Below are 122493 nucleotides of genomic sequence, written 5' to 3'. Positions count from 1 at the left end.
TAAATGATATATTCATTCAACAAGGAAGTGATCTTAGTCAAGATCCATCTCATCAAGCTCTCCTCCATCTCTGCCATCCTCTGTAGAATATCAAGTATGAATTTCATATTATTATGAATTCAATCGGTTGAGAATATTCTACCAAGATGTCTAGTTCTACTAAAAGAACTTAACATCATATCATCAGGCAAAGAAGAACATATATTAATGTCATAAAGCATCGCAATATTATGTTCATAAGCATCAAGCAAGTTTCATAAATTATGAACAAGGCCTAAACAATTTGTTTTGCAAAGAGCCATCAACTTAAGTTTATTTGTAAGAGAATAACTATTGTTTAGTTTCAATGAACAAAACCAATAGTCAAGTTACTTACAATAACCTAGTCATGTGATGTCAAGTTCCAATTAAGAACATGACCCATAGGCTTCTTATGCAAACAACTATTTCAATGTTTCAATTTGGAATGTCACAATTACTGATTCCTCAAAGTCAAATAATCTAGCATCAAGTTTGGAATGAGATCATTTAACCAAAAGGGTGGTCCAACCAGGTTGAATTGTATCATCAAGTTTGGAATGACACCTTTGAAGGTTTCTTCATCAAGTTTGGAATTTCCCCCACTGTTTTGAATAATCGATCTTTAGGCATATCTTTTGTGAGAGAATTAGCCAAGTTATCCTTCGATCTCACATTGATCAAGGTGATTACTTCTTATTTTCTCAGATAATTCAACAACGCATGTCTCAATCTTATATGTCTTCTCTTTGAATTAAAGAGAGCAATTTTTAACAACTTGGACAGCTGCTTGATTATCACAAAACAGGCTTAAAGAATTAATCTTTAGCCGAGTCAAAGGAATATCCATAATCAGATTCTTCATCCACTTTGCCTCTTCTCTGGCTAAGGCTAAAGCAAAAAGTTCTGATTCCATAGACGACAATGTAATAAAAGTCTATCTTTTGGATTTCCAAGCAATAGTAGCTCCACCAAAAGTGAATATATATCCACTGGTGAACTTACTATTTCTGATTTCTGAACACCATGACGTATCAGAATATCTATCTACAATTGAAGGATAACCAAAGTAGTGTAGAGCATAATCTTTAGTACCTTTAAGATATTACATCAGCCTATCGAGGGCATCCCAATGCTCTTTACTAGGATTACTAGTGAAATGACTTAGCATGCCAATTGTAAAGGCTATGTCAGGTCTAGTGCAACTTGCAGCATATATGAGACTACCAATCAGTCTTAAATACTTTAACTGATCTACACTGGTCCCTTCATGAGGACTCAATCTTTTATTATAATCACATTGTGTCTCACTCAGTTTGCACTCACTGTATCCCCAGGTAGAAAGTAGCTGCTCAATATAATGAGTCTGGCTAAGGGAGATAACTTGCTTATCAAAGCTTACTTTCATACCAAGAATGGTATTAGCAATACCAAGATCTTTCACATTAAATTCTTTATCTAAATTAGCTTTCATGTCATTCACTACAGAATGATCAAAACCAAGAATTAACATGTCATTCACTAGTTGTCTTTACATCTATTTGATGCACTACATAGTGTTCAATAAATGTCAAAGCAAGAATAATTCTTATAGTCGATAGATGGTACACAGGTGAGTCGACATCAAAATAGTCTACTTCACTTTATTGTCTATAGCATTTAGCTACTAAATGTGCTTTATATCTAGCTATCGATCCATCACTATTCAGTTTTTTTTTCAGTACCAACTTACAACCTATAGCCTTAGCCTTTTTGGCAAATTGACTAGCTGTCAAGTAAAATTCTGCAAACAGAGAGCTCATTTCATCATCTATGGCTTCTGCCCACAGTAGAGATTCCCTAGATCTCATCGCTTCTTGATAGGAGAATGGATCATCCTCTAGATGGTAAGTGACAAAGTCCTCGCCAAAGTCTTTGGGAACTCTCTCTCTTGTAGATACTCTAACTGAAATTGATTCAACAACCAGTTGTGTGGGGTAAGTGTCAGAAGGGCTTGCTTCAGATTCTATAGGAGATTCTAAAATCATATCTGTAGATCCAGAAACACTCAAGCCATGATCTTTGATAAACTTATTCTCAAATAATTCTGCATCTCTGGATTCTATCACCATAGTTGTAGATAGATCCAAAAATCTATTTGCAGCACTATCTTCTGCACTTCCTAGTTATACGCAAGTAATGGTTCTAGGTCCCACCTTAGGTCTGTTAGGATCTTGTATTCTTACATAAGCAATACATCCCTAAGTCTTAAGAGTATCATATCTACAAGAGCGCTTATGCCATATCTCATAAGGAGTCATAGACAACTTAGAGTGCGACAACCTGTTCAGGATGTGATTGGCAGTTAGAACTGCTTCTCCCCAATAGGAGGAAGGCATGCCAGCTGTAAGTAACATAGAGTTTAACATTTCAGTTAATGTTCTATTCTTACGCTCAGCAACACCATTTGATTGGGGTGAGTAAGGAGCAGTGGTTTCAAGTATTATGCCCTCCGAAGTGAAAAATTCCTTGAACCTATCATTGTGTACTCTCCTCCTCTATCACTCCTAAACCTCTTAATTTTCAAGTTGAGCTGATTTTCTCCTCTTGACTTAAAAATCTAGAACCTTTCAAAAACTTCATCATTCGATTTCAACAAATAGACATGACAATATCTAGAAAAATCGTCTATGAATGTTATTAAGTACTTTTGACCACCTCTAGTAATATAATTTCTAAGGTCACAAAGGTCAGAATGTATCAGATCAAAAAAAAAAAGTTATGTGCTTTTAGAAACTGACTTAAAAGGTTTTCTAGTGATCTTAGTTTATGCACATACTTCACATTTGTCAAATCGAATAGAAGCATTTAATGGAGTATCAAGAGTTTTAGCTAGATATTACATTTTCCTGTAGTTCACATGTCCAAGTCTATTATGTAACAACTTTGGATCAATCAAAGTTGAACTCACATGGTTTATGCTCACAGTTTTTAAACTCAATCTATACATACCATTAATCATGAATGCACAACCAAAATATCAAGAGTTAACAACTAAAATTACTCTATCATTCATAATTAAGAAAGGCATACAAGCTTTATCAAGAAAAGATACCAATTTCCTTTTAAGTAAAAGTACTACTCTAACTTGTTTTAGAGTTAGTAATTTACTTGAAGAAAGCACCAAATTTGCAATTCCAACATGAGTCACATCTGTCTCATTACCACTGCAATTTTCACTGTGTCTTTCACTTCTACGACCTTAGTGAGTAAATTTCTATCACTTGTAGTATGACAGGTAGCACCGTTCTCCAACCACCACTCAAAAGAGACACTGGCCTTTCCATTCTTCATCATTCCAATGAGAGCTTGAGGCTCAGGTTCATTAGTTAACATATTAGCCTCATTTTGTGGTGTGTTGTTTTTTTTTTTTAACTTATTTGGTAGCTTACACTCTACTGCCCAGTGATATCACTTTCCACAGTTATGGCTCTTGTCCTTCTTCTTCTTTTGAAGATAGTCTTTTTGGCCTCTAACTATGAAGAAGATTCACCTTTTGGTGACTTGGACTTCTTCTGAGGTTTATTGGAATGTGAAACTAAGTAGGCAATTAACTTTATTTGTCTTATTTGTTCCAAACTCTTCCTAGAATAGTTTTGATCCTAAATATAAATAAACCCCTTTAATTTATCCAGTTCACTTTGTTCTTTCAGTCTTGAAAGAACTCTATTCAGCAGATAGTTTACTCAATGCAAGATCGACAAAAAAATTATCAGACATATCAGATTTATCATCTTTTAACTTGTTCCTTATGTTCTCAAGTTTAATTAACTGAATTCGTATTAAATTTGAATTCAAAGAACTTCTCTGCTATGAGAGCTTTGGAGAGCCCATCTTGTTTTGGAACTAAGCATTCAAGTGATTTCATATCTTTTTTCATCATCTTATATTCACTACAAGTCATAGCGAGATGAATATTTAGAGAATTTAGCAAGCAATCCCTACAAAATTATTCATCTTTGTTCCATTGATATTAATCCATAATTTTCAATGGTAAATGCAAGATCATTTAATATATTATGAAATATTTCATGTTCTTCCATGCCAAATTGAACATGTAATTTTCAACCATAAAATTCAATAACATCAAATGATTTCATTTCATAATATCATAGGAATAATTTTTAGGCATTTTAATCAGAGCTAAGAGTTAGAAAGAGTGCACCTTGTAGCTCTCTCAGACTTCGCAAATTAAAGCAAAAGCTCCAACTTTCATCAACTGCTCTATAGACTTGGAATTTGCCAAAACAGACCCCAAAAACAGATCCGAGCGCCCAAAAACCTTGAGATGGACTACCCCTATGGCCAGAAACTCACCGAAACATTTTCTGATTTTTAAAATGTCTCATACAGAATATTCTTCAACAAACAGAATATTCCCTCGGAATATTCCTTTTCGCAGGAATATTCTTTTTAGCATAAAAGTGTACCTATAACTTCAAACAGTCATATCTCCTTCGTCCGATCTCCGTTTGAGGCGAATGACCACTCAAAACGATCGTCTCGACGAGTAGAACAAAGCCCAATAGGTTTCACTTTCTGAAATTGGCTAAAATTTCCGGGATCTGGACCGAAAGGTTGCGGCTGCAGTATCTTCAAACTCAGATCCTGGAAAATCCTTCCGTCGAATCACGAAAGTGATTTAAAATATGAGTTCTTCTCGTTGAGATATTCGAGTAGACACCTTACTCGCTCAAATTCGACACCCGAAGCTAATACTTTAAGATTGTTGGAGGTTAAGAGTTTGAGAGAGAAGGGTTCAGAGGTGCTTAAAGTATTACACCTTGAGACATCAAAGTTTGGAATGCTCAACAGTGTTACCTCCAGCTTAGGAAACCCTAGATATAATGCAAGCTATTGGGCTCCAGCCCATATGGACCCAAATAACCATGCTTTCACTTATTAGGCTTATATGTGAACATACTACTAGATTATATTTTTTTTTTTTTTTTTTGTAAATCTAGATTATATTATTAATATACCCAACATATTATATCTATCTTTTTTTTATGTTTACTCCACTTATTTATATTTAACATTGTTAAATTAAAATTTCAACTAACTTTTAATTTTTCTTTCTTCTCTTGAGATTTTGATTTAATAATATTAAAGATGAGTAGGTAGAATAAACATAAAAAGTATACATAATTAATATCATTTCCCAAGAAAGAAATGAGAAGAGATAAATAAAAGTTTCTTTTATCATATTAAAAACCCTCACACAAAAAATTATTGATTTTAAAGAGTGAATAGCTAAGAAATTTCATAATATTTTATCGTTTTTTAATAGAATTTGAGTGATAGAAATTGAATTCATGATCACTTCTAATATCATACAAAAAATCATTAACTCAAACACTTAAATGGTTAGATAATTAAAAACCATAATAATAATTTTATATTTATTTATCAAGTATGACTAAGCGCGCTCTTTCCCTATTTATTTTAATCAATATCCCACGTGATCGTTACTTGTGGAAGTTGAATTTTAGTGCCTTAAATATGTGGTCATTGGATTTGGCGCCCTTCACCTCAAAGTTACTTTATGTTTTTGTTTTTAAATAAAAAGTATTCATATATTTTCATTTAATTATTTATAATTTTGAAATATGTAATTTATAGTATAATATTAAAATCTTTATGATTGTATAATTAAAATTGAGTTCTCGTTCGTTCCTATCTTCCATCTAGGTCAGAATGCTTCTACATAAACAGACGTGTTTAATATAAAGTTATTCGTCTACTTTTATCTAATAATATATTTAACAATTTAATCTTGTAAGGTAATTCATTGAAGACAAATATCATACCAACTCACTGGGACGTTTAGATAACTGTCAAGAAAATGGAGTGAGTGGGAATGACAATTTTGTCTTGAGATTTTATTCTTATCCAGTTGAGTTGCGTACTTTTGCTTAGTCAGGGAAAGTATGACACAAGAATAAACTAAGCAAGATGAATATGCGCGTGGCCATGAACAAAGATTTCCCAATACCTCTTACGTCACTAAATCTCAAAGCATACACCATGCAGTCACTTTCTTTCATTGTAGGAATTCGGAAATCACATTACAGCAACAGTACCAGTGTAGCACGTGGTTTTTTTGAACAAAGTCGGAAAGTTAGGACTTTGTATTGGATGAAGTCACGTAATCATTCACCAGTTATATATGATTTGATTAAACATGATTTAACATTAATTAATTCGTTGAATTTATTGAATTATTTCTCAATAATTCCATTCCCCGTCGCTAATCTGCTATTAATCGGTCCACTACGTTCTATGCAGTTCACGTTTGCCAACATTTATTAAACAATATATGAGTCCTTTTTTTAACTCAATCCGATCATCCATTCGATTTTTTTATTTTTATTTTTAGTAATATTACCCATTCGATTTAGGTATTAGATACATATATAGAGAGAGAAGGAGGGGGGCGGGGTGGAGGATACTGAAAGTATAAATATCATTACATAAAAAATAAAAATTATATAGTTTATGAAAAAAAGTGTGTATCATTTTGAAGGATGTAAAGTTATGTTATTTTAGGTGAGAGAAAGAGATAGATAAAGGAGGAGAGAGTGGACAGAAAAATATAAATTTGTGGGTCTCACATCTTTGTAAAAGTGAAATGACGTAAGTTGTGTCATTTAAAAGTCCAAACATTTTTTCTATAGTTTATATATGGGTCGATTATTCTTATTTCGGAAATCTTACACTCAAGTGATCATTGATAGCTTCTATTTAATTATATATAAATAAAAACAACGATCAAAATTGAGAGTGTAACATACAATGATGTAAAATGATCGGACTTATATATATATAGGAAAAATATTTCTCCGATAACTTGAGATAAGTTTATCTTCGGTCACCCCAAAACTACGTCGTTTTGTTTATTTATTTCCTTATATTAATTGATTCACCTTTGAATAGTTATGATTCTATTTTTCTCTCTCTTCCTTTATCACCATTGATCCATCTTTGTACGATTATGATTTAGTAGCCAGAGATAAAATTATCGCAAGCAGTTTGAGAAACGATAAGCTCATATATATATATATATATATATATGAGTTTACATTTCTGCAGCTGCTATACGTGCAGCAATCAAATACTTGCCATATATATACTTGAAAGCATTAAATGTAATGTCTCACATCGGTTGGAGAGGGGAACGAAGCATGCCTTAAATAAGGGTATGGATACCTTTCCTTGTAGGAGGCCTTTTGGGGTAACCCGAAACGTAAAACCGTGAGCTCGACGGTGCTTGTGCCTTGTGCGCGGGGCAAAGCGGACAATATCCTGCAACAGGGTTTGGGGCTGTTACATTTGGTATCAGAGTCTGGCCCTGGACCGGTGTGTACAGCGAGGACGTTGAATTCCCAGTGGGGGAGGATGAAATGTCCCACATCGGTTGGAGAGGGGAACGAAGCATGCCTTAAATAAGGGTGTGGATACCTTTCCTTGTAGGAGGCCTTTTGGGGGTAACCCGAAACGTAAAACCGTGAGCTCGATGGTGCTTGTGCGCGGGGCAAAGCGGACAATATCCTGCTACAAGGTTTGGGGCTGTTACATTAAATGTGAGGAATAATAACCATACAAAGGCTGAAAGCATTAAATGTGAAAAATCATAACCATACACCTGTCGTTGGTGTACGTAAAGCGGCTATATATATATATATATATATATATATATATATATATATATATATATATGAACTTATCATTTCTCAAGCTGCTTGAGATAATTTTATCTCCAGCTACTAAATCATAACCATACAAAGATGGATCAATGGTGATAAAGGAAGAGAGAGAAAAAAAGAATCATAATCATTCAAAGGTGAATCAATTAATATAATATATATATATATGAACTTATCATTTCTCAAGCTGCTTGAGATAATTTTATCTCCAGCTACTAAATCATAACCATACAAAGATGGATCAATGGTGATAAAGGAAGAGAGAGAAAAAAAGAATCATAATCATTCAAAGGTGAATCAATTAATATAATATATATATATATATGAACTTATCATTTCTCAAGCTGCTTGAGATAATTTTATCTCCAGCTACTAAATCATAACCATACAAAGATGGATCAATGGTGATAAAGGAAGAGAGAGAAAAAAAGAATCATAATCATTCAAAGGTGAATCAATTAATATAAGAAAATAAATAAATAAAACGACATAATTTTGGGTGGCCGGAGATAAACTTATCTCAAGCTGCTTGAGAAATGTTTTTTCCTATATATATATATATATATATATATATATATATATATATATATATATAAGGTAGAATCCTTTTGACACCTCATCTAATAGCCGTTAGATTTAAAAAGATCAATAGTGTCACATGTTAGCAAATCAAAATCGTTGATCTTTTTTGATCTAATGGCACTCAGATAAGGTGTCAAATTTAAAATTTGAAACTGGTGTCAAAATATCCTACCTCATATATATATATATATATATATATATATATATATATATATATATATATATATATATAGGGGAAGGATCTTTTGACTCTAGAGTAAGACTTACAACTCTTACTCCTCATCTTAACCGTTGATTTTCTTCCATCTAACGGTTATTTATAACAATTATTTATTTATTTATTTCAAATAAATAATAACCGTTAGATGGACGGAAATCAACGGTTGAGATGAGGAGTAAGAGTTGTAAGTCTTACTCTAGAGTCAAAAGATCCATCCCCATATATATATATATATATATATATATATATATATATATATATATATATATATTAGGATCATTTTACACTAGTGTAAGTTACACTCTTAATCTTGTCCACTGATCCCATTTATATCTAAGGGCTCAAATTTTTTAGTAATGTGAGCCATTGGATACAAGTGGATCAATGGTCAAGATTGAGTATAAGACTTCTAACTCTTACACCAGTGTAAGAATATCTTGCCCCATATATATATATATATATATATATATATATATATATATAGGAAAACATGTCTGCAGACACTTTAGATAAGGTTGTCTACAGCTACCCTTTTTTCACTAAGTACGACCGGTCGTACATTAAAATTGCACTTTCTCTCTCCGCCACGTCAGCCGACAATGTCTGAGGAAAGAGAAAAAAAAACAGTTTTATTGTTATAACTAAGTACGATCGGTCGTACTTAGTGAAAAAGGTATAGTTGTAGACAACCTTATCTAAAGTAGCTGTAGAAATACTTTTCCCATATATAGGGGTAAACATTCCCACAGCCGCTTTATATAAAGTTATCTAAAGCTATCCCAAAAATTACGTCTTTTTGATTAATGAAGGGTGTTTCTGTAATTTTAGGTGAATTAATTAAAGGTGTTTCCATAATTTTGTTTATCTTTTTATCATATTCATTTTACTGAAACACCCTTCACTAATTCACCTAAAATTACAAAAACACCCTTCATTAATCAAAACAACATCTTTTATATATATATATATATATATATATAAACACTCCCTAGTCCCTACCTTAGCAAAAATATAATATAAAAATTAATTAATAAAAAACACATTTCCCTTAAATATAAATAAATATACATATTATTACAATTGGGATACTCCAGTCTGAAAAAGGGAAATGATACTTCGTGCCCAACAGATGAATAAAAATTCCAAAAACCATTGGTACTAATCAAATATAGGACACAAGTCAGGCTGGTTCCCAGCTCAACAAAGAATCGAGTTTCATCTCAAGATCCTACCGGACATTAGTAACTTACTTCTCTATATTCTGAGACTGCTCTTCCCCAAAAGCCAAATTAAAGATCTGTATGTAGTCATCAACAAAATGAACATCAAGACCTTCTCTCACATTAGGCGCTAGCTCATCAAAATCTCTCCTGTTAGCCGAAGGGAATACAATAGTCTTAACTTCACTCCTCCTCGCGGCTATGGTTTTCTCCTTAACCTGCAATTTTTACAGCATTGCATGACTAACAGCTTCAGACACAATGTGCAAAAAAGAGTTCATAGCACATAATATTAAATGGTGGCTTCTGATACTGAAAGCAGGATGTTACTAGGGAAGACGTGAAAACAGCGGAAGACCAAGCAACAAGAAAGAGAAGGGAAAGAGATTAAGCCAAATCATGAAAAATAACCTTTCCTTGTGTAAAATAAATATAATAACCTTTACAAAAAAAAGTTATGTAATTCGAAAACCAGTAACAGCTAAAAATACCCAGAAGTTTCTGCATCTAAAGATAATGAACAATAATATTGCAATAGATAAAAACTTCTCAACATACCCCGCCAATGGGAAGAATCTTCCCAGTAAGTGTCACTTCTCCAGTCATTGCTAGATCCTTCTTCACAGGCTTCTTCAAGGCAAGGGACAACAGTGAAGTGGTCATCGTGCAACCAGCACTAGGTCCGTCCTTAGGTGTAGCCCCTGCAGGAACATGAAGGTGTAACTTTGAATTTGCAAAAAAAGGATTCCCTGGTTCTTTTTCCAGTAGTATTCCTCTGGCCACTGTGTGAGCTATCTGGGCACTTTCTTTCATCACATCTCCTAATTGACCAGTGACATGCAGCGCTCCTTTTCCCTCCCCTTCCTCAACAATGGTGGTCTCTATATAAAGAGTGGAACCACCCATTGCAGTCCAGGCAAGACCCATAACAACCCCAGTAGGTGTCTGATCATAGATGCGCTCAGCATGGAAGACAGGCTTGCCAACAAAGTCAGTTAAATTTGATTTATCAATCACGACTTTCTCAATCATCTTTGTTTCAATTTCCTTACCTTCATCCCTTTCTTTTGCAACCTGTCACAGTTAAGATCCATATGTATCAAATGATGAATAGGTGGCTGTTGGACCACAAAAAATTCTCAGGAAAAAAAATCATATCAAACTACAAAAATTTTGTACTGGTTGTTGGACCACAGAAAAGATTTCAGGTTCCAGATCAAAGTTTTATATAGAAAACCATCATAATTTTTAGCCGGTTCAAAAATTTGTACCAAACCATAAAGTTGTGCACTGGTGAAACACAAAAATGCATGTGCATGGCACTACCATATTGTAAATATTGAAAAAAGGACTTCATATGTTCTCAACTTCTCATTAACCAACCCTTGTAATGAGTAGGTCTCGGTTTTCTTGCTCATTGAACCAACATCAGAAAAGATCTTTTTTATAAAAGGGAGAATTAAAATAGTGCTTCCAGACCTCCATATCAGTAGATTGATCAGCTAGTAGATCGGTTTGGACCTTGTCAACTTCTGTAGAGGTTTCAACCATTCGTTCAGGATTACTACTCTCCACGGAGTTCTCTTTTTGAATTATATTTTGAACTGATTCATCAAAATCTACTTCGGCTTTTTTGGGTTCAATAGACTGAGCACTAGCAACAGGAGCATCAATTGTTTCCCCTTGCCTCACAAGTTGTAGTGCTATCTGCCATGCCACAAACAAAACATTTTAGTTCAGATATAGTCATGAACAAATGCAGTTAATTTTTTTTTTTTTTTTTTTTAAAAGAGCAGATCAACAGTGGCTGTCTTTCCAACCATACACACCATAGCCCCTTGACCTAAAAAATACTTAAACAAACCTTTCTGTAAATTTTTTCTATGTGCTTTTGGAGGTTCCTGACCCCTGCTTCTCGGCAGTAATTTTCTATTAGGGCAAGAAGAGCAGCATCAGTGACTTCCACCTGAAGCAAGTCAGTTTTCGTGGTCAATATTTTCAGTCAATTAAAAAGAAAAGGGCAATAAAAGCTGGCATCATTATGCCTCGCAATAACTCAACGTTAAGATTTTGAAATTCCCATTCTTTGCAGGATAAGGGACCACAAAATGGGTGGAAAAGATAAATACTTGTTCAGGCTTTATTCCACATGCTTCACGTGTACTCTTCTCCAGATAATCTCTTGCAATGTGCATCTTCTCATCGGTAATATACCCAGCAATGGCAACAACCTCCATCCTATCCAACAGGGGATTGGGTATCATTTCCACTACATTTGCAGTGCACACAAAAAGAACCTGCAGTGGACTTCCAATGCATGAGTCATCATGGTAAAACATTTACAACATGCCTACTTTGCCTTCAAGGTACTAAATAAAAACTATGTTTTAACATGGCAATGGACATTTAACAAATAAAGCATGCACAAATTCTGACTCTACCATAACCTCACCATTAAGGCTCCCGATTATCAAATAAGTACCTTTGATAGATCAATGGGAACATCAAGATAGTGGTCCAGGAAATTAGCATTCTGCTCTGGATCCAGAAGCTCTAACAAAGCACTTGCAGGATCACCAGCATGTCCTCTTCCTAACTGCCAAATGAATAAAAAAAAAAATTAACACTAAAATCATCCTTTTTATAAAAGATTTACAAGATTAAAAACCATAATAAATTTAATAAAAAATGAAATCCACGCATTATATGTTTATTAGGGCCAAGGCAACCCATACTAACGAAGAATACAACAGGAAATCAGGAGGAAAAAAAATTACTCAGCATCAAATAAATTGAACTGTCTAGCAATGTATTACTTTGTCAATCTCATCAATCAAAACAAGAGGATTGGCTGTTCCAACATTCTTAAGGCATTGTACCATCTTCCCTGGCATAGCACCAATATATGTTCGACGATGACCCTGTCAGAAAAAATATTAATGATACAAAAAAAACTAACATGTTGCTGTGAAACTGGTATATAATTCAACCATGGCAAGGAAACAAAGAGACTTTAGCTACCTTGATTTCAGCCACATCAGCTAATCCTCCTACAGAGAATCGGAAGAACTTACGGTTCAAGGCACGTGCAATCGAACGGCCAATACTTGTTTTGCCCACCCCTGGTGGACCAGAAAGACAGATAATCTTCCCTGCATATATGAGAAAGATCAGGAACCTCACACTTTGTGACCATGCAAAAAGCCAATACGTAAGCACCAAAGGCTTCACTTTAAATGAATGGATTTGCATACTACGGCCAACATCTTAAAACCTTGTTAACTAAAATCAGCACAAAATGCATAAAATTAAGTTTTCCTCCATTAAATAAAAAAAAAAAAAAATGGGCAATCATATTTCAAAGCCTGACCCAGTCAATCAAGTCTGAAATCTTGTAAATTAAAATTAAAACTTCAAGCATCAAGATATATGATGATTTAAGATGACTTAATGAAAGCATCTCACTTGTTTGAGAACTGATAGCAATATAGTATTTGGTAGACACTAAACACCAAGATCAACATTTAGCAATGTATTTCGCAGACACTAAAACTAAAACCCAAATAAATCTTCGGGATACATTATATTGATGAACGATGATTACCTTGTGAAGTCCCTCTTAATTTCCCAACAGCTATGAATTCCAATATCCTTTCCTTCACATCAGTTAATCCATAATGGTCTTCATCAAGAATGTTTTGCGCCCGAGTAACATCAAAGTTCTCATCACTAGATTAGGAAATTAACAGATTGAAATTCATTACATTCACAATAGTTTAAAGTTCACATATAAAGGCCAATCAGTAGTATTCACAAAATAAAAACCCTTAGTTCATCCAAAAGCCTCTGAAAACTATCTTATGCATTTTAATTGTCTCCTCCTAAGGCCTTTCCTAAAATCCTTTTCTGCAACTGTCCTAAATTTAAACAATCAAACGTGTCCTAATGAATGGTAATTGGGTCCCCATACAAGGAATCAATAATTTTAAATAAATTTAAATTACACTAGCAGCCATAATAAGAACGAAATTTCATTAACACAAACCTGTATTCACCCCAAGGCAATGCTGTCAACCAGTCCAAGTAGTTACGGGTAACACTGAATTCGCTAGAACTAGCCTCCAACAGCTGCAGCTTTGTGAGTTCTTCATCTATGACTTGTAAAACATGAGGTGGGCACTTTTCTCTTTTTGGTTCAATCCTTTCCCTGAATTTACCTGAAATAGAAAGTAAATTAATGAAATGGTAGCAACATATTTCACTAGAAACTAGAAAGTATACCCCAGCAAACATTTTACTTCATGGACTAACAACTGAAAGCTATATAACTCAAATTTGATCAGGTGACAAACAATACTAATCAGAACACAAAGAAAAGTACAATATAAAGAACATTCCTATACTCACTATATGAAAAAAGATTTGAAGGATGCTGGTATAGAAACATTAAGAGGAGGACAAGATTAAAACACTAGTTAGGTGAACATTTTTTAAGTATTTGGCAGTCAGGAAGACTCCAATCACACGGTTGTAAGTCCTAAAATGACCTTGCCTACATGCATGCACACTAGATCAATCATTTAGGCAGGAAATGATTTATAAAAAGAAATATCCCGTCTAGTACTAAAAGCAGATATTATAGATCAGAACCAACCAGTGAGAGCTGTTTTGTCATCAGTCTCTAGGCCCAATTCCTGCAAATAGGAAAAAATTCAAATCAAAAGAAAATAAATTTTAGGATATAAGGCCAGTTCAAATAGCAGAGCATTCAGCAAATCATATCATACATATAATGGTACTCATGTTAGGATATAGGGAAATGACACCAGCAAGATCAAAGGCCTAGGTCGATACCTAAACTTTCTAGACCACATGATAAACTATAAAGCCTATGGAAAAGATACAACCATTAGTACAGTGTCCTCTGAAGGGACATCATAATTATTCTGAGATCCTAGACTTCTGAAGAATGAAGTCAAATAATGTAACAGATATGCATTTTTTCAGCATTTAGTTACATGATTCCTTGGCTTGCTAATAGAAACAAAGCGGCCACAAAAAACAGACTGCTAAATTCAGAGATTGGTGGCAACAGTCAATCATGTATTGCTTGGTTGTTTAGAATAAGTTCATGAGCTCTGGTTATACACATGGAATTAGGAGAAATCCACTGCAGAGGGATGGTGCGTAGAGCACAGCTTAGCTAACTAATTTAAGCCAAGAGCTTATCTATTGCTACAATTAAACGCAATTAGTAAGCTTCAACAACAAATGGAAAGAAAGAATTCAAACAGTATGGACAAGCAAACATAAAAGATTGTATAATAGTAGCTTGTCTAGGATATGAGGCACACTGATGTAACCAAATTATGAGGGCTTTGTACCTTCTTTATGGCCTTAAGCTGCTCATTTAACAAGTAACGGCGCTGCTCACCGCTTATCTTTTCTTCAATTGCTTTTGCAATTGATTCCTGACAAGAATCAACACAATCTCAAATATACGATGAAAAACTAAATGCAACACAAACAACAAAGCCAAAGACATAATTACCTGGATCTTGCTGATTTCCATCTCTTTCTTTACCAACTCCAGCGTAAGTTTTAATCGTTTATACACCTGTTCAACAACACAACAAATGACACCTGCAAACGTAAAAATTTGTGTTCCATATGTTCACCCCTTTATATACATCGAATTTCCTAAAAGGCCTGGCCCAAGAAATTGAAACTTATTACAACATAAAAAAATGGAAAATATCGTCTGCACCACATCGAGTCAGAATTTCTCAGTGACAGTGCCAAATGTACTCACATCTAGCTCTTCAAGAACTTGTTGGCATTGCAATTTGTTTGCCCCAGATATTGCAGCTCCAAAATCTGCAAGCCTTGGATAAGTAAAATCACCTATATGCTGCACAATTCAAAAAAAAGAAAGTCAACATAATAATATGATAAAAGTAAGCAATGAACTGTGATTCGATATTACAACATGAAACAACCATCATATAAAGTACTTCAGTACTTCCAACTGCAGCATTTTTTGTCCTATATTTTGAAGCAATAAAAAAATGCAGGAGACACACTTAATAACAATTGTTTTTTATAAACTCATTTATGCTTATGTGGGAAAAATACATGATCCATTAGTCTCTGAAAACCGACTATATTTAATTGCTTGTAGGTTTTTAAAAAGAATAATAGTTTCACTATCCTCCAATTTCGTTATACAGAAAATTGTTTCACAAACAGAAGTAAAATTACAGTATTTATCAGCAACAGGCTGACTGACCCTAATAATTGTTATATAGTAATGAAAAGACTTAGGCTTCTGGATCTTCTGAATGAACAATTAACAGAGAAATAAATAACAAAGCTAGAAAAACTAGCACTAAATTAAATAATTGGTTTTTACTCCAACTAACTAAAATGAAAACGATCTGCTCAAACTTTATATCAGACTTATATTGAAAATATTTGTCTTTCATTGAGTATACCAAATCAAAGAAAATATATTAATCAAACAACACACTTGAAGTTTCCAATGAAACAAAGCTAAGGACTCACAAGTTTAAGAAACCTCAGTCAATGCAAAGAGGACTAACAAGTCCATATCACCAATATGCTATATATTTGACTGACCTTTGTTTAAAACATGAAAATTTTGCAGAAAATATCACAGCTTTGGCTTCACAGTACTGTATAATTCTTAATGAGGGTATGAAGCTCCACTACTTCATCGAACAACAACTCGATGTGGGACACCAAAATGCAGGCATGCACAATGATTGGATTTGAATTTCAGATTAATCAACGTTCTTGCATTAACATATGTATAACAAAACAGCAGGATGAAGAGGGTTGTTATATGCTGAGAGTTGAGTAGAAGAAACCCCAATAATTCATAAATTCCCCTGGGAATTATTCTATAGGACAATTGCAAGAAACTTGTTCAAGGTACAGACTAAAACTTCATAAACATTGATTAGTTGTAATCAAGATATCTAAAGGTTCATTATCAAAATATCTAAAATGTGGATCTTGAAAGTTAGAATAGTAATGACTTGCCAACTCTTCCCCTAACATTTTCTGATCCTCAATAATTCTTTTATATTTCTTCCTTCTCTCTCTACACTCCACTGGCGGTAAAATTATCACATAGATTAACATTAACTATTTTCCATATTTCATCAGGCCATGTGACAAAAGAATGAAACAGTTTAACCTAAGGAAGAATGTTAGGGCCGTTTGCATGGTAGAAGTGATATAGAGCTAATTCATTGTTGAGTTTGTTGCAACTTGCAATTCAAAAAAGAAAGAAAAAATCCATTTAATCATGCAGTCTAATCAAAATTCACAAACTAAAAATTGAGGGAATTCCAAATCATGTAGTCTAATTAAAATTCACAAACTACAAATTAAGGGGGGAATTCCAACTTCCAAGATTTCTAGCAAACCAATGTAGACACACACAGGACAACTCCAATCCCCTCCCCCTATTTCCAAGTTCCAATAAAAACACAAAGAGAACGGTCCAAAGTCCAAACCTTAGTGTAAGTCTGAACATGATCTCTCCAAAGGGAACTTGTTTTAAGAACATCCCTCAGGGTTGATATAACCTCGAAAGATGTGGCCTTTATAATCTCATCATCTTTATTATAAGCTTGATCCTGCAGTACCATGTTGAAACCAACAAAATAAATAAAAAAATGTGGCTCGTTGAATTATGATGCAAAAGAAATCTTTCACTTTAATTGAAATCAGGAAAAAATAGATAAAGTCATACCTTGAGATGATCAACTTTTACAGTAAGTGGATCCTCACTAACCTGCAGAAAAGACAGAAGTTTTCAGTGTTAAACAATCATCAGTATACTTTAGCCACATGTACAGAAATGATTATCAGATATCAGAACCTGTGAACAAAATTCAAGCACAAATATGGAGAAATAACAAAAAAATATAATCAAACACTAATCTTTCTTAATTTCAATATGTTCAATACTAACCATCTCTATTATGCGTAAACGCCGATGACCAATCAGGAACACCTGATCCCCATGGATACTTGAAATCTAGTAATGAATAATGTATTATCAGAAAAAATGTGAGGTACTTACTAAAGCTATACAAGTGATCTGTTGAAGGCATAAAGCAACTAATAAACTGTGCATACAGAATCACATACTTGAGCAAGAGTCCCAACTTCGTGAAGACGGTTAAACAACTCTTTTCCTTTTAAATCATATACATTTTTTTCTGTGTCAGAGCTAGATACTACACTAGGATCAGTCTCTGGCTCATCCTTAAGGAGGAAAGCACCAGCATACGGGGCTTGTCGTTCTCGACTTTCCTGTAAAGCTGCCAACAATTTGGGATCCTGGATGCATAGTATAATACTCATTAGACAACCATACTTTCAAGTTTCAAGTTAAATTTAACCAATTTATTGACACATACATGCACTGGTCAGAAATTACAATTCTCATATGATTCAGCCAGAAGCATGTAAGGAGCAAAGACAGAGATTAAACTCATCATTCTTGACAACCCACCATACCTTAACATAGATTGGCATGTAAAACCCTGGGAAAAGTGGTCTATGTGGCAATGGTAATGCCAAAACCTGTTCCAAAGGAAGGAGGAAAAACAAAAATTCATAATATTTATGATATTAGCGATCAAGTAAAACTAAAAATGAAGGAATATAGAAAAGAGATACCATCCATATGCTCCGATTATTTTGTTTTACAAAACATATAAAAAATAAATAAATAACACTGGAAAAACTGTATGATATAGTCCTCACTTTATTTTCAGGGTAGGGTGTAGGAACAGCATAATGCATTCCAAAGATACCAAGAATTACTCAAATAGCCTAGACATGAAGTAGGACACCAAGGAAAGAAAAACCTCCACGCAGTCTACACACAAACATTAAATCCTTTTGAAACCTTCTCAGGTTAACCAATAAAATTTTGAAGGAAAATAACCCTCGAACTCAAGAACGACCCACATTTCCAACAAACTCATATCAAAGCAATGGGGAGCATAGAACCACAATGATATTGAGTTATTGACATCTTATCTAAAAGGGGGGGGGGGGGACAGAATTTCGCTCAGCAAATAAAATCCCCATCGTCAGTTACTGTTTCTGTTATAATTAGTTTGATCAGTTACACCTAAAGTACCTAGCAAAGTGCCTGTTATTTACTGTGACAATCAAAGCACAGTTGCCTTGGCTCACAACCCAGTTCTGCATTCAAGAACAAAGCACATGGAATTAGAACTGTTCTTTGTTCATGAGAAAGTTTTGGCCAAGTCTCTAGTTGTACTTCATATAACTGCTCCCCTCCTCATTGTTGATCCCTTCACAAAACCTCTCTCAGCCCCAAGATTTGCATAATTAAGGGACAAACTTAAGGTTTTGGATCATACACTACTGATCCAACCCCCTTAAGTTTGAGGGGGGGAGTATTATTGTATGAGTTGTATTTGTACTGAGCAGTAGCTCAATTGTAATTGCTGTTAAATACAGATAGTCGTTTACTGTTTCTGTTGTAATTAATTTGATCAGTTACACCTAATGTAACTGAATAGGTTCAATTAGAGCTGCTAGCTCAAGTGTATAAATTCCCATCATGTATTCTAAATCATGATTGAATAAAAAATTCCCAAAGTTCAGAATCTCAGTTTTCTCTCGTTTTCTTTCTCTCTTTCCCAAACTTTCTCTTCTTCGTTTACAGACAATGATGAACTAGCAGTTTTGGCTACACTTCACTGATCAAAACACCAAAAAAAGAGTAAACTACATCTCCACCCATATCCACATTTTAACTTGCATCATAAATTACAATTTAAGCGCCCTATTCTAATTTAAACCCAAAATTTCCGAAGTAAAAATGATATTAAATAAAATAGAAGAAGAAGAAAACTATCGAATCGTTTGAGACTAAATAAAACAATTCAGCAACCAAAAAACAGTAAAATCCGAAACTAACAGTGAGATAATCTTCGGGTCTGGGATACGTGGACACGATGGCAGATGCCTTTGACTGGGACTCCTCAGCCGCTTTGACTTCGGCGTCAACCACGTGATCGGAACCGTCGCCGGAATCTGAACAGAAAAACAACCTGCGTCCCAAATTACTGTTCCCCGAGCTTAACCCGCCGAGGGAACCCAGCACTCTAAGAAGCGGCGAGGTGGAATCGGCTGCGAGTCGGAGCACCGGACCCACCGTGGGGTGTCGCCGATGGATGCGCGAGGATGAAATGAGCTTCAACATTGGTTTCAGAAATGGGGTGAATGAGGGAATGGGATTTTGAAAATTGGAGATAGGTTCATGCCCTAGGCATGTTAGATTTAGATAATAGAATGGGGTTTTAAAACCGCCATTGATGTTGATGAAAATGAAGCGGAGGGGGCTGTGTTCTTGTCCCCAGATTTGTTAAAGCCCTTCATAAACCCTCGTCTAACGTGTTTCCCACACTATCCTTCTGTTGCTGCGAAAGTACGGTTTTGTCCTCGGTGTTTAAAACTTGCCTTTTCAGTGGACCTAATTAATTTATTTAAGGTTTTAACGTTTCTAAAGTGAATGTAGATAAGTTATCTACATTTGTTCTCAAAACGATGTCGTTTTGGGTTAAAAAATTAAAAAGTTATAATGAAAAAGACTATTATAACTCTGAAATAAATTATAATTACAAAAATACCTTGATTTCTGTCTCAAAATGATGTCGTTTTGGACTCACTGTAGATAAGTTATCTACATTGACGGTAGAAAAAACGAACTCTTTTATTTAAAATGATTATATAATTTTAATAAAGAGTTATGTTTATCTTATTTTACATGAGATAAACAATTTTTCTACACACAGAAAAAGAGGTTGAGTCTCACCACTCTTTTTTCTCCCTCCTCTTATCTGTGGGTTCCACTTATAATTTTATTTCTACAACATGAGGTAACTTTTTTCCTACAACATAAGAAAAGTATTTCTCTTTAATAAAACTCCGAAATATGTACTAAAAGTTTAAAATTGTGAGTTTAAATTCTACCGTACATTTTGCCTTATTTGCTATCTCTGTTTTCCTGCAAAGAATCATTCTTTAAATTAAAAAATAATGATAATTTTGTTACAAATGAGCATTACTACACTTTATGAGATTGTTACCAATGTAGTGTAACATCTAGAGTAGATGAAGAGCTTGTACCCTTCCTCCACCTTCGTATGTATAGAGATGGTAGGACTTGTATTCTTACATTGTTGAATAATAGAATTTTTAGTTTTTTTTCCCTTACTTTCTTTCTTTTATATTTTCTTCTTCTTGTACTTTATTTTCTTAAGTTGATTCCACTTATTCACTCTTCTTTTTCGCAACACGTTATCAGCACGAATTTGGTTAGAATTTTGAAAGTTGCTCAAGGTGGAAATTTTTATTTTGAAGTATTTCATTACTTTTAGTTGTTAATACCAACATACACTAAAATAAAATAGAAGCTATCATGTTGAGATCAAACAATCCGGACGTATGTGGTAAAACTGATTGAAAGATTACCTCGTGAAGCAAAGGTATCTGAACAATGAGATCTGCCCTTGTGTTCATTAAGAAATCTCTTAATGGCTTTGCGATTATATCGGTGTATGTAGATGACCTGAATATAGCCGGAACTCAAAACGAGGTTGAAGAAGTTTAAAGAGGGAATTTGAAATGAAATACTTACATCAAATCAATTATTGTCTTGGCCTACAAATCGAGCATCTCCCAAAAAAAATTTCCTACGTCGGTCTAACTATGTAAAAATAATTTTGGATAAATTTTATATGGACAAGTGTCATCCTCTAAATACCCCAATGATAGTTCGTAGGCTGTATATGTTTTCCTTTGCGGAGGTACTGCAATCTCATGGAAGTCTGTAAAACAAAGTCTAGGTGTTACTTCCTCAAATCACTCTGAGATTATTGCATTGAATGAAACTACTTGAGAATGTGTTAGGTTAAGATCTTTGAAAGAACACATTAATGTTTCATGTGGTCTACCCATAATTTGTAATTCCCCTACTATCCTTTTTTAGGATAATTCTGGTTAATGGGTCATTCCACTTAGATACATTCATATTGATATGCTCCCCCTCAACCGAATACACAGGCCCAAGTACTCAACCCGCCTTTTAGCCAAACACCTGGCTAGCCGAGCCCAACCCAACTCGGATACCACTGTCAGGCGGGTCTAGGGGAAGCTCGTGGTGGAGGATCACCACCAAGGGGCTAAGCTTATACCACCATATTAAGTGGATCCGACACTATGTCTTAACCCAAAATCTTAAGGCATTGGGTTAATGGGTCATTCGACTTATATACACTTCATTCAACCCATTATCAACCAATGTAAGATTATCACACTTGAAAACTTAAACAATAGCATTGCACAAATGAATGATGGATATATTAAAAATGTTAAGACTAAACATATTTTCCCAAAGTTCTTTTACCCACATAAACTCCGAAAGAAGGGTGAAATAAATATTCACTAAATCCCTACCTATTTCCACATTTGAGAAACTTGTATATGGAATAGGTATGTGTAAACTTAATAAGTTACTTTTATCAAGGGGAGCAAATTAATTATTATCATCCCTGAAGGATGGGACCTTGAAGGTATAAATATGTACTACTATTTTTTCCACATGATTTTTCTTAGCTAAAGGTTTTTAATAAGGTAGATTATGCAATACTTGATAGCATATGTCTTGTACTATTTTTCCTGATTTTTTCTAGCAAGGTTTAAACGAGGCATAGACTTAGTGCCATAATGTCCAAGGGGAAGTGTTATAATTGGAAATTACTACATTTTATGGGATCGTTACAAATGGGCATTATTATATTTTATGGGAGATTAAATGTATTGTAACATCTATTATAGATGAAGAGCTTGCACCCTTCCTCCACCTTCATCTATATATAGAGGTAGTAGGACTTGTATTCTTACATTACTGAATAATAGAATTTCTGGTTTATTCTCCCTTACTTTTTTTGTCTCATATTCTCTTCTTCTTGTACTTTATTTTCTTGAGTTGATTCCACTTTTCATTACTCTGTTTTGCAACAAATTTAATTTAATTTAACTATTCATGTTGAATCAAATAATTACTTTGAATTTTTATAATTTGGGGAGATCATAAATAATAAGAAAAAAACTAAGAAATGTCAAAAACTACGCGCAACATTGAAGTCTCTAAGAAAATCAACAAAAACAAATATAAGTTTAATTTTACAGAGTTATTCTGACATAAAATTATAAGTTCAAACTCTGAATATGTAATTATGTTAAAATGTAATAAAAAGAGCTTTGATCTCGATCTCAAATCAAATTAATAAAATAATAATAAATTGATGGAGAGAAAAAAACTTAATTTTATAGGATGAAAATATATTTCAAAATCGTGCACAACCTACGAATGTGAATGATACCAACCATCCATTACTTAGTTCTCCATTAATCTTTAAAATAAAATAATTACAAATGTATACGACAACAAAATAATAATTATAAATCTATAAGATATTTATTCCGTCCATTAAACAATGAATTATTGGTCAGAGACTAATTTAATTAATAATAACACGTATTTCAATAGATTATATAATAAGTTTTTCAAAAATAATATTATCAACACTATGTCTTTTATAAACTGAAAGCTATAACAATTCCTACTAAATCTATTGTGATCTAACAGAAATAGTTACTCAGTTACTTTTACATTTAGTTGTAACTATATTGTATAAATAAGGGTCGAGCCCATTTACATAGCGTAATTTAATTCATTTTTCACTTTAACAAATATACAAGTCATTCTGACTCAGTTCCTTCTCTCTCTCCTTTTCTTGTTCGTTATCTTCTTTTCATTCTTTATCTGATACCTCTCATGGTATAGAGCTGAAACTGATACATGGAGACCACCAATTGCTTGCAGCAAAACAACTATGTTCATACTTTCTCTAATCCAGTCTCTTTCAAATTGGACGAAAACAATTTCCTGCCTTGGAAACAGCAAGCATTAGCTACAATCAAAGGCTATAATTTGACAAGATTCATTGATAAAGAATTGCAAGAATCAGTACCTGTTCAACAACAAAGTGCTAATAATGAAGCAGCTGAGAATACTGCTGGTAATGAAGTTCAAAACTCAAATTCTCGAGATCTTGATACACAACAAAGATCAACTTCTTATGTCATGGTTGCCCTCTTCCATGTCAGAAACAGTGTATACTCGCATGGTAGGTTGTGCAACTTCATTCAAAGTTTGGCACAAACTTGAAGAATTCTTTTCTTCTCAAACCAGAGCAAAGATCAAGCAACTGAAAATTCAGTTGAAAAATACAAAGAAAGAATGAGATGTTTCAAAGTATTTGCTCCAGATCAAAAAGATTGTTGACTCTCTTGCTGCCATTGGTTCACCAATTGATACAGAAGATCACATTGATGCCATTTTAGATGGCTTAAATGAGGACTATGACTGCTTTATAACTTCTGTAATTTCTAAAACTGATCCTTACACTGTAGGCAAAATTGAAGCACTGCTCATGGCTCAAGAACAAAGACTGGAAAAGCATAAGAAGAATCTCACAGATACTCTACAAGCAAATGTAGCACAACTATAGTTCAGAAGGCAAAATAACTACTCAGGAAGTTTCAGAGGAGGATTCAATCAAAATAATAGAGGAGGAATTAATCAAAATAGAGGGAGAAACTTTGGAAATAGAGGAGGATTCAGATATCAAAGGGAGGAAACAAAAACAACAATGCAAACAGACCACAATGTCAGGTGTGTGGAAAGTACGATCATCTTGGATGGGAATGTCGTAACAGATTTAATCAGAATTTTCAGAGTCCTTTCAGTCAAAATAATAATGCTAGTTCCAGTCTTCAAGCCAATATAGCAGTTGCAAACAATGCTGGTGCTCATCATCAAGTAGATGATATCCCCTCTGATTACTTCTCATTTACTGATTTTGCTGGTATCTTGACTCAGGAGCAATAAATCATTTCACACCAGATGCAAATAACCTACTAAACAAAACAAAATACAATGGTCAAAATGCTGTTCAAGTAGGTAATGGCTCTAACTTGAAAATCAAGAATGTAGGACATTCAATTTTACATTCAACTATCAGTCCTTTATCTTTTACCACATCAAATTTAATGCATGTTCCTGGTCTATCCAAAAACCTATTGAGTGTATCTCAGTTTACCAAAGAGCAAAATGTCATTTTTGAATTTCATGCTAACACTTGCTATGTTAAATCTCAGGCTACCAAGGAGATACTTCTCCAAGGCAAGCTTAAAAATGGTCTATATGCATTTGATGGACTACAAAAGATCGAAAAACACACTGTCATGCCAGATTGTAATCATACATCCAGCTTCTCTACTTCAAAGTTTATTGATACCTGTAGTCCTTTCAAAAATACCTCTAATCCATATTGTAATCATACTTCTAGAATTTCTACTTTGGATCTTTGGCATGCTAGATTAGCACATGCCTCTCTTCAAATTGTAAAGTTGGTTCTTAGGCACCGTAATATAAACATTATCAATAAAAATGATCCAAAATTATGTTGTCCATGTTGTATGGCAAAAATGCATCAATTGCATTTACCAAATATCACTACCACTTATACTAAACCTCTTGAACTCATACTTACTGATATTTGGGGCCCTGCTCTAGTAGACAGTACCTCTGGTGCTAAATATTATATCATTTTTGTAGATGCATTTTCAAATTACACATGGATTTACACCATGAAAAATAGATCTCAAACATTTGATATCTTTCAACAATTCAAAGCTGTGACAGAATTACAACTAAATACAAAGTTGAAAGCCCTCCAAACAAATAATGAAAAAGAATATGTCAAACTTACATCCCTACTACAACAACAAAGAATTATTCATCGTCTTACTTATCCTTATATCCATCAACAAAATGGAAAACCAGAAAGAAAACACAGAAACATTGTACAAATTGGCCTAGCTTTATTGGCAGCTTCTAATCTACCTACCAAATTTTGGGAAGATGCATTCCTTACTGCCACCTTTGTAATTAACCAATTACCCACACCAACCCTTAAAAACAAATCACCCTTTGAAGTTTTATTTCAAAGGATTCCTGATTATAACTTTCTTAAAACTTTTGGTTGTACTTGCTATCCATATCTTAGACCCTACAATAAACACAAAATAAACTTTACATCTGCCAAATGCACCTTTATTGGTTACAGTTCAAAACACAAAGGTTACAAGTGCCTAAGTCTAACATGTCAAATTTTCATAGCTCGACATGTCATCTTTGATGAAACTTCTTTTCCATACAGAGAACCATCCACTCATATTTCCTCTTCTCAATCTGTCATTGACCCTCTCTGTCAATCTCCCTCCATTCCTATTATCACCAGCTCTACTCCTCAAATTATACCTACTACTGATTTGAATGTATCTACTTCTGCATTGAATGTACCTACTACTGATTCTCTTGTTAGTGTCACCAACTCTCCTTACATGTCCCCCATTCATACTAACACTGTTTGCAGGGTTGCTCCTACTGTACAAGCTCCTCCACTAATCAATGGTCATCCCATGGTAACTAGATCTAAAGTTGGCATCTTCAAACCCAAAGCTCTCATTACTTCTCTAGAACCAAGCATTACATCTCAAGCATTCTCTCAACCACACTGGCTCAAAGCCATGAAAGAAGAATATACAGTTCTCATTCGTAATAACACTTGGGAGCTAGTTCCTCTTCCTCCTAACAGATACCCTATTGGTTGTAAATGGGTTTTTCGTACAAAATATAACCTTGATGGCTTTATTCTAAAATACAAAGCTAGACTAGTAGCTGAAGGGTTCCATCAACAAGAGGGTTTTGATTATCAAGAGACATTTAGTCCAGTTGTCAAACCTGTCACCATCTGTATTGTCCTAACTATAGCACTCTCAAGAAGCTGGCCTATTCATCAAGTTGATGTCAATAATGTTTTCCTAAATGATGATCTTCAAGAAGAGATCTTTATGCAACAATCACCTGGCTTTGTGCATCAAAATAAGACTCTTGTTTGTCGCCTCACCAAAGCACTCTATAGACTCAAACAAGCTCCATGTGCATGGTTTGATAAGCTTAGTAACACTTTACACCAACTTGGATTCAAAACTGCCAAATGTGATCCCTCCTTATTTATTTCTATAACTCAAACAACTACTATTTTTGTGCTTGTGTACGTTGATGACATTCTCATAATAGGATCTTCCTCCTCATCCATTATGTTGTTAATTCAGTCCCTCAATCAAGCATTTCCCTTCAAAGATCTTGGACAACTTCACTATTTCTTAGGCATTGAAGCTCAAAAATTGGCCTCTGGAGGTTATCATCTAAATCTGTCCAAATATATTTTAGATCTCCTAAAGAAAGCAAATATGATGGATTGTGAGTCCATACCCTCACTTATGGTATCAAGTACCAAGCTTTCTTCTCGTGATGGCTCACCGCATCCAGATCCAGCTCAATATCGCTTCGCTGTTGGAGCCCTTCAATATGCCACCATTACCAGACCAGATATTGCTTTCTGTGTCAATAAGGTTTGTCAGTTCATGCATAATCCTCTAGACCCTCACTGGAAAGCTGTAAAAAGAATCCTTCATTACCTGAGTGGTATTGCCTCTCATGGCTTAACTATATCACTCCTTCGAAGAATTTTCATCTCACCGCGTACTGTGACTTGGGGCTCAGATCTTGATGACCGTCGTTCAACAAGTGGTTACTGCATCTTCTCTGGATCCAACTTAGTCACCTGGTCTTCTAAGAAGCAACATGTTGTCAGTCGCTCAAGCACTGAAGCGGAGTATCGTTGTCTTGCTGCTACTGTTGCAGAACTTACCTGGATCCAATCTCTACTTTCGGAACTCTGCATTCAACTTCCTCGTCCTCCAACTCTCTTTTGTGACAACATTTCAGCTGTCCTCCTCACTGCAAATCCCATTTTTCATTCTTTGACGAAGCACTTTGAGCTCGGTCTCCACTTCGTTCGTGAAAAGGTTGTCTCCAAAACAATGTCAGTTCACCATGTACCAACAGTGGACCAAATTGCAAATGGACTTACTAAAGCGGTGTCAACAGCTCAATTCCTAAACTTCAAATCCAAGCTTCGGGTCTTGGAGTCCAAGCTCACTCAGCTTGTAGGGGGTGAACGCCATAACAAGCCCAACTGAATCTGTTGTGATCTAACAGAATTAGTTACTCTTACATTCAGTTGTAACTATATTGTATAAATAAAGGTCAAGCCCATTTATATAATGTAATTGAATTAATTTTTCACTTTAACAAATATACAAGTCATTCAGACTCAGTTCCTTCTCTCTCCTTTCTTGTTCGTTATCTTCTGTTCATTCTTTATCTGACACCTTTCATAAACTAAGTTAAAAATTTCCAGGAATATAAAGAGTGACTTTCCTCTATCACGTTTCTAATATCAGATCTCAAATTTAAAATTGTGCCGATATGGTCATAATAATAAGCACATCGTGAAGTCATAGTCACTTTTAAAAATCAACTATTTATATATTTTTATATTTGAGCATCCATACTTGACGTTATGATGTTACAAGAATCATTTACTATAATTTTTTTAATTTTATTAAAAGGTAATGTTATTTAAGTTGGTTTCAAAAATATAAATATAATATAATTTGTTTTATTTTCTGATCCATCTCAAATATACTTAATATTTATCTAAATACAAATAATATATAATAATTGAATTAATATTTAAAAATTTGAGAGAAAAATTAAATACGATAAAGTTGAATTTGTTTTCTAGTCAATCAATCTCAAGTTTATTTAAATATCAATATCAATATATAATAAATATTTTTTTTAAATCAATTCAATTTATTTGTTATTTATATTATATTATATTGCAATTCATGCCGTAATTTATGTATTTTGAATATATTTATTTAATTATATTGTTTTTTATTTTAATTATAAAATTAAAATAAATAAAAATAATTTTGCCCCACAAAAAAAAAGGCTATGGGATTTCATTCATGTGCCATTATCTAATATGAAAATATCATAACACCTTGTCCCTCCTAATCTGTCTTTGAAAGCATCATTAGTGTTAAAAAAAATAGTGTTGAGCTTATCGCACAAACGTGCATAATTATGTATTATTTTGAGAAAAGTATCTATCATTTTAAAGGATATAAAGTTATGCAGACAAAGAGATAGATTATAGAAGAGAGAGTGATTAATTTTTTTTTTTAAATATGAGTCTCATATCTTTATGAGAGTAAATGAATATAAAATGTGTCATTTAAAATAACATATTTTTTCCCGTTTGTTTATTTTATAAAATACATTGTTTAAAGATTATAATTTTCTGATAAAGGAACTTGTACGGAATAATTGGGTTGTAATCATTATTATTTTGTTGAAGTCTAAATTCTTGTAAAAAAAAATTTAATGAGAAGAATAACATAAGATACCAACAATCGTAATGATATTTCGTCTCGAAAATAAGTAATTCTCAAAAAACAAACACCTAAATTAAAGCCACCGGACAGATTAGTTACTTTTCAAAATTTATTAAAAAATTTCTAAAGAAAGCCTTTTGTAATCTCAAAATCCAACTACACGCATGGACAAGAAAATTGAATAGGGCAATTTTATTTTATTTCGTAATTTTCATTAGGGCAATTTTGACATTGTGACAATGTTACAATATCAGGGCATACAAAAAGAATAAAAATAGTAGGTTCTGGATCATACTTTTTCTCTCTCGCAACACAAAGCATTGGGATGGGGAACGCTTGGAGCCAAAAAACAAAAGAAAGAAAAATATTTATAGTGCGAGCCAATATCTATGTCAATAGTTTTATCTCATGTTGCTTATAAATTAGTGGCGAGGTTCATTTTATACTCTTTATCTTTCCTTTGTTCTCCTCTAATACATGTGTGCAAGTAACATTAAAGTAATATACCCTTAATTTTATATGAATAATGAAAAATGACATTTTAAATTTATTGTGAGATTTTATATTTCTTAGAATTTTTGTTTTAAGAATAGTTTAATTTACATGATCGTTTTGTAAAAGTATTTATAAAAAAATGTACTTGTTTCTAAAGTGCATAAATAAAAATATATTATCTTAATTAAATATAAAGTATATGATCTTAAATTATTAGATAATTTAAAGAAATACAATTTTATTTTCTTTTAAGAAAATTGTTAACATTAATTAAATTTCAACAATAAATTATTATTAATTAGAGCATATTATGGTTGGTGCATAAACACGTAATTTGTGTTCGGGTCAAAGGATTATAAATTTATAATGTTGGGAAGAAATATTTAGCAAGACAGATTTCATAAATTTCACAATTTGGGCTTATAACCTGGTCGAGCCCAAAAATTTTAATGTATTGTATCTATCATAAAACTAAACCTATCTAGATATCCAAAATATTAACAATACATATGTCCCATGTGACGGACCAATTAAAATGGGATATTTTTTGTGATTTGTGTACGAAAGAGAAAAAAATATTCAATCCAAGTATTAATTTTTAATGGAAGTCATAGGTACATCGATTATGCCGAAAAGGCTCTCCTAAATATCTTGCCATGTGGCAATAGTATAGGAGTTGGACGGTAGGCCTTTTGACCTTTATGGTGCAAATTCATAAATTACATACCGATTTAAACTTCTTGGTAAATTATTTATCAAAGTAATGCAAAAAATGACATAAGTGGTATGTCAGCGCGTCTGGAACGCGCAGGGAATAGATGCGCAACTCTGTCCATTGAAAAAAAAAAGTGTGTGTCATTTTAAAGGATGTAAAGTTGTGATGTTTTAAATGAGAAAAAGAGATAGATCATGGGAGAAGTAAGAGTGGACAAAAAAATAAAGGTACAGGTCTCATCTCCTCTTTGTGAGAGAAAAATGACACAAATTGTGTCAATTAAAAGAACAAATAATTTTTCCTTGGAAAAAATAGGGTGTTAAAAAAAAAAGATTGTCACTGACACATACTAAAAGTGGTGTTACATTGTGGTCATTCTCACACAGCGAGGGTCAATGCAGGGTAGTGATTGATGTGCTCCTCCCTGCAAACGTAGGAATCCATGTAGGGCTTTTGGTGATAGTATTCTTTCATTGCGATTATGAATAATATTAGCGGTTCTTTCACTAAAATTATATGAGATTATGAGGAACATTGACCATAATGCCACTGTTTGGAAAAAAATTAGCCCAACTACCACCCGAACAGTAAAACTTTTCAAAATGCCACGCGTACAAGTTCGCTACATGAGGTAGCGAACTTTGTTTACAGACGTGACACCTAGTTCGCTACTTCCAATAGCGAACTAGGTGGTCAAAAGTCAGTCTGCTCTGAGCAAAAATAGGACACGTGTCATCTTCTCCTTAGTTCGCTATCTTACACAATGAACTAGTGCACAATCCATCTTGTTTTCTCTCTTTCTCTGTCTTACTCTTTCTCTCTGCCAAGTCGTGCTCAGTTCTATTATTTGAAAATTTTAGTTGTAAAACATCGATTCTTCCACCATTAGATCTAGGGCTCTTTCTCCTTCCCAGAAAGGTGCCACTTTTTCATTTCTTAATTCTCTTTTTACTTACTTCTTATTCTTCTATTGTTAATTTTTTATTGTTTTAATGGCTTAAACTAGTTTAAAGTTGTTGACTTTCTTCATTTTCGCGAATGCCCATTTATTGATCATCTATAATTGCAATGTAGTTTATTTATAATGTGGGGTATTGACTAATGGTTTTTAGGTTTCACCTTTCTATATTATTTTTTTGGGATTGGTTGGTTATGTATATTTATTCTGTGTTGAGAATCCTTCTTTCCTTGGCTAATAACTATTTCTCTCTTTTGGTGTCTGTGTGTTTTCTTTAAGGTTTTTCTGTTTCTTCCTTTCTTCTTCTTTTCTATTTTGTTAATTAGGTTCAATTGATTGAACTCTGTCTCTTCTTAAGATACAGGTTCAATTCGTTCCTATGATTGCATTTTTTGTTTTTGGAGTTGTTGAGCTCGTGTAATAAAGCTTAGAAAGGAAGAGAAATAGCTTTGGTGGTTAATAATTACTTTATTATTATTTGAATCTGTGTAATGTGCAATCAATGTTTCAAGCGAGAAACATATAAAATTTTCAAAGAATATAACTAAGCACAACTTGGCAGAGAGAGAGTAAGAGAGAGATAAAGATGAAAAAGTTGATTGTGCACTAGTTCGCTGTGTAAGGTAGCGCTAACTAGGGAGAGGATGGCACATGTTCTGCTTTTGCTCAGAGCAGACTGACTTTTGACCACCTAATTCGTTATTAGTAGTAGCGAACTAAGTGCCACGTCTGTAAATAAAGTTCGCTACCTGCTGTAGCGAACTTGTACGCGTGGCATTTTAGAAAATTTTATTGTTCACGTGGTAGTAAGGCAATTTTTTACCAAACAATGGCATTATGGTCACTATTCCAGATTATGAATAAGAAAAAACCCTGATTGGGAATAGAATAGGAGAAAACTACATACTGCATATTTGTGGATTGGGGAAAAGAGTTGGACATATGTTCTCTATGCATTATAGACACGCTATAGAACCATGCATGTCTTTCATTTTTGGTAACCTATGCCTCTTATGCATGTTAGGAATATGGCTTCCATACTCAAGAGTGGGTGAATTAAGTATTACAAGATTTTTGCAAAAGCCCCCTTCTAGTTTCTAAATAATCATTTCAAGCAAACTTTGATATATGGAAAGTTAATCAATACATTCAAACAATCTATAATATATAATATATCACACTTATATAACTTATACTAGCACATACAAGATTTCAAAGAAGCAATTAAAGTGCTAGAAATAAAGAGTTTAGAGAATTGCAAACATAATATATTCTGGTTCGGTCACCACCACTTGTGACCTACGTCCAGACTGAAGCCGCTCGATCAACTCTTTCACTAATGGTCAAGCTTCTCGGGTGCTTGAAAAAACCTTTACAATCTTCCAAGACTTCGAGTTCTTGGATACCTTACAATCTCCAAGTTTACGGGTACTTGACAACCTTACAATTCACTCCAAATTTACTTAGGTATTTGGCTACCTCTCAAACAACGGATCTCACAATCCTTTTAACTCAAGAATACAAGGAGAGAAATATTTTAAAATGAATATACACTCTCAAAGTATGGATACACTACTTGAAGTACTATGGGTATATGAATTTTCAAGATATGAGCTCAAATATGTTTAATCTTTGAAAGATATGAAAGAATATGCAAATGATAGTGTAAAAGCTCTCAAATCAACCTTAAGATGTGTAACAATAGTGACCAAATCATTTTAGGGTCATAAGAAATGTATTTATAGTGATTTTTCACAAAACTAGCCATTTATAGCCGTTATAGACTTTCTGTCGCAAGGGGAATCAATTCCCAACTTTTCCAGAGACTGGGAATCGATTCTTGCTCATAAGGAATCGATTCCCAACATGTTGGAAAGGTTGGAAATACGACAACAATTACATTGTTTCGTATTTTGCGCATAACTTGAGCTATTCTTGTCGGATTGATGTGATCTTGGTCTCGTTGGAAAGATAAAAGAAAAATCTACAACTTTTATAAAGAACACAATATCTAAATCCATCATCTTGGACACGAAAAATTGTATTGAAGGTAGAAACAAAATTATTCAGCAAATTCTAAGTTCAAATGTGTTATAACTTGTTTCCAACCACTTTTTATGAAAGATCTTGACTTGATAAATATGTTTTGAAGTTATAAAATATGTCAAGGATCTTTTCCGTGAATTTTTCAAATTTCTTTCAAGTATATAAAGGTTTTGATTATGCAATTCGAAAAACACGTTTACTTTGAGAAAAACTTCGAGCTCATGCAATGCAATCTACCGTATACCCTCATATATATTCTAAGTCCTAAATATATATTCTAAATATGATTTTAGACTTAGCTTCATGTCTTGTGTCTTGGATCTTTATTTGAGTTTGATGCTTTGACTTGTTGGATATGACAATGCTTGACACTTGTTGGTTTTAATCATTTTTCATCATGGTTATGATATTTAGCTTCTCTTAGATGTTGTCCATGGTTTGTTGTCTTTGATCTTGGTGTTGCTCTTCTAATTATTCCTTATTGCTCTTGGTTCAATGATCTTGTCACTTTGATATGACATTACTCTTCTTGTGTGGCTATATCATACGTCTTCAATATCCACATATGGTTGATATTTTTTGCTCTTGATCAATGCTCTTCTCTTTTTGTTGTTGTCACTTTGTTATCATCAAAAATATACCTCGTATCTACAATTCATGCGCATCTTGATGCAATATCATTACTTTGATAAATGATTTACCAAGAAGCTTAGAATGGCATGTACTTTCTAAATTTGCACCATAAAAGTGAAAAGGTCGCTATAGAAATTAAACATAATGAATTGATATACAAACGAATAATAAATGTATATAGGGTGTTGCTCTAATACTTGGATAGTATTTGTTTTAAGGGTTACTTTTCTAAGGTCTTTGGTGAATATATAAGCTGGATGCATTCCAATATGTGCCATAATAATATTGCAAGCAAGGAAGCAGATGAAATGGTAATCAAACTTAATTTGTTTAGTGTGTTAATGGAATACAAGATTGGCTGCAATGTGCATTCAGAAATTCTCAAATAAAGCATCATTGAGGCCCGTCAAAAATTGGTACACCTTGTCTCTTTCTTGCTACCCTTCCATCACGAGTTTAGTAACGGGACAATCAACACTATTTGGACACACTTGATTAGGCTTGTTAGCTTCAAGTTCATCTCGTATTGCTCGTAGTTTCATGTAATAGACAGACACCACCATCACAATAGTCTATAAAATTACAAATGTCGTCTTTCTTTTGGTGAGCTACTCGGATCACATTCTATCTTATATGGTATATAATTTAAAAATAAAATAGCAAATAAATAGAAAAATAATGACCATATACAATGAAATCAACTATATACTTAATATTAATAAATTTTTAGATCGAGATACTATTTGAGTTTCACTAAAGTCAATTATCGATAGCCCACTAAAACATATTTTTGACCTTGAACACTACATTTCATGTGAAAGCTAAAACTAATGTCTTTCTGTAGTTGTCGCTTTTAGATTTGGGTTAAATTAATATTGTTGAAGTACGTAAAAGCAAATAAAATTAGCATATGACTTACAAGAAAGATTTTAGGGCTTATTGCACTCGAAATTTGAGTTAGATAATTTAGCATATAATTCCCCCATAGCTCGTGTTTAAGAAAAACGTCTCCTTTAATTTATTATGAAGTGTTTTATTTTAGTTTGTGTTTGGGGGACCCAATTAACTGTCCCAATATTAAAGGGCTCATACTACCCCCGCTGCATCAACCCCACATCATTGGTGCTGCCATATAGTTGTACAGTTAAAAAAGGTTATACAATCTCAAAAATCCAAGCCTCTTTGGAACAAGTTAGACTGATAAAAGGTATCATTTCTTGCTTCTGCCAAGCATCTAGTCAGAAGGTGAGCAATGGGAAATCCAAAGTTTTGTTCTCTGATAACGTGAATCACACGAGGGCTGTAGAAATTGCACAAGCAATGAATTTCTCCATCACTTCTGATATAGGAAAATATTTAGGGTTCCCTTTTTCATGAGAAAGTCAGAGGAAACACCTTTAACTATATTCTTCAGAAAATGGACTCTAAATTATCTAATTGTAACGGGGTCGGTCTTTCATTGGCTTGTAAAACCACTCTGTGTCAATTTGTCCTGTCTTCGATACCTATATATACTATGCAATCATGTATGATTCCTGCCAAGTATTGCGAGGATATTGAAAAAAGATATCAGGACTTCCTTTAGGGGTCCACAAATGCTTAACATCAGTTTCATGCCCTAGGTTGGCCCAAAGTATGTCAACCGAAAGATAAAGGTGGTCTGGGGCTAAGAAGGGTGAGAGAAATGAATCAAGCTTTGTTAATAAAAGCTGGCCATGCCTTGTTAACTGATAAAAATAGCTTACATGTGCAACTGTTGAGGAATGAGTATGCTGTTGGAAATGACTTGTTGCCTTCGCTCACTCCAACGAGGCAAGCTTCTAATTTGTGGATAGGGGTTGTCAGAGTATGGCCGAAGTTCATTCTTGGGTCAATGATTCAATTGGGGAATGGTGCAAACACTAGGTTCTGGGATGATACGTGGTTGTTGAATAATGAGACTGTTGTTAAGAAAGAATCGATCATCATTCTTGAGGAAATTAGCCAGTGGACCAGTTTGATAACAGAAGTAGAGGATGGAACTGGACCTTGATTAACAGCTTTGACTCGGACCAATCTTGTGCCTTGATAGCAAATATCATGCCTCCCCCTACTCTTCATGGGGAGGTCCTGGTGACTTGGGAAAACACCAGCGATGACACTTTCTCTGTTAGATCGGCTTCACCTTGTTGAAGACTCCTTCCATATTCAAGCTAACAGAATAGCTTCCATCCCCTCGAACTGGGTAGGACCAAGATGTATCCGAATTTTCCTCTGGAAGACCTTTGGTAACATGCTCCTTACTAATGTTAATAGACTTCATAGACATATGACTTCGTGTGCCCTTTGCCCGAGATGCAACATGCAACTAGAGGTGGTAATAAAGGTTGAACCCGACAGGTCAACCTGCCAAAACGGAAAAGGTTGGGTTATACATTTCAACCCACTAACCCACCTCAACCCGCCCCGCTTAGTTGTGGGTCAAAACGAGTTGGTGGTGGATCAGAGCGGGTTGGCCCACGTGTCAGTCTTTTTTTTTACTATTAGGTTATATTTTATTTGTCACTAAGCTTTTGCGATATGATTTTTTTTTATCTTAGTATTCTCCTAGAAAAATAAAGAAGAAAAACTTTATTTATGACAAAGGTTATCCATATATGGAGGTAAAAATAAGTTTCTAAAAAATGCCCGACTGAATATTAGTATACATTTAGACTTGATATTGGAAAAAAAACTAAGAGGATTGTAAAATAAAAATAAGTAATATCATAAAATTAATAAAATATTTTTTTAATTTTTAATTATTTTTTAATTTTTTAAGCGGGTTGAACCTACCACAAAACGGAGTGGGTTGGGGTTTTCAACCTATATCAAAATGCGAGGCGGGGCAGGCCAACCTGTTTTTGGCGGGTTGACGGAGGGGCGTGGCGAGCTGACTCGTTTTGCCATCTCTACATGCAACCAGATGATATTCTTCATTGTGTTAGGGACTATGATTGGAGCAAAGGTATTTGGAGGATGTTGTTAGATGATGATATTCCCACCTCATTCTTTGTTTCCGATCTTCAGGTGTGGCTAGCATCGAATCTTCAGTCTACCGAAACTTGGGTGTACTGGGAGTGGAATCAAATTTTTGGTGTCATGTGCTGGTCTTTCAGGAAAGCTAGAAACGAGTTAGTTTTTAAGAATAAGCTGACTTCATAGGATTCCTTGATTAGAAGAGTCAAGGTTTACTTCACTAATCTAAAAAATGCTTGTTTGATGTTGGACGCTCATGATTTACAAAAGATTGGTAAGGAGGAGAGACTTGTCCGTTAGGAATTTCCTCCTGAAGGTTGGGTTAAGCTTAATGTTGATGGTTCTAGCAGTGTTAAAGGAGCTACTTCTAGTTGCAGGGGTGTGATTTATGATGCAACTGGAAGGTGGATCATTGGTTTCTTCAAGAAGCTGGGTAGCGGTTCTTCGCTAAGGGCGGAGGTTTGGGGTTTGCTAATTGGGATTCAAGTAGCCTGTGATCTTAGATTCCAACAAGTTTGGATAAAAAGAGATTTCCAGGTGGCAATTAATATGGTTATAAGCCATTGTGGTAGGCAGCACCCGCTTGCTTCTCTTGTTCACCAGATCCAAAGGTTGCTTATAGAGCCTTGGAAGACTATAATCTGCCATACCTTCCGTGAAGGCAATATGGTGGCTGATGAGTTCGCCGATCTTGGGTATGACTCAACAGATTAGGATTTGCATATCTGTAATATGCCTCCTATTGAGTGTAGGGACCTTCTAAAGAGGGATCTGATGGACACCTGTAACCCAAGGATTTGTACTCTGTCTTAGCATCTTTTGTTTCCCTTTTATTCAAAAAAAATAAATAAAAATCCAAGCCAGCAAACCAGACTTGGTTTAGTTTCTTTATTAGGTTATATGGTTATACAGTTTAAAAAAAAAGTTATGCGATCTATAGTTAAAAATTTCCAATGTAGTTTGGTTGTTGGGCCAACTGGCCCATATATATTCTTTAATACAGTCATTCCATTTTTTAAAAATTAAATAAATAAGAATCAAGAAATTTAGATAATTTAGTCCTGTATCATCAATAAATTACGGAGCTAACCATTTTACCAATTAAACTGTGATTCTTTCACTAAAAAACAATTGAGTACTAATGATAGTATATAAAAAAATAGATTAGATTTTGGGCCAACGGATCACTTTATTCTAGATTCGGCCGAATTAAGTTGAGCATAGTTAATTTAAAAAAATTAAACACATTTTATTTATAAGGTATAGCTCATTTTAATAAGTCTATTTTTTCTCCCTCGTCAACAGCTTTCTTTAAGAGGAACTAAATGATACATTTTGACCCATTTTTATACGTGCTTGCTAGAATTTGGATATCAAACAATTTGGATATCAATTTTACATCAGCTAAAGATATACACTTTTTTAAAACAATGTATATGGTTATTGATTTTTAGTCTATTCATCGAACAATATATATAATTAAACTTATACACGGTTAATTAAAGTAAAGAATATGCAACCAAAATAGCACGCAAACAATAGTTTGTATTTTGGTTCTAGCTTTAAACTGGGCTTGGATCGAATCCCAAGCTAGAGGACTGGTTCAGATCCATTTTTAAAGCATTTGCGTAACAAACTAACAATAGCATCTCAAAATACGTTTGGGCCTCTATAGTGGTTTCAGCCCACGCGTTCTTTATTATTCAGATTTGTTGGTTCATCCAAAAAACGGTTCGTTTTCTTCTCCGGGTCCATCCATTTACTGGTCAATAGTCAATGTCATCGCCGGGAAGAGGCTGTGGAGAAGGAATGTTCGTTTGAGAGTTAAGACTATTCCCTCTCTTTGAAGCATTCAAACTGGCTGCTATTGACGATAGTTTCTCTATAATTTATTATATCTAGAGGGTTAGTTAGGGTTTTAATGTTACTGCCATGGATTTCCAAAAGAGGAGGGTTCAGTTGCTCGTCTTTATCACTGTCATAATTGCTCTTAGCATCACAGGTACTTCACTCATTTCCGTCTATTCGAACTATTTTATTTTTGATTTTGAAGTATTTGGCATTCATATTGTGATTAGAAGAGGGTTCGACACTTGATCCTCTGTTTCTGTATTTTTATTCAACGTTATTATGTTTCTAATTGAGGAATTTGCGTTATCAGCTTCCTTTTATTCTAGAAATTTAATTTGTTCTTTTTTCTTTTTTGTATCTGTATGCATAAGATCTAGGGTGGATGCCGATCTTCCACAATAGATCGCGAGTCTCGGCAATTTGTGTTGGTGATTTTGACCACATGATTATCAAATGTTTCACGTCTTAAACTTATGTCACTTTTTGTAAGCGGTGCTTTTTATTTAACTTCGAGACTCACTGACCTGCCTGTGGTGAACCAGAATTATGTTTTTTTTTTTTTCTATTTAATATATGACATTTATCAATAAGCCTGGTGCTGGAAGTTTCTTTTTCCCTTTTAATCAGTATACTGTTTCAAGCCACAACTGACCCAAAATTAATGCTGCTGCTTACAAGAAAAGTCTAATTCACTCTCAATTAGTCTCTTTTTTTACCTTCCCCTCCTCCTAAGAGGATGTATCAGTGTTGAATTTGGAAATCCAATGGTATAGGTTGGAAGATCTAAGTTCAAATCCCGGTGGGGGCAATAGAGGTAGGGTTTCCCGGAGAAGAACAGCTATGCCTGATTGAGGGGAAATTCTTTCTTTTAGCATTAATTGTAAGGATTGATTTAAACCTTCTAAGGTTGATTGAGGGCAAGCCTGGAAGCGGTGGTAAAGTTGCTCTTTGTGACGAGGAGATTATGGGTGGAATTTTTGTAAAGGTAAGGCTGCGTACGATCGATTCTCACCCCTGCTCTCATAAGTCGGGGAGCCTTGTGCAGGGGGGTTTTCTTACAAAAAAATATATGCATGTTTTATTATTTCTTATCTTGCATGGTTATCTTTCACTGTTAATACCTCCAATTACGCTGTCTGGTGATACAAGTTCTGCTTATGCTCATATAAGTTGCTCCTTTCAGCTGAAAAATGCAGACAGCTTATGGGGGAGGAGGGGTCATCCCAGAGTGGAAAGTTTACATTCTTAAATTGCCTTGATATGGGCTCTGGAACTTTAGCATGTGCTGTCAAGGAAGGTGTGAAGCTCTATTTTAACAATTTTAGATCTTCTCATGTTGAAAGATCAAGGCATCTTGCAATTGAGTCTGCCCTAGTTGACGCTATTACTCAGGGGATGTCCCCAACAGATTCAGCAAAACATGCGCAGAAAGAGGGTAAAAAGGCAGCAAAATTGGCTTCCCGTCAAGCCAAGCGGATTATAGGCCCCGTTATCTCTTCTGGATGGGACTTTTTCGAAGCTATTTACTATGGTGGTACTGTCACAGAAGGATTCCTTAGGGGCACTGGTACTTTGTTTGGTACTTATGGTGGAGGATTCCTTGGAGAGCAAAGGCTTGGTAGAATTGGCTATCTTGTTGGAAGTCACATGGGCAGTTGGGTTGGTGGTAGAATAGGGTTAATGATTTATGATGTCGTTAATGGAATGCAACTTTTGTTGCAATTTGTTCAAACTGGCGAAATTGATGTTCATAAAAATTCTAAAGCACCTGAAAATTCCTTTTATGACGAAACCCCTGTTTATGACAACTCTGAAGCTTCCGGTGTTTATGAATCATCTTCAATCGAAGAATCCAATGTGTATGAATCTACTGAACGTCAGAGCTATGAAACATATGAAGATTCTGAACTGCGATGAAAATTTGAAGTTCATATATTGATATTTGCTTAAATTTTAGTTGGATGATATATGTTTTTCTTCTTCAATATAGTGTATAAATCACTCTACAAGTGTTTTTGACATATATGGACATTACATAGTAAATAATTTATCTTCCGTATGTTGCATATGCTGTGTTCTCTTCGCCATCGCGGAGAGCTGTTGTCGTGTAATGCAGTGCAGTGCTAAAATCATAAACAGACGTGGAATTCTCTGCAGCCCCAACTAGGATTGACAGATTGACGGATAAGATGAAAGGGTGGGAATATTATTGGGATTGAGGCTTTATAAATGGCACATAACAATATTAGAACTTTTTGAGTGTTCAAGATCAATTTTGCAATGTGTACAAATCAATCAATTTTTGAGAGAAGTGAAAGTTTTTGGATTTTACCTTGAATAGATTTTAAGTGTGAGGCTTATTAAACTTCAAAAACATATTTATATTTACATTTTAAAAATGACTTTATTTTATTATCTAAATAAAATTAATTTTTCTAAACTTGTTTTTAAAGTATCATTCCTAAACACAAATTAATTGTTTTAGTATTAATTCTTATAAAATTAATCTTTTTAATATCTATTCTGTCAAATTACTTTTACCAAAATTTCCACCGAAAAGAATTTATTTTTTACCAAAATCTAAAAGAAATGCACCTAAGTAGTTGCTAAATGTAGAAGGTCCAATATATTGTGCCCCATGCCTTCAACCTTCAACATAGTAAAAGAAAATTGGAGCTGCAACTACTAAATCCAAAATCGCACCTCACAATGTGTTGCCCCCAAATCGCATCCCCGAGCATGTCCCATACCATCCATCTAGTGTGATTGGCGTTAGTCATTGGTCAAATGATTGATTTAGTGGTTTTATTCTACTTTTTATGGTTTAATGGCTTTGTGACTGGGTTTAAATCCGGAAAAATAACTTTTTTTCAAATATTATATAAAAAAGTAAAGCTGCCTATAAAAATTGTACTCACCCCTGGTCGGTCATGATTCATGAAGTGTTTTAATATGGCATATTGTTGGGAAAACTCGGTTCCCTCAAGCTCGGCTCAGGGGCCTTTATGCGGAAGTTAATCAACAAGATCCTGATCTCGGATCTCGGATCTCGGATCTTGGCAATACCTCGGCCTGAACTTCACCAGGTCAGGCAGCGCAGCGGAACAATCAAAAACGAAAAAATCAAAATAGGAGAGAGAGAAGAAGAACACAACCAATTTTAACGTGGGAAAATCTTCTCCAATGAAGAAGTAAAAACCCACGGGACCTAGTCCAGATCAAAAATCCACTATGAAAATAATGGTTACAAAAAATCAAATACACCAATGTGGTGGTTAACTCAACCCCTCCAACAATGGTGATAATCAAACAACCCTAGAGATGTTTCACTCAAACTCTCTCTAGAGATCTCTCAAATGCAAAGCATAAAGCCTTGCTCAAACAATCAAATAATTTTCTCAAATTTTTTCTCTCAAATCTGACCTAGCCTCCACCCTCAACTAATGAGTATATATAGAGGAGGTGGAAATTAGGGTTAGGGTTTTTAGGAAACCCCTCAAATGGGCTTGGACTTAGCATTGAAGGAGGAAGCCCAACAAATCTCCCCTTCCGACTTCAATGCGTCGGCTTCAGCATCAACCCGGCTCCTTCACAGCAGTCTTCAATTTTTCTTGTTGGAACCGGCTTCGTCATCATGTCGGACCAATTTTGGTCAGTGTGCACCTTGACGAGTTCGAGCTCTCCACCTTCCATCACATCCCGGATCCAGTGATACCTCACATCAATATGCTTAGTGCGGGAGTGATAGGTCGAATTCTTCGCAAGATGGATTGCGCTTTGATTGTCACAACCCAGCTCGTACTTGTCTTGATCATGGCCGAGTTCCATGAGGAACTTCTTCATCCACAACATCTCTTTGCTTGCCTCAGTAGCAGCAATGTACTCAGCCTCAGTTGTCGATAGTGCAACACATTTCTGAAGTCTTGATTGCCAAGAGACAGCTCCTCCGGCAAATCTCATCATGTATCCCGTCGTCGATTTCCTCGAGTCGGAATCTCCCCCTAAATCAGAATTCGAGTAGCCTTGCAACTCGGCTTTGCCTTCTCCAAATCGGAGACATAAGTCGGTCGTACCTCGGAGGTACTTGAAGATCCACTTCACTGCTTCCCAGTGCTCTTTGCCGGGGTTTGACAAATACCGGCTTACCATTCCAACAGCATACGCCAAGTCGGGTCTAGTGCAAACCATTGCATACATCAAGGTTCCGACGACGGATTGGTACGGGACCTTCATCATCTCATCTTTGTCTTCATCAGATCTCAGACACTGCTTTTGGTTCAGCTTTATGTGTCCGGCTAGGGGGGTGCTCACTGTTTTGGCTTTGTCTATGCTGAATCTCTTCAAAATCTTCTCAATATATTTCTCTTGACTCAGCCACAATAGCTTCTTCTGTCTATCTCGGATGATCTTGATTCCGAGAATCTGCTTTGCAGGGCCGAGGTCCTTCATTGCGAAGGACGAGCTCAACGCCTTTTTCAGGGCGGCTATCCTCGATTTGTCTTTCCCTACAATAAGCATGTCGTCAACATATAACAACAAAATCAGAAAATCTCCGGCCTCATACCTCTTCACAAATACGCAGTGATCGGCTTCAGTCTTCTCAAACTTATGATCAGTCATGAATGATTCAAACTTCTTGTACCACTGCCGAGGTGCTTGCTTCAAGCCATAGAGGCTCTTCTTCAACCGACATACCAAGTCTTCTTGGTCTGGAGCTTGGAATCCTTTAGGTTGCTCCATATATATTTCTTCTTCTAAATCACCGTGAAGAAATGCCATCTTCACGTCCATTTGTTCTACCTCGAGGTCCATCGAAGCCGCCATGGCTAACACGGTTCGGACCGAGGTTATTTTCACAACAGGAGAAAAAATCTCCTCAAAATCAACTCCTTTCTTCTGATTGCAGCCTTTCACTACAATCCGAGCTTTGTATCTCGGCTTTTGCCCGTTCTCTTCATTCTTAATCTTGTAGACCCATTTGTTTTTCAAAGCTCGTCTTCCTTTAGGCAACTCGGTCAGCTCATAAGTCTGATTCTCGTGCAGAGACTTCATCTCGTCTCGCATTGCCTTTTCCCATTCTTCTTTCTCTGAGCTAGTCACAGCCTCATCATAACTCTGAGGCTCACCATCTTCAGCAACAACGGTATATTCATCAGATGGGTACCTTGTAGAGGGTCTTCTTTCTCGAGTTGGATATCTCGGTTGTTCTTCATCTTGAGAACCAGTTCATCATTTTCATCCCGGATCTCATCATCAACTCGAACCTCAATGTCTTGGTCATCTTCAGCTTGTTGCTGGTCATCAATTTCTTCATTATCTTGATTTTCTCCCCCTGCTTCAGCTCAGACAGGAGGGACGAGTTCTTCACGTCTGACAGTAACCCGGACTTTGGGCTTCGAGATGTCATGAATGTTCTCATGCTTATGAAAGATCACATCTCGGCTTCTCACGATCTTCTTATTGATTGGATCCCAAAGTCGGAACCCGAACTCGGATTTTGGTGAATCGAGATAGATGCATTCTTTTGTCTTCGCATCAAGTTTTGCCCTTTTATCTTTAGGGATATGCACGAAAGCTCGGCATCCAATCACCTTCAATTGATTATAGGCCTCTTTCCGACCTGTCCAGACTTCTTCTGGAATTTCTCCTTCAAGTGGCCGTGATGGTGAGAGGTTGATCAAGTCAACAGCAGTTTTGACGGCTTCTCCCCAGAATGATTTCAGCAATCCGGCATTGGACATCATACTTCGGACCTTCTCTTCAATAGTCCTATTCATCCTCTCAGCAAGTCCATTCAATTGTGGAGTCTTGGGGGGCGTCTTCTCAAGTCGAATCCCGGCCGCTCTGCAGTATGCATCAAAAGGGCCGCAATACTCACCACCATTGTCAGATCGGACCACTTTCAATTTCTTGCCAGTCTCCCTTTCAACCATAGCATGAAATTCTTTAAAGGATTGGAGTACCTGGTCTTTAGTCTTCAACAAATATACTCACACTTTGCGGGAATGGTCATCAATAAATGAAACAATGTACCGAGCTCCTCCAAGAGATTTCTTCGACATGGAGCAAACATCAGTATGGACGAGGTCAAGAATATTCCTTCGTCTTCTTGGTTGATCCGGTCTCACAAAAGAAACCCGGTGCTGCTTTCCAGCTAGGCAGTGCGTGCAACTCTCCAACGCTTGGTCTTTCAACCCGGTCAGTAATCCTTTCTTGTTCAGGATCTGTAGCCCTTTCTCGCTCATGTGGCCGAGGCGCTTGTGCCATAACTCCAAGCTAGGTTCATCTCGAAAAGAATTGGCTTCTCCGCCAATGATCTTTCCTTGCATCACGTACAAGGAGCCTTCTTTCTTACCTCGGGCCACGACCAAGTTTCCCTTGGCCAGCTTCCATCTGACACTACCGAAGTAGTTCACTAACCCGGCATCGTCAAGCTTGCCTACCGAGATTAGGTTCAAACGCCTGTCAGGAACATGCCTTACCTCTTTCAACACAAGTCGGCATCCGACATCTGTGGTCAGAGTTACATCACCGACACCAACAATCTTGCTGGTCACTTGATTTCCCATCTTCACGACTCCAAAATCATCACCTCGATAAGAGGAAAAAAAACCTTTGTGTGGAGTAACGCGGAAGGAGGCACCAGAGTCAACAATCCAGGTGCAGTCATCATATGCAACATTCAAATAATTATCCTCACCAAGGAGGAATATCTCGGCATCCGGGTTGGCAGCCACCGCAGTGGTGCTCTTGTCTTCCCTCTTCTTGGGAATAATCTGATCCGGCTTCACAGAGCCGTTCTTCTCGTCATTTTGCAGGGTCCAGCAGTCTGGCTTCTTATGGCCTGTCTTTCCACAGTGAAAGCACTTCAACTCATATTTCGGCTTTGACCGACCTCTGGACTTGTCTCGTCTGTCACGACCTCTACCCCGGGAGTCGGATTTCCCTTTGTTCTCAGCAACGTTGGCCTCAGACGTACTCGAAGTACCTCGTTCTCTTCTCCTGGATTCTTCGCCCAGGAGGCTGTCTGTCACGACATCCATCTTCAATTTTCCATCTGGAGTCGAGTTATTCAGGGTCACCACCAGAGTATCCCAGCTTTCTAGCAGCGAGCTCAACAGCAGCAATGCCTGCAATTCTTCATCAATTTTCATATCAGCCTTTGACAGCTGATTCACAATACATTTGTAGGTGTTTAGGTGTTCAATCATGCTTATACCGTCCTTGTATTCAAGCTTAACAAGTCGGCGAACCAGGTGTGCTTTGTTCCTGGGAGTCTTCTTCTGAATCATGGACTCTAGCTTCGTCCACAACTCATACGCGTTCGTGAATTCGGACATGTGCTCAAAGAGACTTTTATCAATATATTTTCTGATCGTGGCTACCGCCTTCCGACTCAGGATCTCCCACTCCTTATCAATCTTGTTGTCTGCCGGTCTCTCATCAAGGATAATGGGCTCATGCAAATCTTTGCAGTAGAGATGATCTTCCATCATCGGTCTCCAATATGTGAAATTATCTGCGGACAACTTGAACATATCTCCATCATGAGTTATGCCACTGGTCTCCATCTCGTCTCCCTCAGAACCCGTCGAACTCGGGCTCTGATACCACTGTTGGGAAAACTCGGTTCCCTCAAGCTCGGCTCAAGGGCCTTTGTGCGGAAGTCAATCAACAAGATCCTGATCTCGGATCTCGGCAATACCTCGGCCTGAACTTCACCAGGTCAGGCAGCGCAGCGGAACAATCAAAAACGAAAAAATCAAAAGAGGAGAGAGAGAAGAAAAACACAACCAGTTTTAACGTGGGAAAACCTTCTCCAATGAAGAAGTAAAAACCCACGGGACCTAGTCCAGATAAAAAATCCACTATGAAAATAATGGTTACAAATAATCAAATACATCAATGTGGTGGTTAACTCAACCCCCAACAATGGTGATAATCAAACAACCTTAGAGATGTTTTACTCAAACTCTCTCTCTAGAGATCTCTCAAATGCAAAGCATAAAGCCTTGCTCAAACAATCAAATAATTTTCTCAAATTTGTTCTCTCAAATCTGACCTAGCCTCCACCCTCAACTAATGAATATATATATAGATGAGGTGGAAATTAGGGTTAGGGTTTTTAGGAAACCCCTCAAATGGGCTTGGACTTAGCATTGAAGGAGGAAACCCAACACATATATGCTTTCTAACCAGCAATTGAAGTAAAGAGTCAAACTCAGAATAACTCACAAGCAATTCAATTCATTTACACTTCTACGTTAACCTACGGTGTACCGAGCCTGCTTAATGATACAAATAGTACACAGATATCAACGTTTTTTTTTTTCGTCACCTCTCCCCATTAACACGGAAGTAAATTAGTCTTTGACACAATATATTAATGTTGTTACTGGCTTACTACTAATTGTTATTTTTATGTGCTGTTTGAAGTTGTGTAGATGTTACTGAAAAGGGTCAAAATGGAGCAAGTAATCGATATAACAAAAGAAAAAAGCCTCAACTCTAATTGAGGTACTAGAGTGGATGACTGTGGTATTGCATGGACTAAATGATAGAAGAATCCACAGGCAAGGAGCGAGGTGGCTCATGGCGTCGTGTGGTTGTCACACATCCTTTTGAGCAGTGATAAAGTGGATTTGACTTCATTCATAGCCATCCAACATGCTCACCATTCAATTGTGATCATAACCCTTTTTTTAATTTAAGCAATTCTCCTTATGGTGCAACCGAAAGCTAGATGAAGCTAGGGAGCATAACTACTAGAAAAATATAGTTATTTGAAACAAGATGAGTCCATTTTGACAACATCCTATAGAAACTTTCATTTTCTATTGTCCTACTACCTCACCTCTTAAAAGAGTGTCTTTGCACTATTCCCTTTAGTTCAGCGTCGAGTAGTCGCATTTGGTGCTGTTACTCTGTAACTGATAGTGGAAGTGACGAAATTGGCCAAAAAAACAACGAAATGCGGGGCCAGCAAAGTAGCTTTTGGTTCAAATCCTTCGTTGATTCACGTTACCCTTTTTCGACCCCAAATGCCTCAACTGATATCTACATCTAGGCAACCACTGGCACTCTCATTGAGACCTTCTTTCAATAAAGTGTCACAGGAAAATTTGTATTATAAGAGCATTAATGTGGAAAAATTAGGATATATATATAAGAATGAATCCTCTCACCAAACTACTTTGGCACACGTGATAAGGAGCCTGGACCCCTTAACCAGAGGTTTCGAGTTTGAGCCTGGAAATGGAAAAAAAGGATTTGGGAGAGCCGCCCCCGAAAGGGTCCGATAGTGCTCGATAGGGATTAGTCTTCGATTGCGGCCGGAGGATATCCTTGAATTTATTCAAAAAAGAAAAGAAAAAAAGAATGAATCATCTCATGTGTTAGTTAACATGACCATGTCATCTGACAGGATCATAACTAGTAAATCAAAGATAGTGATATTGCTATTTTCTATTCTAATATTTTTCCGCTCTCATTTTTCATCACCATTGACTTGTCCGTAAATAATTAGGATCTCAGATATTAAATAACACACTAGAGAATTGATTCCTTTCATATATATAGTCACAAATAACGTTATTGTATAAACTGAGCTCATAAAGAGAAGTATACTTCTCTCGCTTAAATGAAGTAATTCCATTTACTTAAACTACGAATTTTCATCTATTTTAATAAAAAATTAAAATGCACCTTTTAGTACAAAATTAACATTTTATTACAAGAAGGTCAAGATGAGGAGAAGTTATTCCATGGTCCCATATAATTTACAAATGCTCATTGAAAACAAAAGAAAAAGTAGGGATAAAATAGTCAAAAAAAAGTTTCGATTGTGAGAGAAAAAAATAACATGAGCCGGGATCTTATAAATTTTTTTCCAAAGATGAGAAAAATGTACAACCATAGGCAACTAATGAATAGCTTGAAAGAAATAAAGGGCTGTTTCCTTATTTTTTTTGTTTTGGCATTTTTTGTTTAGGGAAAACTGCTTGTCATCTTAAATGACATAAAATTATGTCATTTTAAGAGAGAGATAGACACAAATAATATTTTTTATTTAAAATTTAAATTAAAAAAATCACCCACTTTCTCCCATATGATTTTCATTTATTATGTCTATTTCTCTCCTCTAAAATGACATAACTTATGTCATTTAAAATGACTAATAATTTTAAATATATATTTTAGATATTGAAGTTGGTTTTCTAGATTTGTTTCTTTTAACTGCAGATTTTTGTGATTTTATTATACCTTTTATGATTAATTTGATTTTTTCTTTTTCAATTTGTTTTTGTTAATTCTTTCATAGTTGTTTTCATCTTCGTGATCTTGAAGGTATAAAATAGTTTTCGAGATGAAACTTTATAAACTCTTCAAGTTACAGCACTTTTTGTGTAATTCTTTAATGTAAATGTGCTTAAACATTGATAGTCTTTAAGTAGAAGCAAAATCAAAAATCATAGTTTAATTTAAATCATGAATTATAACAGGTTGGACTGAACGAAACGGATTGACCATTGGTTTGTGTCATTGGCTCATTGACAAACTTGGATGTCACTAGTAACAGCAAATGATGAACCATCACTACTGAAAAGCTTGAATGTCATTAGTGGGACCTCGTATGTATGTTTGTCGTCTTCTTGTATCTTTTTTCATGCTTTGAATTTTTCTCCCTGACATGGCATGTCTATGTGCTGGAAACTTTGGTGTTATATGTTGCGGATACTATGGAATCTATGGAATCGAAGCCATGAAACTAGAGTTATTAATAGTCAAGAGTAACTCTTGCGTAACCTGCAGTGGAAAAATTAGATGAGTTGGATCATAGTGAATGAGAAATGAGTTGTATATCGAAAAACACAGTTTAATAATGTTAAAATGGGCGAGAAGGACTTGGGCATGAAATGGTTATGTACTAGATGTTGGAGGTAATGAGTTTGATGAGAGAGAAGAGTTTAGAGGTTCTTGAAGTATGCATCAAGTTTGGAATGTTCAATAGTGTTATTTTCAGTTTATGAAACACTATAAATAATACAAGCTATTGGGCTCTAGCTCATATGAACCCAAAATAATCATACTTTTATCTATTAGACTTATATGTGTAAAGAACTTTGGGATACACCACCCCAAAAGCTAGCTCAAGAGGTGGGAGTGCTCAAGACCTTATAAAGGCCATATTAGTTGCCCATCCAATCAATGTGGGACTATATAACTCAACACTTTACACCACCCCAAAAGCTAGCTCAAGAGGTGAGAGTGTTCAAGACCTTATAAAGGCCATATTAGTTGCCCATCGAATCAATGTGGGACTATATAACTCAACACGCCCCCTCACGCAAGACCCCTTTAGGCTAGAAGCGTGGAATTGCACAGGCCCATTTTTGGTTTACCTGTTTGTGCTTTTTTTTTTTTAATTCCACTTTTTAAAGCGGGGGACGGTGAGGCTCTGATACCATGTAAAGAACCTTGAGGTCACCACCCCAAAAGCTAGCTCAAGGGGTGGGAGTGCCCAAGGCTTTATAAAGGCCATATTAGTTGCCCATCCAATCAATGTGGGACTATATATCTCAACAATATGTGAATCTACTGTTGAATTATATTATTAATATATCCAACGCTAGAAACATGTGAATGGAATATAACTTTTTGTTTCTTTTTTGTTTATTTATAAATATTGATCCATTAACCTATTAACCCACCATAAAAAGAAATAACTTAATTTTTGTTGTCAATAATATATGTTTAGCATCTCTATAAATATTGACCCTTACCATTGTCCTATGACGTACCTGTGAGTGTGTAACGTGCCTTTTCTAATTCTTGAGCCATATTCACATAGTGTCGACATGGTTTGCGAGGAAGAGTTGTTGGTCGAAAAAGTCTGCGAGCTTTATGATAAAATCTCAAGCCTAGAGACTCTCAAACCCTGTAAAAATGTCGACAAGCTTTTCACCCAACTTGTTCTCACATGCATGCTACCTAGCCCCATTGATGTTACCAAGCTCAGCACAAGTGTGCAAGAGATTAGATCCAAGCTCATAAGGCTTTGTGGTGAAGCTGAAGGCCATTTGGAGAGCCACTACTCAACCATCCTAGGTTCATACGAGAACTCACTCAATCATCTCCACATTTTCCCCTACTATTCCAATTACCTCAAGCTTGCTCTCCTTGAATTCACTATCCTTAACCAACACTGCACCCATGTCCCTAGCAAAATTGCCTTTGTGGGCTCAGGACCCCTTCCTCTTACTTCAATTGTCTTGGCCTCTAATCACCTAACCACAACTACTTTTCACAACTATGACATTGACCCTTTAGCCAATTCCAAAGCTTTAGGCTTGGTTTCCTCTCATCCTGACTTGTCAAAGCGTATGGTTTTTCACACCAATGATATCTTGGATGTGTCCAATGCTTTGAAAGACTATGATGTTGTTTTCTTGGCTGCCCTTGTGGGCATGGACATTGATGAAAAGAATAAAATCATTGATCACTTAGCTAAGTACATGGCCCCAGGAGCACTCTTGATGCTTAGGAGTGCTCATGGTGCTCGTGCTTTTCTCTATCCAGTGGTTGATCCTAGTGATCTTCGAGGTTTTGAGGTCCTCTCTGTGTTCCACCCTAAAGATGAGGTTATAAATTCAGTTGTCATAGCACGTAAGTACCCTATGCCTATGCTACAAAACAAGTGTTCTGATGAGATGCAAGCCTTCAACCCTGTCAACCTTGGAAATGTGATTGACGAATTGGTCATTGAGGAGAAGCTATAGTGAACTTTCCCTCTCAGAGCATTGTAGCTTTTTATATCTGGTGTCTCCACACATGCTTGACTTGGGGATTGTGTCTTGCGGTAGCACTTACCAAACTATAGTTAATGTTTTCATTTATGTCTGATGCGTTTGTGTACTATCTAGCATATATATATGCTTTTCGTGATGTTGTTCTTAACTTTTTTAATAAATCAAAATAGATATCGGTTGTGTTTTAAATCAAATCTCCCTCTTGAAACGCCATAACGGAATGCATGCTAGGCTATCATAGCATGTTTTATGGTTTCCTGTACTTTTCCTCATCTTTGTTCTTCATATTAAGGTAATCTATATAAATGGTGCGAAGATATATAAAATCATTAATGTAGGATTATCCATTAGCTTAAATTTTTGAGTTGAATTGGTTGTTTACTTCAGAATCTCGGTGTCACGGGTTCGATCTTACCACCCCCACTTTCTTCTATTAAATTTCTTAGCACAAGTCATCCACATTTTAAGTCCAATGGATTTTCGTGTGAGAGATGTGTTAAAAATATATAAAATCATTAATGTAGTCTCACTCATCAGCTTAAGTTTTTGGGATGAATTGATTCTTTATAAATGTATTGGTACAATATATATATATATATATATATATATATATATATATATATATGTAGGATCTTTTGACATTAGTGTCAAATTTCAAATTTGACACCTCATCTGATAGCCGTTAGATCAAAAAAGATCAACGACTCTGATTTATAAGCATCTGACACCATTGATTTTTTTTTATCTAACGGCTATCAGATGATGTGTAGAATTTAAAATTTAACACTAATGTCAACAGTGGCAGACCTATAAAATTTAATTTATGTCTTCACATTTAATGGTGGAGTTGCACCTGAATTTTTTTTCAAAGAAAATTGTGAATGCATATAAAAAACAACCAAGAAACATGAAATTGGAGCCAATTGACTTTAGGCTAGGTAACACCCGCTACTAATAGGATAACACATTAATAGGAGAAGGCATTTCTACTCGGTGAGGGTCGTCCCATTAAACATTTTTAAGGAAAAAACGGAGAAAAGAGAGAAAAAATTGCATTTTAAAAAGGTATGTCATATCTATTTCTAAGTTTCTACATCAGTTGCGTTTAAAGAAGACCAAAAAAGAACCCATTAAACGATTGAAAGAAAATAGTGTGGGCCTGCCAAAAAAAAAATATCAAAAATTACTGTATGCACTTGCAGACAAGTGCAAAAGTGTGGGTCCGCCCCTGGGTGTCAAAGGATCCTACCTCACACACACACACATATATATAGGGAAAAATAAATCTTATGTTATAGAAAAATTCTAATCTCATGTTATAGATACATTAAGTGTGGGACCCACCTATTTAAAAAAAAAAAAAGTGGCACACTTTTTTATGGTGTGTGTAGGAAAAGTTTGTTTTCTCATGCCACATAAGAAAAACAAACCTCATTTATACATAGGGTTCGCTTTTTCTGTAGTTACTGCAGATAAGTTATCTGCAGTAAGCCCAATCCGACATCATTTTGGGGCGAAAATCATGGTGTTTTTGTAATTTTAATTTATTTCAGGGTTATTATAGTCTTTATAATTATAATTATTTATTGTTTTAATTCCAAAACGACATCGTTTTGAAAGTAAATGCAAATAACTTATCTGCAGTAACTGCATAAATATTTTTCTGATATATATATATATATATACATATATATATATATATATATATATTGTTGTAAATAATATTGATTTAGTTTTTATTTAGTTTTTATTTAGTCATTTATTGTTGTATTGGGTCAAACCCTTTGTTGTATTGGGCCAAGCCCATTAGGTTAAAAGTAGGTCAAATATTCTCTATAAATAGAGAACCCTTTGTACAGATTATTTACAATTCTATAATATATTAGAATACCCTTTTTCAAGTTGGTATCAGAGCTCTCGATCTGAGGGCTTTGCTTCCGCACATATTATCTTCTTTTTTAACAAAACCCTAATTTCTTTGCCTCTTGCCGCCATTAGCCGCCACCGGAAAATTTTTTCGGGGACCTTTTGGACCAAGGGGACCATTGTTGACCTTATTTTTCCTCCGATCTATCATTCTACGCAGTGTTCCTCCGCCACAAACGACCGAAACACCTCCGACCGCCTCCAATCAGATCTGTCTTCACCGTTTGGACCACTTTCCGGCGATTTTTCAACCGCGACCACCCACAGACAGGTGCGCGCTCACCGGACGACCACACCAGAAAAATCTCAGCCGGCGAAGCCCATCCACGCGCTCTCACGCGCCGCCCCTTTCCCGGCGAGTGAATCCCACGCGCAGCTCCTTTCTCCGGCGCGTGGAGGCGCGTGCGGCCGTGTTTTTTTGGACCGGACCACCACCATTCTTCTCGTCTTCTTGTCTTCTGTCTGGATCTGTAATTATTTTTCTGATCAGAGGTCATTTGATATTCTGTTTGGTTGATTTTATCGCTGGTTGTTAACTTTTTTTGTTAAAGAATGGCCGAGCATGATAGTTCTTCGATCTTATCTGGTAAGAGCACACGTTCTATATCTCTTCTTGCACTGATTTTAAAACCTCGTGGATTTTGGATTCTGGTGCAACTGATCATATGGCTTGTCGTACTGAGTTGTTTTGTTCTTATCATCCTACTGTTGGTAGTCATACTATATCCGTAGCTGATGGATCCCATAAATCAGTTATTGGTTCTGGTAACATTCAAATTCAACCTTCCTTGTTTCTTAAAAATGTTCTTTATGTTCCTCAGCTTTCTACTAATCTTATCTCCACTCAAAAACTTACAACTGATTTGAATTGTTCTATCACATTTTTTCCTTCTCATTGTTTTATTCAGGATCTTACCACGAAGAAGACAATTGGAGTTGCTAATGAACAGGATGGGTTGTATCATCTCCTTCCAGACCATGCTAGCAAAAATCAGTTATTAATGACACGTCATCCTTCTACTGCAGAGTCTATGATTTGGCTCCATCACAAGCGTCTCGGGCATCCACCATTTAGTCTTTTGAAGTCTATGTTCCCCTCTCTGTTTCTCAATAAGTCGGTTGAGACCTTTCATTGTGATGTTTGTGAATTTGCAAAACACCATCGAGTGTCATTTCCTTCTAGCACTATTAAAAGCAGGGAACCTTTTTCTCTTATCCATTCTGATGTTTGGGGCCCTTCTAAAGTGCACAGTGTTTCAGGTGCTAGGTGGTTTGTTTCTTTTATTGACGATTGTACTCGGATAACATGGATATACTTGATGAAAGACAAGTCTGAAGTACCAGAGATATTTATTCGGTTTCATCACATGGTTGAGACTCAGTTTGGTAAGGGTATTAAAAGACTCAGATCTGATAATGGTACTGAGTACGTCAATCAACGCCTGTCACAATTCATTTCAGACAGAGGTATGATTCATGAGCTCACATGTGTTGATACCCCTCAACAAAACGGGGTTGCTGAAAGGAAAAATCGTCACCTTCTTGAAGTTGCTAGAGCATTACTTTTTCAGACATCTGTTCCTAGTTCTTATTGGGGAGAAGCAGTATTAGCTGCAACTTTTTTGATCAACCGTTTACCTTCACGGGTCCTTAACAATATCCGTCCTATTCATTCCATGACTTCCTTCTTTTCTTCTGTTCCCATATTGCAGAGCCTTCCACCAAGAGTGTTTGGATGTGTTGCCTTTGTCCATGTTCATAAACAACATCGGAGTAAGTTGGATCCTAGGGCTCTAAAGTGTGTCTTCCTTGGTTATAACCCTTATAAAAAAGGGTACAAGTGTTATCATCCACCAAGTCGGAAATTTTTTGTTTCTATGGATGTCACCTTTCAAGAATCTGAATCTTATTTCCTGGGTCCTCATCGTCAGGGGGAGAATAGTTCTTCAGAAGACTCGTCCCCTTCCTTCTTTGAGTCTGGATCAATCTTCTCTCTTCCTAGTGTGTCTGCTCCTGGTGTGTCAGAACCTTCAAATACACCTGAGATACAACCCATACCGTCTCACCAGCAACCTCAATCGTCTGAACCACTGGTAAGTCCTGAATCTCCTATTTCTTCTGAGTCTCCTGAATCTCCTGTTTCTGATTCTAATATTATTTCCTCTCATGATTTGTCTATTTCTTCTGATATCTCTAATGACTTACCCATTGCTTCTACTTCTGATGACTTACCTATTGCTCTTAGAAAAGGAAAAAGATCTTGTCACAAGAAAACTTGTTCCTCATGTCCCTCTTGTACTCAATACCCTATCTCCCACTTTGTTTCCTCTGCTAATCTTTCTGTGCAGCACAAAAGCTTTGTTTCAGCACTAGATTCTATTGCAATCCCAAAATCAGTACATGAAGCCTTGAAAGATAGGAATTGGGCTCAAGCCATGCAAGAGGAGATGAATGCTTTGGAGAAAAATAAAACGTGGGAGGTTATTGATAGACCCAACGGAAAGAAAGCAGTAGGGTGCAGATGGGTTTATGCCCTGAAATATAATTCTGATGGCACTCTTGAGAGATATAAGGCTCGATTAGTGGCCAAAGGTTACACTCAAACCTATGGCATTGATTATGAAGAAACCTTTGCTCCAGTTGCAAAGATGAATACAGTGAGAATCTTGTTATCCCTTGCTGCCCATTACAATTGGGATATAAATCAATTTGATGTGAAAAATGCTTTCCTTAATGGTGAGTTAGAAGAAGAAGTCTACATGGAAATCCCGCCTGGTTTTGATTCTGTGAAGGGGGAAAATAAAGTTTGTAGATTAAAAAAGGCCTTGTATGGATTGAGCAGTCACCTCGTGCTTGGTTTGGAAGATTTACTAAGGTTATGATGACCTTAGGATACAGACAGAGCCAAGGAGATCACACTCTTTTCTTCAAGCACTCCCAAAATGGGAAGCTTACTGTGCTCCTTGTATGTGTTGATGATATTATTATCACAGGTGATGATTTTGTGGAGAGACAGATTCTGCAAACACGGCTTGCCTCTGAGTTTGAAATCAAAGACCTTGGGAAACTGAGATATTTCCTAGGGATAGAAGTAGTTCATTCAAGCAAAGGAATTTTTATCAGCCAGAGGAAATATGTTCTTGATCTTCTCAAAGAAGCAGGAAAGCTCGGGTGTAAACCCTCTAATACTCCTATTGAGCAGAATCACAAGATGGGCTATGAAGAAGAGAGTCCTCTAGTTGATAAAGGAAAATATCAACGGCTAGTTGGGAAATTGATATATCTGGCCCATACTAGACCAAACCTAGCTTATGCTGTTAGTGTTGTCAGTCAGCTTATGCACGATCCAAAAGAAAAACACATGCAGGCAGTAGAGAGAATTCTTCAGTATCTTAAAGGTACTCCTGGTAAAGGATTGTTATTCCGACGTGATGGCAATCTATCTTTAGAAGTCTACACAGATGCTGATTATGCTGGATCCGTGACTGACCGTCATTCTACCACTGGTTATTGCATGTTTCTTTGCGGTAACTTGGTGACATGGAGAAGTAAGAAACAAGATGTGGTTGTCAGATCAAGTGCAGAAGCTGAATTTCGAGCTATGGCTCAAGGCATTTGTGAGTTACTGTGGTTGAAAATTGTTCTTGATGATCTCAAAATAAAATGTGAGGGACCTATGAAGCTGCTATGTGATAATAAGTCCGCTATTTGTATAGCTCATAATCCAGTTCAACATGATCGGACTAAACATATTGAGGTTGACCGCCATTTCATCAAAGAGAAACTTGATAGCGGGTTGATTACCACTCCATACATTCCCACTGGGCGTCAATTGGCTGATCTATTAACAAAGGGGCTTCCTTCAGACAGATTTCAAGAACTTACTAGCAAGCTGGGAATGATAAATATCTATTCCTCAGCTTGAGGGGGAGTGTTGTAAATAATATTGATTTAGTTATTATTTAGTTTTTATTTAGTCATTTATTGTTGTATTGGGTCAAACCCTTTGTTGTATTGGGCCAAGCCCATTAGGTTAAAAGTAGGTCAAATATTCTCTATAAATAGAGAACCCTTTGTACAGATTATTTACAATTCTATAATATATTAGAATACCCTTTTTCAAGTTATGTATATATATATATATATATATATATATATGGCTTATCGTTTCTCAAGTTGTTTGAGATAATTTTATCTCCTGCTACTAAATCATAACTGTACAAAGATGGACTAATATATCTCAAGTAACTTGAGAAATATAAGGAAATAAATAGGAGAGAGAGAATGGGAACCGTAACCATTCAAAGGTGAATCAATTAATATAAGAAAATAAATAAATAAAATGACATAGTTTTGGGCTAACCAGAGATAAATATATCTCAAGTAACTTGAAAAATATTTTTCTCATATATATATATATATATATATATATATATATATATATATATAGGGGACTAATGTTTCTATGTTGTAGGAGATAATTTTATCTCCTACACATACATAATAGTGCGTGGGCCCATGAAAAAAGGAGAGAGAGAGAAATAAAACATGAGCCCATTGAGTCCAAACCAACATCATTTTGGGGTTGAAAGATAATTTTTTTTATAATTATAAAGTCTAATATAAACCTAAAATAAATTAGAATTATAAAAATATTTTTTATTTTGGGCTTATTGAAAATAATTTGTATCCGTTGACTGGAGAGACATTAAACTCTATATATATAGAAATTAGTGTTTCTCATATTGTAGGAGATAATTTTATCTCCTATGCATATATAAAAGTGTGGGGCTCATATTTTTTCTCTCTTTTATTCACATGCCCCACATGGAACCTACACACTTTTATGTGTATATAGAAAATAAAATTATCTCCTACGAATTAGCAACATTAATCCCATATAACTTTAAAACTAATTTGCCATAATTTGAATATTACATAGCTTCCCTGGCTACCCTTTGACTAATTATTCATTTATTTATTTATTTGAATAAAGTGAGAATTGAACACGTATCTTAATATAAACTATTCAAATTCTTCACGAAGAGAGCAATCCTAATGGCTTCTAATTATTCACTTTAAAACTCTATTAAATGTCAATAACTCAAGATTAGATCTTCCATTATTTTCGCCTAGATATTTGACGACACTGCCTATCTAATCAAAGAAACTCCTTACGTCCAGTAAGGAAAATTAACTCCACCACTTATTTTATGCAACCCCACCAAAAGTTAGTGGAGTGAGAAGTTTTCTTAATCCGGGAGTATGTAAGAATTTTTTTCATCAAATGATTCAAATCAATACTACTTTTGCTTGTATTGGATACCGTTTTGTCTTCTTATTTATTTTTTAACTGTGCTTAACAATTTATGTGGGTGACTTTTTGAGATATCATTTTGAAATTTGACCTGAGAAGAAAGGAAGAGGAAGCATATCTTCTTCTCACTGCATCCGATCATTATTGTCGAACATCTTCTTAAGATGCCAATGCCAATGTGAGGAAAATTGAAGTAGTAGCTGAAAAATATCTTGTGCTTTTTTATTTAATTTCACTTAAAGTTTGTGACTTTATGGTCATTGAAGCTCTGATACCAGGTAAATAATCTTGGGATATATCACTTCAAAAGCTAGCTCAAAGGGGGTGAGAGGAAGTGTCCAAGATCTTATAAATTTCACATTAGTTGCTCATATAACCAATGTAGACTATATATCTCAACAACTACCTTGTAAGTCTAGGGGTGTAAATGGGCTGGGCTGGGCTGGGCTTTGGCCATCCTGGCTCAAGCCTACGTCAAAAAAAACTCAGCCTATCTGGCCTATTAAAGGCTTTATTTGTAGGCCAAGCCTGGCCCATTATCAAAAATAAGAAAGCCTTACATGGCCTACAGGCCTTGTAGGCCTCCCACTATATATACTAAGCAAAAAAAAAAAATTGTATAGAGCAAAGAAAGTTCCATTGATGAATGCACTAGTACTTCTCATAAGAAAAAAATGACAAACAAGAAAGAGTCAACATAATACCTCAGTTCTAGAATGTATATCATAGAGGAATAGAGTCAAAGAAATGGGAAAAATAAGAAAAATACAATTACTGGATGCTGAAATAAAGTCTACAAGAGAATGTCATTCATCTAAAAATCTTTAAACCACCATCAAGACAAGGGAAAGAAGAGTATTATTGAAAGATCTTCATCAGTAACATCATAATCCAGCAAGGTACCCATTGCTCCATGGTATTAAGCTGCAACAACATGTAAAATTTGGAGACATTATACAAGTTTTCCTTTCATAAAATAAAATAGCACAAAAAGTAAGAGATATTGGTATTTGGTACTTTGTGTCTTTGTCACATAAAATATATATTTTATTATTATTTTATTTTAATAAATTAAATAGGCCAGCCTACAAGGCTGTAGGCCGGGCTTGACAAAATTGGTCTATGGCCTATTTATTAAAAAAGCTTTTTTATAAGCCTAAGCCTACTCTACTTTTCTGAAAGGCCGGACCTGAGCTGGGCTTAATGTAGGCCGGGCCGTAGGTTGGGCTGGGCCAGCCTGGCCCATTTACACCCCCTACTTGTAACTAGTCGAGGGTATTAAATTAGTAGAATCTACAATGCCCTAGTCCTATGGTTGTGTAGTTCGTTTGTGCTGTTTAAAGAGTTCTTGATGATATTATTTCCATGCTCTAAACACTTTTAATGAATCTTATTAAAACCGGACCGGTCGTTGACCCGGTCGAGGTACCGGGTCACTGGGTCAATGGTTCAACCGGTGAGTTACGGATTGAACCGCATGACCCGATGAGTATATGTAAATTTATAATTTATATTAAAAAAATTATGAATATATTTAAATACTAATAAAAAATAATACCAGTTAAAAATATTTTAACTTTATTAATAATAAATATCAATGTTTCGTATTAAAAAATATCACGCTTCAAAATTCAAATGCAATCTGACAAGTATCACTTAACAAACTATTCATCCAAGACAAGATAATAAATGCATCTCTGTGTACTTCACTTTCCAAGACAATAATAAATGCATACAAACACATTTCACATCTCACACGCTTCCTTCTTTTCACGTTATGTTTGTTTTATCTTCTCCTCTTTTTCTTCACCATAGTTAAACTCCTTCTCTTTCACCATCGTTAAACTCCTTCTTCACCATTGTTAAACTCCCTCACCTTCCTGGTCGCTGCAATGCTCGCCTTCGCATAGAGCAGGAGATCTAGCTAGACATCTGTACTGCAATGTGGCCTTTCATGGTGGACTCCATTGCCGGCCAACACCATCCTCGGTGGCCGAAGTTCCATTTTCTCTGACATTTTCCCTTCCCTTCTGTTGTCTATTTTTGACCCGGCGAGTCACCGATTTTCGTAAAACCGGCCGGTTTTCACCGGTTCATACCGGGTCACACCGGTTCGTTTACATATCCGATCCATTAGTCTACCCGGACCGGTCACGTGACCGGTTTCCGGTTCTTATAACACTGCTTTTAATACTTACTAGTACAAAGGTTTTCTTTTGCGTGCTTGAAGTTCTACTATGTTGCAAGGGTTTAAATTTAAATTCAGTTACGTTATCTCCCCTGTTTCCAGTCCCAGAGATTAAGTAATTACAAATGTCTGATAGTTTTTTACTTTTTAGGTGGAAATATACATATTTTTCAAGATTTTAGAGTATGTAAATGAATGAAGGGTGCAAAATTGGAGTTCCAATATTTTTTTAGTGAACTTGGAAGCACATCGACTCCTTAATATACCCCAAAAAAGGTATAGAACAAATGGCCTTTAAAATAGATTCCTTCCTGCCACGATTATATGTATAATTGATTGTCAATCTCGTATGAAAAAATTAAATTAATCTGAGGCGAAAAATCAATTAGTCAAATTAGTCCCTAAAACATATACTATTCGTATATTAATAACTAAATTAACTGAGGATAATACTGCCTCAGAGTCGCATATTATAATTTGAATTCGGACTTAACTAGCTAAACCTTGGCACATTCACTTGCAACATACTTATAGAAAAGTCATAGAAAAGCCAACACTTGTGCAAATTGAATGGCCAATTATTTGCCAACACAAACTGTCCAGGAGGATGATCTTCTCTCCAGATCTTAGTTTTTATTTCTTGATGATCTTACATCTATACCTAGATCTCATATAGTTTAACTTTGTTTTAAGATTTTTTTTTTGGTTCTGTATGAACTGGCTTGAAGCCAGTTATATAAAAAAAAAAATCACTCTTGGATTAAAAAAAGACTGTTTCCTGGATTCAAACTCATGACCTTTCAGTCATGAAAAAATAATTTTACCACTGTTTCGGTTCGCTCCCTTCTTGAAACCAATTATATAACCAAAAAAAAAAAACTAAATGATGAAATATATGCTCGAGGTGGTTGAATGTTTAATTTTTAGTCAAATTAATTGATGCTCCATGTCAAGGACATGAAGAATTAAATTAACTGACAACATATGCATTTAGGAAGTAATTTGACGGGCAAAAGTCACATTTAGACAACTGTGGCATAGTTTCTCTTCTGGATAGGCCCAAGAACACGTCAGCTCTACCAACCGTCAGCTCTCCAACCCCCAAAGCGACGACACTCCCTAGGGGAAACACGAAAATGTTCTATCTTGGGACTCCAACCCCAAAGATGATCGCCCCAGTTGTCACAAGAGGAAACTATCTTTTGTTACACACTGACACTGCTGGGGGGCGCCACTGCTATCATAGCAGCGCCTGCCACGCCCAGCACCGTCTATCGTCTGCCACTCCTGGCATATCCCAAGGAAAGTTGACCCTCTCCTCACCAACCCTCAGAAGGTTCATAGCACCTTCCCCTATAAATAGCCCCCTTGACACACAAAGAAAGAACATCATGTACACACACCGAATCTTCCATTGTTATTAGCTTGCTTAATACTTGGAACGATATTTTTAGCCTGGTCTTTACCTTCGCTAGAGGTATCACCTATACAGTGACTCCATCTCTAAAGAAAACATAGTGAGCTTATAGATCCCAGAGTTTCTATCATTCACGATCTAATTTGGAGAAAAGCATATCCCTATATTATATTCTGAATGAAATAAATTATGTCTAAGGTTCCTAAATGTGCATTTCGTATTTCGTCGGTCAACAGGGGAAAAACATATCTCTTGTACACCTCTCGAAAATCTCGCATGTCCCTTTTTTAACAAAAAAAAAAAAATCACATTTATTGTTTCTGCCGCGTGAGAGAACAAATCAACTGAAACTTGTCTTTCCCTCTAATATAACCAAAAATGTATCTTTCACGAACTAGTTTGACTAATTACTTTTAAAAACCAAGTACTTCTCCACCATTCAGTTTTTTAAGTCTTTCTTTCGGGCACTTTGTATTTTGTTAATGGTTTGTTTAATTTTATAAAAAAAAAAGGGATAATACAATAAAAATAATAAGGGACAATACAATGAAAAAATTGCAGTTTAGTTTATTTATAAAATAGTATAAACATTAAAAAAAACATTTAAAAAGAGAATGTAAAATTTCAAAATTTCATTACTTGTTATCTGGAACTGGAAGCACGACACATCAATTTTCCTCAAAAATACATGTCTGACACTGATAGATTTTCATGCGCGATCAATTTTTTGGGACAGTTGACCATTCTGACACAGTCAAATGACATTTTCGTAAAAAATTTAATTTAAAAGTTTAAATATATAAATAAATTATAGTTTTAAAAAATAAAAAATATTTAATAAAGCCTTTAAAAAATCCTTCACCATACCCATTGCGTTCCCGACACTGCTCTCTTTCTTCCTCCTTCGCTTTGCCTTTTCAGCCGTCTGCCATCGTTGTTGTCTACCGTTGCTCTGTTGTCGGTTCCTACTGGTAACTAGTAAGTGTTATGATCTATTTTTCTCTCTCATCTGATCTAATCTCTCTCTCTCTCTCATCCCTTTTTTACTTCTATTTGAAGTGGGTAACGAGGGCTATGTTGGGGAATTCATAAATAAGGCCTTGAACAATGTGGGGTTTTGTGAATATTATTATTTATAAGTTGAAATTTTTTCTTTTGGAATTCATATATTTGTACCTACGAAGGAATTGATATCCTTGCCTTAGGGCATGCTTGGATCAGCTAAAAATAGGTAGGTAGAAAATAGGTAGTGAAAAGTTTTGGGGAAAAATAAAGATTTTTTTTTGCTTGTATCAATTAAATTGTGGGGTGTTGAAAAATGGAGTGCAACACATTTTCACTCTAACCTCAAAATCTTAGTTTCTCATTAATATTAAAAAATGGATCTGAAAGTAAATTTTCAATTGTTCAACCATTTCCACCGCCTAACAAGCAACAACCAAGCGAAAATTAAAATCTTCCATTCCACTCAATTTTCATTTCTTATTTTCCGTCTTGCCTATTGAGCATACTATTATATTTTGTGGTCTTACTAGTTGTAGGTATTACTTTTTCCGTGAAGATTTCATTTATCTTAATTTGTGTTAGTTCGCAAATTGCCTACATATTGCTTATAATTTTGGTGTATGTGAGGTTTTATAAGGCTGCTATGATAGTTCATTGTGGTTGATAGTGTTTTTATTGTTCTGGGCTTGAGATGATCAACCTAGAGTTAATGTTGACAACTTGATGAGCCAAAGAGAGTCCACGATTCTTCACGATGGATGAGATGAAAATAATTGAACTTGTGAGTAGTCTACACTCTACACTCTATAGATATTCTATTACTTTTGCTTTATATTTTTTTTTATACATTGATGGGGATTGAACACATAACCTAATACAATCTATCCAAATCTCTCACTACTAGACCAATTCTAGTGTCTTATTTTTGCTTTATATTTATGTTATGAAATTTGAATATTTGATTGGATTATATGACTTATTATGGGCTATAATATGTATTAAATGTAAAATATATTATATATATTAAAAATATTATTTAATATCAAAACGTGTTATAATGTATTTAAATCTAATATTTTTTAGAATTAATGTGTCGGAGAATCATGTCATGTCTTGTGTCGGTGTCGATACAACATAGCCTGTTAAATCATATTACACATTTGTTTCGAAAAGAGAAAAAATAATATAGCCTTTAATTTTGTTTAAATTCTGTTTTTAAAAATAATTTTTATTTTTATTTTTTTTTTAAAAATCTATTTGATAATATATTTATTATAAAAATAATTTTAAAAATTATATCTACTTTTTAATTTTTAAAATCAAATTTAAAGAACATGTTTTAATTATTTCTGTTTTATATTTTAACTTTTTGCTTTCAAAAAAGGAAACTCTTATTTCATTAGCACTCTATAAAATAATTTCAAGAACAAAGCAGAACACAATCAGATGGCCTCTTTTTCTCGTCATTTTTTTTAATAAATCACAAGTATCCTTCACGAAAAATAATTTTTGGAGTGAGTCTAAAATTAAGACTTTAAACCACTCTCAAATATAGTTTTGAGAAAGATCGAACATATGTTCTCAATCACTCTCAAATATAATTTTGAGAAAGATCGAACATATATTCTCACCTTTCACCTGCTCAGCTCTAATCCGCTAACTGGTGTCATTTTCTTTTCTCTGTATGAATGCGATGCAACACAGAATGTATTGCAATAGATTTTTCATTTTATTAAATGACAGTTATCACAAAATTTGTAATCCTTTGCATTGATTATTAAAATTAAACACCCAAAATTTAACCACTTGTATTGCACTCTTTTATTTTATTCGTGTTCCTTTATATGCGTCAATCATGGGAATGAATTCTATATCTCTTTTTAATATGATCATATTATTTGGAAAATTTCAATAATTCATAAATAAATTGACCAGCGATTCAAATAATTATTTTTCTCTTTTCTATTCTATAAGGTTTGTTATTAAAATTGTGCAGTTAATGGTGGAGATTTTTCATATGACAATTAAGTTATCTTTCCAATATCTATTTTAAAAATTATATTTATAAATATGCATTTTATATTTAATATAATATAATTATATTTTTAATATAGATAAATTATAATCAAAATATTGTAAATATTTTATAATCTAAAAATTGTTCATAAGTAAAACAAGACATCTAAAAATACTTTTAATCTTGTAAAATATAACACAAACTTGGGCTTAATATCCAGTAACTATATAAGAATCTAGATTCACCTGAATTACGAGAATCTCAACTCCCGTACGTCAAAATCTTATATCTCCAAGTTCATGTCCCACATCTCTCTAGTAACATATTCCCACATCTTGCTATAAGATATTTCACACAATTTAAATAGAACTATCCCAAATTAACACTATACAAAGAACAGCACACATTGTCCATATACACAACTTTTACTCCAATATTTACATCTTTCTCGAATGTCAGAAAGATTTTACGAGTAAATCATTCCCCCACGTACGCCTTTAATTTGTAGCCACAGCTATCTAAAAAATAGTACCATGGGAAGGAGACCCAAATATCCAACTAAGATCTCAACTCAATTCAATTTTAAAAAAGGAAAAAGGAACCCACAGAGACAAAATTGATCAAAATTATGCAAACAACATTAGTTATGTCAAAATTACTTTTCAAATAAAGATACGAGTAAATATTTTTTTTGGTCTTCATCAAATTTTACGATACTCGCTTTAGTCCCTAACAAATAAAAAAATTATTTGTGATTCTTAAGAAATTCAAAATGGACGCATTTAGTTGAAATTGTGGTTCTCCATAAATTCAAAAAAGACCCATATTAATCCCTCAAAAAGACTAAAATAAGTCCACTTTAAATTTCTTAAAGACCACGAATAACCTTTTTATTTACTATGGACTAAAGCGGACATCGTAAAATTTACTGAAGACCGAAAAGGGTATTTACTATTCACATAAAAATAACCTTCAAGCTAAACCTATTTTTAATCAAAATCAATTTCACATATCAAAATATGCAAGATCAAATTTGCAATTCCTGACGTTAAATACATCTCTCTCTCTCTCTCTCACTCATGTTATTTGTCATAAAATAACGAGATTCAAGAACATTGATAGATGACACAGATCACTTCTGTATTAGCTATACAATTTTTACATTTAATAATATACGCTAAGTGACCTACATAGCATATAGGTGTAGGTTCCAAAAATTAACATCTCGTGAATATAACGTACTATACATCATCACTCTAGCAGAATTAATACATAGGTCCTCCTATGTCGCTGCCGCCACTTAAACCCTCCACAATGGCAAATCGTTTATCTTCAAACGGTTTCCAATGCCGTTTCCTCTGATTGATGAACCAATTATTGATCTGCTTTTGATCAAGTCCAGTCATTTCTGATAGTTTGAATTTCTCCTCTTCCTGACAATAGATTATAGTTTCAAGGCTTTTGTTGTTTAAATTTGTCATTGTTTACTCAAACTCAAAATGGAAGTGGCTCTTATATGAAAAAGTGATCATATAGTCATATTATTTGATCATAACCACTCATTTAAAGATTATACACTTTTCTCTCTCTTATCTCATCATCAATAAGTAATTGTGATCAAATAATATGACCACATGACCACTTTTTTCACATGAGAAGATCCACTCACTCAAAATAGAACCATTCTTGGTTAATAAATTGGCTTGAGCTAAACAAAACGAAATGGTTCAGATGAGCAAAGTATAAAGTACTGCACAAGCCTCTATCATATGCTTCTTTCCCCAAAACACATCATTTCATCCTCATTTTCTGCAACTATATACTCTAGTCATTGATTATCTTAAACCTAAATAATAGGAAAATCACTATCACTATGATATACAAATCTAAGGTGACCAAAATCATCAATTTTTAATTTTTCAGGACTCTAGCAGCATGGTTTTGGCATATTTAAATCAGACCACATACAAATGCTATATTAATGCAAGGGGTTTTGGTTTGTCCTGCAACAGGAAAAAGGGAAAGTTCCTTGCAGATACAACATTTTGCATGGCCTGCAATTTATGAAGCAAAAAAAAAAAAATAGACACGGAAAACGAGTCTCTATATTAACGTAATTTTTATAAAACCTTTAATGTAATCATTTACCAACAATCATTAGTTCGAGTGGTAAGGAGCTTAATCCCTTTAACCAAAGATCTCGATTTTGAGTCCATATGAATTGAGAAAATGATGTTGGGAGAATCGTCCCTATGGATCCTACAGTGCTCGAATCGGATTGATCCGGTAATCGATGAACCAATGCATATATCCAAAATAAAAAAATGCTATATTAACGTAAGTTATGATATAAATTTCAATTACCGTAGGGTAAGGCCACCTATAGTGGGTGTTCCACCAGTCCATAAGTGCCATCCTTGCATCCTTTGGGAGCTTACCCTTTTTCCTTTTCTTTAGAAACTCCTTTCTCAAGCTGCTAAGATAACCACTATACTTACGAAGGAGCATTTCTTTAAGCTCTTGATCACATGGACGCGTGCCAGAAGATTCATAACCTTCAACTGCTTCCACCTTCTCACAATTTAATTCATCCTCTGAAGTCCCAGCTGCCTCATCTGACAAGAATGCAAAACAACAAGGGAATCAAAAATGCTTCCAACAAAAAAAATACTACAAGGGCTCTCAACATTCCAAGACACAAACGATTTAAATTTTGAACAGATAATGAATGCTTGAACAAAACTGCATGTCAATTAGAATTACTTTCTCACTTTTTCTTGAATGTGAGCACAGAACAAAAGGATAAAATGAAAAAACAAGGGACTAACTCGCGATTAATTTCAGCATTTGTCAAAAGCAATATATGCGTAGATTATTTAGTTTTCTGGGGGCTAATTAATTAATTGGGTGGAAAGTTATAGTATGTTCATAATGGTAAATTTTGCATTGCCACAAATAGGAGGGGCAGTGGGAGAGGGGAAGAACATTGTTGGTGAAAAGCCAAAGCTTGCACTGTCTAAAATTTAGCTACAATCATTGAGTGGTAGTAGAGGAAATTATACACCAATTATTATAAGCCAAAGTTAGGAAGCCTTGCATTTTTATTTTATTTTTTTCATTTCTTTATGTATTAGATTAAAATGGTCCCCCACTCCAATATTTTCTACTTGGGACTGACTCTTATCATTTATAGCAAAGATCCAACATGACTCTTTTTCACTTTCACGTACGAAAAGCAAAATGCTGATTGCCTCTTTCATAAATATATACTACTTCTCCATATAGAAACAAGATGTAATAAACATCACTTTATATTTTCAAGAAGGCACAAGTATGACAAAATATTGTCACCATCAACATGAAGCATAAACTCTTCCATTTCATTACTTTAAGTCATGACTCCGGCCAGAAACCAATAAATCAACTTCTATTCTACGGAAATTCAATATTAAAATTGAAAAGATAATGCAGCTTCGACATGGAAATGAAACTATATATAGAGAACTATTATATCACCTCAATATCTGTAATTAGCATGTTATTGTACTACTACATGACTTTAACCTAGGACGTAGCTTTGACCATTAAATGGTTTATATATCAAATATGTAGCTGAGATAAATGATAATTGATAACAACTGGGAAAGGGTGTATTTAGAGCAATTAGAAATTCCTGATCTAATGTTGAAAACTACTTACTAACAAAATTTAACTCTGATTTGCAGCATATTAGCTTATCCATATAGATATCTAGTTCAAATCTATACAATTGCATCATCATTACAGTTTACAAGTAACAAAATAACAATAAATTATACAATACTTCCTGATCTAATGCTTAAATATATATATGCACTCAATACTAGGGTCACTAACATAATCACATAAAGATGGCATTTTGAAACCACTGGGACATATATATGTTTTGAGACATTGAATTATCTATATATAGTGTTTACTGAATCCAAGGTGTCAACAAAAGCTAGCTAGAGACTGAAACTCAAACAATAGACAACTGCTAAGACACGTTAGATTCTACCAAAAAATTCTAAATTTTATTAATTAAAGAATACGAATATTTCATCATTTCCTAAACAAGTACCTCACTATTTTTTTTTTTTTTTATAATGTGCAGTTGCATGTGTGTGGAGACACACCACACATAACCAATAAAAGGCAAAAAGGAAAAAAAGGAAAAAAAAGATTTACGAAACAACAATCTCATAAATTATTTATTTTTGGAACGTTCAATCAAGCACAGTCAGATGGTCGTGACGTGGGCCTCGAAGTAAAGATTTAATTAAGCAATACAAAATCGTGTCCATCTTGTACGTACAGATCGAAGAGGACCATTCATATTCAACTAAAAACAAAATATTACTCACCAAAAAAAACAAAATATCAATACAATAATAATAATAAAGAAAGAGAGGAACAGGTCCATATCCAGTTTTTTACACATTCCAAAACCATTTTTTTTACACAATGAGTCAAGCTTTGCAGTTTACATAATAGGAATAAACAAGAATGCTGAATTGTAAAATCAAGTTTTTACCCGATGACACTCTTAGTGTTCCGCTACAAAGGTTGTTGAGTTGTGTTTCGATATTGCACAAAAACAAGGTTGCTTCGTTGAAGGGCTTGGACAACTCCTCTTTGTATCTATGAAGAACTTGGCAGTATGATTCCTAATTCATGTGTTACAGCAAAAACAATTCAAATCTTCATTCACAAACTATATACACACAAGTCTATCAATTCGATTAAATTTAAGCAAAGATATGACTACATAAGAAAGAAAGAAAAAATGGGTTTGAGAAAGAAAAAAAACTTATATATACCATGAACTCGTCAAGCTCAGGATCATCTCCTAAATCACGAAGAGCATCCGTGGGGTGGGTTTCACAGCCTATTTCTTCAAGAAAAGACGCCAGTTCTGGTGGTGCTCCAACCTTCGGATATATACAATACATGGTACTTCCATTAAGTATTCATATTTAAAGAAATGATTTATTTGCTTCTTTTCTTAGTACTCTATTAGAAACACATAAACTTCATGTATATGGATAGAGTAAAAAGAGATCAACTAGCTAGGAGTATAATAAGTAATATGAATTGATGGCACTGCGTTAAGTAGGGTATAACCTTGTGGCATTCTATGTAAGCAGATAGTAGATTTGGATAAAGTGGATGAGTGGCGATCTGGGTCTTGATAAGCCGATCCGACATATCTGACCCGGTTACATTCGGTTCGGGCTCTTTCAGCTGAAGGTAGTTATTAGCCACAGGAGTAGTAGCAGAAACGTTAACAACATCATCAGGAGAAGATAGAAGAGAGTTCAACTTGTAAATATCTTCCATCACTTGCTGGACTGGTCTGAAATTTTTTCTGAGTCAATGATCTATAAGGATCTAATTAAAAAACTTGAGGAACATCAACAAAAAAAGGATCTAATATACAGTGCAACGTATGAAGGCTTCTTTTGAGACTATTGACAGCATAATTTGTTTAAAAAACTTTGAAGAATCTAAAGGCAATATAAATATAAAAAATTGTTCTTACGAGAAAGGAGTTTTTGAAGCGTGTGTTTTGATACAGTGATTGTGCGTGTGTGTTTTGTATCTTGATACTAAAAGAGAGAGTGAGGAAATGAGGGAGATGGTTTGATGAGTAAAAGGAGGAAAAGGTAGGGTTATTACGGCACCTGCAAAAAGGCCAGACCTTATTTTTCTTTTCCAAGAAAACCTGGGGAAAAGGAACAAAGCAAAAGAGTGAGATAGAGTTGTGAGTATCTGTGCGTGTATATGAGACTAGGAATTAGGACACCTGTGATGTGGAGTGAGAAGGGAGAGGACCGATACAGTGTAAAGGATTTGATAAAGTTAAGGTGAGTGTTTCTGATTGTGATAAATGGATCCTCATGTCAAAATAAATTTTACATGACTTTTTATGTAAAACAAAATTGTCTATTTCACTCTTCGCTAATAAAAATTGAAACTCATCTACTTAACGCATGTGAATATGAACAGAGACATACATATAAAAATTTTATTCATTGACTCTGTCTCGGTCATTGTAACACTTGTGTTGACCAAGGCATGATGACTTGATGTGATTCTCTTCTTCCTCCAACTTATCATTCGCAGTTTGTTTAGAATTCCAAACTAATGTTAGCAACTAAATACGAAGAAATGATATATAGATAAGGAAATCTCTTATGAATTTCAGAATATTCATTAATTCTTTGTTCCAGCCATTGTAGCACGTGAGTTGTCCAGGACATAAGGGCATGATGAGTTGACGTCATCCTCGTCTTTCTCCAACTTATCATTGGTAGTTTGTTTAGGATTCCAAACTAATGTTAGCAACTAAACACGAAGGAATGATATATAGACAAGGAAATTTCTTATGAATTCCAGGATATTCACTCATCTTCCTCTAGCTTATCATTGGTAGTTCGCTTAGGGTTCCAAACTCAATGTTAGCAACTAGGGGTGAAACTGGGCCGAGCCGGCCTATAGGGGCCTACGGCTCGACCTACGTTAGGCCATATCTTACCTAATATATTTCGTAAAATAGGCCGGGCTTGAATCTTGAAAAAACTTGTTTAATAAATAGAGCATAGGCCCACTTTCACAAGGCCTGACCTATAAGCCTACATGTCGACCTATATTATACTATTTATTTTAAATAAAATAGAATAAGTATGCCTTGAAGAAAAAATAAAAGATATAAATTTAATCAATTACAAATATTTATAACTTAATTATATTCGATTATTATTTAATATAAATCTGACTTTATTTCTTATGTAGGAGGAACCAACATCTCAACATGTTAAATTGTATATATGAATATATTAAAAGGTTTTTAAGAGAGGTTATATCTATTACAAGCATTATGATGTGTTTATTGGATTCATGTAGTTATTTTAATTTACATAGTATGGATTTGTTTGTTGGATCTCATGAAATATATGTTATTTAGTTTGAGCATTTTGCTTTTGAAAGTGACTTAAATGCATATTGTGATGAGTTTTGTTGTGATTCTTGATTCTGTTTAGGCGTTAAAATTGTGATTTTTGGTTTAGCAACAGAATTTGAGTATTTTGTGAAGTTGATTCATTGTTCTGCTTGGAAATTAAAAATTAACAGGCTAATGGGCTAGACCAGACCATTTATTTTTGTATAAACGAGTCAAGTCAGGCTAACAGTTAGACTCTACTAGGCTTGAGTTAGGCCAAATTAAAAAAAATTGGCATAGGCTTAGGCTTTTTGGGAAAAAGTTTGGCCCAGCTCAGCCCACTTTCACCCCTATTAGCATCTAAACACGAGAGAATGATATATAGATAAGGAAATCTATTATGAATTCCAGGATATTTCTTTCTTTAAAAATAATAAATAATTAATAATAAGAATTCAATTTAAGTGATTTCATACTTGAAAGGAGACAGACTACTCAAAAAATTTACATTTTTATTTTATTTCATTGTAAAATGACTGAATCATGTAAAATTTTAATATAACAAAATTTAGATGTGTTTGTAAAGAAATTTCTTAGGCATAGCAGATGTACCCACTTGGTACATTTTTTTCTAAAAGTGGAAAATTTTCTCCCCTTTAAATCCAGTTTTTAATTTATATTTTCATATACGTCCTAAATTTTTTTTTTTTAGGTAGGATATACTTACTTACATCTGCTGCACCCAAAATTCACTCATAATTGTAGATTTCAGTCACTAATTTTTCCCGAGACATTACATTTTGCCATGTGACTATATTTGATTGGTTAACGTTACCTTTTCTACGAGTGAATTTTTGGTGCATCAGATGTGCCGTACATTAGTTAAAAAAATAAAAATTTGAAATTTGATGAATTTTTCTTAAAAAAATATGAATTAAATGGGAAGAAATTTTATTTTATTTTTTGGAAAAATAATGTACATATATCTGTTATACTAAAAAAAAAATCTCCTTTTCTACACCCTCTCTATCTTGGTATGTCTGAAAATATTTTCCTCTATAACGTATTTTTAGTATGCCTAAATATAATATATATTATTAGCTTTATCATATTAACCCTAAAATTATAAAAGGATGATGAATTATTTTATTTCAACTTTGATAAATAATATATTGAGTCTTTAATATTACGGAATACAGAAAAATATTTTCCTATATCTATTTACCACATATCATGATCCAGTTATGATAATTGAGGCTAACTAGAACCGCCATAGTTTTTTTAAGATGGTTTTGCTGTGGACTTGTGGTCATATAAATTTTGAATCGGATGATAAAATTATTGCGGGCTGATAATTTTGTTGACAATGGTATTTATATATTATTTTATTCTATACTTGTATTATTTTTTAGATAATAATATGAAATAAATATATTTTAAATAGTTATTTTTTAACAAGTACATGTGTAAGTAAAATGGAACAAAAAATTCTAAATATTTATTATCCTAATTTAAGTAATATAACGAGTTTAATTAATGACTATCCTTAAGAACATTAGTTCATGATTATTTAATACATCATATGCTTCTAATTATTTTGAAAAAAATAATCAATGCATTTTAAAATTTTAATATTCATCGAATTATGTCTTTTATTTAATATATTTACTATTTTTAACTCCTTAACAAACACTTTATGGTCCGAATTAGCAAAATCCTAATATTGTTTACACACTATTTTTATTACGTTATCGATCCTTATAATATTTTTTCTTGAAATAAAAGAAAACAATATGCAATCTAACTTACTCTATTTTTTCTCAAAGTGTCAAAATGAAGCAGGTGTGCAAATAAACAAACCGATCAGTTATTTAGCCTAGTTTGCTATTACCTGATCGACAAGTTCTCCAGCTTAGTCCCTTGAACCGAATTATTATTATTTATTTGAGTTATAACATTTTAAAAAATTAATTTTAATTGTGATTCGAAAATTTCTCACTGTTCCTTTTTCTCAAGAAGGAGAAGTGCTCCTTCACAGTTTCGTTAGAAATTGTTAGAAAAATATAAAAATTATTGATTCACCTTTAATTCACGAGCTTTTTTATTATGGTATTTGAGTTTATCTTACTATGGATCACGAATTATTGATTTTCTTCATTTCTATTGGAATTAAATTATAGAAAAATATTTTTGTACTTACTGCAAATAAGGTATTTGCATTTAGTCCAAAAATGACGCCGTTTTGAAATTGAAATATTAAAAAATTATAATTATAAAGACTATAATAACCCTGAAATAAGTTAAAATTACAAAATACCATAATTTTCGCTCCAAAATGACGTCGTATTGAGCTTACTGCAGATAACTTATCTGTAGTAATTGCAAAAAAAAACAAACCCATAAAATAAAATAAAAAATAAACGAATACAATATTAACACTTCAAGCCTGAGAAGTTCTTACGTGAAAAAATATATTAGAGAAATATGATATAAATATAATATATAAAATTATTAATTGAACATTCACTTATCAACTTGATCTGTTGCATGAGTTGGGTTTTCACAGAGAAATATAAAAACTATTGATGAATCAACAAAGTCTAGTATAATTGGTAAATAGTTGGATCTCTTAAATATGCTGACAGGAGTCCGATTTTTTATCCTGAATATGAAAAAAGATTTGTTGAGTAAAATTATACCCATTTCGGTAATCTCGGGGTGTCGAAACTATTGATGAGCGTCTACTTGTCAGTTTCAGCGGTTGGCTAAGATGGTTTCTTTGTCACAAGTTAATCTGCACAACTGCTTATCAATCCTTTGAGAAATAATCCAGAATTGTGATCAACAAATAAGGTCTCTTCGCATCATTACCATACTTGATAAGCATGGAAATTATTTTTAGAGAATCCCATTCTAAAACAATTTTCATTTAACGATACAAAATCTTTGTGAAAGAATTTTTTTTATTTTTTTTTCCGCCACTTTTGCTCAATAAGGGGGGTAAAGAGGCTGGAGGTAAAACGGTAAAAGTATATTTAAAGCATGTGCATATAATTAGTGATATCTAAAAAAGAGCTAATAGGTAATCAGGGCAAATCTTTGACTGAAAAGGACACTCATCCTTTTGACAAGGTACATTTGATGTTACCATTATTAGGCATCTTGCATAAAAAACTGAAATGTATTTGAACTTAAAAACTGAACGAAATGATTCCTGTGTTAATTATATGCTTTTGAAGATATATGCTTCGACCGTAACACAACACTCATTATGTTTACGCAAAATAAAAAAGATGATGGGGTCCAAAGATTCTGAAGAGGTGCCTAATAAAATTAAAGTTAATAACAAAGGACGACAAAGAGTTCCCCACTTTTTGGGAGATAATTGTGATACAGTAATACCTCTGTTCATTTTCCACGTCAATCCCCTCCTTTCGAAAGGCACTTCGTACTGGACGGGGCCCAATGTGTTGGGAGAAATTTAGTAGTTAGCCCAACTTAACTTGATAAATTATGACAAAAAAAATTAATTTAATGCATTTTAATTAAATAATTACGTATTTATTGTAATTTCGGGAATAATTACGAATTTATTGCACACTATGACGCGCCAGTGAGACGTCTCACCCAAAGGAAAGACGCCCCAATGAGACGTCCTTCATCTGGTGTTGACACGTGTCATACTTTTTTTCAAAATAATAATAATTTAATCATAAAACTTCTGAAAGCCATAACTTTTGACTTGAGTATCTAAACCAGGTAATTCTTTTTTTGATTCCACATAACTTTTTGAGATCTACGCAATGACATCTCATTTGACATATTTTATTTATCACAAACATAATTTTATTTCTAATTTGACTAGGATCTGAATAGAATCATATCGGCATTTGAATTATAGAATGGCATTACTATTTGCATTTATGTTTAGATTTGAATCATCAGGTTATTATTTACATTTAAGTTTAGATTTGAATCATAACGTTGGTATTTGTATTTTGTAATTTTGTATAGCTGCCTTATTCATTTCTATACAACTATTCATTTGTATTCATGGTTTTTTGTATAGCTGCCTTAAATTAGAATTAAAAATACACCATGATTTCCGCCACAAGACGACGTCATTTCAGTGAACATTAGACAAAGTTGTCTAAAGTAACTTTAGAAAAAAATGAACCATTTGGTTATTTTCTTAATTTTTTTTGTCATTTATGCAATTCGAATCACAATTTGAATTATAGAATGACTAAGATCTAACTAGAATCATATCTACATTTGATTTATAGGATGACTAGAATCTGACTAGGATCATATCGGCATTTGAATTATATGATGATGTTACTAGTTGCATTTAAGTTTAGATTTGAATCATGACGTTATTATTTGTAATTTGTATATTGCGTTATTTATTTTCTTACAGCTATTCATTTTATTTATAACAAGAGTCAATCATTGACACACTAGATTAGTTCGGTAAAAATTCTATTACGAATTTACCATCCCCTATCTTTGAGTTTAAAAAAAGAACATTTTTCTCAGTCTACACTATTTTGTAGAATTGGGGTTTCGATTTTATCCCCTTTTTTCTTAAATTCCTTTTTGTCATTTATGCAATTCGAATCACAATTTTTTATTCACTAATCCTTGCAAATGAAAAGACTACCATGAAAAGGCTACAAACACTATATATGGGAGGCAATTTTAAATTATGTTTGTGAGAAATAAAATATATCAAATGAGATGGCATTGCGTAGATCTCGAAAAGTTATGGCCTTTAGAAGTTTTATGATTAAATTATTATTTTTTTGGAAAAAAGTATGACACGTGTCAACACCAGATGAAAGACGCCCCATTTAATTAAAATGTAATAATTAAATTTTTTTGCCGATAGATTCCACTGAAAGTTGAATAGGTCAATTTTAGGTTTCGAAAATTAGAATCAATATGTTTTGAATTAGATTAAAGTTATACCTCATATTAGAAGAACATACTTGTATTATTGGCCTATTGGGTGTGTACAAAATTTAGTTTCGCATTCAAAAAAAGTGAATATATATTAAATATCCTGAACAATAAAAAAATTACGTACTCTTACCTTAAGTTTTATTAAAAAGCTAAACGAATCTTATATTAAAGGAGATAATTTTTCTTGTAAGGGTCTCATCTTGATTTTTTTTATTTCTTATTTTTTAGTGGGACTCACGTCAAGTTTATCTCGCAATATAAGATATACTCTCTTATGTAACATGATATTAATTTAGCCTTTTGTTAAATTAAATGGAATGGGATTTATGAAGAAAGACCGTATTTATTTATTTATTTTTAAAATAAAATAAAACAAAACAAATTGTTTCACTTCTATTTAAAGCGTTGATGCTCACCAATGATCATTTTTATGCCCTTTGTAACACTTTCTCTTTTATTTATAGCACTTTTTTTTTTCTTTTATGTTCTTACAAAGGGTTCCTAAAGTACCAACGACTAAAAGGAAAGAAAATTATGCACCCCAAAAAAATTATAAGTTTATTATGAAATTATGCACCTAAAATTAATATGCCAACATAATAGGTTGGTTACCTTCCGACAAAATCAGATTAGAAGTTTATGAATGGAAAATATAAGAATTATGTTGTAAGAAAAAAAATCTGGTCATGTTATAGATTATAACTATGTATTATAAGTTGTACATAATATAATATTAAAGTTGTTTTTTTCTTTCCACAACGTTAGCCGACAGCCTTTTAAGAAGAGAAAAAAATAGCTTTGAATATTGTAATTACATATTACCCGTAATACATAGTTATATTTTTTTTGCAAGACCAAATTTCTTTCCTGCAACATAACGGATTGAAACCGCTTTATCAATATCAATTTAAAAAAGTATTTTTTTTAGTAGGTTAAAAAAATAATTTTCACATAAAAATGTTTAAAGTATGTTATAAAATTAATTTTAACTGTCGAAATAAATGCTTTAAAAAATAAATTGATTCTATTTATATAAATATATTAAATATTATATATAGGGATTAATGTTTGTTCTTTTAAAGGGTATATAGTTGTATCATTTTAGTAAAAACTAATGTGTTTTATAGTGAGAGAAATGTAAATCATGGTGGGAACAAGTGAGAGATTTTTTAAATATTGAATAAAAATATTAATTTTAACTAAAATATTTATCTTTTAAAAGGATAAATATTTTTTCTATATATATATATATATATATATATGAGAAACAATAATCTCCTTGCCGCTGGAGATGTTTCTCCTTTCAAAAATTACGCCAGCATTTTCTTTTTCTTTTTCTTTAAAAAATATCAGAAAAGAATTTCTGCAGTTATTGTAGATAAGTTATCTGCATTTACTTCCAAAACGATGTCGTTTTGGGATGGAAATATTAAAAAATTATAATTATAAAGACTATAATACTCCTGAAATAAATTAAAATTATAAAAATACCATGATTTCCGCCCCAAAACGACGTCGTATTGAGCTTACTGCAAATAACTTATCTACAGTAACTGCAGAAAAAACGAACCCTAAAAATATTGGGCCCCAGAAGACTGTCTCTATTGATATAGAACATTCCTGCAACATAATATTATTATTTCCTTATTTTTTCTCTTTCCACCACGTCAATTGACAACTTTTTAAGGAGAAAAAAAAAATTAATATTATAATTATGTATTACTCTTAGTACATAGTTATATTTTTTTTGTAGAACCAAATTTCTTTCCAACAATGTGACAGATTGAAATCCCTTTATCAATATCAAGTTAAAAAAGTAATTTTTCAGTAGGTTAAAAAAAATAATTTTTTGTTATCAAAAAAATAAAATAAAAAAAAATAATTTTCACATAAAAATGTTTATAGTATGTTATAAAATTATTTGTGATTGTCGAAATAAATGCTTTAAAAAATAAATTGATTCTATTTATATAAATATATTAAATATATATATATATATATAGGGATGAATGTTTATCCTTTTAAATCAAATGGTATAGAGTTGTATCATGTCAGTAAAAATCACTGTATTTTATAGTGAGAGAAACATAAATTATAGTGGAAACAAGTGAGAGATTTTTTAAATATTAAATACAAATACTAATTTTAACTAAAATATTTATTTTTTGAAATAACAAATATTTTTCCTATATATATGAAAATAAATAATCTCATGATGGAGAAGATGTTTGTCCTTTCAAAATCACACCAGCACTTTATTTTTCTTTCCTTTTTTGAAATTGTGGGTCCCAAAAGATTGTCTCTATTGATATAGAACATTTCTTGCAACATAAGATTATTATTTCTATATATATATGAAAAATATTTCTCCCGTTACAGAAAAGAAAGTTATCCCTTGCAATCTAAAACTACGTAATTTTAAGGGTTGGGGATTTAATTAAATGTGTTTTGTTAAAAAAATTATTATATGAATTTTATCTAAACTCTATTTATTAATTTCCAAACTCTCAAAACGACAAAACGACATAGTTTTGAGTTGCAGGAGAAAATTTATTTCATGTGACAAGAGAAACGATAAACCCTGTAGTCACATGACTCACATAGATAAAGTTATCTCTTGTAACCTTAAAATTATATTATTTTGAGGGTTAGGAAAATTAATGAAAGATGTTTGATCAATTTTATTTGTATCTTTATTATATAAAGGGTTCATTTTTTCTGCAATCAATGTAGATAAGTTATCTACATTGAATCCAAAATGACATCAATTTACGGTGGAAATCAAGATGTTTTTGTAATTATAATTTATTTTAGGGTTATAATAGTATTTCTCAGTATAATTTTTTAATCAAAAATGACGTCATTTCGAGAGTGGATGTAGATAACTTATCTACATTCACTGTAAAAATATTAAAATCTTATATAAATTTTATTAAAACACCCTTAATTAAGTCTTTTAACTCTCAAAACAACATATTTTTATGATTATATAAAGGGAAAAGTATTTATCTTTTTAAATAACACAACTTATATTCTTTCACTCTCACAAAGAAATGGGACCCACACCTTTATTTTTTTTGTCAACTCTCTCTTCCTTTATCTAACTCTTTCTCTCTTTTCCTTTATCTAACTCTTTCTCTCTCTTAAAATGACACAACTTAATATCCTTTAAAATGACACACACTTTACCCTTATACGAAATATTATTATCTCCCGTAAAACAATAAATCCTATATATGAAGTTGTTTTACCATGTAACCCCAATAGCGCACTTATTTGCCATTCCGAACACAGAAAGCATAGGAAGTTCGCAAGCGAAGCTTTGGAACTGAGACAGGTCATCGAGGAGGAACAGTTTTTAGAATCCCCATTTATGACATGACAACTTTTCAATCATTTGTTTTGGTTGGTACCCTTCATTAATGATGTCTACAGGGTAGGTCCCCTCCAGCATAAAATTCTTCTTTTTAATTTTTGTGTTTTTGCTTATTGGCCAGGAATATATTCTCCCATTTTTACTTGTTGCTATGCAATTTTATAACTGATTTGTTAACTCTCTCCTTACCGGAGGTTTGTTTTTTATTTTTATTATTTTAAGATTTAATATTTTTTCGATCACGGGATATATAGTTATTTTCAAAAAAATTAATTATAAAAATTAATATAACTATAAAATAAATTAAAATTTCAAAAATATCTTTTCTCCAATATCAAAACATCGTCATTTTAAAATTAGACAAGTTATATCTACTGACCTCATAATAGTAAACCTTTTTTTTAACTAAAACCTCTTTCAAGAAGTTACTTAATTTTTTTTCTTTAAAATGAGATGATTCAAACACCTACAAATTAGGTTTAGGATGTGTATTACAACCTTTTCAAAATTATTTTTTTTTCAAATTTTGTTTCCGGGAACAAAAATATATAGAAAAAGTGTTTGACAAAATCGATTTATTTTTTTGTTTTCGAGAATGAACTGGTTCAATTTATTTGTTGAGAAACATAAAAAAGAATTAGAAATTTTTTGCTTTTTTGTTTTCGGACACAAAATGAGAAATATTTATATCTTTCAATCACTATCCACCAATGTTATTAAAATTGGTCCAATTATTGACTTGGTCGAGGTATTGAGTCATTGATTTAACCAGTGGTTCACTGGTTCAACCGCATGACCCGATAAGTATACGTAAATCTGTAATTTATATTAAAAAAACTATAAATATACTTCAATACCTGTAAAAAAAAAAATACAAATTTCAAATATTTTAATATAACAAAAGATCAATTAAATATATAATATTTGTGATACTGGTGTTTCAGGTTTAGTAGAAGACATCTCTAACTATAAATCAAATTAAAATTTCCTGCGTATTGCATAACTAAGATAATATTAATGTTGTAGGTACATAATCTATATAAGTGGATAATGTACAAATCACATAAATATATATATTGAAATATCGAGGTTTGAACATATGACTATCTTAAATCCGTCGTGACTATATCAATCCTAATGACTTTTATGTGATGATATATAATTGGACAACGACACAAAACTTTTATTCATCATCAATATTAAAAGAAGAGACGAAAAACTTATTTTGGTGAAAGATTATTTTCATTGATATCTAATGAATTGAAGTATGTCCATTTCATCATCAATACGACAACAGCTGATGAAGGAATCAATTTTCTTCTAACAGAACTAGAAACTAACTTGGTAATAGTTAAAAAAAAAAAAAAACTGAACAGAGAGAAACTAGTTACAACTGTATAACTACTATACCAAGGAAAAGTTACGCTGCGTCGGAGTGCATGTATACTATCGTAAGAATTAAAATTAAACTTTTAACAAAATGCCAAATCGAGTATACTTACGTAAGTCATAATCACTCTTATATCGTAAAATAAATTTTATGGAATAATTATATTATAAAATTTATTATTAAATTAAAAATTATTAGTATATAAATCATATTTATAAAATTTTATAATATTTTCAATTTATTTAATACTTAATTGATATATATCAAAATTAATGTAATATATACTTTTAATATATAAATATAAAAATCACTTGATTATATTCATATTTTTATTAAACATAAATTTGTATTGCTATTTAATTTTTACAAGATTTAATGTATATAATTAAAATAAGAGATAATTACAACTTAATAATTCGATCGATAAAAATTAAAATTATTGACTGATGTCAGAACTCAGAACAATGTTGAATGACCAAAGTCACAGACTCAACTCAAAAAGTTAACTTATCCCAGTTCACACGCAAGTTACCACAGAACTTGTCTGAAATAGTGAAAGCATAAGGTCTAATGTGTTCATGTTGTCACTTACTACTTGCACACACCATTTGAGTCACCCCTTACATTATGCAGTGCAAACCGTTGCCCCCAAACCATGTGTTTTTATTACATCAATACCGATGCAATCTACTTTTCAATTTTCATCCGATTTTTCTGGATTTGTATTTTTATCAAGAGATTAATATTTTTCATATTTTAAAAAATAAATTTTATCTTTTACAAATATACAAAAATATATAAAACCCATTTAAACACATATAAGGAGATAAAAGAAAAATAAAATATGAAAAATCTAACACACTTTTATATATATATAAAAAATAAATTTATCCCTTACACCATAACAAACAATATACCCTTTTATCAAAGGAAAATATTTTTCTCATTTCGTTGGAGATAGCTATCTCATGCTATACACCCATCGAATTTTGTGCCAGCTTTTTCCATTTCTTTTCCTTTATTTTAAAGTGTGGACCCCACATATTTATCTCTCACACATGAGAGAACTATCTCAAGCAACATGAGATTAATAACTCCCTTTATCAAATATGAAAAGCATTCCGCCTTTACCTTGTAGTCTTGTACAATGTAATAACTTTTGGTTGTTCAATTATAATAAATTTACTTCAAAAAAAAAAAAAAAAAGTCATTCTTTTAATACATTAAGTCAGATTTTGACTTGTTCAACCAGTTATAATCTTACACGAACAGTTAGGGCAGACCACAATGTACAAGAATCATCATCATACACTAACTTTATAGAAACAGAAACAGCAAATTGCCAATCCAATGGAAATTGACTCCAAAACAGTAACAGGCGCAGTGATGGGACAGACTGTTCAGGATTCCTCCTACCATAAAGTGTGAACAGTTCGGTTAAGAAATGGTAGTTGTACATTTTAATATGCTTAGTTATGACTGAAGCCTAAGTACCTAGATGATTTACCTAAATCCTTACAAGGATTAACGTTTGAACGAATACCCTAAAATGATATTCAAGTTTGTCAAGCCAATGATATTAGAAAATCATGTTTGGAAGAATATTAAAATTAGAGCTATACAGAGATTAACTTAGCATATGTAAACATGACATGACACATGCAAATCTAACACCCAGCAGCCTTAAGGAAATTGTCAAAGGGGCTAGCAGGAGGCAGCTTCATGGCTAGCCCTGGTGGATCCCTTGGCAATGCAGCTACTTGGGCATGCCCACCACCATTTACTACCTACAAGGAAATAATAAGAATAGAATGTGAGCACTACATTTAAAAGAGTTGGATTTATTTAGAACAGACCCCAATAACGCCTAAAATAATTGGAATCATAAAAAATAAGGAGCACCATCCAGTGCTTGAGATCCTATTATGAACATATTGTGTGCTTAAAAAGAAAAGACAAACCTTTTCAAGTGCTGAGTTACTGTTATCAGCAATGGCCAGAAACGATTTATCTGCTGCTTGACTGTAAAGATTCTCAAAGGCTAGCCAATTTGAAAGCTTCTTCCTTGCACATGTCCCAAGCGATTCACACTGGCTAGCCATAGTGTTATATGGAAGGGGCGAAGTGGAGACAGCTGTTCCTGCCACTTGACCGGCTACCTCTAGTGCCTAAAATCAGTGGATTGATGGGTTGTTGAGCTTATAGGAAACAGTAATAATGAAATGTATGCATTCTGTAACCCAAGTCCATTGACAGTGCTTGGAAAAATAAGAATGAAAAGAAAAACTATTGGAATTCAACTTAAGTGTTTCAATTAAACTAGCCCCCCAGTCAACAATCATCCTCTCCTCCCCCCAAACATAATGTTGGCTGCAATATTATTTTTTGGATTTCAAAAATTTTCACAGCACTGCCCATCAAATACTCCAATTACTTTCATATTTTCATTAAACACATTGTCATCATTTTGCCAGCACAAGAGCATCAGATGCATAATACTTGATCAATATAATAGGGCCTGTATTACACAATGCCTGATAATACATACACACATGCAATGCAAGACACACACACACAGAGAGAGAGAGAGAGAGAGAGAGAGAAAGAGAGTACCGATTCCATAAGCTGTCCAATGCTGAGAACATGAGACACAGAAGGGGAAACAGGCATCTTTGGAATAAATCGAGAAATGTCAGAGACAGATGCTTCACTGGTTGTGTCATCTTCACCTACTGAATTTGAAGGAAAATCCTGCATAACCGGGGGAAAAAAGATCAATACATTTTTGTTTCAAACTTTTCTTTTATTCTACCCCTCCACAAAAAAGAATCTGCTGGCCATGGTGATAGGTAACAGGTCGTTGGTCAGATGCTTTGAACCAAAATGTCACTTTTTTTAATAGCTAGGAGGGCTTGCAGACCTATTAAGGGGGGAGGGAAGGAGGGGCGAGGGATCAAAGCCATGGTATCAAGCCATGGTGTTGAGATATATAGTCTCACATTGGTTGTATAAGCACCTAATGTGGAGTTTATAAGGTCTAGGGTACTCCCACTCTTAGAGCTAACTTTTGGGGTGGTGTATCCCAAGGTTCTTTACATGGTATCAGAGCTTGAGTGACTACAAGGTCATAAGTTCGATCCTTACCGCCCCCACTTTAAAGTGGAATTAAAATAAAAAGCACAAAAAGGTAAACCAAAAATTGGGCCTGTGCATAATCCACGCTTCAAGCCCAATTGGCTCTCGTGTGAGGGGGCGTGTTGAGATATATAGTCCCACATTGGTTGTATGGGCAACTAATGTGAAGTTTATAAGGCCTTAGGCACTCCCACCCTTTGAGCTAGCTTTTGGGGTGGTGTATCCCAAGGTTCTTTACATGGTATCAGAGTCGGGTTGGGCTCGAGCTAGCCTGGTGATTGGCTAGGAGGAGATTGTTGGTGGGTTTCACACTTGAGGGGGAGATTGTTGGGATATTCAAGTGTGATGAGTCTCACATTGGTTGGTAATGGGCTAAGTGAAGAGTATATAAGTGAAAGGGACTCATGAACCCAATGCCTTAAGGTTTTGGGTTGAGACATGGTGTCGAATCCACTTGCTACGGTTGATGTAGCCTTAGCTTATTGGTGGTGGCCCCCGCCACGGGCTTCCCCCCTAAACCCGCCTGACATTGGTATCAGACCATGTAAAGAACATTTGGGTTGAATTGGTTCTTTACATGGTATCAGAGCCTCGTGTCCCAGGTTCGATCCTCATCGCCCCCACTTTCTTTCAAGTGGAATTTCTTTGTTCGCACAGGTAGGTGGGCCTGTGCATTGTCCACTCTTCAAGCCCAGTGGGCTCTCGTGCGAGGGGGCGTGTTGAGATATATATAATGTAGTCTCACCCAACAGCTTAAGCTTTTGGTTCTTTATACATGGTCAATGATGTGTGAGCTATTCAATTATAATATTTCTAGAAACATTCTGAACTGTTTTCATATGCACACACATATACTTCAATGGGAAGGACAACATCTTCATACAGGGAACTGATCTGCTGCAACCAATTACCAGCTTAGAAATAACATAATGTTAGCATAGATAACATACCCCATCAAACGAAAGTGACTCCTGGGAATAAAAAACCATTTTATTCTGATCAAGAATTGACTGTGGACCAAACACAAATTCTTCATCAGGCTTGAATGTCTCTGAGAGTAGCATGGCTAGGTTATCTGTATCCAGCTTAAGAAACAGAAACAAGAAAATCAGGAAGTGAGAGAGTCGCAGGTTATGAACAAAATATGGTCCCTGAATAAAATGTAATACCTCAGTGATGTTAGCTAAATTATGAACCAAAACATCCTGTGCGATCTTGTGACATTTACATATATTGTTTCGTAACTCGGATAATATTGATATGGCCAACTGATTATCAGCAGCAGTACCATATTCTCTCACATCCACATGGGTCTTAGCATATACTTGATGGTCGTCACTGATACCCAAGAATGGATCAACCTGATTATATAGCAGGTCGTTGTTAAGATATGTTGTTTAGATTATGCATAAAAATCACGGCTTTAATTCTATCAAAATAAGCGAGACAATCCTCTAGCAGACATTAAAGAGTAGCAAAGCATCAGAATCAGATCAGTCACTTACTTCAGATATCGCTAATGAGGCGAACATATCATTCAGGTCATGAATCTGATATATTTTGCAGGCAGACATCAACATGCCAGTAGATAATACAAAGACAGACCTCTGACATGCTGGGGGCAACATTCCTGCCAGAACATGAGTACATCAATTATGCATTCTTTTTTATAATAAATAATTATAGTTCCTTTGAAATTAAATAGTTCACTTTAAGATACTCTATAGGTCTTACCATTACTTAAGTCCAACAACATCGTCCAGAGAGACAGAGGAAGCTGGAAGAAGCGGATCAACAGGTTATCTCTGTCTTTCAGGTTCTGCAATGTTACATTTTGAAATATTTTAACAATCAGAATAATGATTACAGAAGTATATAACACAAAGTGCAGTCCAGATTGTGATTATATTTAGTTTCCTATCAAAATGAGAATCCGATATTGGGAACTCAAGCATACAAAAGTACAAACATTCAATCAACCCTGCGTGATCTATCCAAAAGCACAGAGGCGGTACAGATGAAACTATTGGGATACAAAAAATAAAGATGTGACAAGTAATATGAATACGTACAAAATTCTACCTTTATGCGTAAAACAATTAGTGTTAATATATATGAATTAGCTACAGCTTCAATATTTGAAGGTAAATTGTCAGGAAGATTAGCTTGAATCCAAAAGGCAGAAAGCAGCTGGGCCATTTGATCTTCACTTAGCTTCATAACACATGGTTCCTGAGAGCCAATTCAATACCAGAGTTGGTAAATAACAAGTTTTTACAAAAAAATAATCACAAATAATAAAACCTATTGACAGAAATAAATTCAATTACTTACGGTGTCAGTCAAATTTGGAGATCCTGTAGCCCTATCAATGATAGAGCTGAGTTTGTATAAGATAGGGGAATTCTTTATGCCACAGCCCTGCTTCCAGTCCTCTGCCACAATATCCCTTTCTTTGCAACCATCATGATCTATATTCCTATGATTTTCTGCCTTGGTGCCATCTCTGCCTCTGCGGAGCTTCTCAAGTAAGGCTGTGATTGAAGCAGATGCAGATGCAGATGCAGTGTGAGAATGCCTTTTATCGCGCTGATCTAGATATCTGGACCGCAGAGAGGAAACTTCATGTATGTTGAAGGAACTTGGAAAAAGAAGTACAGAAAATAAAAGGTGTGCTCCAACACGAGCCTCCACATCTGAATGCAACATTACTTTTAGGAGTTGCACAAGAAGAGCTTCAGGAAATCCCTAGATGGAAGCATCAGAAATTATCAATGGATGTATTCCAAGATAACAACAGTAAGTCTCCTAAAATCTACAACCATTCAAAGGAAAAGAAAGATTCACCAGAATGATGGATACGATTCATTCTGAATTTTCCAAAAGAAGCAATTAGCAAAAATGTTCATCTGTTCAAAGTTATGTTTCAGACAATGCCTCTTCCTCCCTAGCATAAAATTTTTCTAGTAAATATACATATTTGGTTAAGAATGTTACTAAATTTTTCTAGTAAATATATCCTTTAAAAGTATTGGATTACAACAAGCTCCTCTTACCTGCTGTGAACGTAAGCGGTCCAATGCTAAGGTGACCGCACGAGCAAGGATTATCAGTGATCCAATGGTGGCTCTACCAACAACACCGGATGGGATATTTTCTAGGGTTATTGCCATCAAGTCAAAGAGTGGCTGGGCATCAATGATCTATTCAACCGACAAAGATAAAAGTAATTTAGTAGCAGAATGGAATGCAGTGACCAATTTAACAGTAAATTGTGATTTTATGGGGAGAAAGAATGTATTCATAAACCTACCCCATGGGCAATTTCTAGTAAGCAGTCCTCAATGGAATTTTGGAGTGAGATATTCAAGTTCAGCTCTTGCTCTCCAAAAAATTCGCTGGAGGCTTGAAGACTTTTCCTAAGATGCCTGCAAAGGTCACCAACAAAACCAACCTCTGCCAAACCTCTCCCTGATCTGATTTGCATAGCTATAGATGTGGCGACTTGAACAACACAGGTCTTAAGTTGGGGATCATTCACAACGTTTTTGTGGTCCAGATGATGTATGACAGAACCAAGAATTAAGCGTTGATTCCCTGTAGAAATAGGTAATAAGAAAGGAAAACACCATTATTGAACAAGAATGGAAGGTTTCGGGGGGGAAAAAAACTCAAATAGCATTGCTCATAGCACATAGCTGTTTTAAAATCCTAAACTCCGCAAATCTTTAAAAGTATAACATGGAATATGACACTACATCCACTGAATGGTTTATTTCTGAAAAGTATTTGAGTCAGGAAGTGGTAAGAGAGAACAATACCTGTGCTCTCCATGAAGTAAGCCATGCTGGATAAAACCATCATTGCTAACCCGTTCTGAGGAGCCCAATGTTGCCTAGAATCAAAGTAGACAAACATTGGATCCAGTACACGACGCATAGTTGTGCTTTCCTTAGCTAATTCAACCATTCTTTGAATGCATATCTGAGCCCATATTTCTGGTTTTTCAATTTCTTCTCTATAACAATGATAAATAAAAAAATCATAAAAGGGAACTAAACAGTGATTAAAAGCTGTGTAACAGACCAACTGCCCCAACTACAACAGTAAATAAATGGCTTAACACTTTTTTTTAAGCTCTAGAATAACAAATACCTAGTTAAAAGGGAAGGATCCCTTTTTTCTGGTCGTGGCTGGATCATCAAGCAGCTTGAGCGAATGTCATTACCAACAACTGAACCACCCCGACCTTCACACCGGATAACCTCATCCACCCAATTATGATGTGACTCTGCCCTGACATCAGCACCTTCGCTTTGTCTACTCCACTCATAGTTATCTAAAGTGCAATGAACAATCTACATTTTGAATGAACCAACAAATTAGAGATGATACCTGACTGAGAATAAAGAGCAGGAATCCAACATGTAAATTTAAAAACAGTATCAGCATAATGGTAGCTACAGAGTTGTTGGTTTTGATTCCTAATTTCCTAATAGTGCAAACTGCAAAACTTCATGACAAATTGGTTATTCATATTAAATTAAGAGCATCATACAGCCTTGGCAGCATTTATAGTCTGTGATCTTCTGTCAAAAAAATTTATTTCATCACATTTTCACCCCAATATTAGATATATGCCACGTTCAACAATGATGATCTAAAGTCAGTTGGGAGCAACTCAATAACTTACCTCATCAAAACCAACAAAAATGTGTGAAAACTCAGCCATGAACCAAACCTGCCAAGAAAAAAGGCAGTCAAATAAACAATGCACTTACTCCAAAAAGAGTCAGAAACAACGATAAAAAAAACTCACGACAAACATGAATCTTTTCATGAAAATAAACATTGGAAAGCAAAGAGAATGAACTGAAACATACAACATCAGAAGCACAAAGGAAATCAAATGGAGCACTAAATACCATAGCTGAAAGGCATTGCAAGCTTGATGCCCTCAAGCAGCGCTTTTCATGTGTTTCACCATGCTCTTGTGATAGCATACATACTTTCCTCACGAACTTCTCAATGTTATAAGTATAAGTGGCATCTACCTGTTCTTTCATTGTGTCAGTAACATGAAAGTGCATGGCAAAAATGATGTCAGCTACTACATAGGATGGCAGAAAGTAGTAGAAGAAACAGATCAGATCATCATTGATTAGAAAGACCGAACATAATAGCGAAGGTAGGGCCTACAATTATTACAACACTTGCTTTAGATTATTACTAGTGTACTAATACACTCTATTGTGGTTGTGGACAAAGATATTGTGTAAACCTTTTCCTGTTTCCAAGTACATAAATCAAAGTAAATATTGTTCTGGTAGAATTGCAGTCATGCAAAAGCCACATAAGCAAAAAGCTCAAAAGTATCTTAGGCTTTTTGGATTGTATAATTCACCTGACAGTAGATGAATCTTGTTAAGGATTGGCAACCAAGTGTCTGAATGGTCTCATCCTTAGAATAGCCCAAGAGCTCCGAAATTACATTAAGCACATCAATAGCAAAATATGCTCTGCAATATGCAAGAGATACATGAAAAAAATATAGGATGAATAACATAAAAACTGTATGGTCAATATCATAATGAAAAGTATCCATAACATATCAATTGTTTGATACCAGTGCACCACCAACAGAATGTGGAAACATAAGCCTATTAAGCATGAGAAACTTACATCTGCACCTTACAAATGGAAAGCAACTTGTTGAAAGATTCTGTTATAAGCTTGACCAGATTGATGTGCTCAGATCTGAGTTCTTTGTAGCACCTTTCTTCAAGATATTTTGCTATCTAACAGAGAGAACAGATATCGTGAACCTCAGCAATGGATTCAGCTAATTCAAGCATATCTTATTTTCCTATTCTTTTGCTTCTTTTTTAATTAAAAAAAAAAAAACCTACCAAAACATGAGTAAAATAAAAGAATAATAACCTTTGGAATCCGGAAAGGGTTTTTTGCTGCATATTCACATAATTTGATAATCTTCCTTTCACTTGGAAGCTCATCCTGAGAAGTATAATCCAGTTAATTGATTAACCAACAAGCATGCTTGGTTTATAAGAATCATACAACTTTCTTTATGTTGAGAACAGCGATAAACCAATAATCTCCAAAAAAAAAAAAAAAATGTTTTTTAAGAGATCATATTGGTGAAAAAGGAGCCCCATTTGCTCAAAACAGCTATGGTAAAAACAGAAGCTCAATGAGGTTACAATTTCCATTTTCAAGGAAAAAGGAGTGTGATAAGACACTAACAGGTGATTTAGGGAAGATATCAGCAAGCAGTTTTCTATAACGCTTGACTGGCTGGCGTGAACTTGACCTCAAAGCAGGACAGCAAACACACATGTTGCCACATGCTGGAAAGATCTTCCTGGAGATGATACCCATTACCTGAAATTCCCAAAATGAGACAAAAAAAAAATGTAGCCAAAACTATAGCAAACCCAGTTAAAATATGCAAAACTACAAATCTGAAAACCACTAGCAAAAACTAAAACCCCCCAATCAGTTTACACAAAACAAAAAAAAAATAGAGGCAACAAAACCAGGATCCAAAGAAAAAACTCAGCAACAGCTGAAAGCAAGGACATTAAAACTGAAAACTGCTAAGAGAGTAAGCAGTTACAAACATGTCCAGTTTTTAAAAAGAAAAAGCATTAAAAAAGAGAAAACCAGCGACCCAGAAAGGAATAAATAAAGTAGAAACGACCACAGACTATAAAAAAAGAAACTTTGCAAAGTATCATAAACAACAACAAAATTTTTCCTAGTGATAATAAACAGAACCCAGAGGGGACAACCACCTAGTTTCTGAAAATTCTAGAAAAGAGAGGGGCAGAAAAGTGACTACCTAGACCCTTTGGAAGATTGAAGAAGATCTGGGAATGGGAGGTGAACCCTCACACACAACAAGGGTAAGCAGTGGAGAGGAAGTGTAAATTGTAAGAACTAACGACACGAAATAGCATTGGTATAGCAGTTAATGCAAAGAGAGAAAAGAAAAACCAAAACAAAAAATGGCGCGTGGGTTAAGACAAGTTAAGGCAACATCGGAGACTATCAGCTTCTTTGGATTTGCGTTTGAAAACTTCAGACCCAAGTTCCAACCGCATAACCGTGATTTGGTGCGTTAAGATTATGTTTTGCAGCTCTAAACTTTTTTTTTTTTTACACTAAAGTTTCTAAATATTAATTATTATTTTTTATGTTCTTGACCACTATATTAGGCTCATTCCTTGGCCTATCTCCCTTGGTTTCACCTTTCATATCAGTTAAAATCTTTTAGAAAATGTTGATATTAAAAGAATGTTTTCTTTTCCTTTTTCTCTTCTTCGTGATATATCTCTTTTTTTCATTTAAAATAATATAATTTTATATTACTTAAAATGATACATATTTTTTCTTTCTCATGATCATTGGTAATGAATTATTCTCCTGATTTCAGATCTAATTAACTTCAATTGCATATCTCACCCTGTTTTTCTTTTAAAAAAAACATCTAACCCTGATTGTATATTTATCCTAATATCTTTTAAGATTTAAAATTTTTAAAGTTACATTAAATAAATTTATTTAATATCCATCAAAATATATATATAAATATACGTAGAATTTATGTAAAAATAAATAAAAAAATAAGTCCCCCTGTATTTGGTAAACATTAAAGGAACGAAACTTTAAACCCTATCTAATAAATCAAAATTTAATTTTAACGTACACTATGTTATACGTGCTGGATCACGTGATGGTGTCAGGAAGAAACACAAATCCATTTTTTTCTTTGCTGTAAAAGTATACCTACGGCCTGCTGTTTCAAACTGTGTCAGAATTTGGAAAACACAACACAACACAACGGAAAAAAATTTGTAAAAAAAAAAAAGAAAAAAACTCCCAGTGCACGCTTATGGAAACTGATGTTACATAAACTCTTTTTTCCTAGTGAATAGTGAATAAGAAAGTTTGAAGCTTTATTTTGAACTCTTCACGGGGTACCCTTTCCTACAAGGGCTCTCTCTATTGAAGTGGCATCATTAGTCATTTCATTTTCATTACAAATATTAGAGAAAAAAAATAAAGAAATGCTGATAGTGATGACAGATATAAATAATCGGTGCACATGCTGTCGGAGCTTGTAAAATTTTCTGGCTACATGACGTAAATGTTGGGACTTAGCGGGCAATTTTGTTAGCAATATATACATAAAATATAGGAAGGGCCAAACAAAAGTAGATGCTGATATTATGCCCAAATGACTCTATAATATTTGAAGTTTTGAACCATTCATGAGAGGGGGCACCGAGCTCATGTTTGACTTATTCGGAAAATGGCGATGCCCCTCAAACGTACCACGGGATAATACAGTGCACATGGCCAATTCATGGCTTTTTTTCACATTTTTGTCAATTTTTTTATAAGAAAAATTCAATAAGATGACATTGGTAATTTAAATATGAAACAGGGGGGCGTTTGGTACGCGGCATTTGGCCGGATTCCCCGGAAATTGAATTTTTCTAAATTTTAAATTTTCGAATATTATCGTAAACTGAATGTAAAAATCATATTTTTAAAAATTGAGATTCCCGGACAAATAAAAATTTCTCCTGTACCAAACGCCCCCTAGAGATTCCATGTGACCAGGTTACCACGAGGCACACCGGCTACGTAAGTTGAAATTCATCCTGATTCAAACACGCTGTATCCCCAACTGTTTTTTGGATGCTGCCAGAGTAATTGTATAAATAATAATAATTTTTTAATAACGAAGATAGTAAATAATGCAATTTTATTTTGAAGGAAAAAATTTAAAAAACTCCTCTCATATTGTGTTGAATCACTTATATTTTTATACTTTTTTTTAATCACTTGATCTTATGTGATTTTTTCATCCACATCGCGCCTTAATATTATCAAAAAATTAACTACGTATACATATTATACTCTTCTTAGAATAAAAAATAAGATCAAATGTTATAAAAACTTAGAACACTTAATAAAAGATTAAAAGAAAAAATAATAAACAAAATTAAATGTGTGAAAATAAAATAAAATAAAAAAATAAGACCAAATATATTAAAAATACAATAGTGACAAAAAATATTAAAATTAAAAAAATAAAAATAGTTCAAATAAAAATAATATACTGAAAATGAAAAATTAGAATAAAAAGAAATCACTTATGAGTTTCAAATATATTTAGTTTTATTTTTTCTTTTACTTTTTTTCCTTTTTTGTCCTTGGTCTATTTTATTCTTTTAAATTTATATATGTTTGTCTTTTTTCTATTTATTTTTTTTGCACTTTTTGGTTTATTTTGTTCTAATTTTCTTCTCATTTTTTTAAGCCTTATGTCATCCCATCTATTAAAGATTTTCATACAAAAATTAAGAGAAAAAAAAAGAGAAGGAGAATAAAATAGAGATATAAAAAAGACCAAACATATCTAAATAAAAAAAAATAGACCAAGGACAAAAAAATAGAAAAAGAATAAATAGATCAAGGACAAAAAAAATAGAAAAAGAATAAATAGATCAAGGACCAAAAAATAGAAAAAAAAATAAAAGCAAATATATTATAAATTCATAACTGAAATTTCTTTTTGTTCTATTTCTTTTTTATTTTATTTTTTATTATATTTTTTCTTCTATTTTTTTGTCTTCAATATTTTTTTTCATTTAGACTCTTTTTTTTTAATTTTAATCTTTTCTTGGATTTTTAATATATTTGATTTTTTCTTCTATTTCTTATATTTTTTTATTTCAACAGATAACACAATTATCTTTTTTGCTATTTTTTTATTTTACTCTTTTATTAAGTGTTATAAGTTTTTATAATATTTGGTCTTTTTTTTCTTTATCACTTTATTTTCTTCTTCTAAAAATGATAGAATAGGTATATTTAGTTAATTTTTTAATAGTGTTAAAGAGGGGAATGGATAAAAAAAATCACAAGAAATTAAGTGATTAAAAAAAGTACACGGATATAAGTGACTCAAAACAATATCACAAAGGTCTTTTTTTTAACTTTTTCTTATTTTGAGAAAGAGATAAATTATGTGAGAAAGAAAGTAATGTTTTATTTTTAATTTAAATTTTAAATAAAACACACTATTTTTTTACCTAAAAAGATCATCCGATACACACGTTTCTGATTATTTATAATGCAAATTAATATTTACATTAAGTGAAAAAAATACAGGAAAGAGGGAGTGGAATTTGTACGGATGCTAATACGGTGCTGGTAACATCTGGTAAATATGTTAAGAGTCACGCTTGATTTTTTTTTTTTTAATTTAAATTTTGAGCCCTTATCCATTCATTACTATACAATTTTTTTTAAGTCTTTTTGTAATTCTTGTTCTTAAAAACACCTTCCTCAATCAGGAACACGGCTGCGAAAGTTTCCCTTGCAGCGAAAATTTCTGCCAAACAATATGTAGCTTATGATTGTTGGAACTAAATCGATTCCACTTGCAATCCCAACTTCTCTGTCGGTCAAAGGCTCATGAAATCAAGAAATTCAACTGATTCTTCAACCTTTCTTTGCCAAAAATTCACAAAAGTAATAACTATATCTCTATCTTGGGATACTTGTAAGCTAAATTATTACAAAAGGAATGAAGTTAAATCTAAATATGAACGTTAACTTAACTGCTACTCAAACTCATATTCATTGATCAAACGAGCATAAGCCCCACTGCTTGATGCTTAAATCGATTTAATGCTTAATATTATTAATTCTACATCATGTGTTATATCAATTATGTAACATCAACCATTTATTTAATTTTCCATAACTAATTAATAATCATAACACATGATTACCGCGAAGAATATCTTATAATTTGGCAAATCTAAATAATAAGATGATTAAAGTTGAAGATAATAATCTTGCATTTAGCACGCGTCGAGTTAAAGGAAAAGAATGCTCGTAAACGAACCTCTATTGGTTGAGAGCTTCAAAAGCTGTTGCCGACTAGTTAATAACACTAACACAACATTTTTTTATTTTTATTTTTTATTTTGGTAAACCACTAACACTGCATTTGAATTACGATCGCATAATCATGACACTGGTAACTGCAATGATGACCAGTGGTGAATCAAGGAATTTTTTTTTTTGAGGACTAAAAATTAAATATTTGTTTCTCTCTGATATATGAGAGGTCAAAATACGAAAAATTAAATTTTTGTTCCTCTCTTCAACCACAATATGTGTGAGGCCGAAACACTAATCCAGAGAACGTAACTCATAAATACTCTTTTAACTTGTTATAGAGAGAAAGATGGAGAGAGAGAGGTAGAAGATGTCACAGTAAAATCTACTATCAATTTAAAAAAACTACAGCTTTTCAACCTCTAAAATGAACATTTTTTATGCAAAGAAACCAAAAAAAAAAGAGAAGAGAGCAAAGGTTTAGATTTCACAAAAAATATTAACTAATTACTATATCTAAATAGATAATTCAAAGGAGTCAGATTGCCAAGAAGCACAATCACCAAAACCCTTCTGCCCCTCACTTCCCTCTATGTCACAAATCATCAGGAGAGGGATCGAAAGAATAAGGTTCATTCTTTCATAAGACTCTCGGACTTCTTATTTTTATTCATGGATGGGAAGATTTGTGCTAACATCTAAGCATAATAAAAGTTGAAACTGTAAGTGTCAAGTCGAGGTTTAAACTATAATTTAAGGGGAATGTTATATTTACAAACTTTTCGTTTAGAAACTCTTACAAACTATATTGTGTCTGACCGACATACTTTGATAAGAGTGTATGACTGGTTATACTTAGTGTAATTTGTAAACAGATCTTATAAACTCTCTGTGGTGGGAGAAAACTACTTCACATTAATAGAGAGAAAAAATAGAAATTTCTTGCAATATACTTATGTTAAAAAAATTCTTCAAATTTTGAGGGGGGCGGCCGCCTACCCTAGCACCCCCCTCGGTCCGCCCCTGCTGACAGCCACATGATGTTATATCACTCGTCAATCCATGGGTTGATGGCTGTGGGTGTTGGAGTATGAATTTAGCAATAAAAAATATGAGATTTGCATTTATCATTTAACATGACAGAAGAAAGTTTCCTACACATACAATATTTTGTGGGATCCACACTTTTTGAAACAAAAAAAATTACAGCACGCAAAACGAATCTCTATAACATTACACAATCACTTTTCCTACAACATAACTCTTATAAAATCTAAAGAATATTTGAATGTCATGGTTGTAATATATTTTTCTAAACTACCACACAATTGAAGTCCTTAGATAATGATGTAGCGATTTTATACCAATCACATGGCACACTTTGACTGGCCATCTAAGTCTCATGAGTATATATATATATCAAAGTCGCTACATAATATAGCGACTTTGGACCTGCTTAAATACTTGACAACTTTTTTTGGCAACATTGCTACATAATATAGTGACTTTGAACTATTTTGAAATTTTTACCAAAGTAGCTACATGATATAGCTACTTTGGTTAAAAAAAAAAAAATCCACCATTTTTGCATTACAATTTATGAAAATGCATTTTTTTTAGACAAAAAAATAATATGGTTCCTTATCTGATATAAAATTTATTATTTTCCAAATTTAAAGATTTTTTTCTTTGGAATTTCTTTTCATAAATATTATTACCTAATGTTATCTTAACTATAATTTATAATTTATCATTCATCATTTATCATTCTTCTTTGGAAAGAATCTTGATGCTATGAAGTAGTTTTTCAAGTTTGCTAACAAACTGTACAACACCAAATGATTCTTTCTAAAGAAGAATGATAAATGATAAATTATAGTTGGTAGCATGGGGACTGAGTGGTGGAAGAGGATATCGGTTTGAATCCCACCAACACCATCTGGGGAGGGGCATAAGTACCGTAATTTTTGGACTCACACCCGAACTCTGGATTAGTCTCATAGGCGGCTCAAAGAGTCGAACCCGAGGAAATACCGGAGGGTTCTGATTCGCCTCAAAGAGGTAATTAGGATCGGTTTCCAAAAAAAGATAACATTAGGTAATAATATTTATGAGAAGGAATTCCAAAGGAAAAAATGACTTTAGATTTGGAAAATAATAATAATTTTATACGGTTGAATTATCATTTTCAGATAAGGGAATCAAACTTTTTTTTCCTCTAACAAAATGCATTTCCATCATAAAAGAATTGTTGTGGAAAAATCACCAAAAAAATAAAATAACCAAAGTAGCTACACCATATAGCCACTTTGGTTAAAAAAAAAAATCCAGAATAGGCTGAAGTAGCTACACTATGTAGCGACTTTGGCCAAAAAAAATTGTCACGTGTTAAAGCTGGCCAAAGGCTATATAAACTTATCAGGCTTCGGTGGCCATTGAAAATGTGCCACGTGATCGGTATAAAGTCGATACATTACCTAATGACTTCAGTGCTGTGGCAGTTTGAAAAAATATATTATGCGGCATTGAGGTATTTTTTATTGCTAAACGTAGCAATACGGTCAATGTCGCTATGAATTTATACTTTGGGCCCCATAATAACCAAACAAACAAGAAAGCTAGGGCAATTTTTTTTTAAATATTACTATTTTAATAATTATTAATGAAAACATAGTTGTTTTGAGACTAAATACAGATCTATTGCACTAAGTCACCCCCACACGCCCTGCATCGGACGTGACCTAAGAGAGAGACATGCCCTGCATGGGACATGAGTTATGAGAAGAGAAGAGAGACACACCCCAAGCTGGGCATGAGTCAGGCAAGAGTATTGAAAAAATTGTTGCTTATTTCTTTTCTCGGTTCTTCAACCACCTTTTCCTTGCAGAAACCCTCTACTAGACCTACAAAAGTTGTCACGTTTGGAGAATGACCTGCTTCTAACATCTCCACACAACATTCAAAAGTATCATGTAATCTGCTACATTCATAAGAGTCCTTGTATAAGCACAGTGTAATTGACAGCATTGGGTGAAATGCCATTACTCTGCATTTTCCTGAAAATCCTTTCGGCATTGATGGGCCTTAGTGAAGCCCTCCACTACAGCTGTGTACAGGACAACCCCAGGAACGGTTCCCTTCTTCTGCACGAAACCAAAAAATTTTAAGGCTTCTTAAAAAAGACCATTACATAAACCATCAAGCATAGCCACATCATTAGGGAGGAAACTGAAGAACTTATCACTTTCTTCCTGCTTATCTAAGACGTTCTTCCCTCAGCATCTTGAAGAAATTATCAGATTTTTCCTTCATCTTGCAGTACACATCAAAATCTAGAGGCTCATATTCTGGATGTGGCAGGTTGGGATTTGACCTCTTTGCTTCTTCAGATTGGTTGTTGCTGGCTGCAACTTCTGAGGGATTTAATGTTTTATTATCAAAGCCAAGCTTGAATTTATCAAGGAAACCATCTTCTAATTGACTGACATCCTTACTTGTTTCTATCATATTTCTGCCCTGAAATCCGAGAAAAAAAATCAACAATTTTTTAGTTCTCTTGCCTGACTCACACCCAAGTTGGGGCGTGTCTCTCTCCTTACTCATGCCCGGCTTGGAGCATATCTCTCTCCTCTTGACTCATGTTACATGCAGAGCGTGTCTCTCTCTCTTATCACGCCACATGTAGGGCGTGAGTGACCACGCCTAATTTTGGACGCGACTGAATGCAATAAATCCATATTTAGTTTCAAAATAATTATGTTTTAGTAAATAATTATTAAAACAGTAATCTTTTTTTTTCCCAAAAAGCTAGGGCTATCTTAATGAAAATGTGAAAATTTGACCAGCCACTTGTAACAGTGCCTTCTGCCAAATGGTCCCGCTTGGAAGACAGCAGTTTGAATTTTGAAAATGGTCCTTCGCTCACGTGCTCTTTCTATTTTTACATCGCAAATTCTCTGCAACACAAGCATCCAATTCCTCCAATTTCTGAAGTGAATTAATTAACAACGGTGCTACCACAATATGAACGTATTCTAAGTTCGAACACGGGGACAAAATAGCTCAAATTCACACAAAGGAAAAACATTAATACATACTGAACCCTCAGCCTCCGGCACTTCACATAAGGACTCTTGTTTTTGCTTTTCCTCCTACCTTAAGTTAATTGCTTGAAGATGGATCAACTTTTGTCAATAATGCTCAAACATTTAATAGCATAATGATTTACAAGTGATGGTTGAGGAAAAGAGAAGATCCCCGAAGGAAAAAAGCACTAACACATACAACTGATGATGTCACTGTCCAACGCAGAATTTTGATCTGAGGTTGTCCAGAATCTCTGCATACTCCATTGGAGTTGCCTCACTACAGAATACTTCATCCCAGATCTTGCGTAAGTCTGCACGAAAATGTAACCAACTAAATCAAATCAGATTAACAACTCTGGAAACATTAGCGTTACTAGCACCACCACCAAAAAGGAACACTTCATTTTGTTTGTAAATAACTAAGCAACTAAGAGTTATACCAAGAAAAAGTAATAATTAATTTAAGCATCACAAAACAAAATTCATCATGCACAAGATGCAAAGCCATGAGTTTCTCCCACTCAACAGGCTAGTTTTGGGGTTAAACTCTCCTCATGAGGTTGAGTTTTAACAATGAACATGCAGGAAAATTATTTCAGATAGGATATCAAATCTCACGTGATTAATGTTAAGGATGCAATTTGTATTGTACAAGGATGATGGGTTATAATGTGTTCATTTAATTCTTGACTCCTTATTGTCTTGTAAAAGGACATCCAAACTTCAATGACTTATTTATATTATTTATTAAGGTTATTTACTACCGGAATCCACCAGTTTACTTTCTTCCGTTTATCTTTATTTTTTTGGTGGGGTGGGGAGACCAGAGGTTAAAAGGTCCAACTATATTGCAAGCATATGACTGCTTTTACTTAAAACTTTGATAGGTACCGAAGAAATGTACTGGTCAACCACGCGTATCCACAAGAAGTTTGGCTTGTCCGAGTCATAAACTATCATAAGTTGTCTGATTAAAATTACAGAATTTTGTGCTGCATATGTATAGAAGGTGAAACTAATCTCGTGACCTAGTTGTCAGAGGTTCTAGTTGCTGAAAGCCTGAAACAATCTTTCCAACCACAGGTAAAGGGATGGGTACAGCTAACCCTCCTCAAACTCCACAATAGTGGTGGCTACATGCAATGGGCTGACCTTTTCTTTTTCCTGCCAGAAAAGATATTACACATTTTGTATCTTCATCTAATAGGGCCAGAGAATAGTTAGTTAGAATAGTTAGGCAGTTGAAGATAAAGAGTTAGGGAATTAGCTAAAATAGGAGGAGAGAGTAGTAAAAGGGTGGGAGTTAGCATTGGCTCTGACGCTCTGTAGTACCCTTGGAAGGAGAATTCTTTCCTTGCGTCTCATGTTTGTAATTCAACAAACACTACAAAAATATTCTTTCCCTTTTCATTACTATGTTATTCTCGTCTCTCTCTCTCTCTCTCTCTCTCTCTCTCTCTCTCAAAACTTAGAATTTGTTTTTGGATTCCTAACAATTTAGTCAGACCTGCCAGATCCAGATTGTGGGAGATGGAATCACGGGTGGAAATTCCGAGAAAGGTGGCCAGCAAGGAAGGGTCTCAACTATCAGAAATCAAGAAAGCGGTCAAGGGAATCAAAGAGATCAAGCAGCTGCTTGGAAGGTGTAAGCAGAAACAAGACACTGAGTTGGAGGAGGAGGCACAAATGAGCAACCTGTTCATGAGGAGGTTTGTCCCTATTGAACCAAGAATGGAGAGGAGAACATGGAGGGGATGGGGTCATAACACGGTGGAGCATAGGCTCATTCTTGGGAGATGGCAGTACTGAGGGGTAATCCCAAAGGGACTGACAAGTTTAAGTGCTGGATCAAGAACTAGAAGCAGAACAGTTCAATGGATTAGGGAAGGAGGTTGAGACGAGGAGATCATTGAATTCCTAGGGGTCTGAAAAGGAGCTCAATTTTTTTGGATGAAGACCACCATATGGGTAGCATAATGGTGAGATGAATGCAGTCACATCAGGGTGACAAATAGAGGATGACCAAGAGAATGTTAAGTACCCAGGGTGTTGCACAGGAGTTGAAAGGGACAGAAGTGCCCTGCAATGGCTATTGTTGAGATATATAAAACCATTAAAAAGTCCTCACCCATCAGCTTAAGCTTTTGGGTTGAATTGGTTCTTTACATGGTATCAGAGCCTCGTGTCCCGGGTTCAAATCTCACCGCCCCCCACTTTCTTTCTAGTGGAATTTTTTTCTTCGCACAAGTAGCTGGGCCTGTGCATTGTCCACCCTTCAAGTCCAGTGGGCTCTTGTGTGAGGGGGCGTGTTGAGATATACAAAACCATTAAAAAGTCCTCACGCACCGGCTTAAGCTTTTGGGTTGAATTGGTTCTTTGCAGCTATAAAACTATGGATTTTGAAAATTCCAGTCAGCCCACAGTCACCGCCTGAACCACCGGACACGGATTTTTCCATGTAGGCAGATGGATCTTTAGTAGTGAACTCTCACATGTCAGCTAGCAATAATAGAGCCAGGGAGTAATTAGCTAGAATATTTAGATAGTTAAGAGTTGTAAAGGTAGGGAATTAGCTTAAAAGGGAGGAGAGGGTGGAAGAGTGGGGATTCTGATTTGTTATCATTTGGGAACTAAGCATTAGCTCTATTGTAGAAAGGGAGAACCCCTTGTCAAGGGGGAACCCTAAGAAGGGGAATTCTCTCCTTAGGTCTCTGTTGTAAGTCAATAAACAGTAAACACTATAGAAGTGTTCTTTCTCTTTTCATTTGTCTGTTTTTCTCATCTATCTCCCTGAAAACTCAGAATCCATTTATAGGTTCCTAATATCATCCCTTTCTGGGTTTGGTTGATTGGGTAACATAGGGTGCTGAATGAGCAAAGCACCCACCAATATTCACTTTACTTTTGACACTATTTGACTATACAGAATCAAGGCTATATGCCTTCTTAATTCAGGAATTTCTGTAATAAATGCCTTTTGGCCGTAAGAAAGAATTGATAAAACACTTAATCAATGCAATTAGAAAGGAAACATAGAAAATGTTAACATTCTTACACATTAGATTTCATTTTCTAATCGGAGACCCTTATTCCTGCTTCTCTTTCCTCTTTCTTATCCCTTTCTTCTACCTTAATGCGTTTATCTTCTAACTTTCAAGAGATTTCAAATAGTGTGGCAACAGAAACGCTTAGAATTTCACTACTTCAAAAATACATACCATCCTTATCTGTTGATGGAAGGCACATTACAATCATGTCAAATCTCGGTACCTTGGTCAAATGTTCCATATAACTGACAACCAGATCCTTTTCTTCACTGCCAAAAGAGGAAATTTGCTATCATGTTTGAAGCTCAAACAGCAATAAAAACAAAAAAATGCTTTTTTGAGATAATAACTTACGCGAAAAAGGATGCAACACACTTTATGATGTCAATTAGCAAGGTAGAAGATAAGGCATTTTTGAATATCTTCGGCAATTCATGGGGAGGTATGGCCTATCATGCAAGAAGCAAAATGGTTTATTACAACACGAAGCAGACCACAGATCACCATAAATTCAACATAAAAGAGCCATCTCTTGTTCTTGTCAAGTATGATTGCAATCGACAATATAATCAAATCACAAATGCACAACAAAGTTCAATACCTTTATTAGACAAGCCTGCAAAGCACGATCACCTGAAAACCCTCTCCAAGAGACCTCAAATTGATAAGCTGTGGTTGGTGGTGTTATGTTCTTTGCAGCTTCAATCATGGCTCGAGAAGCCGCACGAGAAGCAAGCTGTTGAACAGATGCTTTCATTTCCTGCTTACTAATTATGTGATTTCTCTGTAAAAAATACAAGACAATAAAATCATGTAAAACAGGAATATGAATAGAATAGGAAAAATCACTAATATCCAAAGTGAAAAAGTACAATCAAAACAATATAAAAATAATTGCAAAAATATCATTTTAAGATATATAATTTAAAAAGCTCGAAAAACATGAAATTTAGTTTATTCCAACTACTGAGTAAAAATAAACAAGAAAAAAGAAATGCACAGGTAATTTTAACAGAGAACCAAATGAATGCAATGTGGATGATTCAAATTTAAATACGAACTCGTGAAAAGCACATAAAAAATATATCCGTATTCTTCTACACGCAAGGAAAAAAAATGCTTCTAAACAGAACTAGAATATGCACTCGAACTAGGTCAATTTAGAAGATGAGGCACGGGATTTAAGATAAACCTTAACCTGCTCCATACTATTGCTTGCACTAGAACCATCCCCTTCTTGTCCTTGAGTCCTGCTTCCGGCTTTTGTATCCCTGCTATCAACCTCCTCCATTAAGAGTGATTCTTTAGAAGGAATTTGCCACTCATTACACTGTCAACATAATCAAACTTCAGGCTGGACAATATTTACATGTAAAACTCCGAACAAAGTAATCCCCAATTTGTCTCAATCCAAGAACATTAAGATATATTTGAAAAGTGATGTTATAAACTCTTATTGCCTGTACCTTTGTTTGATGACCTTCAGCAGGCCCTGACTTTTGAGCATCATGTGAAACAGGGTGGATGCTACCTTCATTAACTTTTGTCTCTGACTCTCCCACTTTTTGAGTTCCCTGTACAGTGCCTCTAAGAGCTCCAGATGCTTTCTGAAGAATAGCCTGGACAATTGGCACAGGGATATTAAAAATAATGAATATCTGAAACAGAGAAGTGAGAAAGAAAAAGTAGACACAAAACCAGAGTAGTTAATAGTGTGCTATAGCAGCATAGCGAGGATGACCGTGAAGGAAGTGGCATCATGTCGCGTTTATCTAGAGTGGCAATAGAGGCCAGAATCATGGGCAGATAGCAGACAAAACAATTAAATCCCTGTTTAACTCACTTTTCGTTCAACCAGCCCTCGGTTTTTTAAGGTGGTTTTTTAAATTTAATTTGTTTTCCCCCATGAGAATGAAAATAGGGTTCAAAACCCTTCATTCTTTGAAAAATGACACACTAGGCTGCTGCTCTGTTCCTTTGCAGAACCCTTCATTCTTTCAAAACCCTTCATTTTTTGTTAGTCTACTCCTTCTTCCAAACTCTGTTCATAGTTCATACTCCTGGATCTACCCTTTTTTTTGCTGCAACTTCTTCCATGATTCCATCCAGTGTTTCTCTTTGCTGTGATAAACATCCTCTTTTCTGTCTCTTTTTGCTGTTGATTATTAATTTCAGTCCCTCTTTGGTGCAGGCATGGCTTCATCTTAGTTTCAATCAGCTCAACAGAGCACCTCAACCTAGCCTCAGTCTCTTCTCTTTGTTTTTGACTTGTTAATTATGTCTTAGGTTGATGGTGATTATGTGTCTAGACTGTGACTTTTGACTGTTAATAATGATATGTCTTTAATTTGGGGTATTTTTTTATTTTTAAGCATTTATATGTGTAGTATAAATTACACAATTTTTTCCATTATCTTCAGCATAGCAGCCATCCCGCTATAACATTTTTGGGGTCAACCACTCCGTGCTGCTCTCCAGAGCAGACAACTAAGCACAGAACTATTTTTACAAAATGTATCCAAATGTTAGGAACTGGCCACATGAACCTTTAGCCAAAACTATTAAAAATTTCGTAGTGAATTTCTATTAGAGTGCACCTTAATTTCTCATGATATTATGATATTATGGACACATCAGCCTCAACATTCAAATATATACTCATTCACAGTTTAACAATTTGCTTGTTTATTTATTCTTAATAAACCAAGTATAGTGTCACAGATTCAATTAACACATCTACCATACTCATTTTCTTACTAATATCCTAAGAGTTCATGCCATGAGGCCATAATACACGCTGAAAAACTGCAGACTTCAAAATTCACCCTTTTCCTTAAATGGTTTATTTCAGTCATGGAAAACAATTATATCTGCTACTCCTTTTCATGCAGCAACTTTTTTCTATAAGATTCTTCCTCTACAGTCTTATCATTTTCAACAATCGACCCCACCCCGAAAACGCTACTCGAGTATCTTAGGCAAAGTCTTGATAACATTATAATTATTTATTCAGTCCTAATTTGATTAAAAATAAGGCCTTTAACACATCCACCCATTTGATTTTGTATTACACCTTTTAACGCATCTCTTTATTACTATTAGATCTACTTTGCTGCAGGTGCATACATTGGTGTACCAAGGTTTGAACCTAATATTTCCATGCAACCCTAAAAAGCATCCCTTACTGCATTGTTCATGGCCTACATGGCTATGAAAAATGGAAGAGACTAATATATTTAATTAATTAATTTCGTGAATTTAGTAGTAGTCATATAACAATAACAGAAAGAACATTGATGTGCTCACTTTCTCAAACAAAGTCTTAGCATCAGCATACTGTTTCTTGATTTCTTGATTGTTAGGTTCCAACCTCAAGGCAAACTCAGCATCTGCAATTAAGCAAATAAGATAGTCAACAAATTCCAATATCAGAATGTCTTAGTGTTTAGATAATGGACAAGTATATGGCTTGGGTATTCACCCACCCTCCATGGATTCTTTAATTTTCCCAAGTTCTTTTCTAGCTGTTGCTCGGCGTGAGTATGCTTTTATGTAACGATCATCAAGATTTAAGGCCTCTGTACAGTCATCCTCTGCCTCTTGGAATCTACTGACACAAATAGGGGGGAAAGAAACATATCACCGTCAGGAAGAGAAGTGCTCTTCAAGAGCATCAGTCAAGTCATAGACCAATTAACACTTGACAGTAAATGTAAAAATTACTTTCTTTTATTTAGAATATCGATAATGACAAAATCTACTATTTTGTGAATTTTTTTATGAGTAAGCTATGATTCTTTAAAGACAAAACGTAAAACATAGGCTTGCCTTCTGAGCTTGATATAGGCCATTGCCCTATTTGCATATGCTACCGCTGTTGGTGACAAGGCAATGCTCCTTGAATAGCAGTTGATAGCTTCCTTAAACTTCTTCTGCTTGAAAAACTCATTACCCTGGAATATACATGTGGATTGCAGTATCAGCATCACACAAGACAGCAACACTAAAATCAATCCATAATATCCCAAGAGATCAACATTCCCCTGCCCTGTGTCACCCCAAGACCAAGACGGGAAGTAAAAAAACAAAAAAAACTCCTACCAGATCTTTCTCAGAAGCAGCATCAGGAACATCTTCGGGAACAAAACTACTATGCACACGACCAAATGGATCATTATTTCTTGAGAAATCATACTGTCCTGAAGAACTTCTTGCCTGATCAAAAGAAATAGTATCTGCTCTTGAAGCCTTCTCCACACCCACTGATCCAGTATTCCGAGAAGATGAACCCTTTGAATTGCCATCAGAATATTATTCATCACAAATATATTAATTCATCCGCACATACACAGGCACATACATACATACTACAGGCAATATGTTCAAGAAAAAGGGGTTAACTAATATACTGATTTTGTTTTCATTTTTTAAAATTTTTACTGATTTCAAAAAGTATAATCACAAAGTTTACTTTTCCTCTGTACTATAATAGTGAGAAAAAAAATGTAACAGGTTAACTAATATCCTTATAAAAAAGAAGAAAATCTGCACAAATTACAAAACAGCATCACCAAACACAACCATTTGAAAATTGGAGGAATTAGTCAAACACCCGCAAAAATTAAAAAATCCACACTGTGCAACATATAGAGGCTGAATTGAAGAGTCTAATGACTGTTGAAGTTTACTCAAAAGGTAGACACGAAGTTGCATAGCAAGTTTTGAAGGGTAAGATAAAATTACCAACATTTTCCTTTCGTGACTTCATTTTTCGTGCTTTGTCCTTTCGAGAAAGTTCCCAATCCTGCAAGTCGTTTAAGAATCCCTGGAAATCCTGTTAATGAGAAAAAAAAAAATCAATGAGAAGCAAAAAAAATAATTAAAATTGGGCAAATCCCAGCTCAAATGGCACCATGAGGAATCGATTATACCATCCTGTGTTGGGAAGTGCCCTTCACTCAACAGAGAAACAACGGTAACAGCAATAGGCCATAGCAAGTGAAACGAAGTTGGTAGTGAACCCTTGAAAAGAACTTTCGCGAACAGCTATGGTTATGAATGGGCCAGCCCATGAGCCCAAACTTTTAGATTGTGGCCAAATATTTTGTTTGCTGTTTGCTAAAGGCCTGGCCCTGACAAAATAAATAAAAATAAAAAGAAGAAGGCAAAATTTAGAGAAAAAAAATCATATTTAACTTATTTTGATCTGGAAAAAAAATATTTTAGTTGACACATGTGCTTTTCCATTTTCCCCCGTGAACGTAATTCAATTCATAAAAAAATTTGAATACATTTAATTATTTTTAAATGAATTTGAGTAGTCAGTTACCACTTTTTTCTTATAAATCATCTGTATCCATTGTCGAATTTTTTTTTAATACTACGGATGCATCAAAATTTGAGTGCATCTTTCACTCACAATGTGATATGTGTCTTACTTTTTATTAAATTATTCTCTCACCTGATTTTAAAATGAATTATTTATCAATTATTTTATAAAAGTAAGACACATATCACGTTGTGAGTGAAAGATGCACCAAAAACTCAGTGAATCCATAACATTAAAGATGTTCTCCCCATCATCAATAGGTGCCAATTAACTCATATTGGAGGCAGGTAGTACCATAAAGATAGCAAAGTTCATCCCACCAAATTTTAGTACAATTGTATACTCAAAATTCAAACTCGAGATCACTAATTAAGCTTAAACAATTATCCTCGTTCTTGGTGAGAAATGACACAATCAATAGTAGCCAATAGAAACATGATGGAAAGAGGAATATAAGATAGCGTGGAGGAAAAAATTGTATTAAGTGATAATAGTTGATTCAATTTTATCTAACAAAAATAAAATAAGTAATAAAAGGTATTAAATTTATTTGATAGTAAAAATGGAGGTTATACGTACTTTTTTTTTTCTTATCACCTCTTATAATTAATTTTGTTATTATTTGATCAAAATTAAATCAATGGTTACAAAGTGAGAACATTAATTTGATTTTGATGCAATTATAACAAAACCTATTGCATTAAAAAATATAATTTTAAAGAGCACAAGGGATAAAGAAAGAATAAAAAGTGGTAAATGATGCCTTTTGGGTTGGGCTTGAAAGCATGTGAGTTCAAGGGATGAGTTTAGGCCCATGGGGTTTGATAGTTCTAAGACGATTCACACCTCACTGAGAAAAGAAAAGACTGAAAATGAGGGGGGGCCTGCCCTCACGGCACTGGGCAGTGTAGGATCGTGGATGACGGGAGCAAGTTCTGTAGTCTGTATAAAGGAGGTGCAGTGGTCTTGTCAACATGATTGCCACTGTGTTTTCCTTTCAATTCTAGTGTGTTTATGTTTAGGTGAAGCATCTCCCTTTCCTCTCATCCACGCTTTCACACCTCAGGGCCCCTTTCTTTTCATTTACTTTCTTTTTCATGTTCATTCACCCCCACTCAATCTTAAAAAAAAAAAAAAAAAAAAAAAACTCACAATGTATCAATCACTCACACATTCAATCAATCACCCATCACACCCCTCTTTCCATTCACTCAATTCCACCACCACTTTTAAATAATTCATTACTTTTCATCTTTTTTATTATTTAATATCTTTCCTTTTAAGTAATTAAAATAATATATTAAAAACATAAATAAGATTTTTAATATTTTTCTTTATCATATATTATCCCATACCTTACCTTGAACATGACCCCAATAATTCCATCGTCCTAAATTTATAGCTCAAAAAAAAATCATAAGAGATGTAGTTAGTTATTAGCATTTTTATTAAGAATATTTAGTGATAGATTAGAGCCTAATAATTTTATCTTGCAGCATACATAGAAATCTTTCCACGTGTAACTATACATACTGACCCAGCTTGGCCCAATTGTATCCCATGCGGGCCCATGTCTACATTCCAATTACAGTGCAAAATTCCAATATTTGATTAGTTTAGGAGTCTGATTAGAAGACACAACGGCAGCGTCGCGCGGAATGCACGGGGGGAAATTTTCTGTTGTGTGAATCCGTAACTGTGAGGCCCACTATCTTAAAATCCTTCGTACCACGACTCTGACTCTGCAGTGTTTACAATAGAACGAGATTCACTGCTACTACTCTCACTGTTACCATAGAATATCACTTCATCAATTTATTATGTCTTAGTATTATAAAATTTTAATCAAACAGGTGATAATTTAGTTGGTGCATGAGAGTTAAACAGGTAAGAATGAGAGCATATGTTCGAATCTCTCCAGTAATTTGAAGTCTTAATCCTGAACACCCTCCGAATCAGATTAGTTATGAAACAATGAACGGATTGAAATATTTTAAAAAAAAATAAAAGAAATTTAAGAGAGAGAGAGAAGAGAATCAATCAACCGGCACATGTGCAATATGTGGTGTGCATGTATGTTCTGTACCTTTCCCTTTGCACCACGTCGTGGATTTTACTGTTTAAGTTGACACTTGACACTTGACACATGACACTCTATTTTATCTTTTACTTTTAACCACTATGTCTATACCCTACAGCAAGCATCAGCACGTGACTATTTTCAACTGTTTAAGCCTCCACTTGTACTGATAGGCAACATCGCTTGAAAAATAAAATAATAGTTGAAGTGAACGTAACCAAAGGAGATATGCACTTCCTATGACATAACATAAGAGATAGCACCTATTTTGAATTAAGCTAGGATCATGTTCATCATGCCTCAAACTCTGAAGAACAATAATCAAGGAACTGAAGCCACTCAAAGGCATCCTGAAGACACAACGAAACAAGTGAAGAGATACACAAGTTGTATAACTAAATTCTGTTATATGCTGAATCCCTTCCACGTTCTTTCGTTTTTCTACGATTTTTCTTGCTTAAACACTCTTCAGAGACTACAGATTGTTGTTTAATGACATCAGAAACAGAAAGTTGGATAAATAAGTTATAGTAGCATAAGAAACAGTGCTTCTTGGACTTCACCTGTCACTGTCATAAATAACTACATAAGCAAAAATTATCTTTAAATCAGCTATAATTGGTGAAATTCGCTTTAACATTTGTACTACTATTTTCTTTAGAGAAACTGTGTTGAGCAACTGTATGTTACTGTAACGTCCTTGTAAGTTGTAATCACGAAATTATTGTTTCAATGAATGAAGGTGGGAGAACTTGTACCATATGGTTAAATAATGAAAGTCTCAAATAGTGCTTGCGTCAAATTTATCAAAGTGGTTGATTGTATTTTGTGTTTAAACTGAAAATTTTGTAGTAATTGTAAAAACAGATCACCAATTGGTATTAATATTTCAATTGCTGCTAAATTTAAACCACCTCAAGGGCAACTTGAATATTATTTGTGAAATCATCCAAACATTAGACCACTAGCAGGAAAATATCTTGTTAATGCATAATCAAACATTGTATGGTAAGCACTAAGCAAACAGGAATTATGAAAAGTGAAAGTAAAATATTACACAACTTATGGTTGATACCAGAAATACATAACCACTTAAAAGTGCAATGGATTATTTCCAAAATTTACATGAACTTTATTAGCCCTCCTCAATAATTCACCTTAGGATCAAGCCTGGTTGCCACTAGCAGGCCCTCCAAGTGTCAAAACCAACCCTTGAAGGTCACCCCTGATTTTATGCTCTTTGGCTAAAGACGCAGTAGTGCCTCTCATGATTGGAGATGGTCGAGCCATAAGAGGTTGCCGGAAGCCATGGCATTTCTCTGCACGCGGACAAGTAGTTACTTGCTGGGAATCCCTCAAATAATCCACGTGATTTGAGTTCATGGATGGTTGAGCGGAGGGAAATGAACATGATAAAGAACAATTTGGCTCAACACTGGTGGAGACTACTCCTGCTCCCTGATACATTTGTTTGTTACATAAACTGTGTGGTTACAGCACTTGCACTATAATAAAAATGTGATATATTATGGTGGCAAAGTTCAAAAGCTTACTGGTGCAAATAAGACCCCTCTGAAAATTCTCCCATTCACAGATGCAGTCATCAGCAAACCTGAATCAAAGGCACCATCTACTTTCCCTCTAACTTCAGCACCAACCTAGGATTCAAAGTCCACAGTGAAATAATAAGTAACTAAGAATCAAAAAATGGTTAAAAAAAAAACTTCAGCAGAGTGGAATTCTAAAATTTGAAAGCAAAGGATCCACCAGGTGCTGGTGCTTCTGCTCTATAGCTTGGTGTGGAGCTCCTTTTCTATCCTCATCAACATGAATATACTGTTCTTGTTTTGGTTGTTCTTCAAGGAGAAGAAGATCTTGTTGACTTCTTTGTGTGATATTCTTCCAAACTCTCCTGTTACTTGAGACATTGTCAAGTTGGCCATTGCTTGGAATTTTGTTAATCTGTTTGAACCGATGATACCGCTGAGAATCCATGACAGAAGCATTGGCTTTTTGACCTGGGGTTTGTTCTTGATCAGATTGAGATGGAGATGAATGCTGGGACAGTGAAAGAGAATGTTCTTCTTGTTCTGATTCAACATCCCACACCTTTGCAGCCGCAATTCTCCTCCTCTTCTGTCGTGAAGTACCTGCATAGAATTTCAATTTTTCACTAAATTTCTCCTTTTGCACATAAAACTGAAGTTAAGAAGTTCTAACTCACCTGAATCACAAAAATAAGGTTGAGCTTTTTCAGATACAACTTCATAAGCGCATTTTCCTAAAACTTCCATATTCTTCCCCATAAGTGGAGTTTTCTGCTACAAAAACATTGTTAGTTTTTTATCTTTTAATTATATGAACAAGTAGTTATAACAACATTGCTATATGAACTTTTGTACCAAGTTGATATCTGCTCCTCCTGGGATTACCCTCTTTTCTTGATTACAATAAGTTCCAAAAACCTTGCACATGGAAATGTTGTAACGTCCATTTGGATGCTCTGCTCCAAGCTGCAATACTAACAATTCATTCAGAGGACGCTCATCTTCCCCACACCTGCTATAAGACAAAATAAAGTTACCATAATGAAAATTTTATAAGCTGAAGGAAATAGAAAACGAAATGAGCATTGTTGGGACATTGATTAAGAAAGAGTGAGCAGTTAATTTGACAAGAACCAACCCGCCATATATGACAATATCCATGTCTGTAACAACAGCTGTATGAGAAAACCGCCCCTGTGGCTGTTGACCACGTATATCAAGTTGAGTCCACGAACAAGTGCAGATATCAAAGACCCATATATCATTATAATAACGTTTATCTCCAACCCCTCCAATGATGTAGACCTGTAAATCATGAAAGAGTTCATATACTTAGTTCATAACTTTTCAAAAAATAGTACCATATATTAAGTAATGATCATCAAGTCCTGATGAAACTAATTAGAGAACTCGCCTTGGTTCCAATATTCACTGCAGTATGACCAGCCCTGACACCTGGTGAAGAACCTTGAATTTTCAACTGTCATTAAAATGCAAATAAAACCATTACTTAAGTCCCATATAATTGAAATATCAATATGATCAGAAAGAATTAGAGAAGACCATACATACATTTGACCAAGTCATTGTTTCCAAATCAAGCATATTAACATCACCATGATACTGATCACCACAATCTCCACCATACACAATAAGTTTGTTCCCAATTGCAAGAGTACTGTGACTGTCCCTTGGCACAGGCAAATCACCTTTGACCTCAGGAGAACTCCATCTCATGGTTCGAAGGTCTAGAATATGCAAATCATTTAAATAGTTTGCTTCACCTTCACCACTACCACCAAAAATCACTAATCTTTCATCACCAACGAGAGTGGCAGTATGACTTTCCCTTGGAGAAGGAGGAATCCCTTCACATTTAAGACGAACCCATTCTTTGGTGATGAGATCCAGTATGTGAGTGTCATTCACCTTCATGAACCCATTTGTTCCACCAAACACTATCATCTTATGCCCTACAAGAACAGCACTATGGCTATCTCTAGGTCCTGGCTTTTCACCCGTGGTAACAAGCTTGCACCAATCCATTTTGTCAAGGTCCAAACACAAAACATCGCTGAAATGCAGTCCCCCACAACAGCCCTGAAATGAGTAGAGACACACAACAAATTTAAAGCTAACCATAATTAGTAAAAAATACAGAAAATTTTCAAAAATACACGTGTGAAGCATTACAAAGGAAATGAGATTTATGTTCATGCATTTTCTCAATAGCTACTAAACTATTACCATCATCTTGTTATCTAAGAATTTATTTTAAGAGATAAAGAAAGAAGTTGTTAATTTCTTTAAGGTTAATTGTGTGTGCTCAACAAGATAAAATGAGAGTTTTGCAATAACTAAAATCTTTTTTTATCAAAAGAGAGTGAAGTGACAGCAAATTAAGTAATGAACTAAGGTAGAGATTCTCGTGTTACAAAGACATGTTTCTTTTTTTAAGTGCATGTTTTTTTAAATTGAGAAACATGAAGCAGGGAGGAGAAGAACGAAAATATGAATATTGCTATATTAAGAAAGCAGAAAGATGATATTCACCCAAACACATATTGTCCCACTAATTAAAGAAAGAAAAATGAATTCAGTTAATTGTCTCTAAGAAATATGTGTGATAGGAGAAATTAGGAAAAAACTAAAATTCAGAGAAGAAAGTGTTTTGGTCATTAACTAAAGATAGCTATAAACCAGAGAAGTTGAGAAAAAAGTACTAGGAACTTGTGAAATTCCCAGGAGACCAGAACTCCAAAGAAGTAAAACTAATGAGAAGTTCAGACATCATTAATGAAGATAATCAAGTAACAAGCACTTTAAGAGTCTTTACATAGGATTCAGAAACTACTTAAAAGTAAGTACTAGGAAGAAAAAAAAACTTGTTTATATTTTTCATTAAATAAAAAGGATTATATTCATACCCCAAAGACATACATAAGCCCCCCAGAGAAGCAAGCAGTGTGACCCCATCTTTCAGAAGGATTAAAACCCAAAACCTTTGGATACAACCACATTGCTTTCTTCTTCGCTGTTTCAGCAACCAAAGACCACATCTTTCTAAAAAAGCTTTTTTTTTTATACTCTCTCTCTCTCTAACTCTTTGTGTGGCGAGTATGTTTAAACTTTGAAGTATTACTTGAACACAGTGCTTGACAACGATGAAGAAACAGGGTGAAGAGTACTAGAGAAAGAGAGAGTCAAAAGAGGACATCAACCAGCCAAGTGATGTATCAACTATCAATATCAATAGACATGAAAAGATGGGCGCTTTCAAGTCCAAATCACTGGCAACCAACAGCAACAGATAGTTGTTGTGAAAACAACATTATTATTATTTTTTTCTTTCCCTCCATATTAAACTTTTAAAATTTCTTATAAAATGTTACATCATTTACATTGCATGGTGTTGTAACCGATAACAATTTATTATGTAAATAAATGAAGAATGCCGGTTCTTAATATTGACATGATAGGATAGGACCAGTATACATCATCATATATATAAACATACTTTTTTTTTTTTTAGTACCATATATATAAACATACTGAGACACTAATGTTACACTAGAAACATACTATGAACTGCTTGGTTGGATAAGCTCGACGAACATTAACTAGTGATGTAAAATCATGGAATGTGACTGTTGAAGGGAAAGAGAGAGAGTATTTTACGTAAGTTCATTTTTTTTTGAAATACCAAAAGGATTTCTGGGAGGGATTACATATCATTTACCAACAAAGTTTATTTTTTTTTGTAAGGATTAATATTTTTTATATTTTAAAAGATAATTTTATCTTCTATACATATACAATAATATGTGGGATCCACATTTTTTTTATTCTCTATTTTCTTTGCATGATCTCACATGGGTGTCATACGGAAGTGAGTCTTCTCATATGAAATAGTGATCATATTATTTGATCATAACCACTCATTGATGATGAGATAAGAGAAAAAAATATATATAATTTTTCAATGAATGATTATGATCAAATAACACAACTACATAGTCAATTTGTTCACTTGAGAAAATCCACTCTCGTGTCATACACTTTTGTGTATATAATAAAAGGATAATATTTTTTTTCTTTTACATGATACAATCAATTTTCCTAAACAAACATAAAAGTGGACCCATCAATTCTTTTACTTTTTCTTTATTTTAAAAATAGTGGACCCCACAATTAATTGTTTCTATGACATGACCTAAGAATTTTCCTACAACATGATATTTGTTTTTTACATAATAAAATTATTTCCCACGAGAAATAAAAAAAAAAAAAAATTGTACGTTGGTTTCTTGCTTTTCATACTTTATCAAAATGAAAATGATGGAGTGTGGGGGCATTTGGGTTGTTGGAAATGATGAGGAAGCAGTTTTGGGTTTGAGGTCCTTTGCCACATGATAGTATAGCTAGGTTAGACAGGGAAATTCAGTTTCCAAAACAAACATGGGTTTTTTTTTCTTCTTATAATTAATATGATATAGGGATTGATGGAGGGTGAAGCCTTTAATATTTTTTTCCCTGTTTGATCTTCTATCCCGTTCACCCGAGTCTCGAGTGGGATGTAGATCTAGAAATGTCTATTTTCAAGGTTCTTTGGGGAAATGTGGTGCTTTGTGTTGTGGAAATTCTTTTAAGTTTTGGGAATTGGGATGGTGCTGTTTACCTCAAAAAGACCGAGTGATTTTTTTAATCTGGTTTTATAAAGAAAATAAAAAACAACTCTAATTAGGATTTTGTTGTTTAGGGTTTAGGAAAGTCGAGAAAGGAGCACTAAGACAAATAAGGCAAACTATATTGGAAATGGAGATTAGTTTTTCCTTAGAAAAAATGTCATGATTCGAAAAATACCATGTTTGATAGAATTATTTCTTTTTAACCTTTTGTTTGGGTCTTTGGCTCCGCTTTCAAGCATTAAAAAAATAAATAAATAAAGTTTGAGTGATAAAAAAATTTATTTGAATAAATATTTTTGAATAGGTTAAATGATGCGAATATATATATATATATATATATATATATATATATTAAATTGAGGATTTAGTGTTTATTTTATAATAGAAGATAATTTATTTCTGTGATCACAAAACTATATTATTTTTGGATTGAGAGAAAAAAATTTATAATTCTAATTTATTTTATGAATTAGAATAGACACAAGTTCAATTATACAAAACCATAAGGTATAAAGTCCACTAATTAGTTCTGCGTAAAATATAGTGTTTTATCTCTTTTAACATTACATTATTTTGTTATTCATTTGCAAAAGAGAATATAGATATCTCAAGTTATTTTAGATGTAAAATTATAAAAGACATAATTTATATATGAAGAACATTACTCTTTCGTTATTTTTGGTTATAGAATACAATTAACATACAGAAATAAGATGGTTAGTATGTGGGCAACAGTTTTCATGTGAGTAACCTAACTGGGCAATTAACTAATGGGAATATTATATCTTACATGAGATAATTTATCTTGTATAACACATAAAAAAATAAGTAAAATCCACTTATTTTTTTCTCTCTCCTTCTTAATGACTCTATAATATCCTCTAATTAATTGGGTGGTATGAGCCGACATTAGGTAACTGCACACAAGCTAATTCGTATTTCATGCGACATGATGTGATACTAAGGGGGAAAAAAGACGAGTGACTAAGTGAAAGACATAAAATAAATGCCATGCCACAAACACGAGAGCATTTTTAGTTGAGGATAGATTGATTGCGGAGACAAAAAAGAAAAAGAAATTATAATATTTATTAAAAGAATAAGGTAATATTTATAAATTTTTTATTTATAAATTTAACTTTGTATTAAGGTTAATATATAAATCAACTCATGTAATACCTTTAGTACATAGTTCAGTTTGTAAATAAAAAATTTGTAAATATAACATGTTTTTTATTAAAAAATTAATTGTTTAAAATTATATATACACACATGTATTATAAGTTATAAATTATTAAATTTTGTTTAGTTTATAATTTTTAATCAGTAATTATAATTTCGCTATTTCATCCTTAAAATACATTTCATCCTTAAAATACAATCCCACCTTAAAATAAACAAATATGAAGCATCAATTCCAAATTTTCAAAATTCTTCTTTTTGATGCAAATGAGAGTTGAACAAATAACCTAATACAACATACGCAAATTCTTTATCATTAAACCAATTCTAATGGCATACAAAATTCTTAAACTACAATATTGCACTACCTTTGCTTGCTAGCCTTGTCTTAAAGCCTTAACATCCAACCTGGAAGTAGAAAGATAAAAGGCATAAGTTATTCTACCTACTATTTTACCTGGAAGTAGAAAGATAAAAGGAATAAGTTATTCTACCTACTATTTTTTCTGCCTACTTTACCACCCTCTCTCTCTCTATATATATGTATATAATTAAATAAAATATTTAGTATTTGTCTTATAATAAAAGATAATTTATCTAAATAGTTTCAAAATCATATTATTTTAAGATTGGGAATTTTTTTATAAATTAAATTATTTTTAGATTATATTATTGATAATTATAAAAATTTTCATCTAACCTTAAAATAACGTTATTTTACGATAACAGAAAATAATTTTATTTTATGTGATAAGAAATATTAAACCTTTAAATTAATGTTAGTGCAAAAAAATTAATATGTCATTATTTTTTATTGACGACGAATATATTTTAAAATAGGTTGAATAATACATTACTTCAACCTAATGGGGAACAACATTTGAAATAAATTTCTTAAGTAATTTATTGCAATAAATAGTTTTTAAAATATGTTAAATGCTATTTTATTATGAGTTAATATAATTACAGAATAGTGGAAAAAAATTTAAGTCATTATTGTTTCAATAAGGGGCGTTCGGTAGAGGAAATTTTTTTTTTATCCGGGAATCTCGATTTTTAAAAATATGATTTTTACATTCAGTTTACGATAATATCCGAAATTAAAAATTTAGAAAAATTCAGTTTCACGGAAATCCGGAAAAAAACGTAATTGTTGAAGTCGTTTAGACAGTGTGTACATAAAAGTTATTAGGGTTAGTCTAGTGGTGACGGATCAAAAGAGTTATATAACACAGTGTGTTTGATTCCTCAATGTATTCAAAAAAAAGTGTGTAAATAATATCAAAATAAAAATAATATCTTTTAAATCATTATTTTTTTGTTTCAATAAACAAATATAATATTAGTTAGATGACGTGGTGTTATAATTAGGGATGTAAATGGACCGAGCGGCTTGTCAAGAGCCGAAAGCTTGGCTTACTTTCAGCTTGGCTCAACCTGTCTTGTTTAATAAATAAAACGAGTTCAACCTTAAAAAAAAAGCTTGTTAAAAAAAAAAGCTTGTTAAACAAACAAGCTCAAACCTAAATTAATGAATAAATAATATATTATTATAATAAATAATATATTTTTATGTGGGTGGGTCTGCGTGCTTCTCTATAATAAATTCATGAGCTGGATCAATGTTTGAGAAGGAATTGTGGAACTTATTATTCGATCGTGAAGTCTCGGCTTTAATGTATCTTGAATTGTTTCCAAACCAGTCTCTTATGAGATAATTGAATGTATTAAAAATGTTATTTTTTTTGTTCCGACTAGATAGCATGAAAGATGTAATTATAGGTGAACTAAGTGGATTCTATGATTGTTTTTACTTTGACAAATGAATGCAGGATTTGACGCATTTATAGTCTCAACATGGACGGGTGTGAGTTTGGAAAAAAAAAATTATAATTATAACTGAGTCAAACTCAAACTCAAGTAAAGTCTTTATTTTTTCATAAACAAGTTAAATCAAACCTAAAATTCAGCTCGTACTAGGCCAATGGACCAAGGCAAGCTCAAAATATTTTTCATAGCCTTGGCTCGTTTAAGCTAAAGTTTGGCTCGACCCAACTCATTTACACCCCTAGTTATAATATGGTATAGCTACAAATATTGTACATAGATTTTTTATGAAAAAAATAATAATACACTTTTTTTATATTTTAAATTTTGAAAAAATTAATTAATTTTACATGCATTTAAATTTTTAAAAATTAAATAATAATATTTTTATTTTCGAGGACTACCATTTCCAATAAGGACATTAGAGATGTTTATTTTGATATCGGGGCCTTAAAAACTCCTGGCTTTGATGATTTTCCAGCTTTATTTTACCAAAGAAATTAGAGTTTGGTTGGTAATCAAACCTATAATTTGGTGAGAAATCTTTGGAACAACCTCCAAATCAAAGAGATTAATAAGACCCTTCTGGTTCTGATCCTAAAGCTGCTTAAGCGTGAAAGAATTGTGAAATTCCGAAATGACTTCACATGCACTTTAAATTTTTATAAATTAAATTAAATAATGATGTTTTGTTATTGCGAACTTTTTTATTCTTATTGCTTTAATTATTATTCTTAAAAATTAATGCGCGTTAAATTATAAAAAATAATACTATAGATAGAAAAATGATTTTTATATTCAAAATTTATTATTATAACTAATAATTAAAATTTTATATAGTATAAAAATAACTATAAGATATTAGTTTAACACATATATTTAATAAAGGATATTTTAAAAAATGAAAATAATGTTAATAATAAAAAGTGATAATAAATAAAGGAAAAAATAAAAGTCACAATGAACACTCCCTGAAAAACAGATAAAATCCTAATTTTGAACACCAAACATGTTTATTTATTCTTTTAATTTCACCTAAACTAACGTTAAACTGGAGCTTAATAAGTTTGTGTTGGGAATTGAATTCATATTCTCTCCTCGTCTACTAATTTGTAGTGAGAATCAAACACATTTTCTCCTTATCTATTCCGTCTATGTTGTCACTCGTTGGGTTATATGATATTAAATTTTTTTTTGGAAATATTCCAATCGGTTCATTGTTTCGCAATTAATCTGATTCGGGGTGGGTCCATGATTAAGGCTTTAAACCCCTCCCAAAGGTGGTATTGGGGAGATTCGAACACATGCTCTCACCCCCACCCCCACTTGTTTAGCTCTCATGCGCTAACTGAGCTACAACCATTTGGTTATATGATATTATTTTAACATGACATGATGTTCATTTTAATTTATAAAGTTTTTTTTTTCAACATTACTGATCATACCAATACAATACGGGCAGACCAATATGTATCAGGCCTAATCACACACAGTTGATGTATAAAGACTCTGGGTTGGGTTATCTAGTTGTTGATGATATGATGGGTATGATTCTTCTTTGGAGCGATGATCCAAACTGAGGGTACCTACAATGACACTCCGACGCTTAGTCAATATCAAAGTCAGGCTTATGTGGTATTCTTACTGAATTAGATTATCATACCTGGGTTTGTAGCCTTTGCTTATACAGTGAATCAAATACCGCCTATGATAGGTGGTGTATCTTCTGATTGACTGTAAAGGGGCTGCAGGTTCAACTGTTGTTGTTATGGTCTTATCCAATTATATCAGGCTATCTTGATAGAATAATGGCAAGCTGATGTTGTCTCTTGTGTATTGGTTTTATAGCGCGGTGACCTTTTACCTATTTGATCACTTCCTTCACTACGAAGTTACGTTAAAGATGGTTTGGGCGCGATGAAGCCATCGCGCCTCTAATTTCTTGTGCGATCGGGCATTACTTGGGCCCTTAACCTTTTACGGGCCTATTATATCTGAGTTTTAACTTTTAGTGGACCTACTGTATTTTATCCAGATCAATTACATAGGAATCGAATTCCAAATTTAATACACACTAAACACATCCAACACCACTGGCTAGTGGTGCTCAATTTATAAAGTTGAGATTAATAGAAACACGCATCTCAAATACATTAAGTAAAAACAATTAATTATTCTTTCTGTTAAATTTTCCTTTACGATCAGCAAAATCAAAAACAGCAGAGCATTATTTATACATAAACTTAAT

The 122493-nt window shown here is 34.0% G+C and overlaps 7 protein-coding genes and 1 pseudogene across 14 annotated transcripts; 2 read left to right on the top strand and 6 right to left on the bottom strand.

Moving 5' to 3' along the window:
- Nucleotides 1-9659: 9659 nt before the first annotated feature.
- Nucleotides 9660-20169, bottom strand: LOC133305265 (lon protease homolog 1, mitochondrial). 3 transcript variants are annotated; one of them, XM_061505429.1, is made up of 20 exons: nt 19783-20169; nt 18342-18407; nt 17970-18161; nt 17791-17856; nt 17569-17610; nt 17330-17452; nt 15598-15696; nt 15337-15402; nt 15170-15256; nt 14440-14479; nt 13831-14002; nt 13390-13514; nt 12807-12937; nt 12602-12706; nt 12268-12381; nt 11915-12082; nt 11650-11751; nt 11265-11492; nt 10344-10859; nt 9660-10003 (listed from the first exon to the last, which is right to left on the bottom strand). In XM_061505429.1, exons 1-20 carry the CDS (start codon nt 20065-20067, stop codon nt 9812-9814), a joined length of 2919 nt encoding a protein of 972 aa, XP_061361413.1. In that variant the 5' UTR covers nt 20068-20169; the 3' UTR covers nt 9660-9811. The 3 variants fall into 3 exon arrangements, with proteins under 3 accessions (XP_061361413.1, XP_061361414.1, XP_061361415.1); XM_061505430.1 differs by having other exon boundaries at nt 10344-10817; nt 11307-11492; XM_061505431.1 differs by having other exon boundaries at nt 10344-10817; nt 11316-11492.
- An 18726-nt stretch (nt 20170-38895) lies between these two features.
- On the top strand, nt 38896-41081 carry LOC133305276 (uncharacterized). 2 transcript variants are annotated; one of them, XM_061505448.1, is made up of 3 exons: nt 38896-39155; nt 39778-39989; nt 40188-41081. In XM_061505448.1, exon 3 carries the CDS (start codon nt 40208-40210, stop codon nt 40919-40921), a length of 714 nt encoding a protein of 237 aa, XP_061361432.1. In that variant the 5' UTR covers nt 38896-39155; nt 39778-39989; nt 40188-40207; the 3' UTR covers nt 40922-41081. The 2 variants fall into 2 exon arrangements, with proteins under 2 accessions (XP_061361432.1, XP_061361431.1); XM_061505447.1 differs by lacking the exon at nt 39778-39989 and having other exon boundaries at nt 40188-41080.
- Nucleotides 41082-50821: 9740 nt separating this feature from the next.
- On the top strand, nt 50822-51783 carry LOC133305283 (nicotianamine synthase-like). The gene has a single exon (XM_061505454.1). It carries the CDS (start codon nt 50863-50865, stop codon nt 51781-51783), a length of 921 nt encoding a protein of 306 aa, XP_061361438.1. The 5' UTR covers nt 50822-50862.
- A 15165-nt stretch (nt 51784-66948) lies between these two features.
- LOC133305277 (homeobox protein knotted-1-like 10) lies at nt 66949-71044 on the bottom strand. Its single transcript, XM_061505449.1, has 5 exons — nt 70829-71044; nt 70525-70635; nt 70239-70371; nt 68048-68298; nt 66949-67116 (listed from the first exon to the last, which is right to left on the bottom strand). The coding sequence occupies exons 1-5, from the start codon at nt 71042-71044 to the stop codon at nt 66949-66951; spliced, it is 879 nt and encodes a 292-aa protein (XP_061361433.1).
- A 12701-nt stretch (nt 71045-83745) lies between these two features.
- On the bottom strand, nt 83746-92398 carry LOC133305269 (protein SEMI-ROLLED LEAF 2). The gene is made up of 20 exons (XM_061505441.1): nt 92376-92398; nt 91778-91915; nt 91454-91528; nt 91196-91311; nt 90918-91032; nt 90439-90567; nt 90207-90254; nt 89669-89871; nt 89335-89531; nt 88827-89110; nt 88570-88716; nt 87848-88261; nt 87596-87745; nt 87248-87332; nt 87019-87143; nt 86683-86874; nt 86464-86598; nt 84992-85129; nt 84340-84546; nt 83746-84165 (listed from the first exon to the last, which is right to left on the bottom strand). The coding sequence occupies exons 2-20, from the start codon at nt 91910-91912 to the stop codon at nt 84046-84048; spliced, it is 3015 nt and encodes a 1004-aa protein (XP_061361425.1). The 5' UTR covers nt 91913-91915; nt 92376-92398; the 3' UTR covers nt 83746-84045.
- A 6748-nt stretch (nt 92399-99146) lies between these two features.
- LOC133305262 (pentatricopeptide repeat-containing protein At4g38150-like) lies at nt 99147-100060 on the bottom strand (annotated as a pseudogene).
- A 343-nt stretch (nt 100061-100403) lies between these two features.
- LOC133305267 (uncharacterized) lies at nt 100404-108582 on the bottom strand. Of its 5 annotated transcripts, none has more exons than XM_061505432.1 (12): nt 108524-108582; nt 108340-108426; nt 107694-107882; nt 107421-107545; nt 107078-107199; nt 106899-106981; nt 105059-105211; nt 104785-104922; nt 104194-104376; nt 103947-104041; nt 103764-103861; nt 100404-100876 (listed from the first exon to the last, which is right to left on the bottom strand). In XM_061505432.1, exons 1-12 carry the CDS (start codon nt 108524-108526, stop codon nt 100731-100733), a joined length of 1422 nt encoding a protein of 473 aa, XP_061361416.1. In that variant the 5' UTR covers nt 108527-108582; the 3' UTR covers nt 100404-100730. The 5 variants fall into 5 exon arrangements, with proteins under 5 accessions (XP_061361416.1, XP_061361421.1, XP_061361417.1 ...); XM_061505437.1 differs by having other exon boundaries at nt 100405-100876; nt 108336-108426; nt 108524-108572; XM_061505433.1 differs by having other exon boundaries at nt 100409-100876; nt 104791-104922.
- A 3583-nt stretch (nt 108583-112165) lies between these two features.
- Nucleotides 112166-115607, bottom strand: LOC133305261 (acyl-CoA-binding domain-containing protein 4-like). Its single transcript, XM_061505422.1, has 9 exons — nt 115476-115607; nt 114121-114648; nt 113963-114028; nt 113687-113853; nt 113404-113560; nt 113226-113319; nt 112769-113151; nt 112555-112659; nt 112166-112459 (listed from the first exon to the last, which is right to left on the bottom strand). Exons 1-9 carry the CDS (start codon nt 115605-115607, stop codon nt 112166-112168), a joined length of 1926 nt encoding a protein of 641 aa, XP_061361406.1.
- Between the last annotated feature and the right edge of the window lie 6886 nt (nt 115608-122493).

The sequence above is a fragment of the Gastrolobium bilobum genome, unplaced genomic scaffold (genome assembly GCF_033153095.1).
Source record: "Gastrolobium bilobum isolate Gb01-03AN ecotype WA unplaced genomic scaffold, APGP_CSIRO_Gbil_v1 utg4294, whole genome shotgun sequence".
In the NCBI taxonomy this organism is placed as follows: Eukaryota; Viridiplantae; Streptophyta; class Magnoliopsida; order Fabales; family Fabaceae; genus Gastrolobium; species Gastrolobium bilobum.
Note: the sequence above shows the minus strand (reverse complement) of the source record. Positions and strands in the feature narration are given on the sequence as shown.

Coding starts and splice junctions, on each gene's coding strand:
- LOC133305265 (XM_061505429.1), bottom strand. CDS start 20,067: ATGTTGAAGCTCATTTCATCCTCGCGCATCCATCGGCGACACCCCACG. Junction 17,611..17,790: donor GTTTACGCATAATAGAGATG/GTTAGTATTGAA, acceptor TCTTTTCTGCAG/GTTAGTGAGGATCCACTTAC. Junction 12,382..12,601: donor TGATTGATGAGATTGACAAA/GTAATACATTGC, acceptor TTCATTTGGCAG/TTAGGAAGAGGACATGCTGG.
- LOC133305276 (XM_061505447.1), top strand. CDS start 39,086: ATGGATTTCCAAAAGAGGAGGGTTCAGTTGCTCGTCTTTATCACTGTC. Junction 39,156..40,187: donor AATTGCTCTTAGCATCACAG/GTACTTCACTCA, acceptor TGCTCCTTTCAG/CTGAAAAATGCAGACAGCTT.
- LOC133305283 (XM_061505454.1), top strand. CDS start 50,863: ATGGTTTGCGAGGAAGAGTTGTTGGTCGAAAAAGTCTGCGAGCTTTAT.
- LOC133305277 (XM_061505449.1), bottom strand. CDS start 71,044: ATGGAAGATATTTACAAGTTGAACTCTCTTCTATCTTCTCCTGATGAT. Junction 70,636..70,828: donor CTTACATAGAATGCCACAAG/GTTATACCCTAC, acceptor ATATATCCGAAG/GTTGGAGCACCACCAGAACT. Junction 68,299..70,238: donor AACACTAAGAGTGTCATCGG/GTAAAAACTTGA, acceptor CATTCTTGTCAG/ATGAGGCAGCTGGGACTTCA.
- LOC133305269 (XM_061505441.1), bottom strand. CDS start 91,912: ATGGGTATCATCTCCAGGAAGATCTTTCCAGCATGTGGCAACATGTGT. Junction 90,255..90,438: donor TGCAATGCCTTTCAGCTATG/GTATTTAGTGCT, acceptor TTTTCTTGGCAG/GTTTGGTTCATGGCTGAGTT. Junction 84,547..84,991: donor TTGGACAGCTTATGGAATCG/GTACTCTCTTTC, acceptor CACTGATTTTAG/GCACTAGAGGTAGCCGGTCA.
- LOC133305267 (XM_061505432.1), bottom strand. Junction 107,883..108,339: donor TGAAGTCACGAAAGGAAAAT/GTTGGTAATTTT, acceptor GGCAATTCAAAG/GGTTCATCTTCTCGGAATAC. Junction 106,982..107,077: donor AATTAAAGAATCCATGGAGG/GTGGGTGAATAC, acceptor GCTTAATTGCAG/ATGCTGAGTTTGCCTTGAGG.
- LOC133305261 (XM_061505422.1), bottom strand. CDS start 115,607: ATGTGGTCTTTGGTTGCTGAAACAGCGAAGAAGAAAGCAATGTGGTTG. Junction 114,649..115,475: donor GGCTTATGTATGTCTTTGGG/GTATGAATATAA, acceptor TACTCATTTCAG/GGCTGTTGTGGGGGACTGCA. Junction 113,152..113,225: donor ACCTTATTTTTGTGATTCAG/GTGAGTTAGAAC, acceptor AATTCTATGCAG/GTACTTCACGACAGAAGAGG.